Source organism: Pituophis catenifer, unplaced genomic scaffold (assembly GCF_029215685.1).
Source record: "Pituophis catenifer annectens isolate HBS135680 unplaced genomic scaffold, rPitCat1.0.hap2 SCAF_1, whole genome shotgun sequence".
Lineage (NCBI taxonomy): Eukaryota > Metazoa > Chordata > Lepidosauria > Squamata > Colubridae > Pituophis > Pituophis catenifer.
In genome coordinates, this window is record NW_027256881.1 from 85,555,584 (window position 1) to 85,699,762 (window position 144,179).

The 144,179-nt window shown below is 36.9% G+C and overlaps 1 protein-coding gene across 1 annotated transcript; it reads right to left on the minus strand.

Annotated features, from left to right (window-relative positions):
* Positions 1-8,327: 8,327 nt before the first annotated feature.
* On the minus strand, positions 8,328-107,422 carry ADGRG6 (adhesion G protein-coupled receptor G6). The gene is made up of 25 exons (XM_070952159.1): positions 107,406-107,422; positions 98,279-98,376; positions 70,112-70,453; positions 66,819-67,439; positions 62,561-62,629; positions 57,366-57,446; positions 50,108-50,193; positions 47,489-47,541; positions 47,340-47,396; positions 44,802-44,938; positions 43,339-43,453; positions 43,069-43,130; positions 40,027-40,234; positions 38,797-38,962; positions 36,357-36,497; positions 32,740-32,868; positions 31,285-31,330; positions 29,348-29,454; positions 26,650-26,777; positions 25,405-25,673; positions 22,175-22,289; positions 21,292-21,575; positions 18,249-18,350; positions 15,929-16,081; positions 8,328-9,185 (listed from the first exon to the last, which is right to left on the minus strand). The coding sequence occupies exons 1-25, from the start codon at positions 107,420-107,422 to the stop codon at positions 9,007-9,009; spliced, it is 3,765 nt and encodes a 1,254-aa protein (XP_070808260.1). The 3' UTR covers positions 8,328-9,006.
* Between the last annotated feature and the right edge of the window lie 36,757 nt (positions 107,423-144,179).

Below are 144,179 nucleotides of genomic sequence, written 5' to 3' on the forward strand. Positions count from 1 at the left end.
GTACATATTAGAAGACTTGGGGTTCTCCAGAACTCTAGGGTAAAAATTAGGAAGAAAATGCAACGTCATTAGAACAAAATATGGAGAGTCAACGAATGGGATGATCTCTGATTGGTTACCATAATAATTTGTTAAAGTAATAAATGCCACCCAACTCCTAGTGATTCTAGGGGCTCACAACAATCAAATCAATACCAATAAAACCAATAAACATGAAAGATAAAGGATGGCAAGTATGACAGACCAAGTGGAATGAAGCAAGGGCCTTCACTCTCTCATGCAAAACACCTGAGAGAAGAGCCTGAACTTCATGAATCTTCTGAACAACAGTAGAGTGGGATCTATCCAGATCTCCAGCTGCCTAGATTTTGGAGGACAGGCATGGTTACAGAAAAGGCCTTTTTGTGGGGCCTTGATAGATAACCTTGTTTAATCAAAGGAACACAAAGCACACCAATTCTGCAATATCAGGAAGGAATGGAGGAAAGGCAATATCTCAAGTAACCAATGTGATATGCCATCAAGTCATATTGATTCTTTAGTGACCACAAAGATTTTTTATCTGGGACAAGCTGTCTCCAAGCTAGTCCTTTAAGTCTTCCAATGGTACATCCATTGCTAGTGTAGTTGCAATTCTCCAGGTTGTTGCTTCTGTTTCTTTCCACCTTTCCCAGAATTATAGATTTCTCCAGAGTGATGGGCCTTTGGAAACAAATCAAGTTTCCAAAATATAATTTGAGTCTGGTCATTTGTCTCTCACATGAGAACTCTGGGTTGATTTCTTTGATAAGTTTGTTTGTTTTCTTGGCTATCCATGATATTCTCAGGAATCTTCAACACCAAAGTTCACGGTTCTCTAAAGGTACTGTAGTGTTTTGTAAATCCACTCTTGGTAGATTATATATAGAATATATAGATAAGTTCTGGAATAAAAAAATTATATTTTTTAGAGGAATGGGCAAACTTCAAAAGGATCCTAACAACAGAGAATGTGAACTTTTCTTTCCATTTCAGAACCAATCAACAAAAGCTGAGTGTATATTGCCGTATCTTCTTTTACTGTGCCTCAAGTAATTTTTTCAATTGTCATTTAAAAATGAACAAATATTGGATTATGGGATATGAATATTCATACAAACTTTAAAATTAATCAAAGAAAGCATGCCCTCTGACATGAAAATGGAATGTAACTTGAGAGCTGAGTCATTGTTCTGTTCGCTAATAGGCTTATCTATCATTTAGTGATGAAGGGCCCTGTCTAAAGAAGGCATTATTGAATAGGCTTTTCTTTTTCTGTCTCTTCTAGTGTTCACAATATCCATGACTGCTGAATCTCCCATAAGTATGCAGAATTAAAATTTGCTTTATGTTGTGATATGCCTTCAGGATATGAGTCGAGACTTTGGTCTGCATGTAAATTTTCCTGCTTAAGACAATTCCGTTCACAACTGCATACAGAAATGGAATGTTTTTGAAAGTTTCACTGCGTAACTAATAGTGGTGCCATATTGCACTCTGCTGGCTCATTCTACCTAATGCAGGCAACAAGATTTCTGCATAATTTCTATTTTTATTTTGAGGCAAACATGCAGGGAACTACTGCAATGCAGGAATGCTAAGTCACTAAGATCATCACACCATCATTCTCAACAGATTGGGCAGAACTGGAGCTGTAAATATATATAAAGCACAGCAAGCTTCTTTTATGAACTGTCCCCATCCAAAGTTTTATTTCACTCTGAAACAAACAGTACCTACGAGCTTTGGAGACAGAACATGATCTCAAATAATAAGAGTAATGGATTCTATTCACAGAAATATTGAGAAATTGATATTTATCTATATCTCAAAGTTCATCTGTTCCATGATCTCCAACTGTATCTAAGCAGGTGTATTTGGTAAGATTGGTAATTAAAATTTTAATTACGTCTTATGATTTGCTTCCAGAATTTAGTATTTATCAATATATGCATCTGTTGTGGCCCGCTGGCAGCCAGAACAGCTGGCAGTAGAGTTGGACAGTAAGGAGGTTGGGGAGGAATATGGGCCAGTCCTGGGGACTAGGGCTCGGCATCGGAGGCAGAAAGGGAGCCAGACAGCAGTGAGGCAGAGGAACAGCTGGAGCCTGTTCCCAGTGTGTGCATGCGCAGAGCAACTCAGAAAGCAGGGTCGACTTAGGGAGTAAAGCCACATCTGAACAGGGAGTGGGCTTTTGCAGGAAACAATTTGTTCGTTCCGTGACTCTGAGAGACTCTGTGCCAAGTTTTGCCTTGTACTGCATTTGGAAACTAGTTACCTGGCAGCCTTCCGAGTGAGATAAGGTCCGTTTTTAATAAATATTCCTTTGAAAAACTGTTTAGACAGGCCTTGCTGACTGTGAATGAAAGGAATTCACAGTCATGTAAATGAAAGAGGTTTTGTCAGGACCAAGACTCTGCTTCCTGCTTTTTAAGGGAAACTAGGTCAGAATAGCATCTGCTAATATTTATCAGCTAACTTTAAAGCTGTAGCCTTTGCTGGATGCATACTTACTCAGAATAACACTCCTTTCATATATACTTGGAGGATATGGACTATCTGTACCCATTCCAGTTAAGTTTCATACCTGGATTGGCAGCAAGAATACAGCTTTGAGAGATTTCTGCTTGGCTTCATGGATGCTAGGCTGTGAAGTTCCACAGGGAACCAATCGGTCACTCTTGTCATTTTAATATCTATATGAAGCATCTGGGCAAAGTCATCATAGTATTTGGAGTTGGATGTCTTCAGTATGGGTGACACTCAGTTCTTTTTCTTCCTTTCATAATGATCACAAAGCATATGAGCCATGATGGTTCAGTGGTTAGAATGCAGTATTGCAAGATAACTATGCCCACTGCCAGCAATTCGATTCTGACCAACTCAAGGTTGACTCAGCCTTCCATCTGAAGTCGGTAAAATGACGACCAAGATTGTTGGGGACAATTTGCTGACTCTGTAAACTGCTTAGAGAGGGCTATAAAGCACTGTGAAGCAGTATATAAATCTAAGTGCCCTTGCTATTTGTTTCAGAAAGACTGAGAAGACTAGCGAAAGATGATTAGAGACTCTGAATATCAGATAAACCATTTTTGTTACTGTAAAGGAAGGATTTAGGGAGAGAATGCACAGGACTAGTATGAAAACACATTGTACATCAGACTAAATCTTACAGAATAAACGGAAACTGAATGTGAGGAAAGATGTTGAAGAGCTTAGAACAAAGTGAAAAGAATGAAATTATGGAGTGCCATACAAGTGCTAATAGGAAATGTACAAAGGTACTTGGTAAAATGAAGAACTGAAAAAAAAATTGATACAAGAAGATGCTAAAAAGTATGAGACTTAAAATATATAATGTATAATGGGAAAGATAGTTGTGTGAGGAGGGATGACAAGAAGCCTCCAGCAAGCAAATGGAATTAAAATGGATAAAATGATTTGGAATGAAATTGAAATGATGGTATGCCGGAAGGAACATTTTAGAGATTTGAAAGAGTGGGATAGTAAGAAACACTATAAATGTTAACGTTCAAGGAAAAGGTGTTGAAAAAGATTTAATAAACGTGTGACTCTTGAATAATGGTAAAACTGCAGAGGTAGATAGTATAGAGAATATGAATGATAACACGAAAACCTTTCTTTCACTCATGGTTAGTGTTTGGCTGAAGCCATTTATTATCAATCAACGGTAACTCTTTTTCAATCATAATGACAACAGAAACTACCCAAATGACCCTGATCAAAAGTTTACATACCCTGGTGATTGTGGCCTGATAACATGCACACAGGTTGACACAAAGGGATGTGAATGGCTATTAAAGATAACCATCCTCACTTGTGATCTGTTTGGATGTAATTAGTGTGGTCAATGAGTTTCCGGCCTCCTGACAGACCCTTGCATCCCTCATCCAGTGCTGCACTGATGTTTCTGGATTCTGAGTCATGGGGAAAGCAAAAGAATTGTCAAAGGATCTGCAGGAAAAGGTAGTTGAACTGTATAAAACAGGAAAGGGATATAAAAAGATATCCAAGGAATTGAGAATGCCAATCAGCAATGTTCGAACTCTAATCGAAAAGTAGAAAATGAGGGGTTTTGTTAAAACCAAACCACGGTCAGGTAGACCAACTAAACTTTCAGCCACAACTGCCAGGAAAATTGTTCAGGAAGCAAAGAAAAATCCACAAATAACTTCAGGTGAAATACAGGACTCTCTGAAAACATATGGTGTGGCTGTTGCAAGATGCACAAAAAGGAAGCACTGGAAGAAAGATGGGCTGCATGGTCGAGTCGCCAGAAGAAAGTCATTACTACACAAATGCCACAAAGTATCCTGCTTACAATACGCCAAACAGCACGAGACAAGCCTCAAACCTTCTGGCACAAAGTCATTTGGAGTGATGAGACCAAAATTGAGCCTTTCAGCCACAACCATAATGCTACATTTGGAGAGGAGTCCACAAGGCCTATGATGAAAAGAACACCATTCTTACTGTGAAACACAGAGGTGGATCGCTGATGTTTTGGGGATGGGTGAGCTACAAAGGCACAGGAAATTTGGTCAGAATTGATGGCACGATGAATGCAGTATGTTATCAAAAGATATTGGAGGGCAATTTGCATTCATCAGCCCAGAAGCTGCGCATGGGACGTACTTGGACATTCCAACATGGCAATGATCCTAAACACAAGGCCAAGTCAATCTGTCATTGGCTACAGTAGAATAAAGTGAAGGTTCTGCAGTGGCCATCTCAGTCTCCTGACCTCAATATCATTGAGCCACTCTGGGGAGATCTCAAATGTGCAGTTCATGCAAGACAGCCCAAGAATTTACAGGACCTGGAGGCTTTTTGCCAAGAAGAATGGGCAGCTTTACCATCTGAGAAGATAAAGAGCCTCATTCACATATACCACAAAAGACTTCAAGTTGTCATTGATGTTAAAGGGGGCAATACACCGTATTAAGAACTGGAATATGTAAACTTGTGATCAGGGTCATTTGGGTAGTTTCTGTTGTCATTATGATTGAAAAAGAGTAAACACAGTTGATTGATAATAAATGGCTTCAGTCAAACACTAACCATGAGTGAAAGAAAAGTGTTTGTGTTATCATTCATATTCTCTGAAAAATGGCCAAGAAATCGTAAATTCTGCCATCGAGCCAATTTTTAATAAAATTTAATCCATTCCAGGATTGTATCCCTAAGTCCTTAGCAGATGCAAAATCTTCATTTATCCCTTTGCACTGGCAAAATTCCAGAATTTGGACTGGAAAGGTACAAGCAGTTATGAGTAAAATGTTGCAAATACGATATGACTTTAACCTGGGCTGGTGTGTACACCAGGTCATATGATTGTGAGAAAGGTTTATGTTTATTGAATAAAGTGAAGAGACTTGAATCTTGGGATACTTTGTGCAAGTATAAAGTTGAAGGGAAGGTTGGTTACTAAATTCAAAAACAGTGACAGATGATGAAAACTTCCACATGAATAAATGATATGCTTCGAGAATAGTTCAAAACTGAGAGCAGGGAATAAAGATGTGCAATATATGTTTATATATTTATGGAGGTATAAGAAATGCATGGCTGTGAAAGTTGGACCATAAGAAAGGCTTAGCGCCAACAAATTGAGGCCTGTGAACTATGGTGCTGGAGAAGACTCCTGCGAGTCCCTTGGACTACAAGGCGATCAAACTGGTCAGTCCTACAGGAGATCAACCCTGACTGCTCTTTAGAAAGCCATATCCTGAAGATGAAACTCAAATACTTTGGCCACCTAATGAGAAGGAAGGACTCACTGGAGAAAAGCCTAATGCTGGAAAAGATTGAGGGCAAAAGAAGAATGGGACGACAGAGAATGAGATGGCTGGATGGAGTCACTGAAACAGTAGGTGTGAGCTTAAATGGACTCCAGAGGATGGTAGAGGACTGGAAGGCCTGGAGGAACATTGTCCATGGGGTCGCGATGGGTCAGACATGACTTCGCAACTAACAACAACATGAAATGCATGTGGTGATGCCAAGTATTGGCTAAGGAGATAAAAGTGAGTGCACTTTGGGGATTTTAATGTTACAATTTTAGTGTTCCAAACTATCTGAAAAGGGTGAAATATTTGCCTAAAATTGCAATTTTGCATTATTTTGGAGAATAATGACAGATTGTTTGCTTTTCTTCTCATCTTGAAATCCCTGAGAATACATAAACATACCTTCCCTCTTATGTCATCCCTCCTCTTTTCAATCAGGTAGTCTACTGTGACCCTTAGGTCATTGGGCAGAGTTTAGAGTTTCCTGTCCTCTCAGTGTCTGGTTTAACTCTTCCACCTCCAAATTCTGGTGAAGAAAGATTACTTGGAAGAAATAGATTATTCTCCGGCATTCTACCAAAGAATTTCGTTAATCAGTTGCAAAGAATCAAGAGCCACTCACAATTTTGAAAAATTTAATGACTTAGACTACTGATGTTACAATGTTTCTATAAATTGTATCACTAGCTCCTAAAAACTAATGTTTTTAGTATTTCCATGATAAACAAAAGCTTATCCAATAAACTGTACACATAGCAAATCCAACATGCAGACATGTTCACACACACACAAACAAACCTATTTTTCTCCCTATCACTTAAAGTTTGCATATAATTATAAAGACTGCTAGTGTGCAGTTAAAATATGCTGACATATTTTGAACCTCAGAAATAAATAAATATGTACAAGGAAAGTTAAGCTTTACTGATAAGAAAACCAAAGATTTATACAAAAAACGATATGATGAAAGAAGAGTACTAGAAAAACTATTTATCTGATATAATTTTTAAAGGATTACTACATGGTAGTAAATGCAAAGAATATTCTTATTTGGCTAAAATATCGGCACATTTCACATTAATCTGGTCAGATAAAACCATCTTAAGGGGAAACTAAAATATTACAATTTTCCTAATGAAAGTAAAGCCTTATTTACCATTTTCATATTATTTACTTCCAATTACCATATACAGAAATACATTTTCCCTTCTTATTTTGAATATTTTTATCCAGAAAAAATGTTACATAAGCTACTTTCTGAAATTTATTAAGAGACATAAACTAATTTTTTAGATGGCACAGAATGTTTAGAAAACATTCTCTTTAGTAAAGTTGTTTGATCCCATCAGATTCTGGTATAATTTGGTGTCATAAGGAATCATTCACTCATATTAAATTAAATCCTTAAACCACGATAAATAATGCCTTTTAGGGGATTATAAAACAAATTAAATAGTTTAAAGTCGAACAACTTTGGTGTAACGGGGCAAGTTAATTTGACAATTCTGATTGTGCAAATTAATACATTATAGTTGTTAAACAGCTATAAAACAGATGGAGTTGAAACATATTTTGAAAATAAGCATGCAGAGATTATTGCCATAGAAAAAGGGGGAAATCCTATGACCACCTGTCAGTCACTGGTCAAATTTGCAATTTTGTACAAATTTTCCTTAAAATAAGCCTCCTTGTATTCAATTGGAAGACATACTGGAGATTATGTTATATATTACTGGGAGATTAAATAAAGTAGCACACAGAAAGAATTGAGCAAGTGACAAAGATTGTTTTATATTTACCATATAATTTTTAAAAAATATTTGGAGTGTTTAACTAATTTCATGCAAAGAGAATTTGTGTTATATTTGTAAACAATGAATATAACAACTTTCTCTTTTAGAGATGAGGCGTACTGACTTTAGTAAATCTAAATATATGTGCTACAGAGTATGTAATAATATAATCTGTAATTCAAAATACTGTATTAATGGAAGAATAGATAGTATGACCGCTATGCTTATGTGTGAAAATCTCAATTGTTTCAGCAGCGGTGTGTATCTGAAATGATAAAAATTTCTTGTTAGGTGTATGTCAATACACATCTTGGAAAAGGTCTATCTGGGTGAAAAGGTGTAAGAATTGGTAGTAACTTGATTTGTACAGGTTAATAAACATTGCTCTTGGCATAAATCAATGGAAAACCTTCATGTTCCAGCCTGGAATTCCATATATCTAAGGATGTGAAAATAAAGCAAATTAGGAAAAACTGATAGAAGTTTATATATCATATTGGACTGATTCTGAATTTCTATTCTTTGATCATGATGAAGATGCATAGCAACCATGACATATTCAACTGCTCAGTTTCTTTTGGTCTATAACTAGGCAAACTTTCAAGTTAACATAAAACACTTCATTAAGCTCTTCCAAAATCAAAGAAGCACACTTCAATACTTCTGCCATTAAAAAAATAATAAAATAATAAATATGGCCCAGAGTTTGCAAGCAAGAGTAAAGATTAAGAGTTAAGATAATCTTTGAAACACTTTTGGTTTCTGTAATCAGGCACAAAGAAGTATAAATTCAGTAAAATAGTTTTGTCTGTGGAGAAAAAAAAATCTGTAAAATCTCAAATGACCTCTCTAGCATTGCACAAGCAGACTTCTGCTTATGCCGCAAGCAGAATATGCTATCATCTCTCTTTTCAGAGATTTGATTATATGAAACAAGGGGATCCATTTATACTATGGACATGCACAATTGTATAGCTCTCCCTGCGTAAGGCTATATGCACACAGACACATAGATATATCACAGAAGAAAATTTGGGTTGATGCAACATCTTAACAGCATGCTTTGAAAATGTCTTTGGAAGCTACAAGCTTTAGTTTTGGGCTTTTCAAGATTCTTAATTTTGCGAGATTATAGATGGGATTAATAAACATGTCACTGTGTAGATGCTTGAGAACTGTTGAGAAGAGAGTGCCAGCATCAATACCGGATCAGTGGAGACAATTAATTAGATGTTCTGTTTCTCCAAGTATAGGTAGCTGAACAGCTTATTGGATAAAGCACAACACTTTGGTAGAGTTTCTATCTTCAGTCAGTCACCACAAGTTCAACACTGAATAATCTTTATTCCGCTTGTTGACTTGTCTTCTTCCAGATACCCAGTTATTCAAAATTTTGTACTGTGGCTCAGGGAGTCTGACATGATCATATTTCTATAGAAATTGTCTGATTGAGTATTGTAGTAACCTTTCACTTTGTCAATGACTTGGTGAACTGGGCTGATTGACGTCTGTTCCATGTCCACTTGGATGTATTTTGTTGAAGGCTTGTCAAGAAAAACATTGTCTGATTAAAAAACAAGACAAAACAAAACAAGTCAGTAATATTGAAAACAAAATTTACTGCCAAGAGGATGACCTCAGACAACCCATTAGTAAATACTGTAAAGTATATAATACCCCCCTTTTTGTTTGCTCCGAATTCTGATTTTCTTTTTACAATCCATACCATGAGTATGTAAGCTGCCAGTCTGATAGTTACAACAAGCTTTACATTGCACCTTAAGAACCATACATTAAAAGCTTTTCCTTTATTATTTTCTTATAAAATTTCATCATTTTTGTGTTTTAGGGAGACAATTATAAACAAGCCATTTGGGTGAGGTTCAGGGAAATAGAAGTACCAAAATGATGATTTAAACTTTCCTAAGAACTAAGTCACCCAAATTTTATTCCTTAAAACCTCTCAAAATGGGAACAATTAATTGTTCCCATTTTGAGAGGTTTTAAGGAGTAATGTGTTTGTGTGTGTGTGTGTGTGTGTGTGTGTGTGTGTGTGTGAGAGAGAGAGAGAGAGAGAGAGAGAGAGGGAGAGAAAGAGAGGGAGAGAGAGAGATTCTAAAAAGGTGCAATCTTGAAGTCTTAAGGTACTCATTTCATCTGTATCATGTGCCTGAAAAATTCAGCCCCACTGATCCTCTGGGAGCTGTAAATTAGTAGGGTTAGACTGTATGAACACCACACCTTTGTACTCCTGATCTATCTAGAAGTACAAATCGAATTTTGCTCCTTCAGCTTACACGATCTGAAATTTAGCTCTGGTTTTCAGTTATTGGATGACATTTCTATGGTTACTGAAATAATGGCGTCAGCATTATTGAAGCCATGATATCAAACTGCAGTAATTTGACTCACAATTAAATGCTGTTTGGTATAAGCATTTGGAATCTGTTTTTGTATTGGGAAAGTGATTATGATGGTGCTCTAAAGAAAGCAGGGAATGTTATCTGCTTCATTCTGAACAGGATTCAGGATAATTTCATGTGAACAATCAATTTTGAATGTATGAACCAATTCAGAATAAGGACAAGAGAAAATACATCTCATTAAGAGTCATGCCAGAAAGGGAAAAGAAATTCATTTTTTTACTACTGAATTGCTGAAATGAGGAAAGTTGCACTAAAATCAATAGTAATGGTTACAGGTTTCACCATTTTTAAACTCAGCTTACTATGTGCTGAGAAAGGATTTTGGCTGCGTTCCTCACTACCAATTTACTTTCAGATTTATGCACATAGACTGTGTTATGTACATTGAAATGAATGTCAAACCCATGTACCACCTCTGGAGATGCAGAATCTATAGATTTAGGGTTTTATTTATTTATCAATTTTAGGTATTGCTCATCTCACTTTCAGAGTGATTCTGCTGCATCTAAAGGTGACATTTCTTCAAACTGTAAAAAAGGTACAGAATTGACACTGGAAGTCACAGCTTCATATTCTTTTTTTATAACATGCACTGTCTCTCACCCTCTATTATGTTATGATTATATTTTGTGTTTCCATTTTTTTTCTTTTAACAACCCTGTAATCCCTTGCATCAGGGTGGAGTTGGGATGCCTAAAAGCAGCGCAAGTATTTACTGGCCAGATGCCCTTCCTGATGCCTACACAGAGTTCACAGCAGACAGTAACTCATTGAACCCACAAAAATATCTGCCACTAGCTAGGATCGAACTCACAGCCTGATTGTGAGTTGAGAGCTCCATCTCTAGGCCACTACGTTGCTCATATTGTTTGTTTCCCGTATGCTGTAAAAAATCAGCTGGTATGGCTATTGACAACAAAATATTCTACATCATTATCATGTAACTAAAGATTCTTGGCAGAACTGAAATTTACAAATTCTGATCAAAATTAGGAGAGGCACAGTTTCCAGCATGCATTCTTTTTACATAAAAGGTGCCAAAATTCACTTAATTAATACATTTTGAGAAAGAAGAATAATGTTTAAATGCATTTTGTGTGAACTGGATAGTTTTCAATGTAGAGATTAACCCAGAAAGTAGAATGTGTGATTAAATATCTGTGAAAGTAATATTGACTCATCTGTCTTTATTATACAGAATAAATAGCATTATATATTACCTAAAAAGAGAAAGAACTTGATAAAGTATTTTTTCTATAAAACTAAAATATGTATTTTGCCCTGGGTGCAATTAATGTCTATAACAACACTGATAGACTTTACTGAATTCCTTTTCAATAATACTCGGTAGGTAAAATATATTGTTTCAGACTTTGGCAGAGTTATACTATGACGTAATCGGTACTGACTCAAATATCAGCTGACTTAGTCAGCTGTGATCATACTGGTAACGTCAACCTCAAGCATACCTAGAACAAACTTTTGAATAAAGGCTGGAGAGTTCAAGACAGTGAGCAGCTTTGCTGATCTAAATGTGACCATTAGATGGTGCTCATATAATGTTCCTCTTAATATACAACTAAACACATTATTTTTATAGGTATGTAATGAAAAAGATTTTACCTGCTGAATTCTTACCACAATTGGTATGTGTTACAATTGAATATTGAATTCAATTGTAACACATCAATATTTATGAAAAAGACTAATACTACGTAAAATATTTAGCATTCAATTATCCAAACAAGCAACTATATAAAATTTAAATTGGTCACAAGTATAAACAAGAGGGAAAGGATTCCTCAATCTTTTTTTTTTTACAATAATGTATAGCTAAAATTAAGTAGATTTAAAATTAGAATTACTTATGAAATGCAAATGAAGAAAATGCAAATTGCACAGGATTTTTTTACATGGAAAAAAAGTGTAGGTATGCTAAAATATAGCCAGAATGATTTTTTGGGGCAAACATTTTTATATGGTTTACTTTGGTTTTTTTATATTACTGTGTTTCCCTGAAAATAAGACCCTGTCTTATATATTTTGATCCCCGAAATAAGCGCTTGGCCTTATTTTCGGGGAGGTCTTATTATTTTGGGGCCTGTGGAGCAAGACGGGGCTCCTCTTGCCATCTTACCTGATTTCCAGTAATGTCTCCCTAACCCTAACCAGAGGAAATGGCGGGGACCGGCTGCGCATGCGTTTAAATATTTTCAGGCAGGGCTTATTTTTTTTTGGGGGGGGGCGCCTTATTTTAGTGCAGGTGTTCAAAAGCCTGATTGGGCTTTTTATCAGGGGGATGTCTTATTTTCGGGGAAACAGGGTATTTTTGAAAAGGTGTAATTATGATTTCTTGCATGTTATGTTATATGTATTTATTCAATATAAATCATATTCCTACAGTGTTTAGGGGGAAGATCAATAAGAAGAGATACAACAGAGGTATATGAAATAAGCCAGAGCATGAAAAATATAGAAAAGTTTTCCCCTTCGCTCTATTAGAACTTGGAGTCAGCCATGGAAGTGAAACATGGTGAACAAAACAGCAAAACAGCATCTGCTGCCGAAATGTGCAAAAGCAAATTTAGAAGTGCATTAACAGCTCATTAACCTGAGGGGTGGATTATAAAATATTTGCATTCATAACTACAACAGTTACTTATTTAAATAAACACACTTTAATCCATAATCCATGTACCTCTACAGATGTTGATGAATTGAAATTCCCAGCAGCCCCAGCACCATTAGCAGACCATCTTTCCAAAGAATGCTTCACTTTATCTAACGAAGACCTATTAATTCCTCCCCCATCCCACCATTGGGATATATTTTCAAGTCGCCAACAAAAGCCTGTTGAAGGCAAAAGATGAACAAGAATAGAGGATCTATTCCCTCATCAGTCCTTTAAAACAAGGGTCCCCAACCCTCGGTCCATGGTCCACGGCATGCCAGAAACTGATCCACACAAACAAGCAAAGCCCCATCTGCGGGATGCAGGCAGCATGCAAAACCATGCCCTCTTCAGTCTGTGGAAAAAACTCTCTCCATGGAACCAGTCCCTGGTGCCCAAAAGGTTGGGGACCACTGCTTTAAAAGGTACCTCAGCCAGGTTTAGTGCACATCCTTCCTTCTGATCTTTTAGCCCTAATAATGGCCTCAAACGGGCTCTTTCCAGCTCTCATCTTATGGGAACTTCCAAGCCACCTGTCTAGCCTTCCATGCTACATTGTGGTCCTATTCACTTAGATAGGTCTGCTACAGTAGTGCAATTCAATTTTTTTTACTACTAGTTCTGTGGGAGTGGCAGGGGAAGGATACTGCAAAATCTCCATTCCCTCCCCACTCCTGGGGGAAGGATATTGCAAAATCTCCATTCCCACCCCACTCTGGGGCCAGCCAGAGGTGGTGTTTGCTGGTTGTCTGAATTACGCAAAATTTCCGCTACTGGTTCTCCAGAACCTGTCAGAACCTGCTGAATTTCATCCCTGGTCTGTTAGTTCATGTTCTACTTATCATGGCCCCAAGTTATTTAGGATGATGTAATATATTTCTTCCTCCCCTCTTCCTTTAGAGGGGGAATAGCTTTATTCCTCCAAATCCATGTGTGAAATGGGGGGCAAGGGGAGGGAATTGAGAACTGCAGTCTTTACTCTTCCTTCCAGTTGTTCTTCCTCAAGCAGGTGGTGAAGGAGGAACCAAAGGGAGTCACTCAGACTTGCTCATTCATATCCACAACAAAAAGGAATGTATTGCAGCAACTCAGTGATGTGGTGATATTCCAGTCCTCGGGTCTTTCATAGGCTCACCTAACCCCCACCATGGTAAGCGGAGAAGTTTCCACCATTGTTTCAGGCTTTCCCAGCTGCTTCCTTCTTTCTCTCTCCTCCCTCAACTGGTGAGATCTTCTCCATCCTGGTAGCTGGGAGACTGCTTCGGCATCTGACGCAAAATAGCTTGACCTATTCCGGATGCCATCCTCATGACCACTTCTACCCAGATTGAGGAAGGTGGCCCCTGCAGGAAGGGGGATGGCAGCTGCCTGCTTTCATGTTCATAATGCTTGCTCCCTTTCTTGGAGGCTAAAATTGAATGACTGGAGTATGAACATGTACATGCTGTATATGGGATTGGGAGTCCATGGGCCACAGACAGTGACTTGGCTGGTAGCAAGTCTACGTCCTCTGGGCTAGGCATATTCATGGAGAATAGGATCAATGGCTTAATAGTTATATATTATGCTGAGGCTCAAAGGCAGCATGGCTTAAATCAACTGTCAGGGACTAATATTTGAAGAAAACATTTTCCTCATTTCCTACTTATAAGCTTTTTGGGATGTGCCTGTTGATCACTGTCTGATAGCAGAATCCAGAAGAATTCATTCTACTTTCATTAGGTTGGCTAAATATTAAAAATAAATGCTGAACCAATATACCATCTATGTCCACTGCATGTTTTAAAAATCTAAGTAGGTTGGTAACTGAAAGCTTTTTCTAATGTTTTGAAAAACGTTACGCATCAGAGAATACAGTAATTTCTTGCAGGCATTATTACAAATTAGGTGAATCACTTTAATGATGTCTTTTTCATTTTCTTCTTGTCAGCTACTAGACAAAAATATATACCTAACAATATGCATTTTATGAAGCTGTTTCCCTTGGATGTTTACCTCAAACAATCCCGAATGTTTCATTTTCATGCTAACCATAATCAAAAGCACTCTTGTGTACCAAATTATAGTCAGCCAGAATTAATCACAGAGAAAGATGCACAGAATAGAATGAAGCAATATGTATTGATTAGTTAAATCTTTTCTGCTGATTCAAACTTCATGCAAGTGTCCTTATGCAAGCGCTTGGAAATCATGCATTCAGCAAAGGTGATGTACACTTTACCTTGAATGTTCGACCACTGGTGAGGATATGTTCTTAGAAGACATTATCTATACCATAAACATATGAGCAGCTGAATCAATTTTGGAGAACAGTGAAATATTTCAACAATTACTTGGAGATATCCACCACCACGTAAATTACTAAATTATATGAGCATAACATACCAATTTGAATAACTGTATTTTACGCAGCCGTATTCAAGCAGTTAACAGTTAATACAGAATGAAAGATTAACATAAACTGTACTTTACAATTTGCACATAACACAAACATATTATTTTTGTCATTTATATTAAAAAGAGATTAATAAACTGTATCATGACTAAGGACAAATAATCACCTCCAGATACTTAAAGAAAATCTATTGTCTAATGTAGAACTTCTGCGAATAAAGCTTTAATTCACAACAACACATCAAATTAGTTACTTATGGTGATTCATATTTAATGAATCACTAAAAAGACTACTTGTAATTAACGCAGTGGGGAGTTATATGCCAATATTTATAAACACTTTTAAACACTTTCAGAGAATTTTTTTTTGCATTCAATGCAATGCATTTTTTTGCATTCAATACAATTTAAAACTGTAACCCACCAAAATCACTTGAGATGTAGACATTTGATGAGTAAAATAAATAAAAATTAAAAGAAATGTTATTTATACGAAAAAGGAGTGTTAGCAGTGTTTTGTTGAAAAGTGCCAACAATCTTATTCTGCTTTAGATTTAGGCAAGTTTTTAGCTTTTGGTAATCTTAAAAATAACTCAATAGCATGTGGGGCTTGGGAGCCTTCTGCCAATATATGACATTTAAATGGGCTGTTGGAAAAAAATAGCATTGAAGTAGATGAATTCCAGCCAAATTCTGGTTAATTCCCATGGATGCATTTCTAGAGCATAACTTATCTAAGGCTCCACATCAAATGTAAAACAAGATATCCCAGGTAGATAGTTTAAAATTAGACTTTTCATATTGAAAACTACTGACCAGAATGGCTGTTCCTTTTATGGTAGGTGTTGGATGTGGATTTGGATTTTGAAGTCAGGTATGTTGAATTAGAACCAATAGAACTGGAAGATAAGGATTTCCCCAGATTGTCTGAACTCTTCTTTATTATATTAGTTGCTGTTTTACTCCAGTCTGAAAATAAATGAAAGCAAAACTGGCTGTGATTGCATACCAGGTTGAAATAATTAGTCAGACCTTAAAAGAAGTAAAGGAATGGAATTAAAGAAAGCACAAATCGTTTTCATTTTTCCCTAGTGTGCTTATTACCCTTTATTATGCAAATCAGGCAATCATGCATTTCCTCTGTGCTGACAATATGGGAAATTCATATATGCAGTGACACTGCCATGTTAATGTTATCATTCATGTTTAAACATCTGAAATTATTCCCATCCTGTCACTTATATAAGATACAAGTAGTTCTTGTTTAGCAAGGCTTAGGGTGGTTACTACTGCATCGGGGAGTGAGTGAGGGGATGTGTAACTGGTGAGAGATGCATGGTGAGGCTAAGGGAGGTACTAGGGGTGTGTGAGGGTGATGCCACAAGGCTCAGGGAAGGTGTGCAAGGCAGGTGCAGCAAGAAGGCAGAAGTTGTGCAGTGGTCCCTGAATAGCCTTCAGGGTGCAAGTGCAGAAGGGCTGGGGAAGATGTGTAGGTGGGGAAGACTTACTCCAGTAACTTGCAACCTTCCCTGCCAGTTTCCCCACTGACTTATTGGGGAAGCCATCAGGGGAGATCATAAATGGCGATCAGATGACTGCAGGGTACTACAACTGGTCATAAATGCAAGTGGTTGCCAAGTGTCCAGATCATCATCACATGATCATGGGAATCCTGGGATGGCCGGAACCCTAAGGATCAATTGTAACCACTATTCTTTCAGCACCGACATAACTTTGAACAGTTCCTGAATGAACAGTGGCTAAGATGCTGAGCTTGTCGATCGAAAGGTTGGCAGTTCAGCAGTTCGAATCCCTAGTGCTGCGTAACGGGGTGAGCTCCCGTTACTTGTTGCAGCTTCTGCCAACCTAGCAGTTCAAATGCATGTAAAAAATGCAAGTAGAAAAATAGGGACCACCTTTGGTGGGAAGCTAACAGCTTTCCATGTGCCTTTGGTGTTTAGTCATGTCGGCCACATGACCATAGTGACGTCTTCGGACAGTGCTGGGTCTTCGGCTTTGAAACGGAGATGAGCACTGCCCCTTAGAGTCGGGAACAACTAGCACATATGTGTGAAGGGAACCTTTACCTTTATCTTAAACATGAATGTTTCTTATTTAATAGACTCAGGGTTTTCAAATGTTTGTAGGCAATTAGCCTCCTTGAACTGGACGAGGCTATAAACAATATTTTCTAAGCTACAAAAAGGTTAGGAGCAATTAAAGGTTTTCTTTGTCCAGTCAAGACTGATTCAAGTAGATGGTGCTCATCTCCGATTCTCAGCCTAGGAAGCATGTATTGTCTGAGAGATGTTTTTATCATCATGTGGCCAGCATGAAAATACAGAACGTAGTAACCTTTCCCACTGAAGTGGTACCTACTTATCTACTTGCATTTTAATGCTTTTGAACAGCTAGGTTGGCAGGAGCTGGGGTGAATAACGGTACTCAACTTGCTTCCAGCAGCAGGAAGCTATCGAAGTACATAATTATGCAAAACCTCCTAGCAATACTACTACAGAAGATCCTTTTAAATTCAGCTTACAACTAAAAATCCATTCATTCCTGGAATTATATACATACAATAACTAGGAAGTTAAATAAGAAATCTGGAAACTTGGCAAGGACAAATAACTTCCATATAACTGCCAAGAAAATTACAAGTACATTTCTGTAAGTAACCCATTCAAAATGAAGTCGATTTTGCTTTAATAATGAATAGAACTGACTTTAAATTAAAGTAAGAAATTATAGAATGACAATTATACAGTATATGGATCTTGTCCATTTATCTACTAAATGGGAATTCTGCCAGGCTTATGAATACATATATTTAATTCAATGAAAGCTAAAATAAAAGGATCAAAGCAATTGCTCTGTTTCAGGCTTTATTTTCTAATATCTCCTCAAACATTTACATAAACATTGCAAGGAAATTCTTATTCTTTGAAATAACATCATTTGCAGAAATGGCACATTCTCAATTTTCTAGTAGATAGTTTCTATTAAATATCTCAGAAAGTTGCACTTAGCAGGTCTTTGCAGGTCAGCACATGGATGAAAGATTACCTTATAATATACATTTTAGCTTTATGGGCTCAATTAAGAGAGAAGTATTACAAAGGGTAGTTCATAGTACCTGAGTTATCTGCCAGTCTGAATCGTCCACAACAAAGATGCCTTCTCCATTGCTTTTGTACATTTTCTTTCATTGCACAGTGGAATATAAATATAAATAAACCTGAAAAGGCAAATAATAATAAAATCTAGGGGTTTAGTAAAAAAGATTAAGAAACACACATAAAGACACAAATACCTTTGGTTCATGAAATAGTGTATATGATATTTAGATATACTTCTTAATTAATTTTTACACATGTGCAAAGCTAACTAGAATTCAACTGATTCAGAGTAAGGTAGAAGTTCTAATAAATTAGATAGGGGTCCCCAAACTGGTCAGCTCATCAATCCCTTCATGAAGTTTCAGCTTGTTCATCACTCTCCAAACTTTTATTATATGAAAATAATTTAATAAGTATTACTTTAACTAATTATTCTATGTATAGTAACCAAAAGTCCTATCGGCATTTGGGAATCAATATTGACCACAGTTAGAGAGACCACCTCATTTTTAAGCCAAACTGGTTAATATATGAATGACCTCCAATTAGAAACTCCTGGGCATGTGATCTTTCTCCAATGGTTTCCAAAATTGTTCACCCATTACTCCCCTACTCATGCTGATGCTGTATCCTTAATGGTGACATTAAACAGGAGAAAGCAAAGCTTTATTGGACATTACTGTTATTTCCCTGATGCCTTTATACTTAGTCCTAATACTGGTGCACTCCAGATTTCATTCATTTCTCCTCTTATAGCGCACGCTCACTGAACTGGTTGTTAAACCAGTTGCATCCCACCATTGATTCTAACCATGACATTCTGAATACAGTTTATATAGTATTCAAATTACTGTATGCACAAGTTGTACACATCAAATAAAAGATTTAGTGAATGATTTTCCCCCTTCTCCCACTCCTCCCACTCGTGACTGCATGAGTGTAACTTTGTTGCTTATATCCTTGTGATTTATATTGATATTATTTTCTAGTATTATTTGATTGCTTAATGCACTGTATGACTGTCACTTGGTGTTGTGCCTTGTGATTCTTGATGAGTGTATCTTGTCTTTTTATGTAGACTGAGAGCATATGCACCAAAGATAAATTCCTTGTGTGTCCAATCACACTTGGCCAATAAAGAATTCAATTCAGTTCAGTTCAGTTCAGTTCAGTTCAGTTCAGTTCAGTTCAGTTCAGTTCAGTTCAGTTCAGTTCAGTTCTGTTCTGTTCTGTTCTGTTCTGTTCTGTTCTATTCTATTCTATTCTACTGTATTTTTTAATTATAGAGCAAAAATTGCTTAATATGAAAAAAAACCTGTTCAACTTGTAAATCAAGTTCCCCCCCTTTAATTCCTTGAACTAATTAACACAGGCTGCTATTAGGGCTTTTGCTAAACTGGAAACTGTCTTCTTCCTAAGAACAGTGGGATTCTTTGAAAAATGCATAAATGTGAATTTGTTTTGGAACAAATCCTTGGATTTCCAAGAACAAATTTCAATAATTCATTTGGGTTTTGAATAAGATTCCATGACCTTACTGGTAAGAGTGCTCAAGCAATTCCAATAAAATCAAGTATGGTGATAGTCCTTATGAATAGCTTTTAGTTCAGTTTTTTTTAAAATGAAACCTTTGTAGTCTTTGTTAAATTGCATCAATTAAACCTTTCTATCACATATGATAGGTGTTTTCTGACAACACCCTTGGAAAAGTGATGGCATGAATAAAATTGGAAGTATCTTGGATAAGAACCTTGGTGGCGCAGCAGTGTTAAGCACTGTTAAGTAACACCAGCTGCCTGCAATTACTGCAAGTTCAAATCTCATCAGGCTCAAGGTTGACTCAGCCTTCCATCTTTTGAGGTAGGTAAAATGAGGACCCGGTTTGTGGTGGCAATAAGCTGACTTTGTATAAAAAAGATCACCGCTTACGGGGGGCCAAAAAGCCCTACTAAGCAGGTATATACAAAAGTATGAAGGCTATTGCTTAACACATTGTAAGCCGCCCTGAGTCTCTGGAAAAGGGCGGCATATAAATCGAACCAATAAATAAATAAAATAAATAAATAAAAATGGAAATGACTGAAAAAACAAATGGAGAGCTGATGGCGTGAAAAAGAGATCCCTTTTAATTTGGTACAAAATTAACTCCAAGTCTGCTACAAAATTTTAGTCCAACTCTGCTGAAGGGGAAGTGATATAGGCTTGATAACCTGAACCTAAACCATAACTAAATTTAAATGTTATTAAAACAAAGCCACACGTTGTCTACATGATAAATATTTCAAAATCTGGATTTTTTTTTTAGATAATTAATTTAGTATTTGCATCTTTCACCTGCTCCTATATAATAAATAAATGAACAAAAATAATGAACTTCTTATAATATAATATTATTCTTTCCAAACTAGTGGAATAGTAGAAAGAAACTGTGGTTCAGGACTCTGTTTACCAGCAAGATAACATTCTGAAAGCTGAATAGAATTGGGTCAGATTTTGATATGGCAAGAGTTGATGGCAAAAAAAATAAATCAAATAAAAATGAGAGAAAAATCAGAAACAATTTCCTCAATCAACCCTATGGGTCATGGCTTAGAACAAGAACCACTAGTTCATTCTAAACACCCGTCTCCTTCCTATTTCAATAATAAGGAACATTTTAGGCTTAATTTTGGAATGCATTGTTAATTCTAAATTAGACATTTTGAATAAGTTTCAAGTTTCTTACTTGAAAGACTTGGATGAATTAAACTTTCCTAAAACAATCAGAACAGGGTAAGTTAGAGAACATTTCCAGTTCCAAAAAATTCTACTCACCATGATATGATATTTCTGAATTCTATTATCATCAATTACTGTCATGTGACTCATTACTATTTATGCTGTACAATTGTTAAAATTGATACCATTTGTGTGTGGGTTTGTATGGGCTTAAATCTACAAATCTTAAGTACAATGTACTTAAGAGTGCTACGTAATGCATATAATATACCTGTGAATCTGTAAGTTGCTAGAAGTTAGGTTATTATTTATATTGTTTTTCCAAAACGTTCCTCTACTCACCTTGCAATGAGTTGGAAATAGAGAAGAGATACACAAAAGGGAGATATAATGGCCCCCAGGCAAAAAAAGCAAAACCCCATGTCATGCCTAGGAGGAAAGTCAGGCTAATAACACTACGAAGGTTCCTCAGGATCTCTTCCCGCATAGTCCTATTGGTCCGTTTCCCATTTCGTCCACATATTTGCATCATCACCACAACAAACATGGCAATGTTCATGAGGAACATGATTCCAAAGTAACCAACGCAAGTCACGTAAAATACAATGGTGCTTTTAATCCAGCAGCTGTAAAAAAAAAAAAAAAAGGATTAATTCTACGTTATTCCCATGTTACAAAATTGGTTTATTGATTCAGGTTGCTTTGGGCTACTTAAACAAAAGTAAAAAGCTTTAACTATTACTTCCTTAAAATTGTATATCAGGGTAATGCTGGATTAGTAAATGATCAGACAAATTCAGAATCATTTATTCTGTACTTCTAGATACTTCAAATATCATCACAATTTCCTCAGTGAAGATTAAGTGTTTCTCTGAACACACATGAGAACACTTAAAATCTGTTGCTTCTTTTGATCCATTAGATTAATATGCAAACAAACTCTGGTTTCCCGAAATCTATTTGAAGAAGTTCCATATCTAGCCAGGTACTGTCCCAAATGTAAATATTCCTAATTTTATAATAATCTCTGATTACATTAAAAAAACCCTGAAACTGCAACCTCAATATTTATTGACATGGAATTTAGAAAACATCCTGTGAACAATGAATACCATCATTTCAGATACATATATTCAGATACATTATTGGATTCGCATCATTTTAAAAATGATTTAAAAGCATTTACCAGGTTGTCTGCATCATTACATTTTAACGAAATACTTACAAATCATCTCCACCTTGGTCCTTATTATTTTTGTCATTCAAAACATTGTTGTAAATATTATTTGTATTTGCATGAGTGCTTGCTAGAATAATAATTACCACCAATGCTGGTAAACCTGCAATAAAATAAAATACAGCAAAAAGAAGTTTTATTAACATATAATAATCCACTTGTTGTGAATGTAGACTGCAGATTCATATATACATGGATCTTCATCATATAGATTTTGTTTATCTCCTATGGCACAGGTGTCAAACTCGACCGTGTCACATGACATATCACTATTTTTTTTGCCTTTGCGGAGCTGGCGTGGGCGTGGCCTGTGTGTGATGCATCCGGCCCATGGGCCACCAGTTTTACCGGCCTGTCCTATGGTATTGGATTTATTTTCCATAGGGGTGGAAAGGCTGAACTCTCTAATCACTGTACTTATATGCTACATGAAGTACCAGAAGAGTCTGCATTTTGCCTATTTAATCAGAAAGAAAGGATAGAGTGTAAGAGTCCTATCTCTCTAAAAGCACTGGAATGAGGTATATATGCCAGGTGAGGTACCCTCATAAGAGGGTAGTGGCAGGAAGTACCAAGATGCTACCTCACAGCAAAGCTTCACAAGGGTGTGACAACATGAGGTGTCTGAAAAAAAGAGGTAGGACCTCTGGCCTTCCACCTTGTGAATCTCAGCGATCTGCCACACCATCTAATAGAGCAAATTAATGCAACAGTGGATTTAAAATCAATTATCAATATTTCTTAAATACTGTATATACATAATGTATATGCATATATAAATGTATATTATTATGCCTGTGTGCATTTCAACTTTTTGATGTGAACGAAAGTGTTTAGCTTCATCTTTTCCCTACTTTCATCCATTTTCAAATACTCACTGTAATTGTAAACTGCAGTGTATACACTACAGATAACAACAAATCTGCCAGCTCAACTTGACTTGTGTTTATGTCTCATTTCAAATACCCCAAGAGAGGAATAGCTGAACAAAATAATAATAAAGGGCTTTGCATATAATCCTGAACTGGTAAGGATATATCTTACATAGGACAAACTGTCTTTTTCTAGTGTTTCTAATCCTCTCCAACTTTCCAGAACAGATTCTGTGGATACATCATAACACTTCTGGTGGTGAAAAATCTCTCTTTTTTCAGTTTCAGTATTTTGGTCTAAGTAGCTGCAGTGGATAAGAGTATATACCAGAAATAAGCTGCAGTGGATAAAAATATATATGTTCCAGGGGCAGGCAAATGATTATCAGAAGTCTTATAAAGACTTATTAACCCATTCTTTTAAAGAGAAAGAAGTGATTATATGTAAAGTATTCTAGAAGCTAATTTCAACTGGTAATAAAATGTATAAAAGATTCTTCATTGGGGGACAACATTGTTTCTCTGCTAAACTGACAAATGTCAGACCATATGTTGCTTTTAAAACAATTTATTAGACTTTAGTGGATATTTAATGAAGAAATATTATAGGAAATTGCATTCCAATCCATCTGAGTTCTAAGGATTCAGCACAATGTCAATAATATGTGGTTTAATGTTCTATTCTAGATTTATTTTAAAAAAGATAAAGGTTTCCCTGTCCAGTCATGTCTGACTCTAGGGCATGGTGCTCATCTCTGTTTCTTGGCCAAGGAGCCAGTGTTGTCCAAAGACATTTCTGTAGTCATGTGGTCAGCGTGGCTATACGTCGAAGATACATGAAACATTGTTATCTTTCCACCGAAATGGTACCTATTCATCTACTCGCATTTGTGTGCTTTCTAACTGCTCGGTGGACAGGAGCTAGGGTAAGGAATGGGAGCTCACTCCGTTGTGCAGTGCTTGGGTCTCAAATTCGGGCTGTTAGCTTTCCAGCTGACAAACTCAGCATCTTTAATCACTGAGCCATTGTGCCCCCTTCTGTTCTAGATTAGTGGTTAGTATTTTGTATGGTATCTCAAAATGGGTGTCAATAATTAGTTAAGATTATAAGAAATCCACTCACAAATTAGTTTATTGCTGTTATTTCACCATTATGTCTTTCTTTCTATGAATTATTGCATACTACAATTGTATTCAAGCCCTCCAAGCTTTTTTTCATAATTCAAAAATTAAAGATGGGGGGTGGGGGGGGAAGAAGGGAAGAGAATAGGAGTTTTGTTTCATGAACTGTACAGTTATTTATCGGAATCATTGTTCACTGCATGTTTTATAAATAAAAACTGTCTTTCCTTCCAATCTGAAAGCAGCACTTAATTGAAGGTGGAGAAAAACTATCTTCAAATGATAGCATACTTCCTAGAAGGTATTAACCAACATAATCTTCACAATGCTTTCTTACAGTATATACAACATATAACTTTATGAATTTCATACATTTCCTTTAGTAATTTTTCCTTAGCTTTATAGAAGAATCAGTTACTACCATGCTGTGTTAGATTATAATGTATAAAGATTATACTATGAAAATGTTCCTTGTAGCCATGAATATATATAACCCAGAATAAAAACTGATACATAAAATGCAGGAATTTATCCCTTGCTCTCAGCTTCAGTTCCTCTGCTACTTATATGAATATAACTTTATCAGTACTTTTTTATTTGTAAAATAAACCAAGCAAATGCTACTTTAAATGGAAACAAGGACTCCAGGGCAGGAATTATAGAATCCATGGTTGGAAATTGGGCTAATAAAAACTCAGATTATTTGGCCTAAATATTCTAATTTTGTTGTCCAAAAACTGCTCATAACTATTTGTGAGATTATCAGTTGGTCAGGCTTTTTAAGCCATCAATATGTATATCATATCAACAGATGAATGTGTTAAAATTATAGGTTATACTGTTAGATAAGTTCTTAGCAGCCACTCCCCTGGCACTTTATCAATTTCCATAAATAGGGCAAATAAAATTATGTAATTACATTTAAAGGAAAGAGCTCAGTTTTAGGAATAAAAATTAACTGGAAAAATCTTATATGAAATATTTAAAACTTTTAAAATTATAAGTGTATATGTAGAATATCGGAACTTATCTGGGGACAATTCTGTTACTTATAATAAGTATTATTTTTGCCAAAAATAAAGGGGGAAAGGAGGAATAGAAAAACTAGAAAACCAAAAATAATTCTCATATTCTAATTCTAATGTATTTCTGTTGTCACTCTTTCACTTCAGGAGCTAGAATAATATAGTTGAAAAACAAAAACTGCAAAAGAGTCTCACTTACCCCAACCAATGACACAAAATTTTAATATGTATCGGCGAATATAAGTATTGAACACTTTTACTAGAGCTATATACATATGAACAGCTTCAAGGGCCATCCAGGTGAAAGTTGCCAGAAGAAAGTAGTGCAGAAGAGCAGCAATAGCTATGCAGAGGCCTTCTATGTGAAATGATGCAATCCAACCATCCAGGAGAAAGACCAGATTTAGGCCTAGCAAAGCTGTGCTCAAATTCATTAGGATTTTAGAAGGATAATCTCTTCGCAGTTTTCTGGTAATAAATGGATAGCAAATTACAATGTAATCAAGTAAGAATTCCATCCCATTCATTTTTGACATTTTTTCTTGAACCTCAGAATTATTTAGGTCATAACAAAACACACAGATGTACTCTTGTCAATTGATAAAAGGTAAATCCGTTTATAAACTTGTCCACTGAGAAAGTAATATATATGCCCATGCTGGCAAGCCTATAGCACACGTGCCACAGGTGGCATGTAGAGCCCTCTCTGCAGGCACGCAAGCTGTTGCCTTGCGCATGCGGACGCGCCTCCCGCCAGCCAACTGGCGACCAACGTTGGGTCTCTGCCGCACATGTGGGGGCGGGGGCATGCACGCGCATGCATGGGGGCGCTCACATTGCATTTTGGGGGTTCGCATGCACGCTTTGGGCACTCGGTGCCAAAAAGGTTAGCTATCACTGGTATATGCATTTGCTTTTAAATGATATCTTTATTGTAGCAGATAGTTTTGTAATTTGGGTTTTATTCTTTTTCCCCCATAGAAACCAGGATATTATCAGGAAGGCAAAACTCCATGTCTGAATCTCTAAAATAAATTCAGGTATCATATGGATTTATGTGTGTGTGATATATGGGCATGTATGTTAGAAGGAGTAAATAAGTAAGAGCTGCATTTTAATATGATATCCCAGATTATTACCTAGATGAGGAATTAAATGATTATTAAGCCATTTTATTTATACGCATCTGTTCTGGTTTGTTTGCAACACCAAAACCACATTCCTGCCACAAATAAAACACGTCTTACTTTATCTATCTGCTGGTTCAGCAGACTAAGGATCAGGTTTTACTTTTACGGTATTTTCCTGATTTCTCATATTCATTGTCAATAATCTGAATTTTAAATTTTGTGGCTCTCTCCACAGAATGGTTTTGGGCAATACGGATTAGATTGAAATATGGTGGTGTAATTAAAATAATTATTTTATTTTAACAAGTACTCACTCAAAAGCAATATATGTCAGAAGGGTTGCGGCAGAAAATATGGCTGATATTCCACAACCGATATATGTTATGAAAGTGAGGACTCTGGTATTTCCAGAATCTATTTGTGAAGCTGTTCTTGGCAAATCCTAAACAGGAAAAGAAACAAAGTAAACTGTTAGAAAGACATTTTTGAAAACTTTTTATTTTCTCCTGGGACAACAACATAGATGAAAGTCATAGGCAATCTGGCCAAAAGTACTGCCCATGATATATTTAATACTTTCTGTCACACCTTTGGTTTCCTTCCTATTTTTCCTGAAGTCAAGAGGATATGTTGTATATCAGCTGGAATGAGCAGTAAATACTAAGCACTAGTTTTATGTCATTTCATCCTGTAGATTGCAAAACAATCAGTAAGCAATCCTTCCATTTGCCGTTTCTATTTTCTCAACATTCCTTAGAAATCAGGATTTTTTTTTTCCTGTTCTAAGTGGAATCTTCCTTTATAAAAAGTCTAGAAAATCTAACAGTCTTGTCATAAATGACATTTTGGTGTGTGAAAATTTATGCTGGTGTTCTTTTATAGACCTATTTGGGAACTTCAGTTTGAGTACGATGTTCCAGATTGATAAATGGAACACTGAAAAAAATTAAAGGTGATAAAACACTTTAAAATTTGGATTTGCGTGTGTGTGTGTGTGTGTGTCAAGAAGCTAGTTGAAGTTCAGGAGATGTTGCCACTTACTTGTTGATTGGGTTTTTCCTTTGGCTATCATTATAGGTTTCTTACATTGTTATTTATAGACGCTTCTCTTGTAATGTGCCCAATCATCATAGCAAGATGGGTGGCCATATAAATTGATTAAATGAATGAGTAAAATGAGGATTGGTATCAAAATGTTTTTAATGTATTTAAAATAAAATGTTTTATTTTCTTCCCCAAGCTCACCATTCAGATTATTTTCCACCAGCCAGGTCTCAAACTGAACAGTTAGACACACAACTGGAATCTTGTGGAAATATTACAAAGGCTAAAAGCAAGGTAATCTTATATGGAAAAATGGGATCAAACAGATTTCATTGCTAATTCTCAGCTATAAAATTTCCCACCTCTAAAAACTGCTTTTCCTTAATTAAAACCGCTGGCAACATTTAAAAACATGGTGTTTGTATGGAATGTGATAACGATGTCATCTTTAGATTTTCCGTGCATACAAATCTGAATGAAGATTCACTAAGGGGCAGGGGTGGAGAATCTGAAGTTTCTGTCTATAGGGTCATTTTCTAAATGATTTATCTTTCTCTTGACAACAGTGCGAACATGCTTGTAAAAGTGGCCAGAATGAGATTCTTACAGCACAATTACACACATACCTATTTATACTGAAGTCCCACTGAGATCTATAGACTCCCCTCCAGCCAAGTAAGTAAGCATAGTTTTTCAGCATTAAAAAAACTGAAACATTTCAGAAGAAAATACTGAACTATGATATTGAAGTTTTTGATGTTAATTTTGTTGAAAGAGACAAAAAGTATTCCATACTAAAGTACTCAGCCACTAAAGAGGTGTAAACATTGTCTGGTAATGGATACCACTGTCTTATCCTGTCTTAAATGCGGCTGTAGGTTGGAAAGTCTTATACATTTCTGCACAGAAATAATCCTGGAAGTATTATTGGGATATTTGCCAAAAAAATGTTAACATTTTCAGAGTGGAATGCTGCCAAGATTCTATAGACTTTTCCCTGTCTTCATTTTTAAAATCCTTACAAAAGTATTTGCAGCAAGAGAAAGGACCCATTGAATTTATTTCAAAGAATGCTCTCCTTTTTGAAAAAATACAGTATATGGAAGTAGAATGTAACAATCTTGAGAAGGGAATAGAAAATCTTGCAACATTACTAGGCCTATGGGAGTCATATATTAACTTTGTGGGTGTGATGTACTATGACTCATAAGAGGGAAGTAGGAAGAAAGAAGAAGGGAAAAACTCATTCTCACATTGTAACTTAGTATTTGAAGCCTTGTTTATTAAAAAAAAATAATGATTTAAATCAGGAAATTTTTTATGTACATACTTAACTTTTAGCCTAAAGAGTAAATCACCAAAATATCTCAGAGGTTGTCAATATCAAGACAAAAATTGAAATGATTGTCAAAACTCATTGTCAAAAAGTTAGGATAGATCTTTATTGATTTTTAAGAAGTTCAGTATTTAACCACATCTTTTCCTTTCTTGCAGATAGTTCAACAATTAAAAAAAAACAATTAAAAAAAAAAAAGGAAAATGGCCAGATAAATTCCAGAAAAGTTATTTTCCTAATTTAGCCACCGATATACAATTCCTGTAGAAGATTCTCACTCTGGACCAGAATATGTAAGAAAATGCAAAATGTTCTATGTTGCATTATTAACTGTATGCATAGGGATCAACCAGAATAAAATCATATGATGTCTCTATCAATGCTGAACATTGCTGATGAGGATGTGTTTCTCATGTTTTCCTGTGAAGATAACATTCAATGACACATTCTCCTCTAATACCTAATATCATATTGTGTGGTATCAAGAATACTACAATTCAGAATAAAAGAATAAAAATATTTCATGAAATGTTTGGTATGTTCAAAAGCAGCTCATTTAAGTAAAATTACAAAAATACCTCAAGGAAGATAGCAATTTGTGAATGTTATGAAAGAATAAGACTGGCACTTACCATCAATATGCCAAAATGTGTAAGATGATTGCAGAGACAGACAGTCTCATTTTCATTTGATTCGGGAAGTGCACTGCAGCCTGTTTTATTCCACCCACCTTGGCCTCCTACAATAATTAATGATTATTAATTGTTAATTGTTATTGATCATAATCATCATCATCCTTTAAAAAGTTTTGATGTATGTTTTGTATGTACGACATATGAAAACAGCTTATGAGAATTATTAACAAACAATGCAGTAAAATTATATGTATATATGTGTGTGTACACATATGTGTATACACACACATATGCACACACACACACAAACACACATATATTCAATGATGAAAGCAAAAATGGACAAAGTGAAAGAGGAAGGGCAGCACATGAAGAAGATCAATCATTAAACCCCACAGAAATTGAAAGTTTATTAGCAATTACTTAAAGAGTTAAAAAGGTAGCCAGTAAATCTTTGTAAGAACACCACTATATTTCTTTAAGTTGATGGAACCAAACAAAAGGCTGTATCTCAAATTCCAATTTTATCAGTCCTGTTTAAGGGAAGACCATGAACAGAGATGGACATTTTCATTTTGGCAGGGGGGGCGTGGAATCTATCCTATCTTAAAATTTATGTTGAAGGTAGTAAATCCTGCTCTCTCCTATTGTGGCTCCTCCCTTATTTTATCACAGTTTGGGCAACTAGAACAAATATGATGGAATGATAAAACTTACATTAGGTTTAACAAGCTGATTCTGCAAGGGTGTCTACAGTGACAATCAATGATGTCAAAATGGCAAGTGTGACTGAACAACCGAGGCATTGCCAATTTTATGTGTATACTTGACATGCACTTTAAAAAAGGAGAGTGTTTCAATTGCCTGGTTGCACTTCCCATTTTGACATTGTTGACTGTCATTGAAAACGTTCCTACAACTCTGTGATAGCAAGATAGGCAACAAGCTAATTTAAAACACTGAGCAGTTTACCTCAATGGATGACAGTATGCTTCTACCTATTCTCAATGGAAGTATTCAAATACTGTTCACAATTGCCATGCATGATTACTAAATACTTTCAGCAAAATGTTATTCATATTATCAATCCTTCCAGTCAGGTGACCAAAGGTGGACCAAAAAAATTATGAAGATTAGGATGAAGTTTAGTTGTAGCCAGACAAATGGTATGGACAACTATGTCCCATCTCTTTATCCTTCATAATGCATGTTTCATTACTTGAAATAGATCCTCCAGCTGATATTTGATAGAGGTTGAAGGCCCCCAAAAGTATTTATTACCACCATTAGGGACCAGTGTAAAATCTAATCTATGCTGATTTGGATGCATCTCAAGACTTCCAGCAACTGCCCTCCATTAACACAGCTTTTCATTACTCTAGAACAATGGTTCTCAACCTTTTCTTTACCATGAACCTTCTTTAAATACCTTTTGTGTCCCACAGACCACCAAGATTTAACTCAAGATTTCATGGACTCCCCCCGTGGTCCGTGGACCACAGGCTAAGAATCACTGCTCTAGATAACTACGGTAAGTATCTGGATAGACATAGTTGCTTGGTTGTAATCACTTTCCAGTCTGGATAGGAGAAGTTGCTTAGTTGTAAACATTTTCCAGTCTATTTTCTGATTCCTAATCGTGGTCTGAATTGTAATAAGATTTACAAAAGGGGCAAATCCCAAAGAAATACATGGAAACTATTCATCTATAATGGATAGTTGGATTATACAGCATTACATAATTGGATTATATTAAAGGGTTCACCACTAGAGGGAGGCTCAGTGCCGCTGTTAGACTAAACTTTTAGATTTTACATCTTGTATAAATGATTAGTAGGTTTGAATGTGAATTGTCTTACTGCTAAGTAAATAAAAAGTTTTCAGAAATGCCCCATATTTTCCGTATCAAAGAAAAGGGGAAAAATTAAACTTACTGTTCTTGTTCATATCCCAAAAAACACAAGTAGCATTAGGAGCCTTCTAAAAATTAAACAAAAACAAAATTGTATCTCTATAGGTACATGAATTAAAAAGTAACATCTTCTAAAATGTTATTAATTAAACAAGGAAGCTAATTTTCCATCTACATTTCTTCCCATTTATTGTTCTAAACTTGTAAACATATAAAGAACTAAAGAACAAATTAAAAACAATCTTAAATGAGCATTTTCAATTAAAAATCCAAACTTTTGAACAATTACATTTAATCAGTTGGATAACTACTGGAGAAAAGCAATCATTGTGGAATTTAACCCTTCAGTTCTGTAATGCTCTGCTGAAGAAAATCCATTTTTCTGAAGTTAGTGAGGAAATCATTCGTTGGAAGAAAATGTTACATTTTCTAAGATGTTGTAATTTTGTGGCTGTCTCCAAACTGCAGGATTAGAGATTATTAAACTAAATCCTCTAACAAAGAGCTAATGTAAATGAAAAAATTGAAAGTGCTTACAGGAGTTAATTGGTGATTGTGGATTAAGGAATGGTATCTTGTCTAGCAAAAGTTGATTGTTCTTGAAAATGATCTTGTATCTCAGATCACCTTTGCCCCACATAGTGACTCTTAATTGACCTGATAGCATCAGCACTGGTATTACTGTTTTGCTTTGTAGATTCACAACAAGGAAAAGCAGTGAAAGCTTTGTCACTCTGCCCTTCTCTTTCTCTAGTTTCTTCCATTAACAGTTGTGAAAAAGTATAGACATAATAGGTCGTGAATTCCTGTACATATGACTGGAACCTACACACAATCTCTATCATTCATGAAGAAAAAGAAATGCTAACACATTTCTTTCTTTACTTACTGTTCACATGATTTCTTGAACAAGCAGCCATGTAGCTGTCATAAACAGTTTTTTTTGTGGGATGGGGTATATGCAGAGGTGGGATTCAGCCGGTTCGAGAGAACCGGTAGTGGCGACTGCGGGATGCTCTGCCCACCCGCCCATAATACTTGAGCCTCTGCGCAGGCACGGAAGGCCGTGCGTATGCACAGAGGAGGTGTGTGCAAGCATATCGAGCGCGCACACTCACATTTCCGAACTGGTAGGGAAGGTAAGGGTATATGGAAGAACAAAGTTTCTGATCTATGTTTAACTCTGAGAGTTACCCTATAACTTTATGTATACCATTTTCAATTCAAAGGTCAAGAAATTTTACCTTCAGTTTTTGTCCCCCAGCTTCCTGATTTCAGGGTTGATTTTGGAGGAAAAACAACAACTCCGGGGCCACAGAAAATAATTAAGAGGTTGCCAATACATGTGTATTATGTAGAGGTATTTCTGTTTCTAAAAACCATTTTGTTTTGCCTTCCTGCTCAGTACAGACAAATGAATATTTTGCTGCTCTAACTTAATCAATTATATTTTCAACCAAAGTTGAAGATCTCTTACCTGGATATTATCATGTTTGAATGTATGCTTGATTGTAATTTTCACAGCCTCCTTGAGATCACGGATAGTTGTATTCCCCACACTGCATGCTACCACGTAACTGGTTAAATTAGAAGGAGCTTCTGTATCCTTTAGGATATTAATTAAAGATTTATAGGGAAATGTGATTTTGTAAACCTCCATTTAGTAACAAGAGTTCATAAATTTATTTCTCCATATTACCAGAATGAATATTGCCAGTACATCCTGTTCATTAATTTAAAATGCTGTTTTTTCCTCCCAGAAAATCTGCTATTTCCCTTACTACTGCAATGCATAGTTTTGCATTGTCATTCTGAGAAAATGTTTCCCTTTTGATATTTGTTTGGAGACAAATCTGAGTTAATTCACAAACAATGCTGACTGATATCTAATGATATAATTAGATTAATTCCCAATGTATGAAAGAATAGCTTTTCTTATCATATTAACAAAACCTGTCTACAGAAGGGAGATTATGCTTATCTTCAGCTTTACTACTACTTTATACATTATTCCATTATGAATATCTAAAAGGGACATACAGTTTTCAAGTCCTGTATCCCCCCCCCACCTTCCTCAAAAATCCAGGCATGTTTTTGCAAGCTGCCTATCTAAATTATGATTATCATCCAATTATTTCAGTACACTGCTTCACATAAACCATGGTTTAAACCTGATCTGCAATCTAAATTGGGACTGAGCAAGGCCTATAGTTACCTTCCAATCTTTACTCATTATATCTTTTGATAAAGAGATGGAAAAGAAAAAGATTTAGTGGCTTGTTAACACCCATACATAAAATAATTAATGTTTAATGCATGAATAGGGAAGCTGTTTCCAGTTTAATACAATACTCCCTTCAAAGACAATATGTTGAAGTTCTCTTTTGGTAGCTTATATGCTAAAAACTCTTATGAGAGTACACCCAAGGTGGGTAATGCCATCTGCTCCCTTTCCATTTATGCGCATACCAGTACATGATACTATACATACTAATGGGGTAGGGAAGCAAACTTCTCTGCTCATGTACTGGTACCTACTTTTTAGTTCTTCTCTAAAGGCCTGGTAGGAAGAAACTTTGAAGATCATTTAGTTCATGTCAAACTAGGACAGTTCAAAAGACCAGAAAATCTTTACCTGCCTTTCCCCCTCTGGAAGCTTAATAACATCCCCTAATTATGTGTCATTAGGATAATGTCATAACAATCATCATTAGGATGATGTCATAACAAAGTTCCAATTACTGTGTGCCTTTGATTATCCTGTCCACTCTAAATTTCTTTCTTGTAAAGGCATGTTTTTTTGTAAATGTAGACTAAGAACTCTACATATTACCAATTGTGTTTAAAAGACAACAATGACTGGTTGTGGTGATTTGCCAAGTTATATAACCTTTAATATATTCTGATTAAAAAAACCCTGTGATATATTCCAGCACAATGCAGATAATCTGTAGATCGTTAGAAATGAATTGGAGGAAACAAACTGTTGACAAACAAAGCTTCCTTCTGGAACTCTGCTTTAATATAATATAAAATATATTTTCCTGATAGTTTTCTAAAACACAGGACCTCTTAGAGTGGCAGACTGAAGATGGTTCTATGAAGAATGAAGAGCTGGTGTGTAGACAAAGAAGGAAGAGGACATCATCCACAAGTGGGTCAGAGATTTGCTCCTCACCAGGAGACCACAGAAAAGTGGACCCTCGTAGGTTTAGAGCTTTGGGAGACAAGCAAATAGCCATCTTGTTCAAACCATGGTCAGGGGCTTTCAAAGGACATGAAGTACCCTTATTTCCTTTCCTAATCACGTTTGGAAATTACTTATTAACTACTTTTCAGCTGTTAGAAACCTTTGGAATAAATAAGTCTGAAAACATCAAGTGAATCTGCCTTCAATTCTTTACAAAAGAAACTTTTAAGTTTAAGAACTTTTTTAAAAAATTGTCATAAACAGCAAAAAGCTAATTAAAACTTTGATTTTAGAAAATGATCAACTGACAAAGGGTCCATATAAATTTGAACTGAGGTTTTGGAATTAATTATAAATTGAACTGTTTCAAATGTTTGTAAAACACATTAAGATTTGAAAAATTGGACACTAGACACTAAAGATTTATGTTAAAGGAGAATACATAAACTTGATTAACAGTTATAGAATGGTACAAAATATTCTAACATTGGAAATATTGATAAGACACTTTTGAAAATGGTGTCAATAGTTAATATTAACAATGTCAATAGCATTATCTGTCTCTATAAATAGACTGTCTAAAAGTTGTTACAGAAATTTTACTTGACAAAACAGATCCTCTATTAAAGGTTGATTTACAAATGACAGGCTACAAAAATTATATGAAAAATGATGTTATACTGGACAAATAGTAGAAAAAAAAAGATGTTTCAATAGTTTAAAAGGATATATAAACATGTATCACTCAGGATTTATTTCTATTGAACATGGAAGCTCTATTGTATGCATGTGCTATTGACTGCATATGTTCTTTATAAAATCTTGAGGCAATTAATATTACCTATTATTTGAGCATTTTCCTCAAATTAAATGTAAATGTTTATTTATGAAGACATTTTTATCTTGCCTTTCAGGGCATATTGCAACATAAGAGAGCATACAAAAACAAAACAAAACAAAACAAAACAAAACCACTAAAATTAATAAAACAGAGTAGAATAATAATGTTTTCAAAATTCTTTTAAAAACCAGAAATAAAGAGGCCCATATGTATTTCACTGAATAATACATTCCAAAGTTATGAGGCAATTAAGAAGAATTTCTACCCATCAATGCATTGTTCAGCATGACAGCAGGATCTCTTTAGTAGATCATAGAACTGAAGAAAACTCATAAAGGTAATACCTGCATATCAAGGAAATTTTTATATTCTCTTTTCAAATCCTGTAGTTCTGGTATTCTGTAGTCTCCTCTCCTATAACTGTGCATTTTATAAGTTTATTTAAACTTACCAAATAGATTATCAAGACTTGTTTTTAAATACCAAGATTAAAAATAAGATTTTTCTTCCTTTTAATTATCAATGCAATCCCTTGTTTGGTGATGGGGTCGGGGCAACTGATTGGAGCTGAGCATTTACTGGCCGGATGCCCTTCCTGACGTCTACGCAGAGTTCACAACAATACTCACTGCACCCAGAAATATCAGCCGCTAGGATCGAACTCACAGCCTCCTGATTATGAGGTCAGAGCTCCACCTCTAGGGCACCATGTTGCTCAAGGTTAAAAAGAATAAACCAACAAAAATTAAAGCAATGGAAAATAAAAGAACCACTACTGGTATTTTTTAAAATCTACCCATCAATTTTATCATTCAAGTCACTTGCTGTCTAAATTGGCCTTTAGAGTAGAAAGGTCTTTTAATATATTTGCCAATCACAGTAAAAATCTTGAAAAGGTTTTATCAGATAATGAACACACAGAGGTAAAGTGAATGTCATCCTCTTTCTAAATTTATAGTGTCTGAATAGGATCATAAAAACAGTATCATTTCAGTAAAATTATAAAGATAAATTTCAGTGTTCTTATATTCTTTACATAATCATTAAACATATTGATGCCTACCTGGAAAAGTCCATTTTTGTTGAAAAAAGTGAACTGAGCCCTGGATATTGCTTCGAGATCTTCTTGATTTAAATTATTTAGCAAACTTGGAGGCAAAGAAATAGTAGCAAGAGAATTTTCTTGGTTTTTATCAAAATTAATCTAAAACAGAAAAATAAGAAAAACTCTTATCAAAATAAAAATAGAAACTATTTACCATGTTGAATGAGGGAATATACTGCTAATTATTTAGTTACTAACACGTTTTAGCCCTTCCTCAGCATTATGAAAATCAATATTTATTTTGTTTCAGTTCATAAGATTATGCCCTTACAAAGAAAATTTTAAATTCTTCTCTATTAAACCTAAATATCAATTTAATATTGTTTAGTTTTACAAATCAATATTAAGGTTAATTTACTGAAAATATTTTCATTTAGCAGTCTGTATAATTCATGTTGTATAAGATCAATTTCTAATTTTTTTCAAAGCTATTGTTTACCTAATTTAATTGGTGGAGAATAGTGCTAAATATATTTTGGTTTGGATTCATTGAGAAGTAAATAATTAAGTGAGTCTATCTCACCAACCTCCCTCCTAGTGAAGCAACAACTAATAGTTGAAATAGAGGCCACCTTCAAGAGCTGCTCAACTCATAAATCCTAACAGATTAAATTAGACAATTTATAGCATGGGCCAGATATAATGTTGTACCACAGATTAGTACTAGTTTTCAAATTCTAATATCTTGTGTCAGGCTTTTTATTTAACTTGCTGTTGAAAGTTCATGGAACAGTAAACAACACAACAGTACTGCATAAGCTAGCTCAAACCCCTTATCAGGTAGGACACAGTCACAAAGCCTTAAATCAGATATGGATCTATTCTTCAATCTAGAAACAGAACACTGCTTACGTGCCCTGCTGGGAACCACAAAGAGTGTGACCAGTCATAACGTCTTCAGACAGCATAGGACTTAAATTGCTCAGGCTGATACCAAAATGTAATCTCCCCGTATCAGCTGCATTCTCTAACAAACCTATGAGGTTGCCCTCCTGTAACTACTTAAAATGCCCTTGTAAGAAAACATTCACAGAAAGCTGAATTGACCCTGGGTGGTGCCAGAGAAAAGAATAAATCAGGAACCTGTGGCCCAGTAAACCAAATTGTTTCTATTCATTGACCATATCTCAAAGATAATGTGGCTAGCATGCTGACCTAGCAGGATGGGATAAATAATATTAAGGTAACATGGATGGCTTTATCTAAAACATTCCACACTCTGTTTGCCTTTTTCTTTGTCTTGTCTTTGCTATGGAGTGTGCCAAAGGTATAGAAGCTCTGGTTCTGCTTTTAGTCATGCCAGTTCAGAGTGTTAATGTTTTGTAGGGAGCCCGATATATATCGTTGCATGGAAATAAAATTATATTGTATCTTCAACATGATTTGGTTGCCTTAGGTGAACCATGTTTTGACAATAACAATATTTAAGGGCTTAAAGAACTTATTTGCCCTTAAACCACTCCATGGGAAAAATCTAACTGGTATTTTTGGGGGATGAAAGATGGCAGCAATTTTTAAGGAGTAAAATGGGTGCTTTACCTTGCAAGACTTCTTTTTAGCTTTTAAAAGCCTCCCAAACTCTCCTTATTATAAACATCTGTCCCCAATCACTCTAGGGCAGGGGTGTCAAACTCAAGGCCTATGGGCCGGATCTGGCCCGTGGGGTGCTTAGATCTGGCCCGCAGGGCCACCCTGGAAACAGCAAAGGACCAGCATGCGGTGCCTCTGCCAGCAAAAATGGAGCTTGGGCTCCCAGGCTCCCTTTGTGTTGGCAGAGGGCTAGCAAAACGAACTAAAAGCAAAACAAAACAAAAGGAGAAATGTTTTCCCTTTTGCATTTGAGCATCCAAGAAGGGACAGGAAAGGAGAAAGGGAAAAAGGAAGGACAAAGAAAAAGAAGGAAGACAGTAAGGAAAGAAAAAGAAAGAAAGAGGGGAAGGAAGAAGAAAGGATAATGAAGAGGGAAGGAAAAAGAAGAAAAGGAAGGAAGGAAGGAAGGAAGGGAAGGGAAGGGAAGGGAAGGGAAGGGAGGGGAGGGGAGGGGAGGGGAGGGGAGGAAGGAAGGAGATTATAATGACAAGGTCTGAGGGACGTCCTGCCTTAGCACTTGGCCACCACTTGGTCACAGGTGCTGACATCAAGTGACGTCGACCTGGCCATGCCCCTGGCCACGTCCCCCCCGAGGTCAAACACAACCCTGATGCGGCCCTCAATGAAATTGAGTTTAACACCCTTGGTCTACGGCATGCTAGAAGCTACAAATGGAGTGGTAAGCACATGTGGGTTATACAGCATGCACTGCTCATCCCTGTCTTGAATTAACAAACTCAGCATAAGAATTAGTCAATGGAATTCAACATATCTTGCTTGAAAATAACCCTGGATGTTCTTGATATACCTGAAAATCTGAAGCATTGTTCTGGGGGCTGACACTAAAGGAAGAGCCATTGAATAAAGATGAATTCAAGGATGAAACTCCAAGAGCTAAATTTCGGGTTGAGATGCTCATGGAGGGACCTATAAACTGAATCTTCAATGCCAAGGCATCAATTGTCTTTATAGCTCTAAAATCAAGCATACACATAAAATTCATTAAAATAATGAGATTAAAAAAACTTTGAGTCCAAAGAACCTTTGCATGCATTCGTAAGTATTATTTTTGGCATAGATTTACCTAAGTATATAAAAAAAGAAACCAAACTGCAAAATCTCCAGATATTTGTGAGCAAATTCTACTGAAGTACAGTGTGTCCAAATGATGGGAAAGAGAAAAAAAGTCATATACAGGTCATCCTCTTTCTTTGCTCTATTCTTTGTCCTGCTGGAGGAGGAAAAAATTGCTTCTTTCTCAAAGCTTCCTTTTTCTCTTAGAATGGAATATTTTGAATATGCATTTTTTAAAAACATAGATTATGATGCTCCTTGATGTTTTTTAGGCCTAATTCTATTTTTTTAATTTTGCTCATAGTGATGGGGAAATCTTTTCATAACTGATAGATACTGGACAGATATCCAGGACTCTTGATAGTTGTTGTAGTATAAGCTACAATTATAGCTATTCACAAAACCAGTTGAATCCTATTTATTAGCATGGCCAGAATAGGAGAGAATTTGCAAAAGCTTTATTGGGCACTATAATTTCCATTCTACTGCCATGCTGGGAGCCATGATTGCTCCAAACAAATGCATCTCTTTTCTGGGCATCTGTTCCTTTGGATTACATTTGCAGTTAAGAGTTAATTGATGTTACTTGAGCTAACAAGTTACTTGTAATTTGATTCAATGAAATACTTCTTTGCTTGTATCTAATACTAGTGAATGTTATTAGTGTCACTAGCATTCCTGTGACACTTATATTTTAACTACTTTTCACTTTGACTTATTTTAAGTGTTATGATCCTAGAGGAAAACTGGTTTAATATTAAAATAGTAGATTTACTATCAAGCCCATGCATTGAAAAGTTAAGATACTTAAAATTAAATGTCATTTTTTATTGATTTGAATAATTCATTTGAGTTAATTTTAAAATGCAGATAAAGTTTCACACTGTTTATATGTCCTACCAATATATAAACATTTTTAAAAAAACTCTGCATACCACTCAGATCCTCCCCCCGTAACACTTACTCAGAAGATGATGCAGCCAATACATTATCAGAACTAGTTAAAATATTAGAAAATATCGTGATCACAGTAGAACCCAAGGATTCATCGATTTCTTCATCGTTCACAATTTTTTTAAGTTTCTGGATCACATCATTGACTTTGTCTGAAGTCAACTGCTGCCCTTCTCCCGTAAGATTCAATAGCTGGTTTGCTATGTCAGCAGCATTTTCTGAAAGCATACACAAAAAGCAATATGCCAGTTAGTTGCAGAAAAACTTCCTTTTTTCCAATTATAGCAAATCTATCGAGGATCAGGGTGTGTATGTACTTAGTGTGTATTTTGTGTACTGCTGTAGTAGAGCTTCCAGGGTGCCATTAAAAATGATAAGATAGGAAATGGCTTTGGACAGTAGGTGAATGTACTCTGCTTTTTTAAAAAAATATTATTTTTTATTATACAATTTTCTTTGTTATATATAAAATTTCCATATCCACAATGGCAGTGTACTGACTGGGTATAATGTCTTTTAAATACAAATAATAACTCTTATACATACAGTAGCTATCACTATTGTTCTCAAAATCTATTCATCATATTATTCACATATCCTTATTAAATATTTTCTGTTATTTAATTAAATGCTCTATTTGGTTTATTTATAATTAGTTAATAATATCAAGCATTATAAACATCATATAACCATCACATTTGTAATCATTATCATTCAAGTCTATTAATCATGTTTACTTATCCTCATTATTCATTATTTAATTGCAGATTTACTTCATTTTTATTTACATATCCTCCTTGATTCTAAATTTCTAACTTCTGCTACTATTTTCTAACCATTGATAAAATAATTCCCAAGTTAAAAAATATTGTTTTCCTCCTTATACTTAATTTTCAATGTCAATCTATCCATTTCAGCAGATTCTAACATTTTCTTTATTGCATTTTCCTCTATAGGTATATTTTCATTTTTCCAGCTTTGTTCATACACAATTCTCACTGCTGTTACCACATGTAAAATTAAATACATATTTCTTTTATTATATTTGTCCGGTCGGATATCCAACAAGAACATCTCTGATTTTAGTCTATTTGTTGTTCTATTTATCATATCTTCTAGCCCATTTTTATTTTTAACCATTTTTTCCCCATAGGACAAGTCCACCACATATGATAGTAAGAACCCAGTATCTGTTTGCATTTCCAGCATCTGGGAGATATATTTTGGAACATCTTTGCCATTCCTGCTGATAGCAGATGGCAGTATAAAACATTTTGTAGAGATTTTCTTTGTAGGCTGTTGATATCGTCAATTTTTAGTTTCTTTCCCAGAGTTTTGGCCATTTATCTAATTCGATAGTGTATCCAAAATTTTTGGACCATACTATCATAGTTTCTTTTACTTGTTCTTCTTCCATTTTAAAATTCAATAGGTATATTAGTTTATATTCTCTCCCTAAAAATATTTGACCTAATTCTGAAGGTTCTTTGTAAAATCCATATATTTCTCCATCTTTCTTGTATCTTGATTGTATTTGCATAAGTGGTCACCAAGACAAATCAATTCCTTGATTTTTCAGTTCTTGCTTTGATTTTAATTCCCCTTGTTTATTTAGGATATATTTATATCTTGTAATTTTTTTCCAGTTCAAGAACATTTGGATGTTTTAGTGCTTCTATCGTGGATAGCCAGACCGGTATTTTCATGTAATGTTTCTCTTTGATTCTTTCCCATACTAAAAGCAGAGCATTTCTAATATAATGTCTTTGAAAATATTTATGTATTTTATTTTTTCCATACCACATTAATACATACCACCCTAATTGTAAAACATGCCCTTCTAAAGTCAATATACTTTTGTTCCTCGAATTATGTAGGCATTGAGGCCTGGTAATACAACTCCCAATCAGGTAACTCAAATCCCCCCTTATTTTTAGTTTCTTGTAGCATTTTCATTCTTGCTTTTTTCCCTTGCCAAATAAACTTTAAAATCAATTAATTTAAATCCTAAAAAAACTTTTTTTCTAGTTTTATCGGAATTGTTTGAAACAGAAATAATAACTTTGGCAAAATGTTAATTTTTATTGCAGCTATTCTTCCAACCATTGACACTGTGAGTTTTTTCCATTTTTCCAGGTCTATCTTTATTTGTTGTATTAATTTAAAATAATTATCTTCTTTAATGGTTGCACATCTTGCCGTTAACCAAATTCCTAAATATTTTACTTTTTGAAAAAAAACACTGTTGTTTGGCTGTTTCAGACTCTGCTGGGTGTGTTTAATTGTTTCTTTCATTGTCCCAAATATGCTTTTTCAAGAGATAACTGGACTTTTTAGAAAGTCCAGTTGCCTCTTGAAAAAGCACCTTTGGGACAACCATGACCTGGATGACTGAGAATCTCCATAGACATTTCATTTCTGGGTTTTGGAATTCATTTGTTCTGCCTATCATCTATAAAGCTAGTATGATTTTGGTGTTGGCTTTGTATTGTATTATACAGTTCTGTCCATTGCTTATGGAATTGCTGCATGATGTAGCTATGTACACATGGTAGCTCAAATAGCTGAGGACATATGCTGAATGAATGCCTCAAATATAAAGATCCTCTTTAAAGATGACAGATGAGAGAGGATACAGGCTGTTCTGATTTGATAGCTGCTTCATTTGTATCAATAGACCTAACTTAAGGGCGAGATTCTTTATCTTTAAAGCAATTTTTCTGCATGATGGGAGTCAAGTCCTACCCAAATTACCCATGTGGTGCTAGGGTGAGTGTATTTTGGTCAGATTGCTAAAAATGTTCTGATTTTTCTTCTGTAGGAATAAAAAAAAAAGCCTCAATCTGATAAAATATTCTATATATCTAAAATAAACATGGATTGTGCTTTAGAGTCTAACAAAATTGCACAGTTCTTCAGTTAAAGCATTAAAGAGTTTTATATCAGAGACTAATATCTAGAAAACTTTTCTTGGCAAGGCCCAGATGTGTCTGGAGCTTGGAAAAGAAATATTTCAAATTTATCTAGATGGAGCAGATACACAAACCCTTACCTGTACAGTTTCTAAGATCAGGAGTACCCCAGTAAGATGTGTAATTATTCAGGCTTAGAAAGCTAAGTAAAGATAGAACAGAAAATACCATTAGCAATTACTATATCGAAGTTCTTCTGAAATCACATAGTCCTTCTGTATTGTTTTAAATTCTTTGTATCTTTTACTTCTTTACTTTTAAAAACCTATATCCGTCACTTTTTAATTATATCCGTAGTATACTTGATCTCAGTCTCACCACTAAGCATCTCATAATCTTTGAGCTGTTACCATGTTCGTGATGCAATCTGGGTAGGGTTGTTATAGCAGCTAGTGGTGGCAGTGTCTCTTGGTCCAGTTTCTTTCCACAAGTAATTCATAGGCTGTTCCTGAGCCTCACATTTTTCTACAAGAGCAAATGAAAAGCAGTGAAACAAACAGACAACCATTAACACTGTAGCTTCCTAGTAAAAGTTGTTAGACTGGTCTGAATAATCAGGTTTAATTTTATACTGAGTTATTTTTATTTACAAATACTTAATGGAATGAGTATTTATAAAACAAAATGTACATCACTGAATACAAATGTATTTTCCAATTAGAGACCGAAATCATCTAGAATCAGGGAGAAATTAGTTATCTGTGATTTTTTAAAAAATCTATATATTTTAAATTAATTTATAATCTAACAATCATAATAAATCAGGAATGTGTGGATCAGGATTGAAGGCCAAATGATTCTAAATGTCCTTGGATCTGAATTGTTGATTTGCAATGCGGTATTCAAAGCTCACTATGTTGCTCAGTTTTACTGTCTCTAAGTTAGGGCATTGCTCATGTAATGGCCCATTTCTAGTTAAACTAACTCTGATCTGGCTTTGCCCGAATTCCATTACTGTTTTGCACTATTATTCCAGGGCCATTGTCCCAGATGTTAATTCCTTCCCAGATCAGCCACTAAATCCTTTGCATAATGTTCTTGTATTTTCCTTGAATGACAAGTTGAATATCTGAAGGAGAGACTGTGGCATGGGTTATAAGGCACAGGCTACTGAGAATAAAGCTTCAACACAAAACATTTCTCAATCATAAACAGTCTTTACTCATTCTGTTAATTTGTGAGAAAACAAGTGCAAAAGACTTCAAGAAGCCTCCGTTTCCCCATAATGTTGTTTCTGCTGTACCATTTGTTTCTACCAAAAAGTGAACTTGAAGAACAAAATGTTTAATATCAGTGAACTGCATGCTTTGAAAATAATTTGGGAAAAGTGTTTTGACTCTTCAGGTCAGTACATCAATCTTCTGATATTCATTGAAGCATTAAAGGTGAAGGTTTTCAATATGATTATTAATATAATGGCATTTTTTTCCTCACAAAGGAACCTGAAAAATGACAACTGTGAATGAATCAATCACAGAGGTGTGCTGTGCTTGCAATTGTGTATGGTCTGAACCACTTCTTATAGATTATTTTCAAACTATGGACAGAACTAATAAATCTATTAATTTTGATTTCTCACATATTGCAATTGACTTCACTACTTTAATGTCTTCTGCTTATTTAGTCAATGTACAATAGTTAATTCCTTAAAGCAAAATATAGTATATAAAACTATAAACTGAAACAGTATTTTTAAAATACAGTTATTGGTTAAAATGTATTGCTCTTATACACTGATAATAATGTTCACAATAATAATATTTGCAAAGTACAGAAAATGGGAGTACAACAAAAACAAAAACTCTGTCCTTACCAATTGAATGAACTTTCACATTATGGAGTTTCAAGTTTTCTGTGATATTACTGTTTTCGAGTTTCTTTCTAATTGTTTGTTCTTCTAAACTTACATTGTTGGTAGAATTGTAAGCTAAAAGAGCACGGACTTCAAAACTGCAAAAGAATTGCTGAATTAGAATATAGTATAACAATAAGGCATTTAAATATGATCACTGTAATTTAATTTAATTTAATACACAAAAATAATCAATTAATCAATCAAGCCTATTAATGGACTCAACAATTCATCAATTTATATATGCCATATTGGAACATCCTGTTTTATTCTTATGAGATTTTTTTTCCTACAGTATCACAGCTAATAAAGTCTTTCTAAAAGAAGTAATCTAATATAGAACAAAAATTAAATGTCTAAAAACCATATAGAGTTAAAATAAGTTATAAAGAGTAACCTGAACATAACATAAATGCACCCAGTTTGGCCTTACTCAGATAACATTAAGTGTGTCTTGATCTTATGCATTTCCCTTACCCCCTTTTCCAGGAGTAAAGGGAATACCTGGAGATCACAAAAAATGGAAATTTCCACTTCTTTTACTTCGTCCTACTTAATCTTAACTAGGATTAATGTAGCAACTAATATTAATTAGGCTCAAAGGAAGCCAACAACACCTAGTTTGCTTGTTTTAGAGTGTTTTAGCGATCAGATAAATCAGTCAGTACCAAAGCACATAAAAGTGAGATTTGATTTTGCAGCATAAAACAAAACTATTGATTTTATTGCACAAAAATACTAGTTCTTCCTGTTATTCTATTTAGTATTATACTTTTTAAAAATGCAATTTTGGGAAATAGTTCTGTAGTACACTGTTAAATGTAACAGATGGTTTTGTTTGATTGGATTTGCTGTTATTTTGTTATAGGAATGGTCATTCCTTGTAGTAAGAGTGTGCAGCAAGCGCGTATTTATTGAGCTGGTAAATAACATCAAAGGCAACAGTGCTATTTGCAAAATAAAATGGGGAGTTCACATACACAAAAAGGGAGCCTCTTTGTAATACATGTCTTACCCATCTGACCTAGACTTGGTCATATGGCTACACCTAGGATATGAATGCTCTTTCGAGGAAACACAGCAGCAGCAGCAGGAACAGAAATGTATGGCTTTACTGTGATGTCAAAAATGACATGGCATCAGTTATATAGATAGCAAATATAGAGATTTTATTTTAAAAAAGAATCCAGTGCAAATGATGATGATTTTAAAAATTATTCTCTCTGTTTTCCAATAGGTGTCATTTAATTGGGAAACAGGACTATTGAGATGAAAAAATTAAATATGCTGTTACAGTAACAACTGAGAAAACATAGCATTTATTCAAAAGTTAATAATACAGTATATTAACAATGTGTTGTCACTTCACTGTTGTCCAGAGATCCTTTTATGCTCTTCCAGGTGCAAAAGGAACATGTGGTTCAGGAACTGGCAAACATACATCTGTCACCGGTGTATGAATTAATGCAATCTGAACATTAAGAGCTTTTGATAACTTTAATAGAAATTACTAAGTGATGTAAGATGAACAAACCACTTGTCAAGCCATTCCAGAGTTTAATATTCTATGAGAACTCTTCCATAACTCTAGTTTGAGTAGTTCAGCTTTCAGTCTTTGAGAAAACAAACAATACTAAAACTCACGAATGAAGGCCCAGGATAGATATCCTTGGATAATGTTGTAAGATTCGATCTTGGAATACTAAAACTGTTTCCAGGGTGGGTAGAAGTTGGATTTTGCAGCGCAAAATGAAGTTTGGTGGAACATTCATATTTTTGTAGTTATTTATTAACATTCCTCTGTGATCCTGTATGATGCATGGCCATTCATTTAGAGACTAACGTTACAAAAAGTGACTTATGTTTTTCACACTTATGAACATTGCAATGTCCCCATGGTCACATGATCAAAATTCAGAAGCTTGGCAACTGGCATGTATTTATGATGGTTGCATAAGGATCATGTGATCACCTTTTAAGATCCTCTGACCAGCACAGTCAATGAGGAAGCCAGATTCACTTAACAACCATATTACAAACATAACAATTACAGTGATTCACATAACAACTGCAGCAAGAAAGGTCATAAAATGGAGCAAAACTCTCTTAACAACTGTCTTGCTTAGCAATAGAAACTTTAGGCACAACTGTGGTCGTAAATCAAGGACTACCTCTATGTGTACAACAGACTTCAGGAAGTATGTAGTAGGTCCCTTATAAAATGCATCAACTAACATCTTTCATCAATGGAACTACTGGGTGCTTCCTAAACTTTCTTTTTATCTTTCCCTGCAAATGAGTCTTCAGAGAAGGAATTATGACATTGGCTCTTTAAACTGATAACTAAAGAGTAACTTGAAAGGACATGTTGGTAAAATAGATCTCATGTTATTACCATGCAAAATTATTTGACAAACATAAATCCAATTAGCATTTGATAAATAGAACAAAGTTACTTGAGTTATTTCAGAGCTTTTCAAGAATTTCTTACAATTTTACCTTTGATCAACGCTTCTCTTTCCTCTTGCTGCGTTTTTTGTTGAGCTCGGTTCAACACTATAAAAACAAAAGACGTATTTTATTTCTTTTAAGCAAAGTGCCTTCTGCAGAAGATAGTATATTTCCCTTTTATCCTGTCAAGCACCTACCTTACATCAACCACACATACGTTATAATTCCAGCTCCCCATGGTCTGAATTAACTAGAAAACAGGAAAATAATGCAAAGGTCAAAATGCATAAAATTGTTGAAACTGTTAATTTTTGCATTGCATTCATTTTGCATGAATTTATTTTCATAGAGTCTGAGTTTATTTTCATATAATCATCATTATGATAATTACCAGCACCAGCACATAAATCATGCTGTTCCCTTTTATGTTGTGGTGAAAAGTGCAGAAAGAGTAAAAAATAGCAAGCGAAAGAAATTACAAAGGATTTTGGGCAGGGAACATAGCTAAGATCAACATTTTTCACTATATACTGTACTTCTGCCCTTGCTTTTACTACACTCATAAAGCACTTCATACATTTCCTTTTGTTCTTCATTGTATTTTTTTTTATGAGTTAATTGTAGAAAAAAATAGTCTTTAAAAGATAAGACACAGAACAACAGGCAAGGGAAAGCATGTTTAAGAGCAGAAAAGCAAGAATTCTAAAGGGCATGGCAATATTTTTAAATTTATTTTTAATTTATTTTTTATTTTATTTCGAATTTATATACCGCACCTTCTCCCGAGGGACTCAGGGTGGTGTACAGCCAGATAAAAACATACAATACAAACATTAAAAACAATTAAAAGGATATATATTAATTTGGCCCCAATTTAAGATAACACACCAATTAAAAATATTTAAAAATATGTTAAAAAATATGTTAAGCCAGCCCGGCTTGCTGAAAAAAGAAAGTTTTAAGGGCACGGCGGAAGGCACCGAGGGCTTGGATTCTCCTTATCTCTGGGGGCAGCTGATTCCAGAGGGTAGGCACCCCCACAGAGAAGGCCCTCCCCTGGGGGTCGCCAGCCTACATTGTTTGGCTGACAGCACCCCGAGGAGGCCCTCTCTGTGGGAGCGCACAGGTCGGTGGGAGGTCATCGGTAGCAGCAGGTGGTCTCGAAGATAACTAGGTCCTATGCCATGGAGCGCTTTAAAGGTGGTAACCAACACCTTGAAGAGCACCCAGAAGACCACTGGGAGCCAGTGCAGCTCACGCAGGAGCGGTGTTATGTGGGAACGCCATGCGGCTCCCGTGATTACCCATGCAGCCGCATTCTGGACCAGTTGGAGCCTCTGGGTGCTCCTCAAGGGGAGCCCCATGTAGAGAGCGTTGGAGTAGTCCAGGCGCGAGGTGACGAGGGCGTGGGTGACTGTGCACAGGGAATCCTGATCAAGAAAGGGCCGCAACTGGCGGATCACGCGAACCTGACAAAAGATCCCCCTGGCTACAGCCGTCAGATGTTCCTCCAAGGACAGCTGCGTATCCAAGAGGACTCCCAGATTGCGCACCCTCTCCACAGGGGCCAAAGACTTGCCCCCGATAGTGAGTGATGGAGTCAACTGACTATATCGGGATGCCGGGAGCCACAGCTACTCAGTCTTGGGAGGGTTGAGCTTGAGCCTGTTCCTCCCCATCCAGATCCGCACAGCCTCCAGGCACTGGGACATCACTTCAAGGGCATCGTTGGGGTGGCCTGGGGTGGAGATGTACAGCTGGGTGTCATCAGCGTACTGATGGTACTTCACCCCAAAGCCACGGATGATCTCACCCAGCGGCTTCACATAAATGTTGTGAATGATAAACATTAATGTTAATGTTTTCTTCCTGACCTATACCTTCACTCCCAATATAAAGCACTAAGAAGACTATTAATCACTAATTGAGACACAAAGCTGGATTAGATAAAATGCTTTGTTATTAATCCTTAAAAGTAGTGACAGAAATCTAAATACGAGAAAAAATCTGCATGCAGATTTGCATAAAAATCCCTTTGGGTTTTTTATTCAAACAATATCTCAATGGCACTGCTGGCAAATTGATAACCTTATAACCTATATAACATATAACCTTGCAGCGAGATGGGTGGCAAATTATTATTATAAAATAATAATAAAAAATGTTTGAACATTTCTAATCCAGATTCCATTTGTCCTTAAGAACTGGTAACCCTTTAAAAACATTTTTAACAGTGAAATAATTTAAAAAATCCTCTATCAACGCCATCACCAACAAAAAGGTTGTGATTATATAGTGAGAGTAAACCTACATAGACTGTGGTGACAGAGCCAGCGCTGTCCGAAGACGTCTCCGTGGTCATGTGGCCGGCATGACTAAATGCCAAAGGTAATGCTGTTACCTTCCCACCAAAGGTGGTCCCTATTTTTCTACTTGCATTTTTTATGTGCTTTCAAACTGCTAGGTTGGCAGAAGCTGGGACAAGTAACGGGAGCTCACCCCGTTACGGGGTATTAGGAATTCGAACCGCTGAACTGCCGACCTTTCGATCGACAAATTCAGCGTCTTAGCCACTGAGCCACTGCTAAAAGGATGGGGCATGCTTAATCTCTATGGATTTTGAAAGATCAGAATGAAAAGCAGTATTTCAGATGAACAGTATATACATCTGAACAAACAATCTAGAAATTGACAGTTCTGAATCATGCTTTTAAAGATCATACTTTTAAATGAATATTTTAAAAAGTATTTGAGTAACTTCTTCAATAGCACACTTAAAATTTATATACAATGGTATGAAAAGTAGTCTAACTTACCCATTCTCTAATTACATTCTGAATGTTTGGCTCTACATCTTCTTTGATTTTGTAGACAGTAAAGTCAATTCTGTAGTATAATCTACCTAGGCATTACAAAAACAATGTAAATGTCAGAATTATGACTCTTAAATATATAAACTTCTCACCAAGACATATCACCAAGCCACAACACTGATAATGCCTTAAAAACTGGCTTTAATTTTCAATAATATGGTAGGTACTGTCACCGGATTTAATTTCACTTTTTAAAAATATGTGTGTACCTTGATTTATCATAGTAGACAATAATTATTATTGTATCATATTTTGTTGTAGCAAGGCAAATGATTTTAAAATATTATTTGAAAATATTTTAGTAATATCTGCCTGATCTTTTTACCAATTTTTCTATATTTTTCTGAGTAAAAATTAGGGGTACGTGAAAAGAGTTATTTTGCTTTGAAGGCAAGATCAGAAGCTTTAGAAACAATCTAATCCTTGATCCAATGATATTCTGATCTAATTTGGGTCCTGCAGATCACAAATGGGATTTGGAAAAACTTTGGAAAACTGTGCTCTTTTATAGTATGAAATGGAAAAAGCAAAAATTACTATAACTGTTATTGTTTTTTTTTCAGTATGAGATGAAATTTTCAGGAAAACTACAGCATTATGAAGGTATTCAATTTTACAAAAACAGCACATTTAAACACCTTTAAAACTCTTTTTGCAAATGTATGTATGTATGTATGTATGTATGTATGTATGTATGTATTTATTTATTTATTTATTTATTTATTTATTTTTCAGATTTCTATACCGCCTTTCTCCTTTCGGACTCAGGGCGGTGAACAGCCAAGATAAAACATTTATACACAAAAGTTAAAATAGATTTAAAATAATTAAATAAACTTGGCCCATAATTTAAAACATTTCAATTAAAATCCATATCAAATTTTAAAACCAACCATAAAATCAGGACAGCCCAGCTAACTGAAAAAAATAGGTTTTTAGGGCCCGACGAAAAGTCCGGAGGTCAGGGATCACTCGTATCTCTGGGAGTAGATTGTTCCAGAGGGTAGGTGCCACCACAAAGAAGGCTCTCCCCCTGGGGGTCGCCAGCTGACATTGTCTGGCTGATGGCACCCTGAAGAGGCCCTCTGTAAGAACGAACTGGCCGGTGGGAGGCAATTGGTGGCAGAAGGCGGTCCCGTAAGTACTTACATGTCTTGATATGCTATTTCTTACAGTTAATAGGTCAGGTTTATAGAATATTTTTTTTCAAACATATAGCTTTATTAATCTATATAAGAAACCCCTTCTCAGCTGGTGGAGATCATTGTTGGGGGTTGAAGCAGAAAAAAAAAACCTTTCAACTATCCTATAAAATAAATAATTTGCTAGCTGACTGATGCACAATTGCTAGCACTGTACATATCTAATAAATAGCACACACAAAGGATCAAATCTAGTTGTTATGTGGAGCATATTGAAAATATTTTGTGGTTCCCACTGAGTAAGAAGGGCAGAGAGCAGAGCCTACTTATAACCCTAAGTGATAATCAGGTGAGGTAGGAAAAAAATCTCACAGATTATCTGCCAAATTATAAGAGAATCGTTTAGGGAAGGAATTACTTACATGGAATCCAGATTCTCTTACCGTACAACATTTCATTAGTCATACTGAACTTTTTAATAAATACCAATCTATTTATGGGATAATAGAGCCAATGTGTCATCAACAAGAGCTGAATAACTTTAAAAAATAGGTTGTACAACCCCAATATTCCATTCCATGTTTGTGATAATTTTTCCAATTTGGGGGTTTTCTTTTTTTGTATTTTCATTTATATATCACCACTGCTAGTATGAATTGACATATTTGAGAAACCACATTAATATGAATAATCCATGATCTCATTAACCCTTCAACTCATTTGGACATATATATGCCATAAATATGTGTGAACCAATTTTCTATGAACACAAAATCTCTTTTATAGTATATAAAAGAGAAACGAATTATTCATGTGCTTTGTGAAAATACCTTTTATTTTATGTCACACTGAATGGGAAAACTCTACTGTCTCTAAATAGCAGAGCTAATTCAAATCACTTCTGAATAATGAGTGAAAACATGTTTTCTTGAGGTTAGTATGAAGAACTATAACTTTGTTTTACTCTCAGGAGACTATCAATTGACAATATTAAAAGAATTCAAAACACTCTTTCCATTGAATGTATATATTATTTTTTAGGATCACTGTTTCAAAATACCTTAGATTACAGTAATCTAAGTAAAATAAAAAACCAGCAAACTGGTTTTTTTTTTAAATTTAAATATGCTTAAACATTATTAGGCAGTGATTCTCCTGTTCATTTTGTTGTATATTGTTTATTTTGAAAAATCAGTTTAAAAAACAACAATACTTTAGTAGATTCAATGTCTTTTTTCTTTATGGGCAGCAAGACATATAATAGAGAAAGAAATACACAGAGATTCCATATTTTGGTTCAGAAGCAAGGATTTAGCATCTCAGTGGAGACAAGTGGGAGAATAGAAATTATCTGCATATGGACAAGATCATTTGATATGATTTCTCACTCATATTTTCTAATCAAACTGTAATTATTTGTTTTCATTAGATTTTTACAAAAGAATCTCCACTGAGATTGTGGAGAAACAGGTAATTTGATTGTCACAATAGTCTCCTCAAAGATCTTGAATTAGTAAACGGAATGGTAGTGATTAGAATCATACGCTAAAGTTCTACACTTTGATCATTGATCATTTTAATATGGTATAAATGCATATCTAATAAATTTCTATTGCTTTAATGTTTCTATTGCTAAGCATGAAGTCTAATTTAGCACCAGTAATTCTAAACTCTATTTATACATCTAGCAGATAAGACATTTTTCATTCTACATCTAGCTTCATGTTTTGACCTACTGTGTTTGACCTCAGGTCCACATGGGCAGTCCCGGTCCATGAAGGAATTACATAAAAAATAAGTCAAAAGGTATTTGCTGCTGGGAGTCAACGTTGTTTTGAACACAATACTTTGATTTGCTTCTGGTGCTATATTGGTCAGAGCAGTTTCATGAACTGATATATCCACTGTGTTTTGAACTTCTGAGTTGTGATTATGGAATATCATTCCACTGTTTGATACATTTTCATCAAAATACTGAATAGATTCATTCAACAAGGAAGATTGAACCATCACATCAGTAACTACTGAAATTGTGGCTTGTTCCAAAAGGGAAGAATAGTTTACTATTGTTTCATATTTCAAGTCTTCAAAAGATGAAGAAATTGTCTGGTCATAAAAATCAGTCAGCCAAACATTACTTGGATTCAAAGATGACAATCCTTTCTTAATGGGATCATCAATAGATTTGCTAGAACCGTGATGCACTTTCCAAACCGATTCTTGTTTTGAAACAGTAACTTTTATTTTCATATCAATATTTTTGTGATCCATATCACCAAACTCCTCTGCATGAACAAGTTGAAGAAGTAGTGTATTTTTGCTTTCTAAATTGTTTGGATCATTATGTTCATTTTCAGAAGGCTTTGTTTTATTCATGGTACTTGTTTCCTGAACTGGTTTTTCGTTCCACAAATATTCTGAATCAAGCAAATGTTGATCAAGGTTATTTAGAGGATTCTGTGAAATTGAAGCGCCTGAAATTATTAAAGCTGTTGAATGTTTGCCAAATTGTGCAATTGTTCCATGACTATTAGTAGGCAGTATTTCTAAAGGCAATGTCCTTATAAACAAATCAGATATTTGTGCATGTTGTTTTTCAAAAAAAGCATTATTCATATGTGAATATGCTGCATTTTTCATATAATCAGAGGCACTTGTAAACTGACTAATCTGTAAGTCTGTATATACATTATGTGTCAGTTCCTTAAAATGTATTGGACTTAGTGATAAAACTTTGCAAGTATCTTCTATACAGGAAGATTCAAAAAATGGTGTTGCTGATGTTTCAGCAGATAGAAAAAAAGTTATTAGTTGATCATTTGGGATTTTCTCCATAGTCTGTTGCATGGCTAAATTGGCAGTAATTTTTAAATCATCAGTAAACCTTCCTTGTAATATATCATAAGTACTAATCTGTAAATGCAAGGAAGGCTGAATCAAAGATGTTATCTGGGAAGTTAAAGGAACATGAACAGCTGAAATATCATTTATGGATCCATTTTTGTTAAGAAGAGGGTCTGATTTTGTTGCTGTTCTTTCAGTAACATCTGAATTTCTTGATGAGTACACTGCAAAAACTGAACTAAAATTCTCTTGTGATGTATTAGTAAAAATATATAACTTTGAAACATTACCGCCTACTAGTCTATCATAAGGAACCGTTTGCATGCTGATATCTTCTATTTGTGTAGGAGACATGAAAAAAGACATTGTCTCTGTTAGGGAAGAATATGATTGATTAAATGAGGACAACCATCTTCCAGTAGATTCTGGAGAATCATTAACCATAGACCAAAAGGAAGTATTTATGTACTGTGTTGGAAGACTTACATAATTAATTGTGAGAAAAGAAATGTCATTATATGGACTGCTAGATGTATTATTTTCTACATATCCTGCTCCAGAAATCACTTTTGACTTTGACTTGACATCTTCCAATAGAAATGAAAAAGAAGATACATCATTATTGTAAGAAATTAACTTATCTGGAAGCTCAAATTCATCTTCTAGAGATGAACCTTCCAGTTCTTCTAAATTAACTAACTGCTCAGTGAGAGGATTAAATGCAAAAAAGTCACTTTTTAAAAAAGCCCTATTGTATGTTTCTTGATATAAAGGTGAAACAGAAACAGTTAGCTGAATTTCAGAATTTTTGCCTCTTGTTTTTGGTAACCCTGATGATAAATGTAATTCCCTACTATATACCACAGACATGAAGACTTCTGTTGGATGGATTCTAGGCATAACATCTGGAAACCAGGCCTTCATGTTTTGTAATGAACCAGAAGGATTTGTGCTGTGTTTAAACAGTTGTTTTTTAAAATGTACCGAATTGTAGTCTCTTATGTGATTTAATTTTGTAGTCTGTAAGTCATCTACAATGTAAAAGCCATTCCTAAGAGAATCCTCTTGTAGAAATCTCTTTGTGGGTTGCAAGTAGACATTTTCAAGTGATTTGTTTAGTAAGCCAAGCATTGTTTCTTTAATTAATTCCTTAGGATAATATTGATGAACAAGAGAAGAAAGATTTTCTTCTGGAATTCTGGAAATAAAATACTCATAAGTTGCATTTTCCTTCCATGTACTCAAAGACTGCAAGAAATTGTTAGTGTGTTTATACACAGAAGAAAATGTGTAACTAATAGGAGATAACATCCACTGAGGGTCTTCTGTAAGTTCAAAAAAAGTGTTCTTGTTCACCAGTGAAGGAAACAGTAAGTTTGATCTAGAATCTTCTATCTCAACACTTCCATCCTGTTGAATATTGAATCCTAAATTCCTGATGTGATCAAGTGGGAGAGTTGGTGTTTCCTGTGAAATACTACTCTCACTTAACACACTCTCAGAATGTCCTGATATGTTATTAAAGTATGACACCTCAATGGAAGAATTATAATTTATGTTTACTTGTTCTATGAAAGGGCCCAAGCTATTAATTTGCATTTCTCTTGAAGCAGATGGAATCACTTCAGGAGTTATTGTGATGAAGTAACTGGGTGCACTTTTTCTCTCTGTTATTGTAAATTTACTGGTGTGTAAAGGCCTCTGTTTTACAGGCCAAACTATTGGGGTTGATATAATTCCTATGTTTTTGATGCCTCTTATCTTAGAATCTTCTTGCCAATGTTGAATAGGTTGAGAAGAGTCAGCTGAATTTCTCTTGACTCTGAAGACCACTGTAGCAGGACTTTTCATCTCCTGCAGGACTGTATATAGTAAGTCATTCAATTAATAAATGAAAAACGTTACTTAAGGAAATTACTTTGACATCAAATACAGCTCAAAGATTGAGTTTGAAGAAATCACTTATTTCAGCAGGAACTGCACTACATAAACTGAGTTCTGATATGAAAATTTAAACAAGAAATTTAGGCAATTTATTCTTAAACTGTTCATTATACAAAACTGCTTCCACTGACTTAAATTTTGCAAAATGTGTACAGGAGACAGAAATATGTACTTTAGTCCTGTCCTTTGTCTGATCAAACTTTTATTCTCTTCATAATTACTGATTGTGCAAGAAGATACAGAATTCTCTTTGAATGAGCTCCTGGTCACATATTCTATTACATTATCTAGCATCTGTGAAATATTTTTATTCTTACTTCATACGCATCCCAAGTTATGCTCTACACTGGCTCTTTTGGTTGTCTAACCCTTGTACCTATATAGCTGTTTGTTGCTTTCTTTATAATTCTGCATTATTTCATTTATTTCATTGGCGTTGAAATTGAAAATATTCAACTCCAGAATCTGACAATCTTTAAAACAAGTATAGACAAGCTAAGAGACCACTATTGGTTCTTTCTTCTCTAATCTGTATATTTCTTAAAATATACTCTTGTGTTATCAGGGTCTCTTGAATATTGGATCCTGAAATGAGCCACGGTGGCGCAGTGGTTAGAGTGCAGTACTGCAGGCTACTTCTGCTGACTGCCAGTTGCCTGCAATTTGGCAGCTCAAATTTCACCAGGCTCAAGATTGACTCAGCCTTCCATCCTTCCAAGGTGGGTAAAATGAGGATCCAGATTGTTGGGGGCAATGTGCTGACTCTGTAAACCACTTAGAGAGGGCTGTAAAGCACTATGAAGAAGCATATAAGTAAGTGCTATTGCTATTGCTATCCTAAAAGAAGTGTCAATTTTCATGGTTATCTTTAGGAGAAAGGTATCACAATCACTTTCAAATGGATTTGGATTTTTCTTAATGATGTTATTTGAATTAATGACCCTAACAGGAGTATGTGAATAATTTTATATAGCCCCAGGGGTGCTCTGGATAACCACTCCTACAGAGAACTACACTAGGATTGCTTTTGTAAAACCTTTAGCATTTGAAGATTAATAAACAGAATTAATGAAACAGCAACAAGAAATCTTTTAGAAAATCTTCCTTCTGCATAGGAAATTTTGCTGAAAATAACAAAATTGTTATTTGACACAAACCTCTTTAAGCAGTGTTTGCTAAAACAAAATCTGACACTCATGTATAATGCAAGTATGCTCAAAAGATAAAATGATGTAACATAATCAAAGAAAATATAACATTAAATTTCTTACCATCCATTATTTTATCGGTTCTGTTAGTATCAGGCATGTTAGTGGTAACAGTGGGTGATGGAGTGGTTGAACTTACAGTAGCTGGTAACAAAGATGAAAAAGAATTGAACTTACATGGAATATGAATGTTAATAAGGTCAGGCAAAATAGGAATACATGAAAAAACAAACAGACAAAATGACTTTTAAATGACTGGATCCACATACAACATAAATCACACATATACACTCAGACTCATTTCAAATTTCTGATATATATTTTTAAACAAGTCTCATGGTTCACCTGCAACATTTGACAAAAAAATGCCCCACAAACAATTTAACAATAGTGTATGGGTGAATTCATGCTTAAAATTTCTCACTTTTAAAAAATTAATTCAGGAACTGATGAATGGCATAAATTACTGTACGCTATTTCCTACTGACCAATGTAGACAAATGTGTTACAGAACAAACTGCTTCTTTGCAATGGCTGCAACAAAGATTCTAATGCAGATGTTGACAAATAATGATGTTAGCTATAATGGAGATGAATTGAACGAATATGGATTGTAATTTTATGGGAAATTTTGCTAAAACCTATGCTTGCATTCTTTTTTTAAAAAATGAAAGTAACATCTATCCTCAGAGTTTTGTTACAATATACTACACAAACAACATCTTTCATTAGTTAATACAACAGATATTTCAATCCTAAACGTATGTTTGCAAGTGAGCCATTGACTTGTAAATTTAATATCAACCCCATCAGCTTAGCGATACTATTTGTTTGAAATGAAGTACAGCACAGTCCACCTGTGAGCATAAAAGTTCAAAATAATATTCTCTTAATGGCAAAAAGGAGCCTTTATAAATAGTATAAAATTTGCCTTGCATCTATCTGCGTGTCAGCTTCTGATTACCGTATTTTTCAGAGTATAAGATGCACCAGACTATAAGACATACCTACCTTTTTTGGTGAGGAAAACAAGAAAAAGAAATCTGCCTCTGCTTCCCAGCAATTTTGCCTTGTTGCAGCAAACAGTAAACAGTCTGCTTTACTTTCATGTTTGTTTTCAGCATAGCTTGATTAGCACAAGGGGAAAAAAAACCTGCTCCAGCAATTTACCTCCTTGCAGCAATCAGCAGAGGCCAGCGCAAAACAGCTGAGAGCAAAACAGCTGAGAATCGGGAGGCCAATCCAATCAACTTGTGCTAATTAGGCTCTGCTGAAGCTGAAAGGAGCTTTTCTTCTTGCTGTTTGCTGCAAAGAGGTAACTGCTGGCCAAAGGGGCCAAAGGGTGGGGGCCAGTGGGTGGGCGGAGCTACATTTGGTGTATAAGATGCACCTAAATTTTCACCCCCTTTTAGGGGGCGGGAAAGGTGCGTCTTATACTCCGAAAAATACAGTAATGCTGCATAATGACAACAAGATTACATTTTCAAGTTGCCTCAATTTCAGAAGTCTTTTGTATTGGCAATCAGGGAGTAGCACTCATGATGGAAATTTTATTTGATGGAAATATTCAAAACCAGATGCATGCTCATCTTTTAAGAACACCAACAGATGGAGACATTCTATTTTTTAAAAAATTAAGTTAGTATGACTATATTTTCAAGAAAAAATGCATTAAAAAGCAGCTCAATCAGAAACATAACTGCTGCAATATTTGTTTTGTAACTATTCCTATTCATAGTGTGAACTAGAGAACTGCATGAAATCAAGGCATTTTTTCCTGCAAGCTCAGAATGAAACAGACCTTATTTAAAGAGAACAAAACTTCAACTTAGAGAAAATGATGGGAATTTCAAATCAGTTGCTGCACACTTGCTTTTCACCTAGGGTTATGATTGTAGATAGGACTATATTCTATCCTGGATGACATCTATTAACCTAACTGCAGAAAATTTGGCTGGGATGATTTCTTTAGGGCATATTTGAAGACATTAAAATAACTCCTCAAAGGAAGTAATAGACTTCCTTGTTCTCACTTGCACTCCTTCAAACCCATTCAGAGTAAAATCCGTTTTTAAAAAGCCTATTTCACCTGCCAGCAGAGATACATTTTTAATTTAAATAAATCTACAGAGTGACTCAGTAAACAGCTTATGGAATGAAGATGGCAGCTAATCTCTTTATTTATTTCAGCTTCATTAGACTAATGTCTACCTGTAAGTCTATAATAGTATTTTTTTCTTCTAGGAAAAAGGGAGAAGAAAGCACAAAATATATAGACTTTAAATACTTGTGTTGAAATACTTGAAAAGATAGAGATGACTAATTACGGTACATACACTAAAATTTTTGATTATTAATGAGACAAATTTTGAGACTTTGCAGAATGATCAGAATTATTGATGTTGCAATATCTTCAACTATGTAGCATAGTATTAACTACGTAGCATAGTATTAAAAGAACTGCAGAATAAGAGAGACTATTTATAGATTGAACTGAATTTGAAAAAAAACTTATAATAAGAAACCATCAAATTTCAATTTCAGATGAAACTATTAAGCAGATTCCAATTGACATTAACATTTCACAAACTCAACAACTTGGAAATTCAAACGCCAAAACTATAGTTAGAATTTATTTATGAATTTATGAGTCTTCTCATCATTCCTATCACCCATTTCCTCCCACTTATGACTGCATGACTGTAACTTTGTTGCTTGTATTCTTATGATTTATATTGATATTGTTTCCTAGTATGATTTGATTGCTTATTTGTACCATATGACTATCATTAAGTGTTGTACCTATGATTCTTGACTAATGTATCCTCTCTTTTTATGTACACTGAGAGCATAAATTCCTTGTGTGTCCAATCACACTTGGCCAATAAAGAATTCTATTCTATTCTATTCTATTAGGAATTTGGAAATCATAATTTTCAAATCTATACTGATCGACTCCTAGAATTTTGAACCATTTCTTCTAAAATATATTAGCCCTGCTGAAACAAGTAGGTCCAAATCCAACCCTAACATTCAACAAATAGATCTTTTAGATTTCAGCCTGATAAATGCTGACATAATTCATAGTTTTGCAACCGTTCCTGCTATTCCAGCAGTTGTTCAGACAAAAACTGTATCAATTCACCCAATCTCTTCTTACACATACCTGATGTATTCTTCAGATGAAAATCTAGAAAGAGTGCAGACAAGCACAACAAAGATGAATAGAGGACTGGAGGCTAAAAACATATGAAGCATGGTGCCAGGGATTGGGTTATGTCTAGTTTAAGGAAAAGAAGGACTAGAGGTGACATGATAGCAGTGTTCAAATATCTAGTGATTGCTATAAAGTAGAGGGGTGTGTGTGTCAACCTATTCTCCAAAGCACCTGAAGGAAGAACAAAAAGCAGTGGAGAGGCTAATCAAGGAGAGAATCAACCTAGAACTAAGGAGTAATGTCCTGACAGTTAGAACAGTTAATTAGTGGAATGGCTTGCTTTCAGAAGTTGGGGGTGCTCCATTACTGGAGGTTTTTAAAAGAGATTGGAGAACCACTTGTCTGAAATGGTATGGTATGATATGGTTTCTTGCTTGAGCAATGGGTTGAACTAGAAGACTTCCAAAGTCACTTCCAACTCTGTTATTCTGTTGCTTCATGAATTGCAAAATTGTTGAGTGTACTTCATCCACCCCATTTCTTTCACAATTTCACGTTCACAATTGCTTTCTACTTCCTAAGTCTCACCGTTAGATTTTTTCAGTGCTAGATTAGGATAACAGAAAGCTGTTAATCTTCAAAAGATTGTGGACTCCCATCACACAAAGACTGGACCGTACAACACCACACAAGTGTAGCAGGATATAGCTACCCAATTAATAAAAACTGACCTTCAGTCTTGCAACTACTACCTGACTATATTCCATATCTGACACAATTACACATAGCAGCACTTGTCAGCATTTTCTTCACTTAATTTGCAGTGTAGTAAAGCCTTCATGATTAAGTCAAAAACAGAAATGTGAAAGAAATATATGTATGCCTGTACCAGAGGATCCAACTTTCCAAACATTCAGAATAAAAATTTTCACTGGTCATTTCACAGATAATATAACTGAAACCATACTCAAACTGAAATAATTTAGTACATTAGTTAATCTCTCTCTCTCTCTCTCTCTCTCTCTCTCTCTCTCTCTCTCTCTCTCTCTCTCTCTCTCACACACACACACACACACACACATTAAATTATTAACTCTAATAACTTTTTCTGAATGCCTACTGTACTAAGGCATTCAACAAGTATGAACATGGCGTTTCAGCTATGTGGCTTGTCTCACAAATCATGTCATTATGAATCAGAAAATTAATGAAATCCTCATGCTATATTATCCTTTCACTGCAAAATATTAAAGGAGATAAGCAGTGTTGTGGAATCAACGGTAAAGATAAATGGGCAAACTCTCATTTGTAATTCAAATCTGGAACTATCTGCCCCACAGATGTTCAACTAACAGTCATGACAACCTATTTCTTTTTTAATATTAAGAACTAATATAACCCAAAGTATTAAGAAAATTCATAAAGAAAAAGAGAGAAAAGGAGAAAGAAAGAAAGAAAGAAGTAGAGAAAAGGAAAAAAAGATGTGAGACTTTCTTATATTTGTAATGTCTAAGTTTGATTTTTATGAGCAGCATAATATAAGAAAGCAAAAAAAAAAAAAAAAAGACCAAAATAAAAGCTTTCCTAACTGCTTGGCCTATAGAGGAAGCAACATGGGTTTTCTTCTTTCTTCTCAAAAAATAAAATAAAATCCTCCCACAGAAAGTCTATGTATAATTTCTATACTATACAGAATAAAACATGAATCAAGATAAATTACCACAAGTCACAATAACTACCTAGCATAACTAAACTAAAACTGCATAACTCTTAAGGAGAATGCTGCAATTCATTAGTTTACTCATACTCTTGTTGTGTCAAAATAAAAAGGACACTTCTGAAATATACTATAGCAACAAACTGAATGAAGGGGAAAAAAATAGGCTAGAGCCTTTTATACTAGAAGTGTTGAATATCTACAAAATTTAAAATAAATAATAGAAAACATAGATTTATTTTTCTTTTCCTTACACATCTGGTTTGTCCACTTCTGTCTCAGCTATCATATTCCTCCTCTTTATACTTTCCATTTAAATCTTAAAGCCTATAAAGAAAAGGTAGGAATAAATTCTGACTCGGCAGACAAGTGTTGGTTTCTTACCTCGGCAAAGGCTTCCTGTGGTGGCACAGCCAGTTGGTTCAACTGTTGGCAAGGGGACGAGATATGAGCCTTTAAAAAAAGGAGAGACTGTAAACAGGACTTGCCTTTTAATGAGAAATTCAGTGAGATAGCTAAAGAAACTGCTTTAGTAAATACAAAGTAAAGAGAAAAAGTGTTAACAGATCACTAAATAAAACAAATGTGCTGAATATAATAGTAGATACTATAGAGTCTTTTGGTAACTCAGTAAAGGTTGAGGGGCTACCTTGAAGCTTTTTTAGGGTTCCATAAAATCTGATACAAGGGATGCGGTGGCTCAGTGGCTAAGACACTGAGCTTGTTGATCGAAAGGTCAGCAGTTCAGCGGTTTGAATCTCTAGTGCCGCGTAAGGGGGTGAGCTCCCGTTACTTGTCCCAGCTTCTGCCAACCTAGCAGTTCAAAAGCACGTAAAAAATGCAAGTAGAAAAATAGGGACCACCTTTGGTGGAAAGGTAACAGCATTCCGTGCACCTTTGGCATTTAGTCATGCTGGCCACATGACCACAGAGACATTTTCAGACAGCCCTGGCTCTTCAGCTTTGAAACGGAGATGAGCACTTCCCTCTAAAGTCAGGAACATATGTGCGAGGGGAACCTTTACCTTTACCTTTTAAAATCTGACACACAAGTTTAAACACAAATGTTTGCACCTTATCTCCCTAGTTATGACTCAGGCAAATGAAATGGCATGTTGCCTCATTCAAGGAAGACAAATACGCTAATAGTTCGTTTTTCACAAAAAGACAAAAGGATAGAAGCTCTTCATGAAATTAGACACTTAGCCTATGTTCTATAAGCCAATTGTGAAGGAACACTATTCCAATGCCAATGTTAAATAAGATTCAGCTGTTAAGACTTGTTCATTTCTGTGCATGAAATTAGTTGTGGCAGCAGAGAGGAGAACATCTTGTCTTTCACCACAGATGGCACAATTTATGGAGGTGGGCTTGGATGTACCTCTGAATAATGGCTCCCTTTCTGAGGATATAATTAGAAATTGAGGATTTTCAGCTTTAAAGAAACCATACTTACTTCCTGATGCTATCTGTATGTATAAATTAAATCGTAATTCATTGTTTTTCCCCTTCATGTAAACCAGAATGGTTGTGATGATATGCATAAAAGTTCCGGGTCAAAAAGCAAAATCCTCATTTTATAAATGAAAAACATTCTTATAAAGGAGAGTATTTGTAGTTCAGGGTTGAAATTAGGGGTGCTCTCTGAACTTGGTTGTTTTCTTGCAGATGTTTCAATAGCCAAACTAGGTAATGTCACTGTTATACAGAAGTGTAGCATAGCAGAAACCTATGTTATCACTTTCTTTCTGAACATTGCAGTAAATTGCTTTCAAAATCATACCATAAAGGCTAAAGGCTACCTTTCGTGCACTATATTGCCTATCCAGTATATTGTAGGAGGTGAGTCACGTCAGTAGTACACGTAACGTGCCTCCCAAAGAACCTCATCTCCATAACCTGATCTCTCCTGCCTTCCCCTTCACCCTCTGTCTCATCCTAATGTATTTAATCTTCCATAAGCCAATCTTATGCGCCTGATGAAATTAACTGCAGCCCACAAAATGTTATGCTTTAGATAAAATGGTTAGTCTCAAAAGACTCTATCACCTACTATAAACCATGAAGCATGAAATACTTGAAAGCTTTTGTGAGTGAGTTCTGTTACCAAGTAGACATCTAAAGTAATAAAACTTTAAAGTTATATGTACTCCTTACAATTTCCTTGCCCTTCTGAATATTTTTTTCCTGCTTAGGAGCATCTCTACAACATAAAGATACAAATTACTTACTAAAACAGCTGAAGAAGAAAGCAAATTCCTTTTTATTCTAACCTAATCATGTGTGAAGGAACTTTACAAAGCCCATTTCTTTTCACCCGCAAAAGAAGGATCACCCTCACTTTTGAAAACTTCTAGATTGAAAAGTGACTCCTCTGGACCTAAAAGTCTAAAATTTGGCACGTGACTCATATCCTTAGTTCAACGGGGTGGCAGTGTCTAGCTGACCATGACTAATCTTGAAAAACTAAGCTAGACTGGATTGAAATTGGATCACAGGTCACTTCTATTCACTGGGTCCAGGAACAAAGCTCAATTTGAAGAAGACTGTAATTACATCTTCTTAGCAGAGGCTATTCTATCTATCTGATTCTTCAGATCTTTTTTTTTTTAAAAAAAAACTTCCAATCTTTTTTGATTGCCCGTGACAATCAGAGGAGAGGCACAAACTTAAGCATTCTTGAACTGTGATTTTGATTCATGTCATACCTGAATTACGCAACTTTTGAAACGCAGTGTGTGATTAACCAGAGTATTGTTCAAATCACTGAATCACAGTCTGAATCTAATCATACCTATTGGTATGTGATCAGCATATAACCTTAATAAAAATCAAGGGTGTATTGAAATTAAGTAGATGGGAACAAGAACGTTTTGATCTAATTAGTTTCCCTTACAAGAGAATTTCAGGAAAAAAATAAAATATTCATCTCGCTATAAAAGTATCATCAACTTCATCTTGATCCTCAGTTGCTGCAGGTATACACTGCCCTACTGTCAGAATCCCTCCAATTTTACAATCACAACAACCGTACAAGATAGATCAAGAAATAATTATACAGCGCAGAATCATTTATTTCCTTAAAATTGTTAACTATTATTTTGCTATTTGTCAGTGGCAATCATGGGTTGCTAGAGTCAAAATGGCAGGTGGGCAGGGAACTGAACATCTGTCCCTTTTCTGTGTGTGCCGCATGCATGTTCAAAAGGAAAGGGCTGTGCTCACACTGATGTGCCTGCCATCTTGCCCTCTTTGGATATGCCTCTGCAAAATGCCATGTTCAAAAGCATTCCTCTAATGGTGAATGCCCCTCTGCCCTCTGAAGATTCCAATGTAATACACTCCAAGCTTAAAATGAATATAGAAGAACATTTTTTTGCATGGAGAGGTTTTTAGGATCCTTCAAATATAAGGGCAAGGCTTAGCCTTTTTATTTAAATTGGTAGAAGGCAGTGGTGAAATCCAATTTTTTTCTACTACTGGTTCTGTGGGCATGGCTTGGTGGGCGTGGTATGGCTTGGTGGGCATGGCAGAGAAAAGATACTACAAAATCTCCATTCCCACTCCACTCTGGGGCCAGCCAGAGATGGCATTTACCAGTTCTCCGAACTACTCAAAATTTCTGCTGCCGGTTCTCTGAACTGCTCAAAATTTCGGCTACCAGTTCTCCAGAACCTGCTGGATTTCACCCCTGGTAGTAGGTATAATTAAGATAGGTGTGGAACAACTTTATTTTCAATCTGAAAATACCACATTTTTGCATTCTGGACTTCACTCCAAAGTGCATTCTGGACATTCACTCTATGCCAGTATCTAACCAAAACTGGAAGAAAACTGTTTAAAAGATGCACAGTACTTTATGAAATAAGTTAGGGAAAGGGATTTTATTCTCTCTTCTGTGGGCTTTTTCATAAGATGTATAGTTTGACTGCTAGCAAGACACTGATTGCTTAGAAAAACAAAACCATGTTTATAAATTTTGTTTCTATATCCATGATCTATTTTTGAATGGGTAGCATGCAAATAAATGAATAGATTTAGTTTAAGAACATGAATGTATAGAGAAGCATAATACAACACTTAATGCTATCATTTTTGTTACTGATTTTAGCCTGTGTAATTCTTTTCAATAAAGAATAAAATGTAACAATTTGATAATTGTTAAAATTATAACATTGTGCATTCAGCTCATTATAAAATCTCTTTGAAAAATCTCAGTTTTTGCTGCAGTGGTTAAGGGGCTGAACTGGTCAGGAGAGATCCTGATTTTAAGGATCAGCCATGGAAACTCACTGAGTGACTTTCAGATAGTCACTGTTTCTCAGCCCAGCTACTTGATCACGTTGTTATTGTGGGGAAAAATAAGAGAAAGGAATATGTTATGTAACACCTTAAGCTCCTGAACAAAACAATGGGATATAAATTGAATAAATAAATGCATTATTGAGATTCTGAATTCACAAAAGTTACCTACAGAATAATACATTTATTGTGGCACATGAATCCTATAAACAAACAAGTTTGAGAAAATGGAGCATGGGGATCTTAATTCATTTTCACTATAAACAAAGTTTCTTTCTGACTTAAATCATCTTAACAGCTATGCCGAAGAGAAAAGCCTAAATTTAAAAAAGAAACTCACCACAACTCAAGTTGTTCTCCGCTTTTAGAAATGTTGTTGGAATACTCCAGAAATCATTTTCCCAGTCAATAATGTTACCTTTCTCATCACAGGTGAGGTTGAAAAGTGATTGGGAATTCATTGTAAAATTCCAAAGCCGGAAGTTGTACATATCTCCAGGTAGAGGGCTTATGTCTTCTCTGTCAGAACTCAGAACCAATTTTCCATTACCAGGAATCACTTTTCCGTAAGTATCTAAACAATGGACTGTTTTATACGTCTCTTTGATATTTATCCCTACGATGCCTGATGAGCTATCCCATACAATGCAAAGCTCTTCAAATGTTTCTGTGAAAATGTTGTCATCTGGACCAATGTCAAGTGCAACATTTAAAAAACATTGTGAGTCTGAGATAAAAATGAAGTGCCCCTGTTTTGTTTTGCCAAAGCTGAAGAATTCTACAGAGGAATCACCGTAGGAGAAAGCCTTCCATTCATCATTATTACTGTTGTTTGCTCTTGCTTCAAAGCACAGGGTGAACTGATTAAGTTCTGGGACTTGGATAGAATTTGCCAGAGACACAGAATCAGAATCTAGAAATTGCGGAATGGCCACCTTTTGATTCTTCAAAGATACAGCAACTAGAATATAGACAGAAAACATTTTCAGAATCAACTACCATCAAGTAATATAATAATTTTAATCAATGTATAATTAAACTCATCAATCAGAAATATATGTGGGGATATTCTTGTAGTCAATTAACTTATAATATGACCATTTGATTCCTACAAAATGTGAATAAGTTACTTGCAAAAAATGTTTTGTGTAATTTACCTGTTGTACCAGACAAAGCAGTAAACCAGTAACCTAAAACAGCCCTTTCATTTCTTTATGCATTGCTCCCAATGGGTTATTTTATACGACTACATTAAACTGAAGAAATTAATACCAGACATCTTTTTCAGAGTGTGCCCTGCCATGTTATTTCACAAATAAAAGCTCTTTGTTTACAAACTTTTGAATTTCAGTTGAATAAATCTATTCACATTTCATCGCAAAACAGCTTACTAAATATACCAGCAGTCACATCTGGCTGCCATATCCTCTGCATTTATACTGAGGAATGAATCTGAGTATTTTAATTGAACTTTATTTTGCAGTAAGCATCCATAACATAGTTGCCATAATGCTGATCAATGTTTAACCCTTAAACATCATATTCATTTCTATCTATCTTGCCAAACCTGATTCTGAAGTCAGTTATTTATTTGTTTGTTTGTTTGTTTGTTTGTCATATTTCTATGCCGCCCACTCTCCGAGGACTCTGGGCGGCTTACACCAAAGACAGTATATTAAATAGCATATTGCCCCCAACAATCTGGGTCCTCATTTTACCGACCTCAGAAGGATGGAAGACTGAGTCAACCTTGAGCCGGTGAGAATCGAACTGCCAGAGTGCTGGCAGCCAGCAGTCAGCAGAAGTAGTCTGCAGTACTGCATTCTAATCACTGCACCACCATGGCTCTTAATTGTGTCTTGTTGCTACATTTTTACTGATAAAAGGGAAAGACATTCTGATTTAGTTACCATGTAAGTCAACTTGTTCTGAGTCTGATTTACGTTAGTAACAAGAAACTATTTCTCGCCTGTTAACACTTTTTGGAAGTCTGTTTGTTTGTCAAAACAAGCAAACCAAAAGAAGTGAATACTGATCCCCAGAAGAGAAAAACTGAAAAAAAAGTCTTTACAAATCCAGTTATGTAACAATGGTAACCTGATGAAAATAAGTAGTAGCTCAAGAGAGAAAGGACAAGCATTCTGTCAGTAATTTCACAAGAAACATAGTGTCAAAATTATCAACACATTTCTCTCCTGATATAAAAATGTTTAATTTTTTGAGGAATTCCTGCTATTGATATACTTTTCAAGCAATATCTATAACATTTTATTTTTTTTGCCATCAATTTTTATACCTAGCTATATTTGTAAATGGCAAACATGTATTATAAAGTAACTAATCTCAATGTGCAACCGAACATAAATACCATTTTTCCCCTATGGCGTACAATTTACATGTTCCTTGAAAAGTTGGAAAGGTCTATTAAAAAAACAATTAATAGAGCTTTTATTATACCACATTGTGGGAACCAGACAGAATGGCTACAGGCCCAGCTAATCAAAAGTTAACTTAAATTAGATCAATGGGGCTAATTTGTTGCTATGGGGTTTTTATTTAATTATAACTAGGGTTTAATTTTTACTTATTTCATTAATGAAAGAGTGATATGCAGTCTTATTTCATTAATCTGATTTCCTGATGACTAATTTCCTTCAAGCATTTTTTAAAGAAAAACTTCTATATCATCTTACTTACTCTTGAAAGGTTTTGATGTGCAATTAGAAAGCTTAAGGAAATCTACTGCATTCCTATTTGCTTACTCAGCACATACTACAATGTCATAGTACATTACAGGATATATATGCAAATAGTCCTTGCCTTAAAATCACAACTGGAATCAGGATTTTCATTGCTAAGCAAGGCAATTAAGTGAGTCACACCTGATTTTATGACCTTTTTTTTTTTTTTGCCACGGTTGTTAAACAGCGAATTATATGGTTATTAAGCAAATCCTGCCTTATCTATTTATCACTTGTCAGAAGCTGACTGGGAAGGTTGCAAATAGTGATTACATGAACCTGGGACACTGTAAACATTGTGAATGCATACCAGTTGCCAAGTGCCCAAATTTTGATCATGTGATCATGGGGATGTTGTGATGGTCGTAAGTGTGAAGATCAGTTATAAGTCACTTTTTCAATGCCATTGTAACTTCAAATGGTAAGTTGAGGACTACCTGACTGTACAGGATTTAGACAACCACTAGAGGGCAACCAAGAATTACTGGTAGATATTTGGTTTGTCTTGCTGCCATCTGCTCCTCATCTAGCATTTTGCAGCTCATATGGTGCCCCATCTTGCAGTACAGTAACCCTACAACTAGATCTATATTATTTTCCACATCGCAGATGTAGAAGGCAATACAGAGAGTTGCAAACTTGAGACCCTCTTATTGACTTCATGATCCAGAGGAGATCTAAATAAAGAACCATATCTCTTTATCTGCTGCGCAACACAATTTCTTTAAGTAAGAGAATTCCGATGGTTTTAAGTCAATGGTTTGGATACCTTACCTAGCCCTGCTAAATACTAAAATTTTACTTTTACTATCAAATAGATATTATCAAATCACAATCTCAGAAGTTTTACATATAGTCTACAGCTTGGAAAAAGCAAGAAGTGTATACTTACTTCGGGTATAAGTGGCACTGAAGCCTTTCTTTGGAATGCTAAAGTCACTTGTAAAAGTTAGAATCATTTCGTTCCTAGATGAGTTAAACGATAAACCTTTGGCAGTCATACCACAATAGGTATCTCTTTTGTCTCCAGTGTCCAAAGTTACATGATCGTATGTGCAACCAGAAGCTTCTTCAATATCAAAATCAACAAATGTTATCTGAATGATGTATCCAGAAGGAGCCCTCATGGTCCACTTGCATGCTTGATTGTTGGGATAATTATTGGGGAAGCAAGGAGAGGTAAAACTTCCTGTGGGATTGGTCAGCACCATACGACACTCTGAGCATTCTTGAGCTTTGGAACAAAAACAAAAAAACAGAGAAGAGTTGGTTAACATAACAAAGTAGAATTTACCACAATGTAGATATTCTTGATCATTTCATGCACAGTGAAGAAATATTTATGTCAGAATATATTCATCAACTGGAATAGGACATGGTAACAAGGTCAGCCAATGTATAGGCATAGCAACTAAGTCAGCCAATGAGGGCTCTTTGGGAGCTGAGACAGACTGGAGCCAGGGCATGTCTTAGTCTGCAGCTTCTGAGTCTGTGCAGAGAAACTGAAACTAGTCTGCTCTGCTGAAATGAAACTAACTGGTCTCTCCTGCCTTGTGTTTTGCTTGTAACTGCTACTACGGTGAAGAAGAATCTATATTGGTATTGTACATTTATCTTCATGTATTATTATGTATATAAAGAAAGTTAATGAATCCTGCTGAATCAGTTTGCCTGTGTGTGCTTTCTAGATTTGATTTTTGCAAGAAACTCTGACAATTTACAATTAACTGAACTTGGTCTCCTTCAGATATAGTCATAACTCTATACATCTATCATTCTATACATGAACAATATGTAATTCATAAACCAGATAAATATATTTAAATATCATTTAATAAATATGTAGGTAAGTACAGTGGTGAAATCTAAAATTTGTTACTACTGGTTCTGTGGGCGTGGCTTGGTGGGGGGATAATGTGACTGGGTGGGCGTGGCCAATTGCGAAGAGGTTGTAAAAAAATGCTTTCAAAAGGCTCTGACGATCCCAGTTGAGTTGCTGATTGACAGAGGCTTTTTTTCTTTTAAAAGCCTCTGCCGATCAGGCAACTCAGCTTGAATCATCAGAGGCTTTTAAAAGAAAAAAAAGCCTCTGCTGATCAGGCAACTCAGGTGGGATCATCAGAGGCTTTTAAAAGCCTTTGACGATCCCAGCTGAGCCGCGTGATCATCAGAGGCTTTTTAAAAAAAATTTTAAAAGCATTTTTTCGGCCAAAGAGGTTGTAGAAAAAATGCTTTTAAAAATTAAAAGAAAAAGCCTCTGATGATTGTGCAGCTCAGCTGGGCATGGGGGGGGCAGGGATTTTTGCTACTGGTTCTCCAAACCACCCGCCTCCATCGTTACCGGATCGGGCGATCCAGTCCGAACCGGGAGCATTGCACCCCTGGGTGAGTATCATAAAGCTTCATTTACATTATTTAATGCTGTAACTTCATCTACCTTTACTTGGCTGTAAATTCCTTTAATCATGGGAATTTTCCTCTGAATAAACATGTAAGGGCCTTACTCCATTGTAAAGAACATTTCATAATTTGTACTTTATATGTTCCCAGCATAATTGTTAACTGGCTGCTAAAACATATTTTTATTTCCAGTATTAGATGCTTTATTTATTTGTTTTTATCCTGCTTTTAATTTAAAAGAAGCCTCAAAGAGAAGGTTTAATAGAACATACTATTAAACTACATAAAAATGTGTAAAACAGAACATATAATAATAAACAATTTTAAACATTTTGACATTTCAGCAACAATTATACAAAATAAAATACAAATGAAAAATCTTCCTATAGATTTAGATCCTAAAGGCAGAAATTCCATTTTGATTCATAAGAATTTTGGAAATATATTACATATAGGGGACCCTCTCTGCCTATCAGCAGGATATCTGTCCAAAACCAGGATGAAATAAGACTAACTTTGGTGGAGGAGAACAAGCTGACAAAATAAATATTGAGTTTGAAAATGGGCCAGATCTGGATAGGAGATATCCAGAAAAAAAAAAAACCCTCAATACCATCCAAAGGTAGAAGCAATTTGGCTGCCAACTACTTTATCTTAAGCAACCTTGGTCACACGAGCTGGTACGGACCATCTGCAGCCTACCCTGTGCTCCTCAGTGTATTTACATAATTAAACAAAAAAACAAACAAACAACAATTTAACAAGAGAACAGCAGAAAAATGTGCTTTTGAGAGCTTTATAAAGCTGCTGTGTTTAGAGATATGAAGATTTGGGAAACATACTTATTTTCTGGATAGCAACAAAGAAAACTCGCTTGCAAGTGATCAAAGGATACGCTCACAGAAACAGTAGATTGACTCCCCAGATGATCCTCAGTAGGGGATTTCATATAAAAGAAGGCATTGTTTCAACTTATGGACTCAAGTTATGTAGAGCTTTCAAGGTAATAATGGAAACTTTGTATCTCATCCATAAAAAAATTGCCAACATATGTAGTACCAGCTGTGTAATTGGTATAATTTAGACTAACTGAGCTGCTTCTGTAGATGAAACCTGGCTGCTGAATTCTGTATTAATACAAAACAAACGCCATGCAGATCACTATAGATAGAGTTGGAATTTACCAATACAGGCTTTACATTTTAATCATTCTTTCAAAAAACAAAAGGATGCACTTTGTACTGCATTATTGAACGTTATAACTGTCTCAATCTAGGGAACAAGAGAAGGATTTAGAAATTCTCCCAAACTCTCCCAAACTATATAACTGTGCATACATATCCAACACGCACATAAAATCAAGTAATAAGTTTTTAAAAAATCTAAGGAATGTGACAAACATAGAGAGACATTTGACTAAATTTATGTTACATCAATGCTATTCCTTATATTTAATATACAGGTAGTCCTCAATTTATGATCACAATTGAGCCCAAAATTTCTGTTGCTAGGCAAAACAATTGTTACTTTCTTAATGTAAGTAAGTAATGCAATGTAATTTTTTTTTTTTTTTTAATTTGATTTATATGCCACCCTTCTCCGGAGACTCAGGGCGGCTTACAATGCGTTAAGCAATAATCAAGTGTTGCCCCATTTTACAACCTTTCTTGCCACAGTTGTTAAGTTAGGAACATGGTTATGGCTTCCCCATTAACTTTGCTTCTCAGAAAGTTGCAAATGGTGATCATGTGACTCCAGGACCCCGCAATTGTTATAAATATGTATCAATCACCAAGCACCTGAATTTAGATCACGTGACTATGGGGATACTGCAATGGTCATAAATATGAAAAACAGTCATTAGTTTGCTTTTTTAGTGCCGTTGTAACTTCATATGGACACTAAATGAACTGTTGTAAGTTGAAAGCACTTTTCTATATATGTAGTGGCAATGCGGAAGACCGTTCTATTTTGAGGAGTTTGGTGAGACATTTTGTTTTCCCCTTCATTAAGAACATTCTACCAGTGTCTTGCATTGCAGACCATAGAAGCAGGGCCATGAAGTCTTAGTGCCAGATTGTAATAAAAGTCCTGAAACTGTCCATGAAGTTTGAGACTCTGCATAGGCTGGAATGCTCAGTGCTATGTATCCAGGGCCAGTTAAGGTCTCTCTGCTGCTTGAAAAGGAGATCCCAGCAGCTGAAGGGAAAGAATCTTGTTTGGTATGTTTTTGTTTAATATGCTGCTACAGTTAAATAATAAAACTTGAAAACTCCTTGTGCTTGCTGTTTCTAGATCCAAAAGGACCAATTGCCTGGGTATCTGATCACTGCCCTGATCACTGTATTGGCAAAACAATACATTTCTATCAAACTACTTGTTTCCATAATATCAAATATCAATTTATACATTGTCCAAATATAAATTTATACATTGCCACTCTCAGTTCTCTCTTTTTTAAGGATCTGTTCAACTCATCCACACATGATTTTCTCGTCTTCCCCTTCCTCCTTTCTTTATGTATTCATTCATTCTCTTTATGTCCAAATCACTTCAATGGAATTTTTTTTGATTGCTCAATCATTCAGTCTGCCTTCATTCAACATCAATTCAGTTTCCAATCCCGCTGCATTTCATTTTAGTTTTCTGATTCTTCTGAAATACCTGACTCACTTACAAATAATGAAATGGGTAGAGCTAAACTCTTATCGGACAGAATTTTAGCTTTTTCTGATAAACATTCATTTCTCACAGCAAGCCACAAAATGCCCATATATTTCTATCAGCCTTTAAACATCTTGAAATATTTCCATGATTCGTCTTCAGTAAATATTCTGTAAAAATGTTTGTTTTGATCTAATATTTTGCCATTTGCAAACCACTTTGCAATTGTTTGTCCCCTGTCAAGTTATATTGACCAACAAAAACTCCTTTTTTTCATAATAACTTTCTGGGCAAAGTAACAGTGAAAACAGTAAAAAGAACAAAAAGAACATAAAATCATAATTGGCCTTGAATTTACAATTTGGCAGTATTTTATATTTTCTGCTGGTACATAATTCTATCTTTAATTTGTGAGCAATTATTTTTGAAAGCCTGCTTCTAGCTGAAGCTCATTTCCCGGCCATAGCAGAGAAATACTTTGTAAAGTCATTTGCTGAAGAGAAGTTAAAATTGTGGATATTAATTGTAAGCAAATAATATTTTGCAAGATATCTGGCAAGCAATTACATGCTGAATGATTGTGACCCAAATAATTAATTACAGCCATAGTCAAAAACATTACAAGGGTAGAAATTTCAGAACCTGACTTTCAAACTCTCACCCCACCCCACCTCACGCCTACATTTTTCCATCTGCACTGGTTAATATTAGGACAGATTTTTCCAGAGTGGAAAAATCCTTAAATGTTAGATCCAATTCTGTAAATAATTATACTTTGTCACTCAGAGTATACTGGTGATTTGGTAGAAATACATTCTCATGAACTGGCCTATTACTGTTCACATGTATATCTTTAGAAGAGTACCAACAAGAAAACCAACAAGAAAAGAAGTCCCGTTGCCATGACTCAACTTCCAGATAAATCTAGAAGAGTAGTAAAGTATCTAGATTCTAAAATATTTTACATTTTCATTACAATTGCCATGCACAATTATTATGCCACAGTTTCTTAAATGTTCTTACAAATCACAGAAGTAAGAGGAATGTCTGTGAGATGAGCAAAAGACTGTTCAGCATTTGTAGCTGGTAATTTTTTTCAGTCTGAGAGAGCATATTTAGAACTGGAAACACTTGGATTTGGGTGTATTAAAATTTGTGGAAAATGAGAGAAAGATTTGGTAAGGGCCTAAATGACTAACATTTCTTTACATAGCTAGTTTGGAAAGGATAAGTCCTATTATAATTCCTGGACAAGGCTAGAGACAACACTTAACTTTTCTCTAACTAATATTACTTTTTGGACATAAGATACCATATTTTTTAAACTCATGTATTTGAAAACACTAAACAGCAGAATATATCTCCAATTCTTAATATTAAATGTTTTACAGACATTATCTCCTTAACAACTATGCATGGAGAAAAGAATACAATAGCTCTTCCTATTGCCAAGTAGAGCCCAAATCACCACTAATCTCCAACAATGTTGGGAGACATTATATTACCAAATGTTTCCAGAATTATAGTTTTCAGCATTGCTTTTAATTCACTACAGCACTGATTAAAAAAAAAACTGAATTCATTATTTGGAAAGCATCTATTTAACTCGTCTTAATGAAAATTAATTTCAAACAAAAAATGAAGTAATCAGTGTGATAGTTTCTTATTTGTTCAACTTTTTTCTCATTTTAGGCTGTCATTAATACTTTTTTAAAAACACAATAACCAGCAATTTTCTACTTTCTAGAAGCAAAAAGCAAACTATCAATACCAAGAGCCTCTTCTATCAAAACTTGCTTACATTTTTTTTTTTAAAAAAACCATTTGCTTCTATCAGTAACAATTTGAATAGCTATTTTGTGATTTTCAAATTCACATGAAAGAATAAAGAGGACTCTTGTTTCCAGAACCCTTTATAACATTTTATTAAACATATACCTTCTGGCATTAAAGTTAAATGTCAATCTTTGGTCATTCCAAATCTTAAAATTATATTGCTATATATATTGCTATGTATAAATGCAGTGGAACTTATTCCATGACGTTGCAAGCAATACTGGGATAGTATTAGTGCTCCAAATATTTAAGAGCGCTATTTAATTGATATTATTTTATGTACTATACGAGGTATCACAACTTGTTATTTTTTATTGTTGTGTTCCTTTCATCTGCCTAAATAGGAGTCCCTTAATCCGGAAGAATATAAATCCTTCAGTCTGGACTGGAAATAATGTATAGGCCTCATGCATTTTTTTTAAATAATTCAACGAAAGACAGAATTATGCAGTCATAAAATTATTCAACTGCGTTTTGGTCACTGATGATAGGAAACAAAGGCAGCATTATTGCTAGTCCCACCAGCTTGCATTATATCTATGCACTGATATTTTGTGCTTTAGAGAAAACTCAACTGCTTAAAGCATATAATAGTAAGGGATTCCATCCCCCTAAAATGTCCTGAATGTGCTACCCCAAAATAAATGCTTGCAGGAAAAAAAAATCTTTATAATGTGTAGCATTTAGATTGATGGCATGGAAATTATCACTCAAAACTGAAGAATTTTCAGTTTAACACAGTTTAGCTATCTAACATGTTGCTTTAAAACACAAATGAGTAACCTTTAATTCACTAGTCTCCTTAGATCTCTGATGCACAAAACTAATGGCAGGTGTTTTTTTTTTGGGGGGGGGGTGAGAACCACATGACAACATAAAATACAATATGCCCTTCATAGTTAAGCAACAAAAAGACCTCACCAAATTTAACACAGAGATATCTGCAACTGGAGAGGGGGATTGAAGATGAGGTGCCTATTATGAACAGGCCTGTTCCACCCACCCTCTGTCCATCCACAAATACGAGCCTTGGTAGTACAGTGGTCTAAGGTACCCTGTTATTAAGCTGGTTATTAAGACCAGCTGCCTGCAATTACTGCAGGTTCGAAATATGCCAAGGCTCAAGGTTGACTCAGCCTTCCATCCTTTCTAAGGTAGGTAAATTGAGGACCCAGTTTGTGGGGGCAATAAGGTGACTTTGTATAAATATACAAAAGGATGAAGGCTATTGCTTAGCGCATTGTAAGCCGCCCTGAGTCTCCGGAGAAGGGCGGCATATAAATCAAATTAAAAAAATAAAAATATGGTACACGCTTTGACCACCAAAACTTCCTGAACTGAGTATTTGAGAAGAGGACATTTTACACAGAAATAATTTGAAACACAAATGGGCCAGACCTAGAAAAGGTCATCTGGCTCATAATATGCAGGAATACAGATTAAACTACTCCAGAGAGATGGTTATCTAGCCTTCACTTGAACACATTAAATGAAGTAGTTTCACAACTGAAGTGCTCTTATTGTTATGTAGTATTTTTCAACAGAATTGCAATTTGCTTCCTGTAACTTAAAACCATTCCATCTTGTACTCTGGAATGAGTGAGCAAAATGTGACCATCTTCTTTGTGGCATCCTCTCAAGTTATCTGAAGAATGCTATCATATTTCCCTTCAATCACTTTTCTCAAAGCTCCTTCAATCTCCCTTCCCAAGTTTTAATTTCCTGATTTTTCTTCTTACTCTTCTCTCAATGTATCCTGATTTCTCTGATTCATTCTTAAAAAATGGTACTCAGATGTGGCAGTAACCTTTAAATTAACCTTGAAGAAGGTATCAAAGAACTGCTTAGCTCTGAAAAAGACGAGAAAATATTGCTGTTTTTTTGTCTAACAGGCTGCAGAAAGTTAAAACAGGCTCCTCAATGTCTGATCTCGTATCCATTAATAGTGGTTTTCCTCAGAATAGTGTCCTAGGACCTACTTTTTTCTTGATTTACATAAATGACATGTGATCAACTTAAAAGTAATTGTGTCCTCTTTGCCGATGATGTAAAACTGTTTAATGCTACTGAAAATTCACTTGTTTTTCAAAATGACATTGATCACGTTTTTTAATGGTCACCTATTTGGCAACTTCAAATTTCGATTAAGAAATGCTTAGTTTTACATATTGGACAGCAAAACCAGAATGTAAAGTATAATATTGATCTTTATTTTGCTAAGGACCTAGGTGTACTCACCTTGAATGATTTATGTTCTAAAGTTCATTGCAGCAGCATTACTAAAAAGGCACTAAAAGTTGTAAATTTAATTTTACTAAGTTTCTTTTCTGGAAATACTGTATTGCTCACTAGAGTTGTGGAATTCTACTAGGCTTGAAATTCTTGGTTCAGATAACTTAGTATTGCAACACTTGCGGTTAGACTAGGTATTAATTTTGTATACAAAATTGTACATAGTAACATTTTACCTGTAAATGTATTTTTAAGTTTTAAATGTAATGTAACACATACAAATAATCGCTTTAAACTTAATGCAAACCACTTTAAACTTGATTGTAAAAAAATGATTTTTGTAATAGAGTTGCCAAAGTTTGGAATATTCTACCTGATTCAGTTATTTCAGCTACTAACTTTCCATAGTTTTACTTGTTTGAATTATTAATTTTTGCATTGAACATTAAACTGTAGAACTATAGTTGTCATTCTGGCTTCCCCATTGTCACATACCTAATGACCTAATTCATTTCACAACTGTAGCCAAAAGAGATAAACTTACATAAGTATGCATGGTCATATAATGTTTCATTTTATGACCATATGGCTTAGTAATGGAGTTGCTGGTCCCAATTATGGTCAATAAATAAGGACTAACAAGCAATTCTTTCAAAAGTTTGCTCCAGGTTTAGCATGATTTTTCTTTTATTTTGAAGTTTTATTGTGTTTAATTGCTATGGATTTCACTCTTAACTCATAAAATATTCAAGTGAGTGACATTATATACAGAAGTTGCATCAGCAGGAAGTTAGTTTTCTTTTATATTTTCCAGTTGTCCAACCATCATATTTCCAAAAAGTACAATCTTTACGGGGAAAAAAGTAGACTTTGAGTCTTTCTAACCAACTTGGTTTTCTTTTCAATTGTGCCCATTTATTGCCTTTCTTGTCTTCTTTCTATTGGAGGGAAGTCATCCTGTTACTTGCAACCTTCTCAGCAGGACTATTTCTTCCCTTTTGGTTTTCTCAGCTTTCAGTTTTTTTTTCCTTGCTGTAAAGTACTCTGTTCTTATCAAATTATCTAACATGAAGGCGCTCTCTGAAATGCCTCTGATGCCAAAGACCAATTTACCTTAAAAGCAAAGTTGCTTGAAAAAAATTACGAATGTCTATGTATAATCAAAGATTACAAAAGTTTTCCAGGATGATAGCATATATATGTGTTACTTTTCCTGAAAGACAGACTGAACTATGAAAGAACAAATTGTAAAAGCAGAACATATTTTCTGAACTAGAATTGGGGCCCTGCCCTGCCTGTTTCCCTTGATACTTTGGTTTTCTGCCAGTGAAAATTCAAGTAGAAGCACAATGCATTGACTAACTCAACCCACATCCACAGTTTTTGAAGAGGTCACCCTGAAGGCAGAGTAAGGATTTCCCTCGGAGGAACAGGTAGTATGAAAATCCTGTGTTACACCCAATGTTATTTGAGAGTATTTTCATTGGCATTCATGCTATAAGTTTTTACAAATAACAAAACTTAGCTGCTAATTCAAATCTTAATTTCATGTTTGTGTAAACTAATAACACTTTTATAAAATTATTAAAGCTCAGTAGGCTGAATATGCTTTAATAATTTATACCCAACAATGTTTCACTAATAAAAACTAAACACACAGGAAAATAATGGCCTATGGCCCCATATTTATTTCTGTCTTCTACAAATTAATTTCATTTCGGTGTAATTTATTTTCAAACACTATTGCAAGGGGAAATATCTATTCTTTGTTCAAGCTGCCCTGACAATATCCTTAGTTAGGCTTAGGTTGTATTTTGGTAGGTCAGCTTCTTATAGATTGCATATCAGTATATTCCAATGGACCTACAAGTTTACTATAATAGGCAAGTATGCAAGAAAAATAATGGCAGAAATTATGACAAACAAAATCCAATATGAAACAAATATACTGTTCTCTACAACAAAATCCTTTTTATGAGACTAAATCTGGTTGTACAACTGTACCAGTGGTGGGATTTAAGTAATTTAACAACCGGTTCTCTGCCCTAATGATTTCTTACAACAACCAGTTTGCCAAACTGCTCAGAAAGTTAACAATCGGTTCTCCCGAAGTGGTGCGAACTGGCTGAATCCCATATGGAGATGCACAATCATGAACACTTTTAGGAGCTAAAGAAATATGAGTAATAAGACCCATTATTGAAGGACAGTTTGCAATAGCATTAACATTTTTTTTCTTGTTGAACTGAATATAGGATCAATATTTGTTTTATCATTTTAAAAGAGTTGGAAGATTATATATCTATTTATTGATATGGCTTCGAATCAAATTTATTCTAAAACCGAGAAGAAATTAATCTCACTTCATTTTAAAGTTAAACTGACACCATATAGAACAGAAACAGAAAGCAGACATGAATATTGCTTTAAAAATGGCAATTTCCTATTACCCCAAATTCCAAATAGATAACTTATAAAAGAAGCAAAGACCAAAATAAAAAATAAATCCTGTGGCAATTTAGCTTGTTTTAAGGTCTGACCCACTGTTGCACTTCATATTTCCCTCTAAAACTGCAGAGCTTTACAAATGAATTGCTTTACAACTTCTGAAACCAAATCTAGGACATTAGCCAAAAGGAAATCTCTGTCACGATTATGTATTTAAAAGTAATACAGACAGGAAAATGGCATTTAGTTATCTCTGGAGACATACTTTAAAGAGGCTTGGAAAGATTTATTGAAGCAGGATAACAAGTGCACAAAGATTCTTGAAATGAATTAGGAAGTGACTTAAGATATTTTAATGTCTTTTCTGAAATCGACTGAACAAATTGTTTTAAAACAGTGTGTCTATGTAATTTAGCACAAAGTTCCTTATCTTGAACTTTAACACTATGTACAAGCTTCAGGATTAGCTACACTTGTCATTATTTCTCTGGATGGGGGCTCTGCCACATCCCCAGCCATTAACGTTTTCGTTTACTTTAAAATACGGTAATTAAAATTTTATATGGAAATACGGCATGTTCTTCCTTTTAAAGTTTCCTACCATTTTGGAACTTCATTACTAGTTATGTATATGTTAATATGGCAAGTATTTTGTTATATGATATCCACAGCAAAAATTAATAACAGCATTATTACTGAATGGAAGAGCAATAGAAAGCTCCATGATCTACCTGTGTATAATTAAGTACAGTTATACATTCAGTATGTAAAGGTAGCTCAGGGTTCCTTACTAAGAAAGGGGAATAACTTCTTCTCAGGCTGGTTAAATACAGAATACAAGTAGTCCTCCACTTAAGGCCGCAATTGAGCCCAACATTTCTGGGGTTAATCGAGACATTTGTTAAGTGAGTTTTGCTCCATGTTACGACCTTTCTTGCCATAGTTGTTAAGTGAATCACTGCAGTTGTTAAATTAATAATATGGATGCTAAGGGAATCCGGCTTCCCCATTGACTTTGCTTGTCAGAAGGTTGCAAAAAGGGGATCATGTGACCCCGGGACACTAATACAGTCATAACTATGAGTCAGTTGCCAAGTGTATGAATTTTGATCATATTACCCTGGGGATGCCGCAAAGGTTGTAAGTCACTTTTTTCAGTGCTGTTGTAACTTTGAATGGTCACTAAGTGAACTATTGTAACTTGAGGACTACCTGTAGTAATAAAGTGCTGACTGGTTACTTATGCATTGGTGAGAAGGTCTGCAACCATTCCATCCATTATTTCTGCTCATGAAAATAATGGAGCTACATATTTATGTGTGACTAAAGTATTTATAATATAATATAATAACAGAATTGGAAGGGACCTTGGAGGTCTTCTAGTCCAACCCCCTGCTTAGGCAGGAAAGCCTACACCATTTCAGACAAATGGTTATCCAACATCTTCTTAAAAACTTCTAGTGTTGGAGCATTCACAACTTCTGTTGTTCCACTGATTAATTGTTCTAATTGTAAGGAAATTTCTACTTAGTTCTAAGTTGCTTCTCTCCTTGATAAGTTTCCACCCATTGCTTCTTGTCCTGCCCTCAGGTGCTTTGGAGAATAGCTTGACTCTCTCTACTTTGTGGCAGCCCCTGAGATATTGGAATACTGCTATCATGTCTCCCCAGTCCTTGTTTTCATTAAACTAGACATACCCAGTTCCTGCAACCGTTCTTCATATGTTTTAGCTTCCAGCCCCCTAATCATCTTTGTTGTTCTTTTTTTTTGTATCTTTACTTTCAGCAATTGGTGTCTCTGTCCCCCCCCCCTCATGAGCAACAATTATTACAACTTTTCTGAAAGTGAAAAGTGAAATAAAGTGAGAATTTTGGTCTCTTTTTGAACATCAAAAAGACCAAGCTCATGACCACTGCTAGGAATGGAAATATCAAAATAGAAACTGACAGTGAAGAGATAGAATGCATGGGAAAAAAAACCACTTTCCTAGGATCACAGATAGTTCAAAATGGTGAATGCAGCACAGAAATAAATGTTTCTGCACTGGGACACACAGCAATGATGTGGGAATATGGGAAAGCAAGGACATCAACCTGGTAACCAAATGTAGGTTAGTCCGTTCTCTTCTGTGTAAGGTATCTATGGTTATGAAAATTGGACCTTAAAAAATTAAGACAGGAAAGAAATTGACTCATTTAAGCTGCAGTGCTGGAGAAGGCTCCTGCGTATTCCAGCAAAGATGATTAACAAAAAAGTACTGGAATGCATAATACCAGAAGGTTATTACTAGAAAGCAAAATCACGAAACTGTGTCTCACTTATTTTGGCCATGTTTTGCTGAGGAATTCACTGGAGAAAGCAATTATGTTGGAAGAATTAGCGTAACCAAAGAATATGGTGGCTGGACACCATCAAAGCTGTCTCCATCCAGAGCGCAGAACAATTCAAAGAAGTAGTGCAAGATCAGAAGATGTAGAGAGACCTGGCCCATAGAATGGCCAAGAGTGGGACACAACTGAATAACATCATCATCACCGTCATCATCAAACTTTTCTGGTAACTGTTGATTAGTCCAGCACATTAGCTTGGAGAAATTTTAGCTCAATCTTCCTTACAGAGTAGCTTCAGGGATTGAGTTGAACTGATGAACTTTATCACATGAACTGCCTACTTCAGGTCCTTCCACAAGTGTTCTCTAGGAATAAAATCAAGACTTTGACTCGGTCATTCGAAAACATTAACTTCCTTTTGGTTTTAACCACTCTTTGGTTGAACAACTTGTGTGTGAGTCGCTGTCTTGGTACATGATTCACTTTCTCTTAAGCTTCACTTCAAAAACATATATCCTAGGCATTTTTTGTAGAATTTGTTGGTACAATTTAGAACTCATAGTTCTATTAATGATGGCAAGCTGTCTTCGTCTGGAGAAGCAAAGCGGGCCCAAACCATGACACTGCCACTACCATGTTTCACATGTGGGATAAGGTTCTTATGCTGCAATGCAATGTTTGCTTTTCAGCAAATAAAATGCTTTTTTTAAAAAGAAAAAAGGTTAATTTTGATTTCATCTATCCATAGAACAGTCTTCCAATAGCCTTCTGGATAACTCACATTGTCTTTTGCTAACTGCAGACAGGTAGTAATGTTCTTTTTGGAGAGTAGTGGCTTTCTCCTTGCAATTCTGCCATGTATACCATTGTTGTTGAAAATTACCCCATCAAGTAAAAAGTAAATTAAAATTAAGTGGCAAAATATTTGGGTAAAATATTATAGGCTTAGTAAATGTAGCCAGTAAGTATTAATGGGTATTAACTGGAGCATATTTAATGTTCTTATTCTTATTTGTAAAACACCATTACTGCACCTGCCACTTTATAAAATTATTCTCAAATTATTTGCTTGAACAGTCTAAGAATGTCAGTACAAGCAGTAAATGAATCCAGAATTTTGGGTTGGCATAAAACCTGTCCTTACAATTTAGGAAAACCATATTTGAGAGTAGTTTTGCTATCTCATATTTTCCACATGCTAGAGAACCATTTCCTGTTTAATCATTCTGTCACATGATAATTGCTTAGAAAGAATTCTTAGATCTAAAGGAAATTCTTTTAAAGACGAAAAGATTGGAATTACAACCCACACATTCTTTAGAAGTGTTGGAATGGAAGGTAGTAAGGAAACAGAAAGACTGGGCACTATATGCTTTGTGTCTATGTTCTTTCATCTGGTTAAATATTTTTTCACGTCAAAAATGTCACTTCCAAAATGTAAGTGTATGTGAGTGTGTGTGCATGTGTGTTGTATATTATATATATGATTAAAACACAGAAATACCCATCCATAAGCTCCAGGCACACTGCCATCCAATTAGTCTGTACAAACAATTCCTGCTGTTTCTTTTCTTCTATTTCCTAACAAATTGTCCATAAAGCAGCGCATTCAACTCTTCAGTTGTTCTACTATACGTCCTTATACTTCAATTAGTGAACATAGTATGATGTTCACTTAAAATTCAGATTATACATTTAGGAGAGAGTCCTATTCTCCCTTCCTGATAAAATGCTTTCCTCCTTTAAATTAAAACAAACACAAAACACAAAACCAAACTAAGGAATTGAAGCAAAGGTGCAAGAAACTTGTTCCTTGCACTTCCACCCTGCTGGCCTGAAGCCAACAGGGCACAGGGGTCTTTGGAGTTCTTCGCATCACAGTCCTCTGAGGAAAAGAAAAACAGATTATTTTGCCAATAATTGTATACTGGAGGAAAAAGATAACAGGAATAACTCCACTTTGTTATTGAGTTCCAAAAACTGGAGGAGAATAATAATATTTAATGAAGAAAAAGGGGGAACGAATACAAAATTTTTTACCGTATAATGCAAAGCTAACATATTTATGATAACTGAAAATTAAAGGTGCACTAAAATTATTGTTTTATATAATTTGTAATACTGATTCAGAACAAAATTAAGACTTTATGCGCATTAGGCTTAGAATTATTTTAAACTTTAATCAAATTATACAACCTTTAGAGCAAATTCTGTTTAGTCGAGGAAATATGTACATCCATTTAAAAGTTAAAATTGCTGAATTATTATACATCTGTATAATTCTCCAGAATATGTTTTGTTTTCTGTTAAATACATTAAACATATCTGAGTTTGAAATTTGGCCTATATAATAAATAGCAGCAATATACAGGTTGTCTTCCACTTACAACAATTTGTTTACCGACCATTCAGTTACTACAGAACTGAATGACTTGTGACCTTTTTTCACACTTACGACCAAAGCAGCATCTCCATGGTCACGTGATCAGAATTCAGATGCTTGCCAACTGGTTCATATTTATGATGTCCCTGGATCATGTGATCACCTTTTGTGACCTTCTGACAAGCAAATTCGATAGGGAAGCCAGATTAATTTAACAACTATTAACTGTTAACTACTTAAGTACTTCTGTGATTCACTTAACAACTGCATCAAAAAAGGTTATAAAATGGGGCAAAACTCATTTAATGAATGTCTCGCTGAGCAACAGAAATTTTGTGCTCAGTTGTGGTCGTAAGTCGAGGATTACCTGGGAATTATGTAAATTTGACTACAAAGTGACAGTAAATCTTATCACAATGTAAAAAAAAAATCATGGGAGGAAAATACTGTTCTGCTCCCATATTATAATTGAATGGATAGGTAGCAACATTAACTTTTAATTTATTGAATTTATCATTTGAAGCTTACTTGGATATGTAGAAAGTTAATTAATAGAAGAGAATATATAAAACTCATGGCTGAACTGCAGAGTCCTTGGTCCTCTCTGAGTTTGGTTGTTTGCTTGCAGATGTTTCATTACTTACCTAGGTAATCTCTTTAGTGCTAGAAGTGCATGAGGTTTGCTGTCTGTTTATATACAGTACATTCTCTTGTCAGTGTTGATGGGGCTGTTGTTTTCTCCTTGGTAGTTCTTTGATTATTTGTCTGAGTTGGTAGTTCCTTACTTAAGAGTATTGTTTACTTCTTGTTGTGTCTGATGTTAATCCCTGCTTAACTGGGTGTTGATTGCTGGCAAGGAGTTGTTCTGGTCTTTTTATTATTTATTATACGTTTCAAATTAAATGTTGCTTATCTCTATGTTTGTGTTGAAGTGGCAATGCCCAAGACAGACCCCATGCACAATCCTGCACAACCCTCTTTGAGTGAGGGTTTCTTCCCCTCCGCTTTGAAAGAGGCCGTGGTGAGGCCCCTCCTCAAGAAGCCTTCCCTGGACCCGGCTGTATTAGCGAACTATCGTCCAGTCTCCAACCTTCGCTTTGTGGTGAAGGTTGTTGAGAGTGTGGTGGCGCGACAACTTCCCCAGTACCTGGATGAAGCTGTCTATCTAGATCTGTACCAGTCGGGCTTCAGGCCGAGGTATAGCACAGAAACGGCATTGGTCGCATTGGTTGATGATCTCTGGAGGGCTCGGGACAGGAGTTGTTCCTCTGTCCTAGTCCTATTAAACCTCTCAGCGGCTTTTGATACCATCTACCATGGTATCATGCTGCGCCGGTTGGAGGGGTTAGGAGTGGGGGGCACCATTTTGCAGTGGTTCTCCTCCTTCCTCTCTGACCGCACACAGTCTGTGTTGGCAGGGGGACAGAGGTCGACCCCGAGGCGCCTTGTTTGTGGGGTGTCGCAAGGGTCGGTCCTCTCACCCCTCCTGTTCAATATTTATGTGAAGCTGCTGGGTTAGATCATTCGTGGTTTTGGGGCGAAGTTCCATCAGTACGCTGATGATACTCAGCTGTACATCTCCACCCCGGACCACCCCAATGATGCCCTTGACGTGATGTCCCGGTGCCTGGAGGCCGTGCGGATCTGTATGGGGAGAAACAAGCTCAGACTCAACCCCTCCAAGACCGAGTGGCTGTGGTTTCTGGCATCCCCGTATAGCCAGCTGGTTCCATCGCTGACTATTGGGGGTGAGATCTTGGCCCCTCAGAGAGGGCTCGCAACTTGGGTGTCCTCCTGGATGCACGGCTGTCTCTAGAAGATCATGTAACGGCTGTGGCCAGGGGGGCTTTTTATCAGGTTCGCCTGATTCACCAGTTGCGTCCCTTTCTGGATCGGGACTCCTTGCGCACGGTCACTCATGCCCTCGTCACTTCCCGTCTGGACTACTGTAATGCTCTCTACATGGGGCTCCCCTTGAAGAGCACTCGGAGGCTTCAACTGGTCCAGAATGCGGCCGTGCGGGTGATTATTGGACCAACATGGCGCAGCCATGTAACACCTCTCCTGCGCGTGCTGCACTGGATCCCGGTGGTCTTCCGAGTGCGATTCAAGGTGTTGGTTACCATCTTTAAAGCGCTCCATGGCTTAGGACCTGGGTACTTACGAGATCACCTTCTGCTACCGATAGCCTCCCACCGACCAATACGCTCCCACAGAGAGGGACTCCTCAGGGTGCCGTCGGTCAAACCATGTCGACAGGCAACCCCCGGGGGAGAGCCTTCTCTGTGGGGGCACCTGCCCTCTGGAATGAATTGCCCCTGGAGATACGGATGATCCCTGACCTACGCACCTTTCGCCGTGCCCTCAAGATGTTATTGTTCCAACAAGCTGGGCTGGCCTAAACATGAATTTTAATGGTTGTCTTAGTTTTTTTTTTTAATAATGGGGCCAAATTATTTAATATATTTTAAATTGTTTTAAAATTTTATGTATATGTGTGTTTTATTGCTGGCTGTGCACCACCCTGAGTCCCTTGGGAGAAGGGCAGTATAAAAATTTAAATAAATAAATAAATAAATAAATAAATAAATAAATATCAGATGGCAGTCATGGTCAGGAGGTCCATTGCACCCATTCCTAGATCAGCGGAATCTGCTCAGTCACATATGCCCTAGTCACAGACACTACTACCAAGGAAAATTAGGGGTTTATTGCAAGTACATTGGAAGAATATCTGTAGGATAGTGGAGAAAATGCACCAAAACTGATAAACCAGGAAGGTTTGTAGAGATTCTCAGTCATCCAGGTCATAGTTGTCCCAAAGGTGCTTTTTCAGGAGGCAACTGGACTTTCTTGTTTTTTCTTTGAAGACGTTTCACTTCTACAGACTTTTAGCTATATAATTTGAATGGTGTGGGAGTAGGAATGATTTCCAGATAAAAAAAAAATGTAGACTACAAGAAACAGGAGCACTACTCAGGTGACCCTGAGACCACAGATAAATCTCAAAGTGCTTCAAGGACCCTCTAAAAGGATGCAAATGACCAGCTGTCTGCAAGGAATATAAATCCTTCCATTCCCCACTATCCTGTCAGAGCTGAAGAAGCTTCTTGGATGAGAAACGTCTTCAAAGAAAAAACAAGAAAGTCCAGTTGCCTCCTGGAAAAGGAACTTTGGGACAGATCAGGAAGGCTTACTGACAGCTGGAGAGATCAAACTGGCCTAAAACTAAGACCAAATTAAGAACAGAATGGGGGCATGAAAAGACAAAGCTCTACATGGCCAGTACATTTAAAAAAAAAGAGCAGGGAAGGCAGATAATAACAAGACCTGGCAATGGCTAAGATCAGGAAAGTTGAAGAAAGAGACAGAGGGGCTAATTCTGATTGCATAAGACCAAGCCTTAACAACAAAAGCATACAAAGCCAGAGGTTGTGTCCACCGGTAGCCTGTGGAGCTGGCAGCAGAGTTGGACGGTGAAGAGATTGGGGAGGAACATGGGGAAGGCTCGGACGGGGGCAGAGAAAGGTCCATCTGGGAGGTACATGCTGCCTCCGGAGCCTCCAGAGTCGGACCTCAGCAAGGCAGAGGAACAGGGGAAGCCTGTTCCCAGTGCGTGCATGCGCACAGCTGCCAGAAAGCAAGAACAGTTAAAACAAAAGGAATGACTCAGGAGTAGGGCTTGGAGATGATTGGCCCCTCCCATAAGACTTAGAAGAGGAGCAAAAGCATGTGGGCCTTTGCAGGAAACAACGTTCTTAATTCTGTTCAGTTTAAAGTCTGAAGCTCTGTTTGATTCTGGAATCCGTGTGGCTTTGCCGGCATTTCAAGAGAGATAAAGGTGGGTGATTATCGGCCTTATCCCAAAGGACTCTTTACAACTATTTGGGATTAATCTGTGAATGAACAGAATTTACAGCTGTTGCAATAAAAGAGGTTTTTAGGACTACTCCAGAGATGGGTTTCAGCAGGTTCTGACCAGTTCTGGAGAACTGGTAGCAGAAATTTTGAGTGGTTCGGAGAACCGGTAGTAAAAATTCTGACTGGCCCCACCCCCATCTATTCTCTGCCTCCCAAGTCCCAGCTGATTGAGAGGAAATGGGGATTTTGCAGTAACCTTCCCCTGGAATGGGGTGGGAATAGAGATTTTACAGTATCCTTCCCCTGTCACACCCACCAAGCCACACCCACCAAGCCATGCCACGCCCACCAAGCCATGCCACGCCCACCAAGCCACACCCACAGAACTGGTAGTGAAAAAATTTGAAACACATCACTGGACTACTCGTGTGTTTTACTGACTCAGGAAGCCTAGGTCAGAACACCAGAATTGAGAAGACAGCAACAGATAGCAAGTGCCACCTCTGCAAAGAAGCTGCAGAAACAGTGACTCACCGGGTAAGCTGCTGCAAGAAGATCGCATAGACCCACAATGATGAACCTATGGCACGTGTGCCAGAGGTGGCACGCAGAGCCCTCTTTGTGAGCATGCGCACCATAGCCAGCTGCTCTTCTGGTTTCCGGTGCTCCAGCGTGCGCGAAGACCAGCTGGCTGGCATGCATACACACGCTGGTAACCCAAAGACCAGATAGCTTTGACCATTCCATTTGGACACTCAGTGCCGAAAAGGTTCACCATCACTGATATAGACTGACTAGAAACAACGGCATGACAAAGTAGTAACACTGGTGCATTGGAAGAACTGCAAGAAATAATATTTGCCTGCAAGCAAGCAAGAACTGCTGGGACCATAAAATAGAGAAAGTAATAGAAAATGAAGAAGCTAAAGTGCTCTGGGACTTTAGAATTCATACAGATGGCACATAACACCCCAGACTTAACAATTGTTGGTAAGAAATATTTTAAAAAGTCTGGATAGTAGATGTGACAGTACCTGGAGATAACCAAATAGAAGAAAAAGAACTGGAGCAAATAACAAAATGCAAAGACCTGCAAATAAAAGTAGATTGTGGCAAAAGAAAGCAAAGGTAGTACCAATAGTAATAGGAACTTGGGGTGCGCAATCCCAAAACAACTGGAGCACCACTTGAACACCACTGGCGTTGACAAACTCTCCATCCATCAATTGCAAAAGGTGGCTTTGCTCGGAACAGCTTACATGTTGCAACAATACTTTTAAGACCATCAAACCAGGGGTGAAATGCTTCCGGTTTGCACTGGCTCGAGCGAGTAGGTAGCGATGGTGGCGGGCAGTTCGGAGAACCGGTAGCAAAAATCCCTGACCACGCCCCCCCATGCCCAACTGAGCCGCGTGATCATCAGGGGCTTTTTTTCTTTTAAATGCCTCTGACGATCCAAGCTCTGACGATCCAAGCTCTGACGATCCCAGCTGAGTTGCCTGCCGATCAGGCAACTTAGCTTGGATCGTCAGAGCCACTTAAAAGAAAAGAAGTTTTTTTCTTTTAAATGGCTCTGACAATCCAAGCTCTGACAATCCCAGCTGAGTTTCCTGATCGACAGAGGGTTTTTTAAAAACCCTCTGACGATCAGGCAACTCAGATGGGATCATCAGAGCCTTTTGAAAGCATTTTTTTTACATGGTTTTACATGTAAAAAATGGTTTTAAAAGTAAAAAAAAAAAATTGGCCACGCCCACCCAGTCACATTACCCCCTCCCACCAAGCCACGCCCACAGAACCGGTATTAACAAATTTTAGATTTCATTACTGCATCAAACATCCACATCTGCCTACCCCAGATCCTTTGGAAGGCCTCAATAGATGGACCAAAAAAAAAAAAAAAGCCAAATCCAGTCTGAACATCTAGCTGACTGTGTGACAAACCATAATGTATTAAGCACATAAAAGCTTTGGGTGCATTTTATGCCCAGTCTCTTTCTGCAGTATCACAAATTACTTCCTGCTTGGAAAATTCCTGGACCATCTGGAACAACCAGATCAGAATAATTCAAAGGGATAATGGGATATTTTAGCATTTCCCAGAACACTCCTTCTCCAGATACAGAATGTTTTACACACACTACATTCTAATATTTGTTTATAAATAATGATTTTGTGAAAATACGTAAAACATTCTAATCTTTAAAAGTGAACCTGAAGTAATATTTTTTTTGAAGCTCTTATCTGGACATAAATACATTAAAATATATATTAATATAAAATATATTAAGAGAAGTATTTTATCTTAAGATATTGCCATCCTGTAAATAAGATTTACATTACAACTTAATTAACTGCAATGGATATCTAAGTCCCTATACTGATCAAAGTTACACAATGTACATTCCTTCCAGGTTCTATAACAAAAAATAGTCCTGCTATTTGAAATCTAGATTTCTTCTAACAATTTATTTAATATGATTACAAGGATCAAATTGGAGTGTCAACTGGTTAAATATTATATCCCCTGCTGCTAATATTAGGAAAGGGAAAGTAACAAATATAGACATTCAAAGTTGTGTGTGTGTACACATATAATATCAAATAATTTTGAATTTTTTATTCATAATTGCAAAGAACCCTTTAAAACTCTAATATTAGTTTTTTGAATAAAAAAAGAAATTAAAAAAAATAATTCTCAGTAATAATTTCAGTATTATTTAAAAAAAAAGGAAGCATGGGATTGAAGCCTGTAGTAATAGCATTCAATTTCAGCAGAAATAAATGAGATTATCTAAAAAAAAAAAAACCTCTAATATTAGTAAATATATTCTTGATCCAAATAATCTATATTAATTGACAAGTTTTTCAGGAGGAAAAGCACAACACTAAAAAGCAGAACTTTTAACATTGGCTGAGTTTAAGTGGGATTTTCTTTTACCTAAGAATCTCATCAAGTTCTTAGGATACCATAGAAAACAATTTGAAAAATCCTGGTTTATTTCATTGGCCATTTCACTGTAAAAGAAAGCATTCTTTGTAGAATCAGAGAAGTTCTTGTTTGACTCTGAAGACAAGCGCGCACAATTATTCCTTGATCACAAGTACAACGATAATCTCCAGAAGCTGACAATAAACAGTCAAGGATAATGATTATCCTGCTTATAACAGAATGAGCTATAGTGCAATTTTCCTTCTCCTTATATTTTTATTATTGGATTTATTTATATTTATTTATTATTTTTATAAATAAGTCAAGTTGGTGAATATGTAATTGAAAGTATGATGAAATAAGTACCTCATGCAAAATATTTCAATAAAAGCATTGTTTCTTTTTTGTATCTTTAGCAAAGCCCACATTTTATATTACTTCTCATGTTCCTAAATTTGGTTTGTAACATGGGATTAACTTTCTATAAAGTTGTTATTCCAGTTAGAGAATGTGTTTTCCTACCATCTCATTGGAGATGCTACATTTTATTTTATTAATTGTGCTGAGATCATATCATCATATATTTAAGGTACACCCACTGAATCTTTCATTCCTTTAAACTTAGTCATGTTTTATTCATTTATTTAAGGTTAATTATTATGCTTTTATTTTCCTTGTGGGTAGATGAAGTAGGAAAAGATGGAACTAACACCTTGTCATAAATTGAAAGCTTGTTCTACGGTATGTTTTAGATTTTTCCTCTTTCGAAAGCAAGCAGTTTCCCAATTAGAGTGACAAAAATAAAGATTAGTCAGTTTTAATGAAGGAAATATGCAGCTCTCTAGATGAAACAGGAGATTTCGTGTCGCAATGTTTTTTTTATAGTCAGCAGCAACTCTTTCAACTCCTGCTAATTTACAGCTTATTTCATCTAGCGAGCTGCTTATTTCTAATTAGCCTTTTGCAAAATGGTACCCTGTTTGGAGCACAAGTCAGATTTCTTGGTCATGGACCTTTCTGGCTAAGAAATTTTGGAGCATTGCTTACTGCTTACATACAGGTTAGAGAAAACTGCTCTAACTTGATTTACAAAGCAAAGCACTGGTGATCATTAACTAGTATGGAAGCAAGAAAAAATTAAGTCAGCACTGAAGATCTTTGAAGTTGTAGAAGAGAGCAGACACTGGTTATTAAAATTCAATTTTCATTCCTTTTGAATAAAAAGTGTGGATTATCAATCTTGATGAACGTAATACTGCTCAGTAATTTGCAGGAAGTACAATTGATAAAGAAAAATACAATATTCTTAGCATATTTTTTCCTTCTAGAACTGGCACATCTAAGTAAGTCACATACACATTTTAAAATTTTTAAATCAGCATATCTTACTTTTTCACATATTTACATCAAACTGGTTATTTTCCAAAATCCAAGCACCTGAGGGTTTTTTTCTTCAGGTTAGTTGTCCTCACTAATATAGATGACTTTGATCCTTTCTTGTAATTTTGCAAACTCTATTCATCATCTGGACTGCTTCAGAGACCTGGCAAATTCCTAGTGATCTCTTCTCACTTACAATACAGATAGTCCTCAACTTACGACCGGTTGTTTAATGACCATTTAAAATTATGATGAACCTCCCAAAAACATACTTACAATCCAGTTCTGAATTCCCCCCTAGTCATGTGACAACATTTTGAGCACTTGGCGGCCAGCCCACATTTATGGCTGTTTGCAGTGTCCTGCAATCACATGACCGTGATTTGCAATGTTTTTCTGAAAGTGTTTGTTTCTGGTTTTTCCTTAGTAACTACCACAAAAATAGGTCGTAAAATAGGCTTGATCACATGATGATTGACACCTCTTACAACCATTATGCTCAGGCTCCATTATGGTCGTAAGTTGAAGAACTACCTGTAGTTGAAGTAATAACTATTAATTTAAAAGTTAAGCAAGCCCTTAACAAATTTAAAAAATGTGTAATTTCCAATCCATGCCCTTATTACAGAAACAGCTTTCATATCAGACAGTCTTTAATATGGGTAGGATTTAGCATGGACTTAGCAAATAAATCCTCATTTGGATATGTTTTTTTAACTGAAGAAACACTGACTGACTGGCCTGGTGGGTGATACTGTCTTATTACTATTTAATAAGCAGGCCTCTTGGTTTTGCAACTACAAAAATAAATGCAACTTATGTAAGATGAACTAGGAAGTTCAATATTTCCTACCTATTGTGGAAAACATACTGACATGTCCAACTTATAAAACAGTTTGTAGAAATTTCAAAAGAACTAATGAAGAAATTGTTAGGATTGGCTAATAGGGCTATGCAAATATTTCAAAAGATGAACTTCAAAATGCATAGAGGTGCAGCTGAAATATCTGTTCCTGAAGGGTAATGACAGTCACCTTTTTTTCACCAGGATTATGCACCTGCTTCAAAAGCTATTCCCAGCTCTACCTGGATGAATATGCGTGCACAGCTACTTTTCCTTGTTGGGGAAAAAAAATTGAAGAGAAATGTCTGTGCATACCCACACATCAGACAGATGAAAGCAGTTTCTGAAACAACTGTACAAGAACAAAAAAAGACATAGCTGCTTTAACAGTATGGAAAGTGCTTTGGATATAATGCACATGTTCCAAATGGATCATTAGTACCTTTCCTTAGGATTTCCTAAACAGAACTGAAAAAATTAAAAACACAATACCTTCATAACAAATCCCATTACAACAGTAGCTTTTTAATACTAATATTTTTAAATATTTCTTTTATTTAAATAACAACTTCAAAAAAATCTATGCCCAGGCAATAGAAGTAATCAGTAATCCCTTGTTACGATCACTTCCATTCTTAACATTTGGCTTGCATTGAGCTCTCTGTACTATACTCTGAGGATCTTTCTGGTTAGGTAGCAAACTACTTAGAGCTCCATGAGCCATAAGGTCCTCTGTGCAACAAATCTAGAGGGCAATATGTGAGTATTTAACCCAACTTCAGTTACTGGTTCTAATCCATTTGTCTATTATGCCTAATCATAGGGCTGGCTCTGGACAGTGTGGCTGACTCAATTTTTTTTTTAAAAGAATCCCTTTCATAGCTAGTTCAAAATTTTACAATGTTCATTACATATACTACATTCATTACCCATGTACCAAGACAGGTGCATTATTACTTAAATTAGTATTTCCAAACATACTTGCATAAAAATAGCTTCCTGTTTTTAAGTAGATTTTAATTTATGATCCTGAGTGCATTGCAGCATTTGTACTCATGAAGCAATTTTATGAAAATTCAGTATTTCTGAAATACTAAAGTTCATAATTATAAAATACTATGATGATTCGTGCCAATGGTATTCTTTCATAGTCTGATATTTCACATAATCTTTCTAACAGAATACCAACCAAACTTGCAAATTCAGTACCTGAATATTGAAAGATGTATAGACAGGGAGAATTAAACTTGTACTGAACTCAGATTTAAAACAATAAGTAGTTGTTGTTGATTTGCCCTTAGAAAATAAAGTAGTAAGATAACAGCATCATACATTACCCCAAGCTAATTACATGCTTACTGATAGTGGACTATTCACTACTTTCTCCCTATGTCCTATGTATTCTCACTATCTAAATTGAAGATAGAGGCAAGAAGTCATCTGGAGTTTTTTTGCTGCATTGCTGTATGGTTCCTTAGTACCCAACCCTACAAAAGCCATTAGAGGCCTTGAGCATCCCTTAAGTAGATAGGATGATTAAAGAAGGAGAAAAAAAATAAAATTAAAATCTAGGTAAAAATATGAAGGTTCAGCTTGTTTTGAGTGAGTCTACTTTCCTCTTAAGGAACTAAGTACACTTTGGAAGTACTCTTTGACCATGAGCTATCACCAAGATATCACATGTGGCATTTGTGGAACTGTTTCACAATTACGCTTGATGTCACAATTGCAATCCTTTGTGGGTTGGTCATATTAACAGTGGCTAACCAAGCTGCTTTGACTATTGCCACAGTCCCTATATATTGGTATCCGGAACTGTCAAGAGGTGCAGCATCCAGTTAGCACAAGGAACAGATATCAAATGATGACTTTACATATTGCAACTGCTTGCCAATTGCTTACAGGACACAATGTAAGGTGGTAGAGTTGACTTTTTAAAACCATATTACTTTTCAGGCCTAACCATCCAAAGGCATGTTTTTCCTCATTAAAATAACTGTCCCAGAGTTAAGGTCTGCAGGAGAAACTTTGTGAACATGGCCCTGGCTATCAGAGATCTGTGGTTCTAAAAGGAGGAGAGAACTTAGCCAGCATTCCTTCCAGGTTATGGAACATATTTCTTCAAGTGTTGCATCTACTCTAGTCTTTCAGTTTACAGAAAATCCATAAAAACATAGCTTTTACCATGATTTTAATAGCTATTTATTGATCTCAAAATTTTTATGTCATTTTAAAGACCCTGAAGCTAACAATTAATCTTAGCGTAGAAGTGTTTTTAAAGTTCCTTTCAGTTTTAGCAATTGTGATTTGAAGTTTTCTTGTGTCTTGTCACTGGGATAAAATTATTTGAATTCTCCTATCGGGACTATTACAGCAGTTAGCAGTCATATCCCTCCTGCTAGCAGTTTATTTCTATCTACCACCCACTGAATTTATTCTACTCTTCCTTGTGCTGCATTTTTTTTTGCTATTGTTGTCTTCTGAATAGAAGGAATTTATCTGTATCAAAAGCAATTCCTTCCTTCTACTTCTTGGAGCAAGTCATGTTCCCTCCCAGCCTTCACTAAATCCAATTTATCATCCAGTAAAATGTTTAAAGAAAATATTTTCAGAAATAACCTTTATCATTATAGCAATCATGAAGAGACAGACTAGTATGGTTACTTACTTGTCATTGTGCTCTACTTAATTGCAAATCTAATCCAAACTATATACAGAAAGTAGAGGAAGCCTAATTATCATCCATTCTTCTGTTTGCAAAAAATTATAACCACACCTTCAAAGAATTATTGGCACATACTCACAAATATCTTAAGGTGACAAGGAAAAATAACATCAAAGCCATAATTAAAGGCCACTCCTATCAGAACATCAGAGATGTGCCAAGGAGGGAAATTTCCAGCTTGTTTCCTTCCTTTCAGGGATCTGTTTTCCTCCTTTTATATTTTTCATGTGTTTCATAGTCCAGCTGTATAATAAAATTGCTCTTACTCTGCAGAACAAATGAAGCTATACTTTCTATTCACAACACACTTTTAGTAAATGCTTCACAAAACCCAACTTCTTAAATGACACTATTGTGTGTGCAGTTCATATTGAAAGAAATAATTATTAGATCGATAGATGATATTTTTGGTAATGAAGTGTGACATTTGTTCAATTCCTATTGCACTGAATTTTCTACACTAAGTCCTAATATTAATGAACATCTCTTAACAGAACTCTTAACAGATTAATAGAGTTGGAAGGGACCTTATAGGTCATCTAGTCCAACCCCCCACTCAACCAGGAACAGAAGCAGGACTTTAGCACCCACTTATATTTGGTGCTGCTACAGTTACAGCTGTTGTGAAATTCTGCTTCTAGCACATTATGTAATTGCACACAAGCTTGTGTGTTGCACTATGAGATACAGCATGATGCACCATTGGCTGGCACCCATGTGTTACTTGGGCATCTGATCTGAAAATCATAGCTTAATAAATTGTGAAATATAATTCTAAGAATTAACAAGGAAAAATTAGGATTACTGATGAAGTAAAAAGCATCCATCTGAAAGTATAGATGTGTATATATGATGCAAAGGTGTATACTTGTTTTATTAATAAAATAATATCTTAATAGTTTAATGATAATATAATTATCTTCAAATACCTTTTGCAAAACCTCCATAAAACCAATATAAATATAGTTTTCTAAAACATTTAGTGTTTTAATGATTTACTAAAGAAATATTCATGGTGTCTTACCTGAAATCTGTACACACAGAAGACTGAGTACGAACAGAAAAAATAAATGTGACTTCCTTTTCCATTGACAGCACCACATCTGAATCTCATATAACATCCTATGGAACAAGGAATGAGAAAAATTTAATATACCTCTTAACGTTCCTGAAATTACAAACCTACTTTTTCTTCAAAGAGATTTTCTTCAAACTATTTTTAGTCAAATAACTTCTATTATTTATTTCTTATCTAAAACAGAGAAAGTTATCTGATCTCCAAATGTTTCAGAATAAAGCTGCTAATCATGAAATGCATTTCCAAAGTATTGTTGTCTGAATGGTACTGAAAACAAGCAAATACTCAAATTTACCGAATCCAAGATCTTTTCCCACTGATTTAAAGAGGTAAAAACAAAGGTGGATATAAGACTAGAATAGCAATACAAGGCTGTAGTCCAAGGATGAAATTGTACTTGTGTTCCATCAGCCAGTGGATAAGTGAAAGCTTTGCTGGATCTTACGACTTTACCTAGTTTACTGTAATGTACATGGAAAAACAAATAGCTATTCTGATATTAAAAACATTGACTTGGTTCTAGTTGCAACATTAAAAATCACACAGGGATGCTAGGCTATTCTCCCTGTATTCTCTTCTGTGCATCCAGTGAAGATTTGGGGTCAATCCATCTGTCATTAGAACACTTTTGTATATCACTGACTCTTGTCTTCCTAGGATCTAACCCTTACACTACAACTGGGAATTCTAGGACACAACACCTTTCACAAAAAAGGACATGAAAATGAAAATGTACCGTATTTTCCGGCGTATAAGACGACTGGGCGTATAAGACGACCCCTGACTTTTCCTGTTAAAATATAGGGTTTGGGCTATACTCGCCGTATAAGACTGCCCCTCTTCCAATGCACACCAAATAAAAATTAAAAAACATCAACTGGCTCACCCACAATGTAAAAGCAGCTGTGCTAGACCCAAAATGGCCCCTGAAACAAGCAGGAACCTCACACAGCCACAAAAAGCCCAAAAAACCAACTTTCACACTTTACACACACAAAATTCCACATACAGCTTTGTGAGATTTTGTGTGTTTGTGTAGTTAGAGTGAAACACTACAGAAACACACTAAATCTCAGAAAGCTGCACAAATATTACTTTATTTTATTTTATTTTTATTTTTATATGAAAGCTAAATTTAAAACTTCCTAAGCTTTAAATGGCTAGGTCTAAAAAAGAAGAACTAAAAAAAAACCCAATTGACTATTTTTTTTAAAGCTCCCAAAGGGGAAAAAAACTTACCCAATAGAACAGGGATCTCCAACCTTGGCAACTTTAAGACTTGTAGACTTCAACTCCCAGAATTCCTCAGCCAGCTTTGTTTTGCTGGCTGAGGAATTCTGGGAGTTGAAGTCCACAACTCCTGCCTGCATGATTGCAGGCAGGGAGTGGCTTGCTGATGGAATGGATTCAGGCAAGCGAAGCAAGGCAAGCATTGCGATTAGCAGCTAAGGTAAGCAAGCTGGAGGGGGAAAACTTTTCCTTTTACAGGGCTCTGGGCTCTGGCGATCCCAGCTGAGTTGCCTGATTAGCAGGCAACGCAGCTGGGATCGTCAGAGCTTGGATCGATGGCTCTGGCGATCCCAGCTGCGTTGCCTGATCGGCAGGCAACTCAGCTGGGATCGTCAGAGCTTGCAGAGCCACGTAAAAAGAAAAAAGTTTTTTCCTTTAACATGGCTCTGGCATCCCAGCTGAGTTGCCTGATTAGCAAGCAAAGCTGGGATCGTCAGAGCTTTGATCGCCAGAGCCATTTAAGGCTCGTCAGAGTCTTTTGGTTACAGGAGCCTGGTTACAGGAGAACGACACCCGGCGTATAAGACGACCCCCGACTTTTGAGAAGATTTTCATGTGTTAAAAAGTCGTCTTATACGCCGGAAAATACGGTATATATTATTACAAATAATATAATATTTGATCCCATGTGGGATCATAGGGGTCACCATACTTTCTCACATCATAGACAACCTTTGAGTATGGTAAATGCAATATTTGCTTAAGACTAAATATGTCATGCAAATTGGATTACATTTACAAGAATCAGAATCTGTAACCAAAGCTAGTCATCATTACTCATTAATTGGTATCACTGTGAAATAAGTGTGATCGTCAGTACCAACAGGGAAGAGGAAGCTGAGATGAATGTACTACCCTGTTCTTTAACTTCCTTTTGTACATCTAGGTTCAGAGACAATATGCTCTATTTGGTGATTATTGCATGCTCACTAGTATAGGAATTACCCCACTGCAGGCATGGCAGGAGAGAATTGCACTATGACTAATCAAAGACGCAGGTCAACTGTTTGGTTTCTTCCATTAGGTTATCAGACCAACTGCTCTACGTTGACTTTTACATCACTGCATCTACTAAAGAAATAGCTTTATAATAATAATAATTATGCTATTAATTTATTATTTTTTTAAAAAAAATTATTATACATTTTTCTTTATAATACATCATGTTTCCAGTTTTGCAACGGTAGTATACTGCCTGTATTCAGTCCTTTTTAAGTTTACATAGTATTATACACCCTGATTATAACCAGTATTCTCTTAATCCTACTTTATAGTCTCTTTTATGTATGTCATAGTTGTAACCATTATTTTGATAATTGTACCATAACATTATATGTACTTATCTCTCTCCTTCCCTCTCCTTCCCTTTCCTCCCTTTTCCTCTCCTCCTCTCCCCTCTCCTCTTCTCCACTTCCCTCTCCTTCCCTCTCTCCTTCTCCTCTGCTTCCATCCATTCATTGCTATTAATTTAATTAGAGCCAAGGGACATTTGTCTTTCCCAGTTCACTCCAACCTGGCTGCTTTGCAGCTTCTTCATTACTAATGATACTTTGTTTAAAATGGGATCATATGGGTCACCATTCTGTCTCACATCATACGCTGCCCATTCCTAGGCTGTGTTTTTAGATCGTCTTAAAAACCATACAGCATGGCATAACTTGGTATCAGCTGGTGGAGGGGGAACTTTGGGGTTAGGATGGCAAGGAAAATTGACTGGTGAATAGGAAAGCAGTCTGAGTGTCTCTGGAGATACAAATAAATTGTATACTGTTACCACAACATAAGAGAATCTACATTGTGCTCCTATTTATATTCTGTATCTACTAGTCCACTTAACAAAGGGCATTCTGACTGGATTATAAAAAGTATAGTTCATCAATATCTAAAGGACTCTACATTCTCTACTTCTGCTATATGTGATCAAAAGAGGAAATGAATGGACGCGCATTGGTGACATACATGGCAGAGATGTAGAAAGAAAGAAAGAAAGTCATACTCTTGATCCATTTAGATTTTTTTTTTTCTGGTGAACTCAGTTACATCTTGAACAGCCCTACTTTTCCAAAACAGAGTTGTATTCTGAATCTGAGTCTTAAATATTTCTTCCCAGCATGTAACAATAGGCTTTTAAAGTTGCCTTCAGTGATTTTAGTGGAAAGCTGTTTTAAAGCCTTATTGTCATGTAGGAGCTATAGGCCAGTGGCCGATATTCATTAACTGAATTTTATAATATAAAAATGAGATTGCTAATTTATTAAATACCGTTGGCCTATATTAACATTAACCCCATATTTGTAGCCATCAACCTTAGAACATTTATTTTCATCAGATTCATGACAATTGTGCCTACGTGAGAAAGGGAATATGAAGCAAATCAAAGGCAGCACTTAGGTCTTCTGAGAACATTTGAGTTTCCTCACAGGCGGCCTAATATCCTCCAGATGCCTTACCTCCAGTTCCATATGTCCTTCCAGAATTATGAAAGATCTAATCTAAAACATCAGTAAAACAAGAAGTCGTTTTGAGATTAATCTCTGTATATGGAAAGTATCTCCTTTTGTTTTTTCTTTTCAGACAAAAGCAGCTATTTTACAGGTTACTTATATTTCTAATACAACTTACTCTTCCCTTGATAATGGCATGGAGATTTCTTACACATATCATCAATTCCTTAGAAAGGAAAGAAAAATGTCTGATGTCTATTAAAGATAAATGTACAAACAAGATCAGTTTCATTCTAGTTAAAAATTAAATTACACATGGTATTGATTTTTCATAAATAAGTAGCTGATTAATAAATCACATTTTTTAAATTGAAAAATCACATTTTTTTAAATTATCAACTCAGAAACTGACTCAGCTTTCTGATGAACAGTAACATTAAACTTAATGGTAATCCTACACTACGTGTTGCTTTCTGAAATATAAAAAGCTCTTTGATGAAGCCAGACACACTAAAATAACCGGATTAGCACACAACACAATGATTGTCCTGGATGTCAATGCAATTACAAATAAATCCTTGCTAAAATTTCTGAAAATGAGATACCAGAGATCCATAATGAATGGTTAATAAATGAACACACATATTCTGAATTCTTCACTAGATGAAGAAGTTTGCCCTTATGTTTCTTAGTATCATTTTTTTCTATATGTGTGTAATACTGAAATAGTCTATGGAGAGGCTAAGAATATTAACTAAGAAAAAATGGCTGAAGAAATCTTTATATTTTAAGGATAGGATGTACTATGACCCTAATTCTATAAATCAAAATATCTTATCTATCCAGACAAAAACCCCAAATGATCAATGTACTATTATCCACAGCTATAATTTTCAGCTAAGCTAAATAGTGCAAATACAGACTCCATTTTGAATATCGGACGGCTATCCTTTTCAATCAATCCTACTTTCTCACCTTGAAAGAGAAATTATGCCTATTAAAATTGCTCTAAGTTCCTGGAAATCTTATGTATCTGTAAGGTAGCCCTTAATAAATATATCAGCTTTACTATTATTTTTTTTTAAAAAAACCCGCTCTCTCTCTCTCTTTCACACACACACATACACACACCAAAATTCTATTTTCTGGATTGGAACCTTTTTAACACTGAGTCCACCATAGGCTTTAACTTAAAACTTTTTATTATACAATAATTTTAAATACAGCACTCCCATTTTATATTTTTCCCCATTCCTCTCCACGATCCCTTCTCTGCTGCAATATCTCTTGAGATTTGTATTGCAATGTCCATAGATATCAATCTACCAGCTATTACTACTGTCACCAATATCTGTCAAGAGGTATTTTTCTTCTCTCAGTTGCTACCACTGCAGCCACCCACTGTGGTTCTTAGACTGCAAAACTGTGTGAGGTATGTATAAGACATAATAAATTCAGTAATCAGACAGAACACAGTTCACGTTATTCTCAGCAAAAAATGAGATTCACTTAGATGCTGTTGTTAAGGCAGGGTGCATTTGGCTTAGTAACTTATAAGAAGTTTGAGAGAGAGGGAGGGAGGGAGGGAGGGAGGGAGGGAAGGAAAGAAGGAAGGAAGGAAGGAAGGAAGGAAGGAAGGAAGGAAGGAAGGAAGGAAATTTTCAAATTCCATTAATATTTTTAACAGCTAGAGTACTCTGAGCATTATGGCTGTGTTTTGAGGTATAGTCCATTAATCTAAAAAGTTATGTTCTAAACCCAACATGTATACAAAATTCCTATCTATAGACTTAGTAGACTTCCCATGTTTTATTTATGGAGGCCTAGGCCAGAGAGATAGCAGTCAACAGTTGTGATCAAAATTATGATGGGAATAAAGCCTGAAATGGTTTTGGTAAGGGTAATATATTCAAGGATGCCCATTATTATTTACTAGCATGCAGAATTCCTTGGAGATATAATCTTTTATATAAAGTTTGATGATCAATTTTAAGTGCTGTCCAATAAAAAGGAAAAGTCTACAAGAAAATTGATAATAAATATCTTGGTTTAAGATGAATATAGATAGATCAATAGATCTCTAGATAGACAGACATATTCTTTTGTTGTTAGTTGCGAAGTCATGTCCGACCCATCGCAATCCCATGGACAACATTCCTCCAGGCTTTCCTGTCCTCTACCATCCTCTGGAGTCCATTTAAGCAGACATATTCTAGCAGGGCACTATTTAGGCTTACCACTACTTCTAGGAAAGTGCCATAATTCGCCTTAAAGCCTTGTTTTTGATTAAAAATGGTAGTAAAAATGTAGCCTTGAAGATCAAGGCAGCTGAAATGAATCATTAATCATAAATCCCATTATTTTAATACATATATATCGCTGATTAAGCAATTTACAAGACAGACCTATTACAAAAATCGAAAGGAATTAGAGAGATGTTTAGCACTACTGTGCTATCAACATGACATACTGTTATAGAGAGCTCTATACAACTCTCTAAAATGGCATGCAACAAAGCCTGACTTTGGAAAGATTAATGAATAGAATGAGTTATAAGTTTCCATGGTTTCATTCATATAATTATGACCTTGCACGACTACTCATGAGAACTACTAGAATTCATGCAGCTGCTAACTAAAAATGAAGTTTCAACTGCAAATAGGGATTTCCCCTTGAATACCATTTTTGCTGATATTATACAAAGGATATATATATAAAAATAAAAATACTGTCTCGGTTGTTTCCTTTAAAAAAGGATGGAGTTTGCAACTTCCAAAATACTTTGGGAAAAATCAGCAACAAATAAAACAGATGTAATAGAAGGATATTTCAGTGCGATATTAACCGTTACTAGTAATATTGCATAAATGATAAACTGAATTCACTTCAACTTTTTCACTTCAAGTTTTGTAATTAATAATCAGGAACTGAACCAAATTAATTATATTACTAAATGACTGCTATGTATTGGTTGCACAGATGTTTTTTTCTATTTTAGCCTAAGGAGGTTCAACAATTATTATAATGAAATCTTATCTAATTTCATTATCACAAAAATCTTGATTAAAATATTGTGTCCCATCTTCAAAGCCAACTTCATTTAATATACTATCAATCAATAAACTGATGAGATTTTATGTTTAAATTTCACCTATCCTTATGCATATTTACTCAGAAACATACCGGTATATACTTTTCAATTTAGTTTATTCCCCACCAAGTGTAACAAGTGTAACAAGATATCAGGTTTAGACTATTTCCTTAATCTATTCTAATACTTGTAATTACCTCTCCCCATATCATAGTAGTAAGACACAAAGAAGGACAAAAACAGCATACAATATTAGTCCTCCTAACCCTAACCCTTTCTTACGCTGGTGTAAACATCATCTATGCCATTTTATATCTGCCCGTGTTCCCATAGCATTCTCTTCAGATTGTCACATTCATGTTCACGGGTGTCATTCTAGATACTTATAATTTGTAGTAAAGTTTTTAAAATACTATGTTCCAATTTATACCTTTCCTTGTAATATTCAGAATAGTTTTGTTTTATAGTTGTTTTATGGTTATTGGTTTTATTACCATGTTTCTCCGAAAATAAGACCCTGTCTTATATTTTTTTGAACTCCAAAATAAGCGCTTGGCCTTATTTTTGGGGAGGTCTTATTATTTTGGGGCCCGTGGAGCAAGATGGGACTCCTCTTTCCATCTTACCTGATTTCCAGCTCTGTGTTTAACTATTTTGGGGAGAGCTTATTTTTGAGGGGAGGCTTATTTTAGTGCATGCGCTCAAAAGCCTGATTGGGTTTATTATCAGGGGATGTCTTATTTTTAGGAAAACAGGGTATTGTTGTGAGCTCCCCAATGCTGCTTAAAATGGGCAGCCATATAAATCTTTTAAATAAATAAATAAATAAATTGGATTAGTATGATGGACATAGCATAAAAATCCTGCTTTTTAAGATTAATTTCAATAACTAGAGATTTCTAATCCAAGCTAAGCCGACTTTGGGGTAAATTTCTTACAGGAAAACACATTTATGAAAACAATTCTCGGTAATTTGCTTTATTAAAAGTTCCTAGGTACTATAGTTAAAGTGGGACAATGTATTTTCAAAACAATTTCCATTATTCCTTCCTTTCTGGCTCTCAACTATGTATTTTCATTTGACACTTAGCAAGTATGAACCCAAAGCAAAAGTAATGAGCATCTTTGATCACTATGCAATATTGTAATACAGCACATTCTGTCTAATAAGTTAGTCCAGCCACTAGGAAAATTAACTGCATAGTCGTTCAAATCTCAATTATCATATTTTCTCCTCAAGATAGACAAGAAGATGTCTCACTGGCAACCCAGTAACCAAATAACCATGAAAATTAAGGTGGCAAATATCTTTTTTTCATGAGTTTCCTGTTCCTCTTTTTGGCAGAGCATCTTTTTTGGCTGCAAATATTTCTTTGTAAAATATTTGTAAAACAGTTTACTCACATCTTCTCTCAGATAAAGCCGGGGTTTTAAAGTAGGCCACCACCAAATAATATTTAGCCCGAGATGTGAAACTAGGCATTAAAGTTCTAAACAAAAACCAGAGAGCAAACACCAACTGCTTTTATGAGTTACTCATCCAGCTGCACTGCAAACACGAGTCCTTCTAACTATTACTTTAAAGCCACCAGGTGAACTCATGTGGTTGTTTTAAAAAAAGAAACCCACAAAAGAAACTTTCCTGTGATTATCCAGCTGTCAAAGATCGGGCTAAGTTTGTTCCATCGAAACTGGGCTCTTTTCTTTTTAATCTTTTCTTCCTAAAAGTTAGCTTTTTGGGCCCTACTTTTTTCTCTACACAGACAAGTCAGCGGCTCTGTCCTAATGACACACTAAACCACAAACGACAGGTCCGCATTCAGCCAAAAGAAAGTCAAATCATGAAGAAGAAGAAGAAGAAGAAGAAGAAGAAGAAGAAGAAGAAGAAGAAGAAGAAGAAGAAGAAGAAGAAGAAGAAGAGAGGAGGAGGAGGAGGAGGAGGAGGAGGAGGAGGAGGAGGAGGAGGAGGAGGAGGGGGAGAAGGAGAAGGAGAAGGAGATGGAGGAAGAGGAGATAGGGCACCAAATCCTTTGGCTGGAATATATCGTGCAAAAGAAGCCTTAAAACAAAACCCAAACGCTTCTCCCGAGGCTGACAAGGGAACTGAGAACCATTCGCAAGGCTTGAAGTAAAAGAAGGGAAGAAGAAGAAGAAGAAGAAGAAGAAGAAGAAGAAGAAGAAGAAGAAGAAGAAGAAGAAGAAGAAGAAGAAGAAGAAGAAGAAGAAGAAACGTACATGTTGGCATTACTTGGTTTCAGTTAGCATCCTCTGGGGCGGGGATCCTTCTTTTTCCTGCCTTCTTGTGGTCCTGGTCTAGCGCCGGGCTTGGTAGGAAAGTTTTCACGAGGGAAGCTCCATCGCCCTCGTCCCCACCACCTTCGTTTCGACGGGCAATAAAATAAAATAAAAATAAAAATCTGGGACCCGACGAAGGCGGGAAAAAAAATAAAATAAAAGGGGGAAATCAGGCGCTGGGTTTCTTTGCTCCTCCCTCTCCGAAACCCCTTCAAAACTTTTCGAGACCAACTCGGGTAGGCGGTAAATGGGGGCCACCCGGAGCGATTTGTCCCACCGCCGCTGCGCCTTTCTGGCAGAGGAGAAGCCACGCAACCTCGAAAGGGTTTTTTTTTTTTTCGCGACTCAGCCCCTCGTTCCCCGCCCACTCGGGCGCTTCCCGCGAAAGTTGGGGGAAGCGAGAGAGAGAGAGAGAGAGAGAGAGAGAAACCCACACAAAACCCTGCGCTGTTTGGGGCTTCCACGTGGCCCCGCACCCGGAGAGTGTCTCCCGCGAGGCACAGGGCTGGTTTCTGCGGGCGGCCGCCTCTCACCTTCTAGGGGCCGGCTTCCAACTTCGAGCCCCACCCCGGAGTGACGGCGGGGACGGGAAAACATCCAAAAGTTTTCGAGCGGCGAGGGCTGCCCTACTCACGCGAATGATTCACGTCGTCCGTGCCCGAAAGCAGTCACTAATTCCAATTCATCTCTGGTCCCTCATACTCGCGAACACGCCAATGACGTTTGCTAAATGAAGAAAGTGGTTCAAGAATAGAACAAAATAGAACAGAATAGCTTTATGGTCGTTATGAATGTACACTAATCGGCATGCGTTAAAATGAAATTTCGTTGTATACAGCTCTAGCCACCTCCACTATACACTGCATGAACATGAAAAAAATAAGTAGAAAATTATGTATATACCCCGTTGGAGGGTTTCAAATTTTTTTTTACTACCGGTTCTGTGGGTGTGGCTTGGTGGGCGTGGCAAGGGAAGGATACTGTAAAATCTCCATTCCCACCCCAATCCAGGGGATGGTTACTGCAAAATCCCCATTTCCTCCCGATCAGCTGGGACTTGGGAGGCAGAGAATAGATGGAGGCAGGGCCAGTCAGAATTTTTACTACCCGTTCTCCAAACTACTTAAAATTTCTGCTACCGGTTCTCCAGAACTGGTCGGAACCTGCTGAAACCCACCTCTGATATACCCACATATATTATTGGACACAGAGAAACAACACAGTCTAGTCTGGATGTATACATGTACATGGTGAGAGAAACTAATCTTGCCAGTTTACCAGATGGATGGCATAGGGAACAATTACAGAATTGGATAGTCCTACTAAAATACTTCGGAACCTCCTCCCAGAGGGGAGAAACAGAAACAGACCGTAAAGTGGGTGTGTGAGCTCTAGAAGTGGCCCCCACTTGGGGGCTTTCACTTGGGGCAATCTACGGTAGGCCCTCTTTGCTCTCTTCCAAATACAGTACAGAGTGAGTTGCAGTTAACAATCGTGTCAGCTAGCCTCACATTTCTGGTTACCTGAAGTTGAAGAACTCGAGATCTGGAGGGCATCAGGCTGGGTAAAGCAATTATAAGGCCTCATTCTCCCTTTACACCACCACTGCCCCTGGACCTTGTACTTATAAACCTGCAAGAAGAAATAAAGCGAGGGAGCTGTTCTCGCTCCTGTAATGCTGTGCGAAGGCAGGCATAATCAAAACATTCCTCATGGAATCTTTTTGCAACTCAACTATGATACAAACATGTCCTGGCAATATCTTTTTCATGCTGTGCCCAATGATACTCATCCACTATGAATAAGACAGGATTAAGTCATCCTTAGCTGTACTTGTGTTAAAGTGGCACTTCCTTTTCATTCTGTTCTGATCCCAGGGCAGCCTCAGTGTTTTAAAATTTCTCTAGGCTTTATTAATCATTACCTTGGACAGAAATAAGATTGCAGTGATTTGAAGGGAAAAAATGGCAATAGAAGGATCAGGAGTTGCATTAACAGGGATACAATCAAGATCAAGTGAGGTACTAATACCACTCTATAAAGCCTTAGCAAGCCCACACCTAGAATACTGCATCCAGTTTTGGTCACCACACTATGAAAAAGATATTGAGACTCTAGAAAGAGTGCAGAGAAGAGCAACCAAGATGATTAGGGGGACTGGAGACTTAAAAATACAATGAACGGTTGCAGGATCTGGGCATAGCTAGTCTAGTGAAGAGAAGGATCAAGGGAGACATGATAGCAGTCTTCCAATATTTGAGAGGCTGCCACAGAGAGGAGGGGGGTCAAGCTATTTTCCAAAGCACAAGGAATAATGGATAGAACCTGATCAAGGAGAGATTCAATCTAGAAATAAGGAGAAATTTTCTGACAGTGAGAACAATCAATCAATGGAACAGCTTGCCTTCAGAAGGTGTAGGAACTTTATCACTGGAAGCTTTCAAGAACAGACTGGACTGCCATTTGTCAGAAATGGTGTAGGGTCTCCTGCTTGGGCAGGGGTTGGACTAGATGACCTACAAGATCCCTTCCAACTCTGTAAATCTGTTATTAATCTGTTATTTGAGTGCGGACAGTAAATATGTTGGTATACATATATTTTTGAAGGATGGATAGGGAGCACTTCAACTCATATAATAAATCTGAAGAGATTCCATACAAGGGTGTGGGATTAAAATGTCAAGACCATGCCCCCAACCTGTGACTGAAGACACGGCCCTTTTGTGTGCATGCCATCTTGACTTTTTTGACCTCTAGGAAACCACTGATATCCACTGAATATCACAGAACAACAGTTTGCCTCATTTGATATGAAAATGAGGCAAATCTGTTGTTCTGTGATATCATACTATCCAGATATGTGTAAACGTAAGCATAACCCATCTAAAAGTTTTTTTGTTTTTTTAAACATGTGAACATACCAATATTTTATCTTCATTCAAACAGTATAATAAATATAAAGGTGACATAACTGAACACACACACAAAAAAAAAAAACTCATGGGAAATTGACTTTGCAATCATTTATTCAACAAAAAAATTAACAGATGTGCCAGATTTTATTCTATGGAAAAAGTAAGAACACCCTTAGTTCTAATATCTGATATTTGGCCCCTTTGGGGCATTTCATATAACTGTAACCAGTCTCTGACATTAACTGGAAGGAATTTTTTCTAGTTCTTCATAATTTTTTTTTAAGCTATGCAATATTTGAGAGGTTTCTTGCATGCACAGCCTGTTTCAAATTATCTCACAACATCTTGATGGGATTTAGATCTAGGCTTTGACTTGGCCAGTCCGGAACCCTCTATTTCTTTTTTCTTTTTAACCATTACTTGGTGGTTTTACAGGAATGTTTAGGGTCATTGTCATGTTGCAAGGTCCACTTTTGGTTGAACTTCAATCTTCTGACAGATGGTCTCGCTTTATCCTCAAGCACCCTTTGGTACTATGAAAAATTCATAGCGGATTCTTTCCCAAACCATAACATTTCCACCGCCATAATTTGCAGTTGGCATCAGGTTCTTCTGTTAAAATATTCGTTTTGGTTTTGGACAAACATGGTTCCTAGTACCCTAACCAAGTAACTCTGTTTTTGCCTTACCTGTCCAGAAGTCTTAGTCTTTGCCTAAGTGGTCATGAGCAAATTTTATTCTTGCCCTGATATCTACCTAAAATCAAAAACATCATCAAAAAAGCACAACAAAGAATATTCTTTCTGCGCCAACTCAGAAAACTCAAACTGATTCAGTTCTACAGAGATTCAAATTGCTGATTCAGTTCTACAGAGGAATTATTAAGTCTGTCATCTGCACTTCTATAACTGTCTGGTTTAATTCTGCAACCCAACAAGACAGACAAAGACTTCAGAGGAGAATTAGAATTGCAGAAAAAGTAATTACTACCAACCTGCCTTCCATTGAGGACCCGTGAGTCAAAAAGAGGGCTGTGAAAATATTTACAGACCTCTCACATCCTGGACATAAACTATTTCAACTTCTACCCTCAAAACGACGCTATAGAGCACTGCACACCAAGACAACTAGACACAAGAACACATAGAAATATATTCATATTGTTTCCTGATTGTTTATTTGTACCCTATGACTATCATTAAGTGTTGTACCTTATGATTCTTGATGAATGTATCTTGTCCTTTTATGTACATGGAGAGCATATGCACCAAAGACAAATTCTTTGTGTGTCCAATCACACTTGGCCAATAAAGAATTCTATTCTATTCTATTCTATTCTATTCTATTCTATTCTATTCTATTCTATTCTATTCTATTCTATTCTATTCTATTCTATTCTATTCTATTCTATTCTATCACAAAAGTTTCCTATTGGCACATGTAGATCTAATTTAGTGGCTTCTTTCTAATAGTAGACTTGTGTACTTTGATATCAATAGTGGCATAAGATACCTGTAGGTTATGTAACAACTTTCTGGGATTCTTAGAGACTTTTTTCAACATATTGGGCTGAACCTATTGATACAGCTTGACCTGGACAAGTTGGCAGTAGTTTGAAATCTTCTCCACTTGTAGATGATCTTCCAGGTTATTTTAGTGAAATGATTGATGTTCAATGTTTGGCAATTTTTTTAAAATCCCTTCCCAGAATCATTGGCATCTATTCAGGGGTAAAATGCTCTGGTTCAGACCAGATCATCCGATCCAGTAGCAATGGCGGCAGGTGGTTTGGAGAACCAGTAGCAAAAATTTCTGACCCCCCACGCCCAGCTGAGCTGCACAATCATCAGAGGCTTTTTTTTATTTTTAAAAGCATTTTTTTCTACAACCTCTTCGGCCGAAAAAATGCTTTTAAAAGTTTTTAAAAAAGCCTCTGATGATCGTGTGGCTCAGCTGGGATCGTCAGAGGCTTTTAAAAGCATTTTTTAAAAACCTCTTCAGCTGAAGAGGTTGTAGAAAAAATGTTTTTTTTTTTAAAAAAGCCTCTGACGATCAGGCAACTCAGCTGGGATTGTCAGAGGCTTTTAAAAGCCTTTTTTTTAACCTCGGCCGAAGAGGTTGTAGAAAAAATGGTTTTAAAAGTAAAAAAAAAAAAGTTGGTCATGCTCACCCACTCACATTACCCCCCCAAGCCACGCCCACAGAACCAGTAGTAATAAATTTTACATTTCACCACTTCATCTACTGTATATCCTAATTTCTGAGAGCCTCAGAGAATTTTTTTCAATTTAGGCATGGTATTCTACACATGTAACAACAAAGAGCAAATTAAACTCAACACCTAAGATTTAAATAAGACAGGCACCTTCCAGACTCTATCTAACAATATTCTAATCATTTGCACTTAGACTTCTGTACCTGATTTTAATTTTAGGTATTTTAGGTAGTAATAAATGCTGGGTTGTATTTCTTTTTTGTACATGTGAAACTTGCATTTATGTTTATTTAAATCACACAATGTTCTAAAACGTGTAAATGATGCATAATAATTCTTATACTACATACTGTTATCAATATTGTTGTAATGAGCAAATAAACTGAAATATGCTGAAAAAGGCAAAACATTACCTTTTCACATGATTATAGTGGCATGATAAAATCTTAACACCATGATTTTTATCCCTGGGACTCTTGGTGTGGTTATGATCTTTTCCTTACTGGCAACTTGGTCATAATGTTCTGAATTTGTTGTTGGCAACATTTGTCTTTCCTCCTGCTGTCTCATTATGTTTTCTAGAAAAGGCAGGATTTCTGCTACAAAAAGAAATGATGACAATTCCATTCATGCATGGCAAACATGTATGGTACATTTGTTTAATCTTAATTAATTAATTAAAATTAGTTAATTAAAATATCCTCAGGCATAGCTTTAGAATGGTTACATTACATGATGATTCAGTCTGTAAAACTGTGATATATAAAATGTGATGAGTTTTCATATCACTTTTGACACAATGCTTTACACATGAAGAATCTTCAATGGGAGAATTTTAGAGGGAGTTCTCAAACAATGAGAATGAATCTGATTATTCAGTTCCACATTTATTGTTACACAATTATATATAAGTGTGCATTGCATGTATTCTGGTATTGAATTCCAAAAAAGGCCAAGAAAAAAAATGATTAAAATTATTTGCCTCTAAAAGAAGACATCCCATTTATGAAATTAACTGATTTTCAATCAAACCATCCTCTTTCAGACACACAAACTAATTTCTTGCACAGAAGTATACACAGTACAGTACACAGCATCTCTTTCCAGCAAAACCAGTAAAAATAGAAATAATAAAAATAGGATTGAGATAAGAAAAAATCTAATCTGGGTCAGTCACTCGGACCAGAGGTTTAGTCTTCTGAGCTTTTGAACTCGTGCTGGAGCCCATCTTCAGGAAATTTCTCTCCAGCAGAAGGGGAAGGGAAAGTACTACTTTAAACAAAAGTACCAATTCTCTCACACTCTGCTAGATATAAATCTGAAAATTCAGAAGACTAATCCTCTGTTCCCTGTGACCGACACAGATTGGATCCTCAACATTATTTTGGGACATGTACTGCAGGGGTGGGTTCTACTTACCTTTACTACTGGTTCGCAACGGGGCTGCGCGCACGGTCTTCTGAGCATGCGCAGAAGCGTTCTGATGACGTCGGGATTGGTGGGTGGAGCCTCCCACCGGTTTTACTACCAGTTCTATAGAACCGGTCCGAACCAGGGGCAACCCACCACTGATGTACTGTATATTTTCCTTCATTTGTGAAAAAATATATTTTCTCTACAGCTTGTATAAATCCTACAATTGTGGTGTTCTTGATGCCCTTTGGATTTGGTTGTTTTCTTGAAGACATTTCATTACCCAAACTAGGTAACATCATCAATACAATAGTTACCAAACTACTGTACTACTATTCTAATTTTATTGATGATTAAGATTATATCTTCTGATTTTTCCGAACTAGCTTCCGCTACTGGATATTTCATCCTCTACCAATCATGAATGCCAGTAGAAGAAAAAAAGAGTTCCAACCAACATTTCATTAAAATCTCTTGCTTAACATTTGGCCTTCCAGTACTGTATAACCACCCCTCTCCAGTTCTATATGCCTGAATCTGTTCTTTATGATTATGTCCCCTCCTCAAGAAGCCTGCCCTGGATCCGGCCTCCCTGAACAACTTTCATCCTGTCTCCAACCTTCGCTTTATAGCGAAGGTTGTTGAGTCTGTGGTGGCGTACCAACTCCCACAATTCCTGGAGGAAACTGATTATCTAGACCCATACCAATCAGGCTTCAGGCACGGACACAGCATGGAAACGGCATTGGTTGCCCTGGCGAATGATCTTTGGCGGGCCCGGGATGGGGGTTATTCCTCCATCCTGGTGCTACTTGACTTCTCAGCAGGTTTTGATACCATCGACCATGGTATCTTACTGCGACGACTCGGGGGGTTAGGGGTGGGGGGCACTGTTTTACAGTGGCTCTCCTCCTACCTCTCGGGCCGTACACAGTTTGTTTGGGCGGGGGGGTCAGAGATCCTCCCTGAGGCCCCTCACTTGTGGGGTGCCGCAGGGGTCAGTTCTCTCCCCCCTGCTCTTTAACATCTACATGAAGCCGCTGGGTGAGATCATTCATAGTTTCGGGGTGAGGTATCATACCCAACTTTACATCTCCACCCCGGATCAACCCAGGGATGCCCTTTCCATGATGTCTAAGTGCCTAGAGGCAGTGTGGGTCTGGATGGGTAGGAACAGGCTCAGACTCAACCCCTCCAAGACAGAGTGGCTGTGGATGCCGGAATCTCATGATCTAGTATCCCCATCGCTTCTGATGGGAGGGGAGTGCCTGGCTCCCTCGGAAAAGGTTCGCAATCTTGGCATCCTCTTTGATTTACGGCTGTCCTTGGTGGACCATCTGATGGCCGTGACAAGGGGGGCTTTTGCACAGGTTCGCCTGGTGCGCCAGTTGCGCCCTTTCCTAGACAGGGATGCCCTCTGTACAGTCACTCATGCTCTCATTATTTCTCGTTTGGATTACTGCAGTGGCCTCTACATGGGGCTGCCCTTGGGGTGCACCCGGAGGCTCCAACTGGTCCAGAATGCGGCCACGCGGGTAGTTACGGGTGCTTCCCGTTACTCCCATATAATACCATTGTTGCACGAGCTGCACTGGTTGCCGGTGGTCCTCCGGATCTGCTTCAAGGTGCTGGTGCTCACCTATAAAGCCCTTCATGGCATGGGCCCAGGGTACTTGCAGAACTACCTCCTACCGGCCTCCCACCGCCCAGTGCGCTCACATAGGACTGCTCTCCTCCAGGTCCCATTGGCCAGACAGTGTCAGCTGGCGGCCCCCAGGATGAGGGCATTCTCTGTGGTCGCACCGACCCTCTGGAATGGTTTACCCATTGGGCTCCAGACGGCCCCCGACTTCCTGACCTTCTGTGCCGACCTAAAGATATGGCTTTTTCAGCAAATTCCCTGATCTGCCGTGCATTTTAATTTGGGGATTTGGGGTTTTTAAATCGGATTTTAACATTTTAATTTTATTTATTGTTGGGTTGTTTTATTCTGTTAACCGCACCGAGTCCCTCGGGAGAAGGGCGGCATATAAATATGACAATAAATAAATAAATAAATAAATAAAATGTCTGTATATAATTATGTCTTATTTTCTGTAGATCAATGTTTGTCACCCTTAGCAATTTTAAGATATCTGGACTTCAACTCCATGTTGTCTGGGGAATTCTGGGAATTGAAGTCCAAAGTTGCTAAGGCTGAGAAACATTGATTGATCGATTAATTGAGAAACATTGCAGTAGATCTTCTTAAGTATCATCTCAGAAATAGTTTTCAAGCTATAATTTAAGCATTCTCCAAACAAAGGTCATTTGAAAACCTGGTGTTAAGACTAAGTAAAACCTGGTGTTGAGACTAAGACAACTCAGTATCTTTGTATGCCACTTAAGGGCAAAATTTTAGTGCAGCATTTGCATTTTAGGATTGTGAAAAAATTGCTGAAATATTTTTTTACTTTTATTTGTTTGGCTAAAATAGGTTTAACAAAGGGCATATGTGGCAATTCTGTAACAACATAAAATTGAAACTACAGAAACCTTTCAGCTTCTTCCTCATGCAAAGGACTTGCAGCATAAACTCAATGCACAATAAGGTTCATTAGCTCAGAGGACTCTTTTAAACTTGTTTTCCATGTTAGTGCTCAAAGAATAGGCACTGTATATATCGTAAACTATGTTTTCTATTCTTTTTCTTCTAATTTATCAAAACAAGTCAGGTAATCAACCTTTTAAAAAAGTTACTTTTTAAAAAAAAAGATCACGCAATTAAATGTATAGCTAAAGGTTATTAGAGTCCGTTTTTTGTATTGACTTTTATATTTTCCATTTTGTGAACAGATGTGGAAGTTTAGAAATATGCAAGGAAGGCTAACCTCAAGCTATTTCCATCAGGGGTATATTAGTTGGAAACTTCATGAGGAAAAGTTTTCTCAGTTCTCTGTTTGCAGCCCAATTTAGCAGGCTTGAAAAGTTTGGAAAATCTGGAAAAGTTTTAAATAAACATCTTCAAATTTGGATGAAACCAAATCTAAACTCTAAAATCTTTGAAGCTGATTGTTACATTTTCATTGTATTATATTAAAATGTTAAAAGCTTGCAAGTGGTACATAAGAGAATTACATACTGATTTGAAGACATGAGATAAGATAGCTAATAGTTCTGTAAAAAAAAAAGTTGGAAATAAAATACCATATGATAACAAAGAAAAAGGAAGTAATGAAATTATCTGACTCATTTTGTCCTGCAGGATAAAGAAGTGAATAGTTGGTTCCTATTCAGTAAATTTATCCTGCCAATTTAACATATTGTTAGAAATTAATTTTTTTATGAAACAATGATAACTCATTAAAAATAATTGTTTTTATTTCCCATTGGTATCAGAAAATAATACTTTGCAGCCTTTGGTTATTTTATTACTATGTATCTTAACTAGATATATTTTACTTCTGTAAATCATTATAATTATTTTAATTGGGAAAGTCTTGCCTGACAGACTAGACAGATGACCAATTCAAGACCCTCCTTACCTTAATTCCAAGCTGTATGGATTCAATAACTGTTCGTGTGGCTATCAGCATGTAGCTATATTTTGTACATTTTACATAGTGTACTGATTAGATGTATGGAAACAAAACTCAGCACGGCAAAGAAAATATTTGCCAGCATACTCAAGAAGTGAATCCTGTGAATAATAATATTTGCATTGGCTGAAAAGCAGTTGAATGTGGTGACTGGATAGGAGCCATTTTCCCCTTTAGCAACATAAATATGTTCTGTATTTCCACAGAGAGGCCACAAAATAATAAAATAATAGTAGGAAACTAACAAAGTTGATCTTATCTCAATGTATAAAACTTTTGCTTATTAGGAGGTTGCTAACTGAGTTGGCCACCCATGCAAAAACTCAAGAAAATAGGAAGTTGTGGCATAACATTTTGATTACCATATAAAAATCATGCTATAATGTAACATGAGATCAAGGCTCTGAGGGAGGATAAGCTCACACATGGAGTTGTTTTTTTATAATGTTTAATACATCTTGTCTTGGACCATGCACTTTCTCATCTCCAGTTCACATTGCTGGCATAAAAGGGAAACCTAAAAAACAACTAATAAGAAACATACATTATAATGACATTGAGGATGCATAATAAATTGTAAAACATCATTCAAAAATGAGAATTTAATGCAGAAGTTCTGTTTTTAATACAGCTTCATCTTTTCCCTTGAAATATGCATTCTGTTAGCAGGATATATTTATCTGAGATCAAAGGACAATTACATAATGGTAGATTAAGTTATAAAGAATAATTTACAAAGATAACAGTAAACATAAGAGAATAATGTTAATTATTAATTTGGGTGGGTTCCAGCTATAACTTTATAGATATTTGGTTGGTTCAAACAACATGATACCCTGAAACTTACCCTCACAAAACGTAACTACTATATTTATATAACATGCAGTGTCCAAATAAACATATTACAGATTAATATGTAGTTTTACTTCAGACAACAAAAAAGGGTGGATTCCCACAATAGGCTGAACCACCTAATGCCATTTATATTTGCTTTGAATGTTAAGAGAACCTAACATAGGTTAGGTTAGGTTAGGTTCCTAACTTAGTGTGGAATTTTTAATGTTTTTATATTCATGTTTTTATCATGTTGTAAGATACCCAGTCACCTGATATTGAGACAAGCTGCATATAAATTTAATAAATAAATAAAAGTGATAAAATCTTAACATTAAAATGGTAAAAAAAAATAGTTATTTCCTTTTGCAGCTCTTTCATATCCCCCAAATTCTTTTAATTCAACTGAAAATGTGCAATGAAGTTGGAGAAAGAATAAGAGGGTGAAAACGAATCCATCCAGAATTGTCCTATATGTAAACTAATTCCTGATGCCTTTTCACATTGTTACTTTACAATACAGTTCAGTCTTGGTAAACGTGGAGGCATTTCTTCATGTTATAAAAATAATAGAACAGAATAGAATTCTTTATTGGCCAAGTGTGATTGGACACACAAGGAATTTATCTTAGGTATATATGCTCTCATTATTAAAGAAAATAAAATAGATTCATCAAGAATAAAAAGATACAACACATAGTGATAGTCAAGGTTACTTAATAAGCTATCAAATCATACTAGGAAACAAATAAAAACAATATAATTGAAAGATACAAGCAACATTGTTATAGTAATAGATGGGAAGAGATAGATACTAGTAAGGAAGAGAAGAATAATAGTAATACTGTTGAGTCCTCACTGTTACGACTCTCCGTGCCTTGGCTGTTGCCGGGCTAAGTTGATTGGTTCTAATGTGAGCAGCTGAAGTGGAGGGAAATTGCTGCTCGCTAATTGGTTCTCGCGTTTGACAGCTCGCTATTTAAGCAGCTGTCAGGACTCGTTTGTTTGCTCTGTTGCTTGCCATGTTTGGTGCTCTTGTCCTTTTGGCTCGTTAATAAAGTTGGGTTCGATCAACCAAGCCTCAGCCTGTATTTACCCACTGAATATTACACATGGCGACGAGGATGGGATCTGCTTGAGGTGATGGTTGTCGGCCGCTAGACCCAACTGCAGCTGACCCGTAGCCTAACGGTATCAACCATGATGGCAACGGGTCTCCCGGTTTTCACGCCATTTGACATAGCCTTGGAAACTTGGGAGGATTACCTCGAGAGGTTCGAGTGTTTCCTGCAGGTGAATGATTTGTCTGAGGTATCCAGTGCTCGCAAGAGGGGTTATTTCCTCAGCACGTGTGGCTGCGAGATTTTTGGGACTGCCAGAGCCCTGGCCGCCTCTCAGCCGGTGTACACAGTGCCCTGGGAAACTTTGGTGGAGAGGCTTAAACATCATTATTCTCCTGCTCCATCGAAGATTGCGTGATGCCACGCGTTCCACCAGAGATCTCAACGAGAGGGAGAGTCTATTAATGACTACATGACTGCCCTGAGGTCAGCAGCCCGACATTGTGAATTTCGTGAGCTTGATGACATGCTTCTAGACCAATTAGTGTGTGGCGTACGGAACCTGAAGCTACAAGAATGACTGCTGGCCCGTTCTGACTTGACCCTTCCAATTGCCTTGGACGAGGCACAGGCTGCCGAGATGTCTGCAAAGTCTGCAGCAGACATCCAACGCTACCAGTCTGGGGGTGGAGGCCAGACCAATGGTCATCCATCCGTCCACTATGAGGTGTTGGACCATGATGGCAGTTTTGAGGGAGATGATGATGTGAGCCGCCTACAGTCTACCCAACAGAAGAAGTGGGCGCCCACTGCTAAGAAGCCGCAGGGCGGCTGCCTGGGCTGCAGTGGGTCGCACAACTGTGCCGATTGCAGATTCAAGTCTGCTGTCTGTCGGCATTGCAGAAAGCGAGGGCACCTTTCCAGGGTCTGCTGTGCGACCTTCCTGAGTCAGGATGACACGGAGGAGCCGAGGTTTAAGCGACAAAAGACCAGATGGCCCAGCCGCAGAGAGAGTGAGAGAGAGAGTTTCGCGATCTCTCAGGATGCCAAAGTGTCGGCGGTTTCCATAAGCCACGCCTCTTCTCCATTCTCTGACAGTAAGATTTACCTCACCATCCTCCTGGAAGGAGCCCTGTGTAAGATGGAAGTTGACATGGGCTCCTCCAAGTCTTTGATTGCATGGCCCGCACTCAGAGCCCTACTTCCCTCTGTTTCCCAGCGGCGGTTGCAGCCTTGCCACGTTACGTTAAAAGACTACCAGGGGGAAATTATACCAACCCTAGGGTGTGCTTCTTTCCACGTAGCCTATGGCTCATTTTCTGGCCACCTGCCCCTGGTCATTGTTCGTGACAGTCTCCCCTCTTTACTTGGCCTTGACTGGTTTGCAGCCCTCCGCCTCGGTCTCTCTGGTATTCACACCACTAGCCTTGATGTCGCTGCTGACATTATGTGAAAATTTGCTGATGTATTTGATGGCCACCTCGGTAAATACAACTGCCTCCCCATTTCTTTCAATTTAGACCCCCAGGTGGCGCCCATGTGACTGAAACCGCAGAGGGTGCCCCTTGCTCTGCAGCCCAGGGTTGACAGGGAGTTGGATAAGCTCATCGCCCAGGGGGTCCTTCAACCAGTGGAGCACTCCAAATGAGAGACCCCGATAGTGATTCCCCTCAAGTGAGATGGCTCAATTAGAATTTGCGCCGACTACAAGGCGACCCTAAACAAGGTGCTTCAAGCCAACCATTACCCGGTGCCCGTTGTCCAGCAGTTACTGCACTCCCTAGGCCGGGGAAAAGTCTTCGCGAAACTCGATATAGCCCAGGCTTACCAACAACTCCCAGTTGATAGCGAGACGGCCCTGGCCCAGATGATTATTACACACAGGGGTGCGTTTAAGTGCACCTGGCTGCAGTTTGGTATTAGCGTGGCCCCGGGGATCTTTCAAAGCCTTATGGAGCGGCTGCTCCATGGGTTGCAGGGGGTGGTACCCTATTTTGATGACATCCTGATTGCGGCCGCAGATCAGGAAGACCTCGTCAATAAGCTTGTCCTATCACGATTTAGGAAGGCGGGGTTAAAGTTAAAAAAGGAAAAGTATCGCATCAGGGTGCCCCGGGTAGAGTTTTTGGGGTTCCTCATCGATGCTTCCGGCATCCGGCCCACCCCGGCCAAGGTGGAGGTGATTAAACACACCCCTGCTCCCACCTCCAAGCCCCAACTCCAAGCCTTCCTTGGCCTTCTCAATTTTTATTCTATTTTCTTGCCCCACAAGGCTTCCCTGGCTGAGCCTCTCCATCGACTCCTTGACTCTAAATCCCCATGGTGCTGGGACCGGCACGCTGCCGACTCTTTTAGTGCTGTTAAGGACAACCTCTCCTCCGACGCTGTCCTGGTGCAGTATGACGACTCTTTGCCTCTCTCTTTAACTTGTGACGCCTCCCCCTACGGGGTGGGGGCTGTCCTGAGCCACATTTTGCTACCGGCGTTGAGGCTCCAGTTGCTTACTACTCCAGGACTTTGTCGGCTGCAGAGAGAAACTACAGTCAGATAGATTGTGAGTCATTGGCTGCCATAGCTGGAATCAAAAGATTCCACGACTACCTGTATGGCAGGTTCTTCAACCTGGTCACCCATCACAAGCCCCTTTTGGGCTTGCTGGCCGGTGACAGGCAGACCCCCCAAATTTTATCCCCGCGCATGTCACACTGGGTATAATTCTTGTTGGCTTACTCCTACCAATTGCTGTATCGGCCTAGTAAGGATATTGGGCAGGCTGATGCCCTCAGCCGCTGCCCGCTTCCTTTGCCTGTCCATGACTCTGCCCCCGCGACAGCCTCCTTCTAGTGGACGAGCTGCCCTCCTTAGTGACGGTGGCAGATGTTCGTGCCCGCTTGGCGGTGGATCCGATCCTGTCCAAAGTTTTGGACTGGGTGCGCAGGGGATGGCCTACCTCACAGGGCTCCACGGAGTTTCTTCCTTTTTTCCGCAGGCGCCATGAGTTGTCGGATGCCTCCTTTGGGGTAACCGGGTGGTTGTGCCCCCAGATTTTAGGGGACAGGTCCTGGCTGGCCTCCACACTGCTCACCCGGGGGTCGTTCGCATGAAAGCCCTCGGCCGCAGTTATGTGTGGTGACCGAACTTTGACCAGCAGGTTGAGGACTGGGTTGCCCGTTGCCGACAATGTCAACACATACGTCCCGCTCCCCCGTCAGCACCCATACAGGATTGGGAACCTCCTGGGGTGCCATGGGCAAGGGTCCACCTAGATTTGGCAGGGCCCTTTCTAGGCCAAACCTTTCTAATCGCCGTTGATGCTCACTCTAAATGGGTGGAGCTTGCTATCATGCAATTGACTACTACCACAGCTGTTATTAGAGTATTAGAGGGATGGTTTGCCACCCATGGGTTGCCGGATACAATAGTCACCGATAATGGGCCACAGTTCACTTCAGCTGTTTCTGGCCCGGCTGGGCATCCGCCATGCCCAAACAGCACCGCTACATCCGGTGGCTAACGGGCAGGCGGAGAGGGCCGTGCGCTCTGCCAAAGAGGCGCTGCGCCGTTGAGGGTCCACCGATTGGCACCAGTACCTACTAGCCCAGCACACGACCCGTTGCACTTCTATTAAACAAAGCCTCGCTGAGCTCCTCATGGGCAGGTGGCTCTGGACAACCCTTGACTGCCTGCACCCCAACTACGCTCACAAACCACCTCCCAGGACGAGCATTCCACCACGGGTCTTCGGTGTGGGAGACCTGGTACATGCACTGAACTTTGATAAAGACATACGGTGGCTACCAGGACAAATAATCCAAATAACTGGGCCCTATTCTTATAGGGTCCAACTCGCCGATGGGAGGATTTGGAGACGGCATGTAAATCAGCTGAGACGGCGGACGGCGGACCTCGAACCTCAGCTTTTGTTTGGTCCTCCAGCACCAACAACAGAAGGCCGTCCTGACGAACCGCTTCCTGGCTCAAACCCCACCCAGCCTCCCATAACCGAAGCGTTCTCGCCGGAGTGCTTACCTGACATCCAAGGCCCGGCGGTGAGTTCGAGTCCTCCTCCATCAACCGACACTTCACTTCCCATGGTGCTGGATGAAGAAGGCGGGGCTCCACCTGAGGCATCAGCCACACCCGCTGTCAGACGGTCTGGGAGGCGCCGTCATCGTCCCACGTATTTGGAGGACTACAAGTGCGCGAGCTGGGTGTGAAGGGGTATTGAATCCTCACTGTTACGACTATCCGTGCCTCGGCTGTTGCCGGGCTAAGTTGATTGGTTCTAATGCGAGCAGCTGAAGTGGAGGGAAATTGCTGCTCGCTCATTGGTTCTCGCGTTTGACAGCTCGCTATTTAAGCAGCTGTCAGGACTCGTATGTTTGCTCTGTTGCTTGCCATGTTTGGTGCTCTTGTCCTTTTGGCTCGTTAATAAAGTTGGGTTCGATCAACCAAGCCTTCAGTGGGTATTCATTTACCCACTGAATATTACAAATACAGTCTTAGTAAATTATTTGACAGTGTTGTGGGAATTAGTTGTTAAGCAGAGTAATAGCATTCGGGGAAAAACTGTCCTTGTGTCTAGTTGTTTTGGTGTACAGGCAGTCTGAGCTTTTTGAATTTGCGCAGAACGACCATTCTTTGTTGAACTTTTTTGATGATGTTTTTGATGTTTTTTTTAAATAAAACTCAATTAAAAGACTGGTCCTAGAAAACTATTATGCTCCATGAAGCCGAGAAGATCTCAATAGAAAAGAATATTTGTAGCTCAGGACTGAACTGTGGGATCCTTAATGTTTCTCAGCTGGGTGGTTTCATTACCAAACTAGGTAACATCATCAGCAGTGATGTTTCATTACCTAGTTTGGTAATGAAAGATCTTCAAGCTCAGACGAAACATCTTCAAGTTTGGAAACAACCACCAAGCTCAGAAAGCATTAAGGACTCTCCATAATGTCTGTTAAAATGCAGATAGAATATATAGGCTAAGCGGCCTTCTTATTTATCTTATACAAATTCATGTGATATCACTCCTACAACCATGTGAATAAGTACATAACAGCACTATATATTGCATCTTTGGCTTGTTTTCACAATACGTGCAAACTAGAGGTCAGGCAAATATCTGTGGAGCAAGTGCTCAATAAAATTAAGCAACTTGGGGAACCTGACAGGAAGTCATAAGGATACAATATTTACTGAGGAGAAAATGTCACAATGTTGTAAGTGATGATGCAGAACTTCGCACTGTATGTCGGATGCTGTTCTTTTCTTTCTTTCTTTCTTTTTTTTAAATTCTTTTTTCTCCTGGATTCTTCTTTTAGTGGAAACATTTTTGCCCTTATTCTTGTGCAAGAAAAAAAAAGGATTTTAAATAACACAGACATGAAGAAAAACTTACGCATGGCCCCTAGAATGTCAGCAATTAAGGTTCTTTTTATTAGAAGAATTTATTATCCTACCTAGTTTTTTCAGAGCTCACTCTATTATGTCTCCATCGGTTGTTTCCTTATTAATGAAGGCTGAAATTGAAACTTTGAAACATCCTGAGTTTAGTTTTTATGTTTACTGGGAAGGCACACTTAAAGAACTTAAGAACTGCACCCTGTGAATTTTATCATTTACTATTCTTATACTTATTTAGAATTATGTTATCATTTTTATTTCTCTGCCATATGCTAAATAAATAAATTTTCCTCTGCTCTTTCCGCCGTGCCCTGAAGACATGGCTTTTCCAACAAATTTCTGATCTGATGGGTGATTTTAATTGGGAGATTTTAATTGATTATTTTAGCAACTATTTCATTGTTTTTATCATTTTAATTTCTGTGAGCCACCCCGAGTCCTTTGGGAGAAGGGCGGCATATAAGTATGAAAAATAAATAAATAAATAAAATGTGTACATATATCAGATTCATAATTTAAGGAAAAAATCTAGATGGTTTAAATGCCCCTTTGATTTTGAAATTGAGTATTTCATAATGAACTAAAGCACTGTAATTAACATCTGCTGCTTGCAATAACTGCAGGTTCAAATCCTACCAGGCTCAAGGTTGACTCAGCCTTCCATCCTTTCAAAGGTAGGTGAAATGAGGACCCGGATTGTGGGGGCAATAAGCTGACTTTGTATAAATATACAAAAGTATGAAGGCTATTGCTTAATGCATTGTAAGCTGCCCTGAGTCTCCGGAGAAGGGCGGCATATAAATTAAAGCCAAAAAAAAAAAAAAAAAACCCTACAGAGAGGAAATAATGCTATAAAGCAGGGGTGTCAAACTCAAGGCCGGCAGGCTGGATCCAGCCTGCGGGGTGCTTAGATCTGGCCCACGGGGCCGGCCTAGAAACAGCAAAGGACTGGACCACGGTGCCTCTGCTAGGGAAAATGGAGCTCGGGGGGGGGGGGTGCGCTGGCAGAGAGCTATAAAAACTCAAAACAAAACAAAAGGAGAAATGTTTCCCTTTTTGCATTTGAACATGGAAGAAGGGACAGGAAAGGAAAAAGGGAAAGAGGAAAGACCAAGAAAAAGAAGGAAAGATGGGAAGAGAGCAAGGAAAGAAAAATAAGGAAACAGGGAAAGGAAGGAGAAAGAAGAATGAAGAGGGAAGGAAAAAGAAGAAAAGGAAGGAAGGTAGATAGGAAGGAAGGAAGGAAGGAAGGAAGGAAGGAAGGAAAGAAAGAGAGAGATTATGAATGTGAGGGAGGGTCTCAGAGAAATCCTGCCTTAGCACTTGGCCACCACAGGTGCCCCCAACACAAGTTCTGTGCCACACCCACCATGGCCATGCCTCCTGGTCCCCCCCCCACTGTTTGAAGTTAAACACAGCCCTGATGTAGCCCTCAATGAAACCAAGTATCATTTACCCTATAATAATATAAAATATGTAAGGAATTAAAATCTATTTTGTATGCTCTTTGAAAGGTCTAAAAATGTGTATTGTTAAAAGTTTGCATAATTTTTTGGAATTCCAAAGTCTGAACAAATGGCAGTTTATGATTAGTAAATGTATACATAGTACCAAAATGCAGAAATAAACAATAATCTATATAAAAACACATGAAAGAGACCTTGATATTCCATAATTAAACCTTGTTATGATTCTAACCTATCAATAGCTTTTTGGCTTGATAAGTCAGAAGAATTTACACCTTGGTTAAAGAAGAATAAGAGTAAACATGCCACTAGCAAAAAATTATAGCATTTTTTTATCCAAAACATTAATAACTTGGACTTATTCAAAATCCATTTCTTCTGAACATGTCCAAAATTGGGAAGAGTTGCCCCCTTACTTAACTTCACAGTTATACTCTCTTCAGCCTCTTTATATTTTGTCGTTACTTTTATGATGAAGATAAAATTGAATAATGTCAGAGCTGAACAATGAAAGGACTTTATTACTAAATAATAAATACTTTATTACTAAATACTAAAATATTTATATACTGGGGGCATTCCTAAAATGAGAGTAAATTACAAATAATTTTAGGAAATGTGGATCATTCATGGTTTCAAATACATAAAATTCTGCATTTCATGGTACTTCTGGCAGTTAGAACACAAGCAACTGGAATTGTAATTAAATTTGAAATTAAGCTAAATCAGCCCCTTATAGGAAGACAGGGAGAGTTTCAAAAATTTACCAGTTTAGGCAATGCATGGGTTTGCATATCATTTCCTAACAGGAAGGTCTGTGGCTCTTTTTATGAATGAGGCTGTGCACAGTTGAAGATGCTTTTAGAAGTGCAAGATTTTCCATAAAATACTCACCACATCTGTGCAAAACAGAAAAGATTGGTAACATTCCTTTCATACTTTCACTTCTGTGAACAAGTCTGATAAAGGGGTAAAAGAGGAAGATATTTGTGTAGTAAAGATATGCACGTTGCTACCTTAAAAGTCCCTAAGAACATTTACTTACGTTGTTTCTTTTAATTGTTTTGTCTTGTTTCTCTGTGCCTTTGAGTCAGTATTTCACTCCTAGCAACTGTGTGGCAGAGGTTTTTCAGAAGTCATTTTCCATGGCCCTCTTCCTAGGATTGAGAGGGTGACTGGTCCAAAGCCACAGACTTTATGCCTAAAGAGGAACTAGAACTTATAGTCTCCTAGTTCCTTGTCTGGTGGCTTTCACTATTATACCAATTTGGCATTCTCCTTGTATCTTACTTGTCTGTAATACTTTTCTCAAGTAGGAAAGCTATTGTGACTGTTATGAATAAATGCCTAACTTTGTATGTGGCAGTGCATGGGTTAACCCTACCTTTCCCCACGTAGCCCTTCCCTTGACCCCTCCTTACCTTGACTCCTCCTCCATGGTATATAAATCCATGCCCAGGGACTGACCAGATTGTTCCAGATGTTCAGCTGAAAGAAAAGGACATGATATAAATAAATGCTTTTGAAATAAGAACAAATCGTATCTAGTTATTGGGCAAGGTCCTTGGAAAACAATTAACAGTGACCAAGTAATTTGCCTAAAAGAAGGGCTCCTGGCACTAATTGCTAAATTTTCTGTGCTGTGATACGACTCCAACAAATTGACAATCATGTTGCATTTCTACATCGATAAATGCAACTCGCTGTTCTTATACTCTTGCTTTCTTCAAGGCTAGACACCACAAAAGCAAAATAGTTCGGAATCGAGGAGGTTAAAATAGCCAAGTCACTATTCTACCCCAAATAATTTGGGTTGGTAGAAACAAGGTGTTTATTTGAGCTGCAAGTAACAAATATTAGAGAATTGTGTAGAGTGAAAGGTCCCACAGGTGAGATGGGCTGACATTTTCTTATGTCAAGACACAAGAGAGTTTGCAAGTAGTTGGGGGCAGGTTGATGAATCCAGTATTGTAACACCATGGGCCTTTTTTTTTTTTTTACATGTGTTGAGATATTACATACTCACATGAAAAGGATGAAAGCAACAAGTTCCTACAAATGCTTGTATCAATAGACAAATCTTCAAATGACACATAAATAAAGCATAAAAGAAAAAAAAACTGACTGCATGGCATCAGGTGAAGTGTTAATGCCACTTTATAATGCCTTGGTAAGGCCACACTTGGCATTCAGTTTTGGTCGCCATGATGTAAAAAAGATGTTGAGACTCTAGAAAGACTGCAGAGAAGAGCAACAAAGATGATTAGGGGACTGGGGGCTAAAACATATGAAGAACGGTTGCAGGAACTGGGTATGTCTAGTTTGATGAAGAGAAGGACTAGGTGGGACATGATAGCAGTGTTCCAATATCTCAGGGGCTGCCACAAAGAAGAGGGTGTCAAACTATTCTCCAAAGCACCTGAGGGCAGGACAAGAAGCAATGGGTGGAAACTAATCAAGGAGAGAAGCAATTTAGAACTAAGGAGAAATTTCCTGACAGTTAGAACAATTAATCAGTGGAACAACTTGCCTGCAGAAGTTGTGAATGCCCCAACACTGGAAATTTTTAGGAAGATGTTGGATAACCATTTGTCTGAAGTGGTGTAGGGTTTCCTGCCTGGGCAGGGGGTTGGACTAGAAGACCTCCATGGTCCCTTCCAATATTCTATTCTATTCTATTCGATTTATTTGTTCCTTTGCATCAGTCTTGACTCCTGAAGAGTGCATGGAAAACTCAATGCAGTTTGTAAAAATATTTTCAGAAGTGGCTTGTGATTGCTGCTCATGGGGCTGAGATGGAATAAATGGCCCAAAATCACCCAGCTGGCTTCATGCCTAAGGTAAAATTAAAACTCAGTTTTTAGTCCCATCCTTTAAACATTACACCAAACTGGTGCTAATTTCACATATACTGTATAAGATCTAAAAATTAACATATTTTAACAGTTTTCACATATTTTCTAAACAAAGTAATTAGATAAAGCAAGAGATTAAAAATAGTTTACATAGGTATCTTATTTTGTTCATATTTAACATCAGACATTAGTGAGTTAAGGGAAAGTTGACAAATACAGGGAGCTCCGTAGTAGGACTTCTAATGCTCAATACATAAAATAGGCACAATGTTCAGTATTATATCCATTGAAGATTAGATCCCAATCTAACATATTTGATCCCAATCTATTAAATGTGGTGAAGTAAGTATGACCTATGAGTCATTGCAGAGGAAACAATTGTATTCTGGCTGTCAAATTTTATTCCAAAATGAAACTTTTAAATGATTTTCAATGGGTAATCTCACAGAGAACCTACTACAATCTATTGTAGGCATAGTTACGCATATAATCTATTTTATTGTGCAAGGAGTAAAGGAAATGAACAAGAATGGACTTGTAAAAACCCTGTTACAAGCCATCTGTACATCCTGGAGCAAGGGCGGGACTATTATAGTTTCCAAATATCAGTCCTGATTTCTTTTCAAAGAAAAATCCCATCCAGAACTAGTTGTATCTACACAATTATTCCACTGAATAAAAAGTGCCACTCTATTTCTTATTCATACCTCAGTTTATTAACCCATACCTACAGTAATTTTTCATTGAACTCAGAGACCAATTTGAAGCCTGCACAACTTTCTTGGCCATCAGATGAAAGGTGGCAGGAAAGTTGGGTACCATTGATAAACTAAAGACTCTCTGGTGTATATGTTTTCTTATCTGTCCCAGTAATTCAGGGTAGATGTTAATTTACATGGGCACAAAACTGAATTCTCAGGAATTCTAAGAAGTCAAATTATATTGTTTTCCCAGTGTGGGGAAACATAAGGAACATTATTTTCCAAATAATATTGGAAAAGTCAACCATGACAATAGAGGGGATAAACTCTTCAAGTTCATTTAGGACTAAGAGTAGATAGATATGTCATATTAATTTAATCCTGCCCTTGTCACTTCCTGCCTGGACTACTGTAACGCTCTCTACATGGGGCTCCCCTTGAGGAGCATCCGGAGGCTCCAACTGGCGCAGAGTGCAGCTGCGCGGGTGGTTATGGGAGCGACGTGGCACTCCCATGTAACACCTCTCCTGCGCGAGCTGCAGTGGCTCCTGGTGGTCTTCCGGGTGCGCTTCAAGGTTTTGGTTACCACCTTTAGAGCGCTCCATGGCTTAGGGCCTGGTTATTTACGGGACTTCCTGCTGCCGCAAACGGCCTCCCACTGGCCGGTATGCTCTCACAGAGAGGGACTCCTCTGGGTGCCGTCGGCAAAACAATGTCGGCTGGTGGCCCCCAGGGGGAGAGCCTTCTCTGTGGGGGCACCTACTATCTGGAACGAGCTCCCCCCCGGAGATACGGAGGATCCTGGATCTACGCACCTTCCGCCGCGCTCTGAAGACCTTTTTATTTCACCAGGCTGGTCTGGCCTAACCTCTCCCATTCTCTTTTTAATGTAAATTTTAATGTAAATTTTAATTTGTTCTTAACCTGGGGTTTTAAATTTGTCTTGGGCTAAATTGATTTAATTCGATTTTACTTCTGCTCTTAAATTTTTGTATTCTATGTGTTTTATCTTGTGCCTGTTCACCGCCCTGAATCCTTTGGGAGTGGGGCGGTATATAAATCAAATAAAATGAAAAAAAAAATAAATGAAAAATCCTGAAATCAATTGGGGGCTCACCTCTGCCTTGAACAAAAACCTCTAATGTAGTATAAAATAGGGTAGGGAAGAAAAACATGCATTATTTTACAGGTTACATTTATCTGATAGTTAGGGATTGGTCATGATTCAAAGGATATAAAAGACCACCAAAAGTTACAGCTCTGTAAACTTTATCTGAATTCATGTGCAAGATAATAACAGTATAGGAACTGAGGTTGCTATCTTATTGGAATTGTGTGTGTGTGTGTGTGTGTGTGTGTGTGTGTGTGTCCCTCCTTAGGGAATATGCAGAAACCAACATTCAAAATGGTTAGTCACAATAATGCTTTCATTCATTGGGATTCTGAGTACCTTTGAGAACTTTAAACCAAGTTCTTTCCTCCATCTTAGGCTATGCTAAAAAGAAAAAAAAAAGCGTTTGGTTCAGTAGTGTTACTGAACAATATTACATTTGTTAAATTTTAAAATGCTTCTTATAAGGCTGATCATTTGCACTAAGGGTTTAAGTGGCAGTTTTGTGTCTATGGAGACCCATTCAAGCACAGCTCCAGAGATTTTTTGTGATTCTCAGGAATCTGAGACAAAGATTCATTGAACTTCAGAAACACTGAGTGCTTATTATCATTTACTTCTCCTCCAGATCATCTGGAAATGGAAACTAAACTAAACCAACATCCAGAGGTCTATTATAAACATAGAGAAGTAAAATGTAACCCATCTTTTGACTGAATTGCAAATGCAGCTAGTTTTAAACCAACCTGATGTTAAATAGAAATTTCTGATGGAATAATTTGGGCTTCTCATAAAAGAGGATTTGACAGTTTGCTCCCCTGAACAAGCCAAGAGCAATATTTGCTATATTTTACAGGGGTGTAGAATACATCTGTTGGTGATGGGAGTTGGCACAGTAACCATTAAGTCTTGTTTCAAATCTTGAAGTTCACAAGTTAATGGGTGAAAACATCACATTTTCTGTTCCTGTGGATGCCTGATTTTAATTCTCTTCCTCTCCCACCCCTTTTTCCTAAGATAGGACTGGTTTTGGCAACCCAGAGAAAACTCACATTGCTTTTCTATTTGTTGTGCAGAAAGGAAGAAAGTACAGAGCAGGTTGGTCAGCTCAAAATGTCCCACTCCATGGAAACGTCAACTAATAGGAAGCATCCTTGTAGAAAATGTCACCATCCACATCACAAGATCTTGAGCAACTTCCAACCCTCAACTTTCCATCTGGGCTGGAATGCTGAAAGATTTGAGAAGATTCACAGAGGTAGAGCGCTCCAGGGCTGGGAATGAAATAGGTTTTCATTGTTGTTGAAATATAAAGGTGTTTTTATTTCAATTTTTTTTTAAAAAAAATCATTGGGGAATGAATGTATAAAATTTGTGTGAATAAAAATGTATTCATAAATTTCAACCAAATTGTAGAATGTATAAGGGGAAAAAAATCACTGGCTTTGTGAATTTTGAATGCAAATTAAGTGGTCTTTTACAAGATCCAGGCCCTTGAAAGTTGGTGCTGGATATACAATATCAATGAGATGACTAATTGCCTGCTAATTAAGTTTCACATCATGAAACTCTACACAGGTAGTCCTCGACTTACGACCACAATTGGGGCCAAAATTTATGTGGCTAAGCAAAACATGTGTTAACTGAGTTTTGCCCCATTTTATGGCCTTTCTTGTTAAGTGAACAATTGCAGTTGTTAAGTTAGTAACACGGTTGTTACGTGAATCTGGTTTCTCCATTGACTTTGCTGGTCAGAAGGTCACAAAAAGTGATCACATGACCCTTGCAGCCGTCATAAATATGAACCAGTTGCCAAGCATCTGAATTTTGATCACATGATTACGGGGATGCCGCAATGTTTGTAAGTATGAAAAATGGTCATAAGTCCCCTTTTTCAGTGCCGTTTTAAGTTCGAACGGTCACTAAATGAACTGTTGTAAGTCGAAGACTACGTTTATCGGGGTGGACAACAAGCAACCTGTATAGCTTGGAGGGAGTTGAAAAGTGAAAGGGACTGATTTTTGCCTTTTTTAAAAACCAACCAGCCAACCAACATACCAAGCCAGGTTTTTCTTAGTAATTTTTTTCACGCCATCATTTTAATGTGTGGTCAGGTTTTTTATTTATTTCTGCCCCTTATAGCAAAAGAATTTTGCAGGGCTTAATGACATCACTAGCCTGGAGATTGGAACAAGGTGATTGGGGTACCCTCTTCTATTATGGGTGATTTATAGCTGGCTCTTATGTCTGGGTTGCTTGTGTGTTTTTTCCATATATTTTTGGCCTGGAAACCATCCAGAGTTGTCATGGAGTTGGGCAGCACTGAAATTATATATCTATATCTATATCTATATCTATATCTATATCTATATCTATATCTATATCTATATCTATCTATCTATCTATCTATCTATCTATCTATCTATCTATCTATCTATCTATCTATTTTCCCTCTTGATTAGATAGAACCAGTAAGTATTACTGATTGCCTAAACCAATTTGCATTTGGGATGCTTTTTCTTGGCTGCATGATATCTAGAATATGATGAAGATGGAAGACCTATCTTTTGTGTTCAGCCTTTTAAAAACCATTAGCTAGATTTCTACATTGCACTATTCTGGTTTTATTTATTTTCCCAAATCCTGTTTTGCTGACTTAATTTGCATATTTAATTATGCCACAAATTAGTGTACAAACTACAGTGTCTGGGTTCACAAACTGCCCTTAAACCCAAACCAAATAAACTGTATCAGAAATTATAGTAGCAGCCTCAGCAGATGGCAACATCTAGCTGGCCTTAGCTGATCTTGGAAACAGCACTTAACAACAGATTAATAATACTTGGAAGATGGACTGCCTGGGAATTCCAAGGTTATTGGCTAGAGTGAGAAATTGAAAGGCAACACAGAAGAAAGCAGTGCCAAACTATGTAGATCAACTCAGAGGATTTTACATTTGCAAAGTGTGGCAGCTCAGCTGCAATTAAGAAACTTGAGGGGTTACTTGTCTGCATGGTGTAGTTGAAACTGACTAGGATTTCAGATGGATTTTTTTTTGTCTTATCATCTTCTACATGGTTTGCTTTGAAAATATTTGCTGAGTTGACATGATTGAATGTCTAATGTTTTGATTACATTTCTAAAACTTCTTCACTCGTAAAGTTGGAGATGTCTTATATAAGGTCACATTTCCATCTGCATTCTTTCTTTTTTCTTCTTCTTAAAGCAAGTTTTAGCAAACAGAAAAACTTGAAATTAATGGAAAATACTTGGAAGTGCTTTTGTTTTAATGAGAAACTAGAAGTGCTTCCTCCAAGCAGATGGTTTCTCATATCATCAGTCCAAAAACATATTGTGCACATTATTTAAGACAGTTTGGTCTAGTGGTTAAGGCATCAGGCTAGAAACCAGGGAGACCATGAGTTCTCTAATGAATTCCACATTAAGTACGAAAAGCAGTTTAGGTGACTTTGAGTTTTCTTTCAGTCCAGTTTACAGGTTTGTTGTCGGGCGGAAAATATGAGGATAAGAAGTATTATGTATATTTGCCACTTTGTGTTATTTATAAAAAATAATTAAGACAAGTTAATAAACATGTAACTAAATTTAATAATATTTAATAATAATATTTAACAATAGACCATTAACAATATAGAAGTAGTGTGAAACCCAAGTTGTAGCTGGAAGTCCCAAAGGTGCTTTTTCAAGAGGCAACTGGACTTTCTTGTTTTTTCTTTTGAAGACATTTCACTTCTCATCCAAGAAGCTTCTTCATGTCTGACAAGATAGTGGGGAATTGAAGGATTTATATTCCTTGCAAACAGCTGGTAATTTGTATCCTTTTAGAGGGTCATTGAAGCCCTTGGAGATTTATCTGTGTCCTCAGGGTTACCTGAGTAGTAGCTCCTGGTCCTGTAGTCTGCAATTTTTTCCTCTGGAAATCTATTCCTGCCCCCACACCATTCAAAGGGTCTTCATCCCAAATTGTATAGCTAAAAGTCTGAAGAGATTCTCAGTCATCCAGGTCATACAGATAAACCTCCAAGGGCTTCAACGACCCTCTAAAAGGATACAAATTACCGACTGTCTGCAAGGAATATAAATCCTTCCATTCCCCACTATCCTGTCAGAGCTGAAGAAGCTTCTTGGAGAAGAAGTGAAATGTCTTCAAAAATAAAAACAAGAAAGTCCAGTTGCCTCCCGAAAAAGCACCTTTGGGACAACCATGACCTGGATGACAGAGAATTTTTTCAGACTTATAGCTGGAAGATTCTTTTCATCACACATGTAACATTTACTTAATGAAACATAGCAATTACAGTGTTGTCTGGAAACACCTTGAAAATGAAATCTCACGAAACCTTATTTGATTGAATTTGTTGAAGATAAAGGACAAACTTCTTTGTAACTGTGCAGAGGTTGAACCTCTTAAGCTCCTAGTAATATTGAAGGACTTATGCTTTAACTATCCCAGAAAGAACTAGCTATTAATTTTGGCAAAGAAAAAGGAAACAACGACAATAAAATGATTCATGCAGATTTAGAAATATATCTTCCAAAATTATGAATCAGCTCCATTTGCTTCCTGCAAATAGTCACAACTTCATATACATTTGACTCCATTTTAAATAAAGGAGAAGGGGGTTATTCCCAATCTTGGCACAGATTTACATTTGTACATTACAATTTTAGCTTGTATTTTCCCCAAGTTTCCCAGGTCAATATATGTGGGTTTTCTACATTTTCTAATCGCAACAGCTATCCTGAGAAATAAGATGGCCAATGAATTAGTAGATAATCAGTGTGGTATAGCAATTAAGGCATCTGGCTAGAAACTAGGAAACCATGAATTCTCATCCTGAATTCTGATCCTGTTGCAAAACTAGTTGGATGACTTTGGGAAGTATCCCTCTCTTAGCCCAAAGAAGGAGGCAAAGGCAAACCATTTTTCTAAAATCTTGCCAAGAAAAACTTCAGGGACTAGTACAAGCAGTCTACCAGGAGTCAACACTGACTTAAAGTCACAAACAAAATGAATTAGTAACTGACCCAGGATCATCAAATGATGTTCATGATCAAGAGGAAGTATTAATTCTAGTCTTATATGTAATTCATTTGTACTGCTGACTTCTATAGTTTCTAGCCTTGCTTCATGGTTGCTTCATCCCTAGTGGAATGTACAACTTTTTCCATGACTGTTTTTGATGAGGCACTAAAATGGGACTTATCTATGAACAAGTATGGTATCACTTGGGTGAAAATCAGGAGTGAAATCCAGCAGGTTCTGACAGGTTCTGGAGAACCGGTAGTGGAAATTTTGAGCAGTTCAGAGAACTGGCAAACACCACCCCTGACTGGCCCCAGAGTGGGATGGGAATGGAGATTTTGCAATATCCTTCCCCCAGGAGTGGGGAGGAAATGGGGATTTTGCAGTATCCTTCTCCTGCCACGCCCACCAAGCCACACCCACTACCACAGAACTGGTAGTAAAAAATTTGGATTTCACCACTGGTGAAAATGTGCATATTGAGAAAACTGTGCAGAAATATATACACTTCTTTAAAAAAAATACTATTCCTTTTAATGTATAAAAGTGATAAAGTGGACTGTTAATACAGCGAAACCTAGAAATAGTTAAATTAGAATGGGCAGGTGTCATTGAGACCAATAAGACAGATGAAATGTAGAAGGGGGACTGCCTGGATTGTCCTCTCATGACAATTAATGCAACAGTACTCTGAATAAAATTGAAGCCCTCTTTTTCTGTAAGAGGTAGAATTGATTGCTCACTAAATCTAAAAAAAAACTGTAGAGATCATTAAGTAACTAACATATTACTTAAAAACATCAATGGTTACAAAGATCAACAATGGAGAAACAATCTTTTAAATTATGAGTCCCAGCCAACGTGATTGACAAAACCTGGTAAGATCCCTTCATATAGATGTCTTTCAACAAAATTAGGAATCAAAACCTTAACAGAATGATTAACTCGGCATGCCAGTTATCAGCATGAGCAGAGATTTTTCACCAACTATGTTGAATATAAATGATATTATAGTGAACTCTCGGTTTCATAGACTAAACAAGGGAAGTGTTAAAGCAAAATATTTCTCGAATCTGTATGGAATTTTAAGGATGAGTATTTCATATATTGTACAATACACATTTAATGCATGTACGCATGGAATGGAATAGGATGGGATGTTCAAAAGCATTAGAGTGTACAGACAGAGGTCATCCCTTGCATCCAACATTGGCTAAACTAAAAGCTGCTAAATTGAGGGTAGCTTTTCTATCTCTTCCTCCTTTCTTTCTGAATGAAGGATTTCTGCCTCTAACCTCATGAGGAGATATAGACTTCCCTCTTCTGAGGGAACAGAAGCAAATGTAAGCCTTTGTAAGTACTATTTAAATGGAATTAATGTTTGAAAAATATCAGGTAAAATTTAAAGACTACCTAAAATATGTGTGTGCGTGTTTTTAAAAGGCAGAGTGGAATGATAAAGCTCTACACCCTGCACATTTTCTCCGCATCTTATGAATAGCAGTCAGAAATAAATTACTAACTTGTAGACCAACTCTTCACTGTTAGCCACTTTGGGTAGGAATTATGAAAACTATGGCCTCACATATCTGAGACTGCTTTAGATAAATTCTGAATCTTTGGTTGTCCAGTGCATCAAAGAATGGAAAGGAAGACGAAGGTTATTGAGCTGGCACCATTTTGGGTGGTACAGAAGTAGTGCTTGAGAATATAGGGATGGGTGAAATTGACAATAGGCAGATGGGCTAACAGGCTACATGAAAGTTTCTGGTAGGTTATGATATTTGTTCACGGATACACTCAACTGTACAAAAACATTTTTTTCAGTATGATTTAGCTGAAAATTTCTTTTTGTATAGCAAAAAAGGAATGTTTTCAATGGATAGTAATCAAGACACTCAGAGTTGTCTTGAACCATGAGATGAGTAGCAAATATATTTGATAAAAATAAATACATCAATCAATAAATTAATCTATTCTTCCAGGAGGCTAGGCCAAAAATTAGTTTAAAATAATCAAGAAACTTTTTTGGCAATCAAAGGGTCACTCTTCACTTAACTCACATGGCCAAGTGTCAAGGATAGCTGTGATTTCATCAGCTAAACGTATGAAGAAAAAAAGTGATAATGGTTTCCTTTGGTAGAAAGTGATTGGGTAGAATAGAGTGTGAACATTTTTTCTTCTCTCTCTTCAAGGCCTTAATATTGATTCTTTTTTTAATTGGAAAATTAAAATTCTGGGGTAAAACTATAGAGAATGATGTTGACAAAGTAGTTTGATTTCCTTTTCTGTTCTCTTCTACCTTCGATTCCTTTTGGCTTACTGCTTTGGGTACCTTTTTGTTTGCGCTGGGTATACTATGACTTACTCCCTAAAATAATAAGATACAGGATATGTAATGATATGTGTATACATTTGGGATATCTAGCAGTAACAGCTTGGAGAGGGAGGCAGACATTAAAATCAGCAGGATGGCAGATGCCAGATTGCAATGTAAAACCCATCCTGTTTGAACATGTGTACAATGTCCTAGTGGGTAAGAAGAAGAGGCTTTCTTCACAACTTTCCCATCTGCTGATTTTTAACTTCCACCCACAGACACTTTTGATAATTATTGAGATTCCCTAAGATTGTGAATTAGGAGTTGCTGCCCTTTACCCAATGAGGCAAGTTGGGATCAGTCTCCAACTATTTGTGAGGAAGTACTCTAATAAAGAAGGCTTCTGTGATTAAAGGTAAAGGTGAAGGTTCCCCTCGCACATATGTGTTAGTCATTCCTGACTCTAGGGAGCAATGCTCAGCGGTGGGATTCAGCCAATTCGCACCTATTCAGGAGAACCGGTTGTTAACTTTCTAAGCAGTTCGGATAACTGGTTGTTGGAAGAAATCTTATTTTATTTTTTCCCACTTTGCAGGGCTAATCCTGTAAGGAAGGCAGGAAGGAAACATTCTGGTGTTGTTTCTAGCCTAATCTTTATTGCCCTGCTTACAGAAACTGCCTCTCTGGTTAACCCTTGTTACATTGTAACAGCTAAGACTAAGTGCCCATCGATGTGAGTGACGTTGAGTTGGCCATGCCCACACAGTCACATGACCACAGAGCCACGCCTACCCATCTGGTCATTAGGGCAGAGAACCGGTTGTTAAATTATTTGAACCCCACCACTGGCAGTGCTCATCTCTGTTTCTAAGCCGAAGAGTCAGCGCTGTCCGAAGACGTCTCCATGGTCATGTGGCTGGCATAGCTAAATGCCAAAGGTGCACAGAACGCTGTTATCTTCCCACCAAAGGTGGTCCCTATTTTTCTACTTGCATTTTTTACGTGCTTTCGAACTGCAGAAGCTGAGACAAGTAACGGGAACTCACCCTGTTACGCGGCACTAGGGATTCGAACCGCTGAACTGCCGATCTTTTGATTGATAAGATCAGCATCTTAGCCACTGAGCCCCCACGTTCTGTGATTGGTCTGTCCTTATTCCATTTCAAGCTTCCCTGGTTCCTGTCTGCCTGGTTATTTCGACCAACTCCTTCTTTGCTACATGTCTGACCGCCTAGATTCTGTTTCTTGAAAGCATTGGTATGGGAAGCATTTATTTTCCTAAATGTAGAGATGTCAGGCCCATCACCTATATATTTAATATCTGCATATTATGATTTTAATATGGTACCAACTGGGCGTATAATGGATTCTGAGTAAATTATAGCTGGGAGAGTGGAAAAATGCATCCTCTTCTCCAGCCTAAAGGAAATAGAAGCATCATGGCAAATTGATGGGTGATACGGATCCATCTTCTATTATGAGTGAGTGAGTGAGATGATATTGAGTTATTTACTAGATTCATAAACTGTGTTTCTCCATGCTCCTTTTCAAAAAGCTGTATTCCCCTAAATGTCTTACAAGACATCTTGGTTTAATATTCATTCTTGACAGGAAAAAATGGTTTGCCATTTGTTCTCTTCTCCCCACAGTATTTTAAATCAAAGCTTCCATTCTGAGAAAAATAAAATGAAATAAAAAGGTTGTGAATTAGTTACAAACCCGAAGAGGTTGTGGAACACTTTCATAAATCCTAATTTGAAAGTGTCTGGATGTCTGAGAATAAGTGGTTATATGTCTTTGTGTGTATGCAAGTGTATGTTTGTATTTGTGTGGATGTGTGTATTCAAGGATTGGGAGGAAGAATATAGAAGGCAATTCTTATTGCCTCTATTAGTCCAGTTCATATATATGTGCACTACTGGTGATCCTGGCCACATGTTTAATAACAGAAATTTTCTCTGGAAATACTGTGCCCATTATAGGCCACTGCCTATATTCTTAGTGGTTCTCTATTCTTAGATTCATTTGGTTCATGGTTGTCCCTTACCAGCGCACACAAAGCTGGCCACTCCCATGTCCCAAGAATAAGAATGCCTGGTTGCAATTTATTTTGTTATTAATTTTTTTTGTAGGATTTCAAATGTTCCATCCTTTTGGCAAGAGTTTTATTATAGAATTTGAACGCTTTAATTATATTCAGAGCAAAATTACATTCCTTCAGTCCTGGCATTGTAACTTAGGAGCAGAAAGCCATTACAAGTCTCTGGGACAAACTTTTCCATAAACACGGTTAGGGCTGGGAAGCAATTTCTATTGTTCTCAATTGTAGAACATGTACAAAATTGAATTCAATTCAGATTCGGCAGTTCTATCTATGAAATGACATCCCTTTGTTGATTTTAAGGCCAGATTTGGAACACAACACTTTCCATTTCTTTTCCCTATTTAGGGTTGCCAGGTCTGCTTCCAAAAAATAGCGGACAAGCGGGGGGTGGGTGGGTTAAGTAGTAAAAAAAAAAATTTTTTTTTTACAATTAAATTATATACTTTCTTACAAACATTTTAACACGTATTAAAATAATCACTTCAAAACTTTACTTAAAATTCAAAACATCAAATATATTATAATAATATGTAAAATATTAAATTACATTTTAATTTCATCATAAAGTTTTTGAATAAAAAAAATGTCCAGTATTTTGTGAAAAAAAATAGTGAACATGATGTGAAAAAAGCAGACTGTCCGCTCAAATAGTGGACACCTGGCAACACTATCCCTATTGGGGCTATCTATTCCTGAAAAATAATATTTAGGGCAACGTTTGATCCCCAAATGGTTATCTATCTTTGCCTTATTCATGTGCCACACCTAAATTCTTTTATATTACATTGACCTTACTTCTGAATGAACAACAGTACATAACTGAATGGCAGAGCGTATGGATTGCCTATAGATATTCCTATTGAACTCATGGCACTTCCAGGAAGATGGAAAAATATTTCTAAAAATCTGAACAATCATGGTCAAGAATCCTAGGCTGACTGAACCACTCTGAACCACACTCAGATAATGTTCTGATATTTATTTATTTATTATTGCGATTTATATGCCGCCTTTCTCCCGAGGGACTCAAGGCGGTTTACAAAATGACAATTTCCAATACAAATCACAATAAGATAAAATTAAAATCAACTGCCCAATTAAAACAGTTTAAAATTATAACAGTGTACACCCAAACGGATCAGTTGAGTTGACGGAAGAGCCATGTCTTCAGCTCGCGATGGAAGGAAAGGAGGTCGAGGGCTGTCCTGAGCTTGGTGGGCAATCTATTCCAGAGGGTTGGGGCTCCCACAGAGAACGCTCTCCCCCTGGGGGCTGTCAGCTGACATTGTTTGGCCGATGGCACCCTGAGGAGGCCCACTCTGTGAGAGCGCACGGGACGATGGGAGAGCGGCAGGAGATGGTCCTGCAAGTACCCCGGGCCTAAGCCATGGTGCTCTAAGATATTATACTTAGTTGACACAGAAAGCCAGCTAGATTACCCCTAGTGAGTAGGAAGCCCCACAGACAAATAGACAAGAACACAGTGTTTAATCCAACAGTTGTATTACTTCATAGAGTTACTCCATTGGCCATAGTCGTAAATGATTGCAGAAAAAATTGAGGAACAATCTTCTATCAATGTCATAACATTTGATGGTTAAAAATAGCCATCATGTTCAAAGATCATACATCATATACGGGACGTTGGGTTGCTACAGCAGAGAATAATCTATTAAGCCATGTATGATATTAACATGCTAAGCTTGGCAGAGAATGTATTTTTTTCATATATGAGAATACATTTCTTTAAAATTCCCAAATGATTTAATTCAATGACTGTTCAAAGATTTAGCACTGGAAACATAGCTAATCACCATAAACTTACGCATAGACTATAAACAAGGCCAGTCTGCAGAGCATTTACAAATGTTGAACTCAAATGTCTGAATTTTAGACTTGGAAATTTAAGTAGAATTTTATTGTGGATTGTTGTTTTTCTGGGAACAGCTATTGATGTGGCAATACAGAACAAGTGCCAAACATTCCTGCCATGCAATCAGATAAATAGGATTGTATAAAAAACTTGGTACCATGATTGAAATATATTTTATACTGGAACTCAAAGGGGCATGCATAGCACTCCCTATTTGCCTACAAGATCAACTCTATGGGGGAAGTTGACAGGCCTAAATTCCTCCCAGGACCTTGTATGTACTGAGAATAGACTACAACCATGTTCACCATCTTGTATTACTTATAAAGTAATAAAGATAGGACAAAAATCTAATAAATTCCAGTAAACAAGCTTCAGAATGTAGTAGGATGGGCATTGATGGACATGTCCCATTGTCCCCAGGTGACTCTACTGCTGCAAGCTGCACTGATTATCAGTCAATTCTTGGGTACAATTGAAGAAACTGGTAATTACCTATAAAGTCCTTCTTTGGCTAGAGCCATGTTATTTGAAGGACCTCCTGTCTCTAGTTGTTTCTATCCATCTGGTGATATCATGTAGGGTGTGTGTGCTTTCTAATAAGCAGTGTAATTTAGTGTTACCCAGGGTTTCTGTGTCATGACTCCTCTCTCTGGAATAATATGAGCTGTGGATAGCCTCCATCTTCATGATGGTGAGGAAGGTATTAAAGATTGGCTGTTCTTCAGGCCTAGCAGTAGGTTGATGGTGAAGTTCCCATCGGATGGGTTTTTTGTGTATATGTCTGTCTTACCACTGCTTATAAATTTCTGCCTCTTATAAGGTATTCTCTTGCTTTTCAAAGTGTAAACCATCCATAGATGTTAGGAAGCCTCTAAATTGTTTCAATAAAATACATAAACCAGAGTCTCCCTAGTACATGTCCAATACTTTAACAACTATATCACACTGATTTTTCTTCATATTGAAGATTAAAAAGACAAAATACCACACACTGGGACATTCTCTTCTAGCTGCTTTTGGATCAGTTTTTGCAAAATATTATCCATTAGAAAATGGAGATTGTACCTACTAGAGAATATAAGTAAACCCACACGATTCAGAAATGATGAAACAATTCAGGTGCAGCTCAGGGATGAAATCCAGCAGGTTCTGACAGGTTCTAGAGAACCGGTAGCGGAAATTTTGAGCAGTTTGGAGAACCGGCAAATACCACCTCTGGCTGGCCCCAGAGTAGAGTGGGAATGGAGATTTTGCAGTATCCTTCCCCTGCCACGCCCACCAAGCCACGCCACATCCACCAAGCCACACCTACAGAACCGGTAGTAAAAAAAATTGGATTTCACCACTGGTGCAGCGTCACTTGTACCTGAACAGATAGTCCTTAATTTAGAACAATTGGAAGCGGAATGAGGCAATGGCAGTTGGGACTGAGATTTCTGTCACTAAGCAATGAAACTATAAAGCAACAGCAATCCCTCCAGTCCTGGCTGCTGTTGTTAACTGAATCCCACAGTCATTGGATGAGGCAACGTCCTGCCAGATTTCCACAATCAAATCAGTGGGGAAGCCGGCTGAAAGTTTCAAGTTCCAAGCCTGCAAGCAGGTAAATGGCTGTTTCCAGATGGAGGAAAGAGTGAGAGGTACTATGTGAGGCAGGGTGGGTGCACCATGGTGTGATGTAATTGGGAGAGGGCACATGGAGCTGCATGGGAGTGGGTGAGTCATGAAGGATGCATAGGGGTGGCATGAAGTCACCAGGCATGTTAGACATATGCATATACTGTAGATCTGGTGTGTAAGAGATATTGTGCAGGTTGAGAAGAGG

Coding starts and splice junctions, on each gene's coding strand:
- ADGRG6 (XM_070952159.1), bottom strand. Junction 67,440..70,111: donor CAGTGCCACTTATACCCGAA/GTAAGTATACAC, acceptor TCTATATTCTAG/TTGCTGTATCTTTGAAGAAT. Junction 40,235..43,068: donor TGATCTTAGAAACTGTACAG/GTAAGGGTTTGT, acceptor GTATGCTTTCAG/AAAATGCTGCTGACATAGCA.